The sequence below is a fragment of the Mercenaria mercenaria genome, chromosome 9, assembly GCF_021730395.1.
Source record: "Mercenaria mercenaria strain notata chromosome 9, MADL_Memer_1, whole genome shotgun sequence".
Lineage (NCBI taxonomy): Eukaryota > Metazoa > Mollusca > Bivalvia > Venerida > Veneridae > Mercenaria > Mercenaria mercenaria.
The window spans coordinates 12,796,977-12,922,542 of record NC_069369.1 but is presented as its reverse complement, the minus strand read 5'-3'; the positions used below and the strand labels follow the sequence as shown (position 1 = coordinate 12,922,542).

Sequence of the window (125,566 nt, the reverse complement as noted above, 5' to 3'; positions counted from 1 at the left end):
CAAAACGAGATCTACTAGACTTATCTAGATTTTAAAGGCAGAAAAAGTTTATTCCGCAATATTAAGCCGATTGTAATGAAAGAATAAAATTTCTTAAATTACAATTGCATTGGCAAGCTGAGAATTCTATTTTATGTAACTGATCGATTGTATATACAGCCCGACTCACTGATTTGCATTTATGAATGATACCATACAGTACTAAACTTTTCACAACGATCTACACTGTTTGTACGTCATAATGTGAAACGTCATTGAGGCGCGCTGGAAAAGGAAACAACACAAATAAGCAAACATTTGATGAATATCTTCAAGATTTATAATGTTTTGAAATCAATATAATACATCTTAAACAGTGACTCTAATAAAATTATTACTTGTCATTCAGATGTGTATATAATAACACGCGCATTTATATTCCATGCAACGATTTTACTCAATGACGACAAATCACTGTTTGTGATATATTTGATGAATATCTTAAAGATGTAGATGATTATCCTTGATAATGTTTTGAAATTTAAAGGCACTTACCTCCAGAATTTGACTAAAAATGATCTTTCTTTCAAATTGAAGTTTGGTCATATTATAAACATTAGAATATGAGTTTTTGTTTCTAAACTATTTTGAAAATGCCAAAATCAATAAAGTATAGATGACAGCGTCGGGAATCGAACCCGGACCGCCGCGGCCTTAAAAAAGTTTTCCGCTGTCGCTACCAATAAGAAGGATTAAGTGTTCAATGCACGCTAATATAGATATTCACAATGTAGGCAGATTACCTCGAGTAAAACGTTACAAGCGCTTAAAAATTGAATTTTCATCGTAAAAAGTAGTAAAAATAAATAATGATCATGTGTTTCTGTAACATATAGTCTGTCCGTAATTAGGTTTCAAAGCATTGTTAAGAAATAATGCATTAATTTCCAGATATCTAAAAATAATTTTGTTGTTGTTGCCGAACGATTTTGTTGTTGTTGCCGAACGATCTGGAAGCAAGTATCTTTAAAAATATATCTTGAACAGTAACCCGCTCTTGAATAAAATCATTATTTTATCATTTAGATGTGTATTATTATATTACAAGGACGCATTTAAACTCCAAACAACTTTTTATTAAACGACAAAATACAGTTTGTGATAATAAAACACATGATTTTATTCACAGTTGTAAAGATTTCCTCAACAATATTTCTATATAGGCTCAGGTAAGTTATTTAAACAAATAGAGAAAAGCGTTTCTAATCCGTAAAATTTTAATATCATTTCGGCCCGCCTCGGGGCTAGCTGCAATGCTTTATCGTCATCTGAAGATCTATCTTCAGGAATAAAGTTTCTTTGCTGGACCAGCTACTCTGCCTAACTGTGACCTCTCTGTCTCTGTCACTTTGTCTCTCTCTCTCCTGTGGGGTTCAAACTCCGGACCTCTTGGTCCGGAGGCGAACGCTCTACCACCGAGCTATCATGGCTTCAGTGTGAAGTAATTCTGTCTAATGGCAGAGCGTCTCCTCCGGTGTGGAAGGTCGCGGAATCGATCCCCGGTCGTGTACAAAGGATGTGACAATTGCTGAATGTTTACCCCTTATATGTTCAGCATTACGCGGATAGAACAGACTCTTCTCTCAAACTCGTTATCTCCATGAATGAGATGTGAATTGACAGAATTTGTTTTAGGATTCACCTAAATCAAATAATGTAAAAAACAGTAATTTTGTATCAGATATAACATCCTGTATACTATATTCGTGCTGAATCGATGAGCGTCTATAAATATTTCTGTTAAACGAACTAAATAAAAGTTTAAAACATGTTAAAGTAACTACTTTCACGAAATTAAATCGACAACGTGCCGCATAATAGCTTTTTTTACAAAGCTAAGCTTGTGTTCAATTTTATGTCATTTATTTAATGTCGCTGCATTGCTGAGCTGAACAGGACCAGTTTCCAGACAAGGGTAATAACCGCTTCAGTTTTAATCACCTGATTCGAATTATTCGGATATTTGTTTTTATTTTATGTTTTTCGGTGGTTTGTCGAAATATAACGGTGAATTATATCCTGATAAACTCACTGGCCACTCAGTGAAAATTATCAAATCTGATACCCGGATTAACGTCAAAAAGTTTACCGAGCGTACTGAAAGCCGGAAACAATATGACGATGACGTCGTTAAAATGACATCATCTTTGCGATGCTTCCTGATAAAATTTCCCGCAAATTTCGACATTTTATTGAAATAAACACAACAAAAGTAGAGTTTTAGACATAAAATAAACAGAAAAATTGTTGGTATCGATGTAATATCACGGTAATTTCACTCGTGAACACCAAAAGTTATTATTTTCACTCGTGGCTGCGCCACTCGTGAAAATATCACTTTTGGTGCCCACTCGGTGAAATTATAAGGTGATATTACACCGAAACCAACAATTATCCTCTATTTAATGCCTAGGAGACAGTTTTAACGTTAAATCTCACCTGTGCCTCAAATCAGCTATATCAAGGTACCGGATGGGATAGAAAGAATTTACCTTTACAATTCATTAAATAACGTCAGCATGCATAATTTTTCATTCTTTCTATGATTACATTTCTACTTGTCTATGTAAAGAGGTCGTGCAAGCACTTTTGACTGTCAGTGTTGTCTGTAATGTTCAATGTTAGAGTAGTTACATGTTTTACATCACAATTACAGCAATTCATACGAAAAGAAATAATTGTCCACTATCTGGTTTACCGCTGCTTTTTATGACCCTATTTGAGCCCCTCGGAAATTCAGGATTTACGTCAATAGGAAGTACTTTGAAATAGCAGGAGCTGAAATTAATTTGGTGCGAGTTAAATACATTTCGTAGACAATACTGAAAAGTAAAACACCGAATTCTCTCCAGTTTCTGGTACACAGCGAATGGAATTTGCTCTTGTTCAAAATATTTTTTGTTTGTGATCGCTGGCTATAATTAACATTTTTTTTAAATGAGGGACATTACTTTATGTTCTTTTTAGTTCATCATCCTGTATTACTTAAACTATTTTATCAACTCATGAACCTACTAAGTATGTCCTCATCATTACATGCATTTGATCAGGGAAGAAATCAAATTTCGAAATTGGAAATCTGTATCCAGTGACATCTTACAAGCAGAATTGTGACAATTAGACAACATTGTAGTGAACTCGTCCAATGTCAATGATCTTGTGTCTGAAATCACAAGAATCACGTCAGACATTGTTCAGAAACAACGAAATCATAAAATGGATGACAACCTTCAAACTAAAAATGAGTCAGTCTAAAACTGAAATAATTATGAATGGAACCAGACAGCAGTTAGCGAAATTGAACATCACAAGTTTAAACGTTGGTGGGTGCGACGTAAAATGCATTGATCATGTCAGAGATCTGGGTGTAACCGTAACCAATACATTCAACTTTGACCATCACATCAAGTAAAAGTGTCAGATAGCTCATGTGCAGTTACAAAGTCTTAGAGCTATACGCAAGTATCTCACACAAGTCAACTGAATCATTAGTTCACGGAATGGTTCATTCCTACATTAACTTCTGCAACGGTTTATTTACCGAACTTCTAGCCTACTTAATCAACAAACTACAGCGAATCCTAAAGTATGCCACTAGAGTAGTCATGAATGCTTCCTTTGAACAACCAAGTGCGGAACTTATGAAAGAAATACACTGGCTTCCAGTTAAGGCTAGAGTCATGTTCAAAGTCCTAGTAATAGGCTTCCGTGTCATCAATGGTACAGCTCTAGTATATCTGAGGAAAGTGTTTGTACCTGCTCGACATCGGTAGAGACTGCGATCACAAAGTGACACTTAACTTTAACATCTCTAGACAGCGAACAAAATTAGCAGACAGGGTTATGACCTAGCTATCTGAAAGACATTCATTCTGAAGCCAGCTTTAGATCAAAACTGAAAACACATTTGTATAGTCAGTTTCATGAACAATGAGTGTGCTCTTGTTAAATACGAAATATCTGTAGTGATGTAAAATAGTACTTATATATATCTAAATCTAACTTCTGGAACTGGAACCATCACGAGAGTTTTGATTCTTAAAAACGTTAATATAATATCAAGTTATCGTGAAATGCTCCGTGTGAACGGCAAATTGACTAATTGCGCAACAGGAGACCGGATAATTCTGGCTAAGGCTTCTTCCCTTCAGGAGCCCCTACCTAACATTATGCAGTTCGGACACTTCACGGGTCGCGTGATACACCTGGGACAGAAAAAAGGCAATGACAGGCCAAAGGAATGTACAAAATGTTTCATGTCCGGGCACGTGTTTGCTAGCTGCCCTAATAACTGGGTGTGTGCGACGTGTAAACGTTCTGGACATAAGCAGAATGAATGTGATCGCTTTTCCAGAGATACCAACGAAACTGAAACCGAGTCAGACGTCAATGGGGACGAAGACGAAACTAGTAAAGGGGGTCAGTTTTCCGACTCAGATGAGGCGGACGTAGACACTACGATAAAATGTGCACAGCCTGATCACTCTACACCAAAGTCTAGTCGTGCTGACTCGACCGTAAACGCGAACAGTGAAAATTCGTCTGCTAAAGGCATGTGGATTCAACAAACGCTGCACAAGTTTGCAAATAGCGGGAGTAGCGAAACTCCGAACCGAGGCAAACAGCCAATCGTCAGCGAGCGGTCGCCACCGACGCCACCCGAAGAATTAAACGATAATCAACGATTGAACACGAAGCGAGGAAAAAAGAGACGTTAATCCTTTCTATAGTATACTACAGTAACTACTAAATTATACTGACTGATATTACACTTTACGGACAATGAGTTTGAATTGCGATTTTGTACTACAACGGGGTTATTTGATTAAAAAAAATAATAAAATGGTTATGATAGAACCACTAGAATAGATAAACACAAGTTACTTGTGAATATTAAATGACATGTAAATTAATAGGCACACCTTTTAACTCTCCTTTACTGTGTAAAGGGAATTTATACAGGTGTTTTTGTACATACTTGAACAAATTTGTTGAGTTTTGTTCTTTGTTTCGTTTCGTAAGAGTAAACCTATACACATATTTGTTTACTGTGGTATGTACTTTGCTGATCGAAACATTATCTTATTGTGTAGTGTTTGTTAAACATAATGAAAATATATACAACAAAATGATCGAAACATTATCTTATTGTTAAACATAATGAAGATATATACAACAAAATTTTTTATACACAGTAACTCGTAAGAATAATTTGTCACTGAACTTAAGAGTTATACATAAATTGTAAAATGTAGATAACACTTACACATAACATTTGCTAACTTTTAAAGTTTAAGAGATGCGTACATGCGTACTTTTGAATTAGTAATATGTGCATAAACCCTTTATTATTTTTAAAGTAATATTTTGCTATATGAATACTCTCATACGCATAAAGAATTATGCAGATGTTTTGGTACATACGTGAATATTTTTGTGAAGTTTTTGTCTTTTGTCTGTACTTCGCTGATTGAAACATTATTTTATTGTTATTTTGTTACTGAAAATGTTGTTTTTCATATGCAATAATTAGTCTATTTAAAAAAATCAACAAGAAATATGAAAATTATTTCAATTGTGTATACATAATACACTACAAAATCTTGATCGATAGTGTACATGTATTTGACTAATGTAATGCAATTCGTAGATAACGCATAATATCTGTTAACTGTAATCGGTAATGGAGTTTACAAAAAACAACAACAAAAGAGATGCGTTGCACTTTGAACTTAATAACAGGTGCATAAACCCTTTATTGTTTTCCAATAATAACATTTTGCGATATGAATACTGTCATACGTATGAAACATTTCGGATCTATACATTTTCAATATTGGTAAAATATATTAATAACCTAATCATTAATTATGGCAAAATCAAACTGTAGCTTTTCTCAGAACCATTTTGCTTCGTTGAATGTACAGGGTTTAAAAGATAGAAATAAAAGATACAGAGTAATGGAATGGCTGAATCAACAAAAGGTACAATTCGTTTTCTTTCACACATTTTGTAAAAGAAATGAAACAAGAGTTATCTTTACAATTTACAGACTGGGATTGCTTTCATTCATTTGGAACCTCAATAGTCGAGGTTGTTCGATCTTTATTTTAAAAAAAGTAAACTGTAAATTAATTGATGAACTTTATGATGCCGACGGAAGATATATAATCCTTAACATTGAAATGAATGATAATACTTACACTTTAATTAACATATATGCCCCCCAATGATCAAAAGAATAGAAATGCTTATTTCAATAAACTAAACGACCTTATAACAGAAAATAGTCAAGGGCTGAAACTAATAGCAGGAGACTTTAACGATATTTTTTCTAAACAAGATAGAATTTGCAAAACGCATACAACAAATACTAAATTCCCTGTGTCAAACTTGAAGAAACTCACTAAAATACACAGTTTAGTAGATATTTGGAGACAAATAAAAGGACCAAAAGAACAATTTACTTGGCGCGTAAAAACGGAATCGAAAAAAGTAGGATTGATATCTGGTTAATAGATGAAAATATTATACCACTAGTCCTCTCAGCTGATATTAGACCCGCACAAATCCAGTATACTGATCATCTTGCTATTTCCTTGAAACTTAAGATACCGAGCACCCGTGGTCCCGGTTTTTGGAAATTCAACAACTCTTTGCTTGAAAATGATAAATATGTTTCCTATATTTCAAAAGTTATTTCAAACTTTATGAAGTCTGACATTAAGAATGAACAAACCAAATGGGAACTATGTAAACTAGAAATTAAAGAGCAAACAATCTTTTTCTCTAGAAAAGTAGCACATGACCGAAAAACTCGTCTTTCTGAATTAGAAGAAGAATTAAATACCTTGATACAGCAGAAATCCAATGATATAAACAAACACAAAATTGTTCAAATTGAACAAGAAATAGAAGAAATTTATAACTTTAGAGCACGTGGAGCACAAATTCGTTCGAGAGTAAATATTTTAGAACAAGGTGAAAAAAATTCTAAATATTTTTTTTAGTTTAGAAAAATCACGCCAAACTAGAAAGGTTATAAATTCACTTTTTACAAATAACGAAAGAATTACAAACAAAGATGAAATCTTAAAGGAAGAGGTTAAGTTTTATAAAAAACTATATACTCGTAGCTCAGATGAAAGTAACTTGAATATTCGGACATATCTGGACTCCATAATATTAGAAAATAAATTAACACCCAATCTTGCAAATGTCTGTGAAGGAGTACTTACTTATGATGAATGCACTCAAGCTATCAATGAAATGAATCTTAACAAAAGTCCAGGTTTAGACGGATTAACCGTTGAATTTTATAGGAAATTTTGGAATCTTATAGGGAATTTAGTAATAAATTCTTTGAATTATAGTTATAGAAATGGAGAATTATCAATATCTCAGAAACAAAGTGTATTTTCATTGATCTATAAAAAAGGTGACCCGGAGAATATTGAAAACTGGAGGCCTGTATCTCTTTTAAATGTAGATCTTAAACTTTCGGCAAGAGTTTTAGCCAAACGTTTACAAATCGTAATCCCGAAAATAGTGAGTCTAGATCAACAAGGCTATATTAAAAATAGATACATTGGCTACAATATTAGACAAATCCAAGATATAATAGACTATACTGATAAATTAGATATTGATGGAACAATTCTATTTCTAGATTTCAGAAAGGCCTTTGATACGGTTGATTGGGTTTTTATGTTTAAAACTTTAGAAAAATTTGGCTTTCATGAATCATTTTTAAGATGGGTTAAAGTATTTTATACTAATATATCTGCATGTGTCACCAACAATGGATGGATTTCCGACTTTTTTCTATAACACAAGGCATAAGACAAGGATGTCCATTATCAGCTCTTCTTTTTATCATAGTAGTCGAAATATTAGCAATAAAAATACGATCAAACCAAGACATTAATGGAATAACTGTAAAAACTGATGTATCTAACCAAATAAAATTGACACAACTAGCGGATGATACCACCCTTTTTCTAAAAAATCACAATGAAATTCCTATTGCAATCGCCGAGATTGAAGAATTTGGCAAATATTCAGGTTTGAAATTAAATAAAAGAAAGACAGAAGGTCTATGGATAGGAAATCAGAAGAAAAATACATGCACAAATATTTACGATATAAATTTTACAAACAATTATGTGAAGACTTTGGGAATGTACTTTGGTAACAAAAAAGACGAATGTAATAATCTTAACTGGAATGAAAAAATTCTGCAATGCCAAAAACTTCTCTCAAACTGGAGCAAAAGAAATTTAACATTTTATGGGAAAATTCTTGTATTGAAATCTTTAGCTTTACCAAAGTTCACATATTTATTGCAAAACTCAGAAGTACCTAAAGATATCATTAACCAGATTAACGCCATATTTTTTAGGTTTCTCTGGAATGGTAAAAATGATCAAATTAGACGTTCAATTACAATTAGCCATAAAAGTGATGGAGGCCTTGATATGGTAGATATTGATTCTTTTTCTAAAACAATGAAAATTAAATGGGTAAAAAATTTAACTTCTGCTGAAAACGCGAATTGGAAGGTTATCCCTTCTTTTTTCCTAAATCAATATGGAAGGAATTTCTTAGTATTTAGGATGAATTTAGATTCTATTAAATCACTACCACAGTCAGAACTTGTATTACTTGCCTTTTATAAAAATGTACTACAAATATGGATAGAGTTCAACAGATCTCTCCACAACAATAGTAAACTAGAAACTTTTGATAAAATAAGACAACAGTTAATATGGGGTAATAGCTTCATTAAGCATAAAGGAAAATGTATTATATTCAGAAGTGGATAGATTCTAATATACTTTTTGTTAATGATTTATTGTCAGAGAAAGGTGAACTTGATATAACTCAAATACTCAGTAGTCTCAAGGTAAAAAATAACTGGATATCAGAAATAAATATACTGAAAAACGCAATTCCAAAGGAATGGAAAATAATTTTAAAATCAAAAGACTCTTATTTGACTAAAGTTAGAACAAATTTAACCTTCCTTGATGTAAAAAGGAAACCTTTTACTGAAGCTACCAATAAGGATATATACATGGTACTTGTTAGCAAGAAAATTGAATCACCATATATTCATAGGTATTGGGAAACACAAATTGGTCATCAAATAAATTGGAATGCATTTTACTATTTTTTAAACAAAATTATTCCTGACAATAAAATCAAACAGCTAAAGTATAAATTGATTCATCGTATTGTTGCTACAAACTTGAATCTTTTTACTTGGAAAATAATAGATAGTCCGAACTGCCAACATTGTAATTGCATTGAAGACAGTTGTCATTTCTTCATTAATTGCAGTTATTTATCAGATTTCTGGAAGATCGTTCATGAAGCACTTAGTAAGTGTGGTTTAAATAAATCGGTGAAAAATATGAATAACATAGTAATTGGTTATAAAATTGATTATAAAGAATACCAGGATATTAATATTTTACTCAGTATAATAACATACTGTATTTACAAGACGTATCTCTTCAGCGAACGAAGAAAGAAATTTATTAATATGATCGAAATATTGCACACTGATATATTAACTGTGGTTAAATATTTGTCAAGAAATAAAGATTATAAGTTACTATTTCTTAATAAATTTCTGAATGCATTAGAATACTATTGCTAAAGAAATTATATGTAATGCTTATCACTTTGTTTGAAACATAAAACATCTTCTATATTACTAATCTTATACATTTGTATGTTATATTGTGACTTCACTTGTGTAATATTGTGGACTTTGTCAATAAACATGCTGTTTTATGAATAAATTTGAAAAAGAAAAAAAAAAAAAAAAAAATCTAACTTCTTGAATCCTGTTCATATTTTGAATGTATATGTTTTAAATGTGTGTTATTTAATGGTAAAGCGCAATAGAATATTTTATAATTTATGCGCTATATAAATGCCATGTATTTGTATTTACAACGTGATAAAATTAACGAAATTTATCTTTATTGCGAGGTTATGTTGCAAAAAAATTGGTGAAGCATTATGCAAAGTTTGTTTTGAACATTATCTTAAAATCTATATGGTTTAATAAAATGTAGCTGGCTGGTTACAAGTACACCGCTTTTAAACGCACCATTACTTGTTGAACTTCTTAACAAAAAATCAACATATCACGCATAATTTTGAAATCCTTCACGGAGTAAAAATTTAAGGCAGCATATCATGTTTTCTGATGTGTGATAAAAGGATTAGTACAGTTTGCATTCTGAAAAGTGGTGAATTGAATTATAACACTTTAAAACATATTGTGAAAGCTGCCTCTTCTACATGCCGATTTTCAACTTGATTGCTTGAACAAAAATGGTCACTTATTTCACGCATTATTTGAAGTTGCATTACGTTCTCTTTTGGCATTCAAACGTAGACTCAGCCAGTTTTTTTTTTTGTTTTGTTTTTTTAATTTTTTGTAAGCCGATATCAATGTAACTTTAAGAGCGAAATGATATTCTTTTATTAAAAACGAGTTCAATAAATTCAATATTGAAACTGCATAAATCAAGTTTCTGTTTAACGTAATCGACGTAGAAAAATAACATAATACCTTTATTCCAAAACAATAAATTTGCGGTGATTAAAAGTTCCATTATCAACGTAATCAATAATAAAGAAAACAAGGGGTGAATGTCTTTAAAAACAGACTAACGGCATAGAGGTTATAATGTTTGGCGCATGGAAAAATCAGAATTAAACAGCATGTACAGACAGAAAAGATTTGGATATGCATATATGAACACATGATTCATTTGCAAATATTCAACAAAGCTGCAAATTAAAATGATCCATAGGTATCCTTTCAGTGATAGAAGTAAAAAAGATTTGACGTCCTCTGCTGATTCTGAAATAATAAAACGTGTTGGCTCAGAATCCCCTATAAGAATACCGTTACACAATATTTCGACCCACATCAGTTGGACTAGAGTTGAATACCTGAAATAAAAATAAGCCCTAGAAGCTTTTGCATCAGTAGTGACCCCACAATCTTAATTACTCGATTAAGTTCTCAGTTTTAAAACATATAGCAACAAAAAAAAAAAAATTTTACGTCAGTAGAACATTTGCAGGTTGCGAGAACTTTAATGACTGTTAAAATATTTTTATTTAGGTAAAGTAATAGGTAAAATTTGTTGGAAACTTAGGTCATACACCACCTCTACAATTAAGTTGATTTTGCATTTTGTGTGTTTGACTGAAAATAGTTTTCTTGCATCAAACATGACCAATCTTTTCTTTTGATTTTTATTCAGCACTGACAGTATCCTTCAAGAAAATGTAAGTTACAGACATTGTAAATGGTCCTAATGTGTGCTGCAGCCACTGAAAATTTGTTCATTTTATACTGAAAAAGAAGACCAGCTATTAAGTGTGTTCATGCCTTTTAGAAATGCAAATTTGTTAATGACAAGTTGATAATGTTAAAAAGCATGGCTGTCTGTTCGTGGCATATTTTCTCTTAGAGATTTCAGAAATAAATATTTATACAACATTTTTACTTACACTGTTCACATAATTTGATTTGCGACAAGACATGGCCGCTAGTGGCCATAACTTGCTTCCACATGAGTATTCATATCTGTCTGAGCTGTGAAACTCGGATGATCGGTCTCGAAACACTATGACCCCTTTATTTCAAGGGAGCGCTGGATTTGAGCGGAAGACATTTTATCACAAGAGGATCTACCTCTTATCTCGACCGCACTGTATCTGGGATCGGGTTTACGACATGCTAAGTCGAACGCAGAACATCTTATCTCGAGTTCATGCCATCTCATCTTAAGTACAAGACCCCTTATTTCGAACGTACGACTTATAACATATATCAAAAACACGTCACAAACATACCACCGTTCCTACGCGCACGTGTAGGATTTTATTCTTTATTTATCTGTATAAGTTCAATACACAAAAAGTACGTACTTGAACATATTCCAGGTTTAATTACGTGTAGGGAGCCACTGGGGTAAATTTATTATTTAATTTCACGAGCAGACAATAACTAACATGTCCAAGTATCCTTCAATTTTCAAGTTACCTCGACGCGGATTTGATTTCTTCTCATTAACCGCTTGATGGATCTCCATCAAACTTGGTCTAGCGAACATATGCTTACTTAGGTATCAGAACGTCCGAAAATAACAACGACCCAAAAGAAAAGCCACTTCGTATTTTCATAATCTGATACCTATGGAAGCGTTAATTGACCCCCGATGACGGACATGTCAGGATAGATTATCTCGACATATCGTGTTATATCGTGGCATCTCGAAAATTATTAAGACGACACGCCAGAACTGATTCTTGTCTTGCTGACAAAGTTTCTACCACTGGTCATAATTTATGCTACGCTTACCTAAATTTACTCGATTGTTGACATAACTGGCGTCATACAAAATTGTTTCACACAGAAAAATAGGACGGCATGCTACATAATCAAATAGACATCATCCAAAAATTATGTGAATCTGTGAATAACGTTCTAATTTATGTTAATATTCTGTGATACACCTTGTTTTCTTGTAAAATATTTACACGTCGTGAGCCGATACCTTTGTATTATTTCAAGAAAATTAAGCAAACTGTCGGTAGTTTTGTATTAGCTTTGGAATTCTGCCGTTTTCGTTGGAAGCAATGGCTGCATAAAACTACGGTAATTATTTCATGCTTGTACTATTATTGTTGTTGTTGTTGCTGTTGTTGTGGTTAATGTTCTTATTCTCATATTTCATTATTTATGATAATATTATTTAAGCTGTAAAGACCAAAACTCTCCATGAACATTATTGCTTATGGTTTTGGCGGAAGGCTATATCATTCGCAGGATGCGACTAGTAAGGCAATGATCTTTCTTTAATTCAATGTTCTGATTCCATCAGTAAGTCTTCTGACTCCAACAGGAATGCCATCACTCTTTCAGTATTCGTTTGGCAATATCCCTAAGAAATTTCAGACTGGTCATATCATTGACTCCGGATCCCGTAAAGATTTATTTGAAATTGTGTAATCCTGATATTTATTATTTTTATGAATAATTGTTACCGGATTTAGAAAATTCTAGACGTTTCGAATATGTGATATATTGAATATCTTGAGATACTTTTCAAGCCCAAAGTGATAAGGAAATCAACTGCTTTTCATGAAAAAGTGCTGCTCTCCAATGAGAATTGCAACTTTTTTTTATTAAAAAAAATGAAAATAAAGTGTTTTGATATTTCTGTCAAGTTCTTGCAAAATGTTATGCAAAATAACCAAATTTATGTTCAAATTGCTAGTTCACGAAGGATTTTTTGACATTGGGACTGATTTATTTTCATTGCATGTGCATCGAAAAGTAATAATCACTTAACTAGCTGCATCCCGCCCGCTTAGCTCAGTAGGTAGGCCGTTGGTCTACGAATCGCGGGGGCGCGAGTTCGATCCTCGGGAAGGGGGTATGTTCTCCGTGACTATTTGATAAACGACATTGTGTCTGAAATCATTAGTCCTCCACCTCTGATTCATCTGGAGAAGTTGACAGTTACTTATAGAGAACATGTTTGTACTGGTACAGAATCCAGGAACACTGGTTAGGTTACCTGCCCGCCGTTACATACTGTTAAAAAAACGGCGTTCAACCCAAAACAAACAAACAAACTTTGGTTGCCTCCTTTTTAAGCCATTTTCTTAAATGTCAAACTGCCATGTCGTTTTGATATTTTTTTCTGATTAAGCAAAAATAAAAAGATTATTGATTCCATATTTATCAACGTGTGGCTAGGTGTTCCTTCCCCTTTTCTACCTCGCTAATATACAATGAAGTAGCTCATTATATAAAATGTAGAAAATGTATAATTATGGATATACATTGTAATAAAAAAAATCTGTTTAGTCATTTCAGTTATATGTTTGCCTGTTCTTTTGTGAAAGCTGTGTTGCCTGGTTTGGTGTCAACAAGTTCAAAGATGTGTTAGTTACTTAATATTTCCGGCTTGGATATAGAAAGTTACAGTTTAGTTTATATTTTACACATAACATTGCGGTAACTCTTCGACATGCAAGACAAACTGTCGGGCGCCTTGGGGTGAGGAGATATAGGGCTGGTTCTACGTCACCTTATGTAATAAATGAAGTTAGAAAGCTTTGCAACAGATGGCATAATATGGAGCATGTTTAAGTCATCAGACAGAGTGAAAGAATCGCAAGAAATAGCCAGGCATACATTAAGGACCATGGATACATTGATGTGATTTCAAAACGTCTGTTACAAAGACCTACATATATCAAAAGTGGGCATGCATTTAGACGATCACCTAAATGTTAAAACTTTTGGAATTTCAGTGCATATGGCTATACAATGAAGATGGAAACTCAGGAAAATTACTTAGGCTACGAGTATCTTAAAAAGATCCGCCAAAGATTGGCTGACTATATTAAGTCTAAACTTTTAAGTTCCGAGGGTTGTTCGTGCAGTTATTGCACCAGATTTTCAAATGGCATTAAGATACTATTATGGTAATAGTATTTCGGATAGAACGAGCATTTTAAATAGACAGGAGATCCAAAAAACAAGGAAAAACACTCGCACACCACACACACTCAAACACAAAATAAACACACAAGGACAAAACAAACAAATACAGGAAAACAATGGGGCACCGCGTTTAGATGGTCAGTGGCAAAACCACCACCGGGGAGTTTAAACCGATTTACCTCATTCTTACCCCCACTATGTTCCAGAGTCACAAGACAGTTATCCCTGTCAGGTAAAACCCTAACATACGTAAAGGCAACAGAAGGATACTTTTTTGCAAGTGCTCGAAAACAAACTGGATTCATTTGGACAAAGAAAAGTTTGAATAGTCAAGTAACAGTGCAAAACAATGTACCTTAACTGGTTGTAGATCTATGTATGTAATGCTTCTTTTAGAAATATACAAGACTACCGTTTAGTGTCAGAATTAGTTGTCTTCCTTGAACACTAACACTAACATTGCAAGAGATGCTAACTAATATGAAATGTTAAAAATATGGTGAACAATCTAATTATAATAACTGGCTATTTTGTAGTACCAGTATGTTGTATAGTTTTTTTCTTTCACAGACTTTTTTCAAATTCACATATATGTTAGGAAAATTTGTGCTGAAAACAATGAACAAATAAAAACAATGGGTCACCAGACTTGTTTTTGTGAAAAAATCTTTTGAAAACACCCAATGTTGCTGAAAGTGATTTTCATGATTGTTTGCTTTTTTATAAATACAAACCAAAGTATGCATAAAGACAGCACAATAAGGTTAAATCTTTTTACAGATTCTATTATATACTTATTTCATATCATAGTCATATTTGTAAAACAATATCATTATAATTATGCGTACAAATAGATAAAAATCTGGTTTCATATTCACTTTTGTGAACTTTTTTAATGGAAAATACTCATAGTAAAGAACTTTTTTTTTTTAATTTTGAAAAAGCTGTTTCTAGAATTTTTTTTCCTGTTTTCATTGTGAATAAACAATTGAATTGTGAAAATAAAAATGGGAAAAAAAGTATGGGTCACCGGGCTAAATTTTATGTTAAGGCTGCTTGAATGCAACACCTGTGCGGACGAAAAATGGCGCGAACCTGACTAAGTTGATTACATGTATATCTACCAGAAGCTAAAGAGAAGTTAAAACATTCTTAATTCTTTCTGTAATGAATACTGAATAATCTGAAAGGGGATTTTGTCTTATCAATACAAAGTTAACTTAAATGTCTAACATTATATAAACAGCACTGTCTTTGTACTAACGTGCGCTGACAAAATACAGCCACAAAAATGGCAAGATACATGTGAGGCATGATTCATGCCAATACAACATAAACCAGTATCAACATTTGATTACTGATAAAACTTATTAAAAAGGTTATTTTAATCAAGATTCCTCATATTTAAGATTGTCTGTAACATGTTTCAAGTAATGTTGACTTCACTTGGTGTAGGCTGCGCAGAAACATGCGCATAAAAAACTACCGGAATTGCCTTTAAATGTGCTTTGATTTTTCTTTTAAATGTGATGCTTGAATTTTATATTGTTACATGTTTCACAAAACTGTATAAGGCAGATAAAGAAACCACCGCTTATGACTGAAATGTTATTCAGTAAATAAACAATAGAAATTTGCTTTCTTAATTCACTGAATAGCATGTTTCAATGGAAGAATGCCAGAGAAAATGGATTCGTTCAATGTTGTTAGAGAAGAGATGCTGTTTACAATGCCTTATTGTCCCAAGTGTACAAAAAGATCGAGAAAATATGCTTGAAACGACCTTATGCCTTTTGAGCATCCTTGGCCTGTCTTAGGCATCATCTGCATCCATATTTGTTGTGTGTATCTTAAAAATTGCAGAAATTATTATAATACGATCAATTATCAATTATAAATTTTAGAGTTGTCATTGTGAATATTAAAGGCTAGACGAGATCCCAAATACTTTAATGCTTATCTTTTTACAGATTTTATTATATAGCAGATGTATCTGATAATAAGTTGAACAATTGACTGCGAAAAAAAAGTTACACCAAAAACGCAAAGAACTGCTACGCGCTTCTGAGTAATATAGACCTAATGAAACTTTACGACAAATTAAATCATATTGTAACTAACAATTGACATCATTAAAGCGGATATTACAATATAAAATAAATAATTCCTTTCAAAAGTTTCAAGTAAATATGGCAGCCCGTGTATGAGTAAAATAAACGCAGTTGATTCAAAATCTATACATGGTGGAGGTGCCGTTCTTGAAATGTCCACTTTCCAACAATGTCTTCTTTTGTATGCAATGAAAATAAAATTCCTCTCGCACTTATGCTTTAGGCAAAGACATTAATAAAGCGCAACTATTACAGTATTCAAGAAAAGTGAGCCTACAAAAAAATTCCAATTTTCTTAGTACAAATTAGGTCTCAATTCCGACAAAATTTATGTTCTTGGCCTGCATTCATGACTAATAATGATACATTTTAAAGCAATGACCCATATAGTATTCAAGTAAAGTAGACCGTAAACAAAAGTTTTAATTAGGAAATTCAATAGCCTGGTGGTAGAGCGTCCGCTTCCAGGGCGGGAGGTCGTGGGCACGACCCCCGGCCGCGTCATACCAAAGACATGAAAAATGGTTCCTGTAGCTCCCTTGCTTGGCGCTAAGCATAAAAAGGGAAAATGGCTTCTTCTCTCATTCCATCAGGAATGAGGTGTCGAGAGTGGTTTATATAAGTTGTAGAACTTCCTTCACAATCGACCTGATATAAATTATGTATAAACATAGTACAGAAAAGGCCATAATTCTGAAAAATGTGTGCAGGAGTTATGGTTCCTGGCAAACCTAATAATGATGAGTGTGCATAGTTTAAAAGCTATTGTTCTCATTACTACAGTAGAGTAAAACATACAAAAAATAAGTTCTATGTTCTTAAGTATAAAAAGGGTCATAACATACTCATATAATGACAATATATCACTGTGTGTAGTTTCAAAGCTATTGCACTCATAGTATTCAACATAATGGTACTACAGAACGCGGGGTCGTGAATACGATCCCCGGGCGTGGGGTTTATTCTGTGTGACGATTTTGGTAACAGACATTGTGTCTAAAATCATTCGTCCTCCACCTCTGATTCACTCGGAGAAGTTTACAATTACTTGCGGAGCACAGGTATATCTAATGGAGTTATTTCAAAAAGTAAATAAAGCTGAGTTACGGGTCTTTTGCAGTACAAGTGTTAAATTTCTATCAAGCTCTTTTAATTGTTTTTGAGATATGCTCTGCACAAATGTTTTATACGTTAATCAGATAAAGGGAGAAATTTAAATAGGTCATTAAGGTAGATTAGACTGCACTTTCTCTGTATGAAATTTAAACTTCTTCGCCTTTACAATATCCTTACAGTAGTTTAGGTAGTTTTGAATTATGCTCAAGAAAGAAGTGTAATGCCATCTTGGTCTAAGAGTGCTCACCTGAAATTCAGAGCTTAAACAGACTGGAAAGTTCAAGAGGCATTATGTGACAGATTACAAACAGTACAAACACTATATTCTTCCTAGGTCTATAAACTGTGTGGAATTTACACACAAGTAATTGGACTAGGCCTGGGTTGTTTCCAAAGGTTCTTTAAACTAGTCATCTGCATCCTGCAATTCATAAGAAGTTGTTCAAAGATATTTTCATATTTAGCTCAACTGGCCCCTTAAGGAGCATAGACCACCGCTTGAACAAATGTTGGAGAAGACCGTACAATGATGCCACAGCCAAAGTTTGATAAATATCCATCAAGCCGTTCATGGGGAGAAATCGTTTGAAGGTATTGTTATTTTAGCTCCAGTTACCAATAAAAAGGACCAAGCTCACTCATTAAAAAGTGGGAGAGGACCTTAAGGATGCTATGTAGTGAGTTAAATTAAAATCCATTAAGCGGTTCACGAGGAGACTTCATTTTAAGAATTTTCTCTTTTTTAGATATTGTGTCCTCTAGAAAGGTCTTGTCATACCAATTGTAATAATTCTGGGAGATGACCCTACAGAAATACTACAGACCATGTTTGATAAAAATCCAACGAGTGGTTCGCGAGGGAATTGTCACATTTTAGTGGATTCTTTGGCCCATGATGTGTTAAGATTTGAACCAGCATCCAGCAAAACAAAATGCACTAAAATCACCGTTTACTTTAATGACTTTTCGTGAATAATCTCTATTGTATAATAATGTATAAAACCACATAAAAATTTCACGGAGGGTAATATGTGGTGTACTAATGCTTTGCAACGAGAATAACACTCTAAAAGAATCTGGATCCGGCATACAAAAGGTTGGAGAGGGGAGCGTACTTATTCTTTTGTTATCTGTTTAAAATCTAAAACGTACACTTTTTAGAAATTCACAAATTCATGTCAAAGTAATAAAGGTGATTTAAAAAATACAACCGTTTCGATTTTGATTGTAGTGCATATTACTTACAATGTAACACAGTGTTTAATATGACAAAATGTAACGTGAAAATGTGTGAAAATTCTACAGATATATAGATAGACAGAAAGATGGACACAGTAATTACTTTTATATAAGAACAAATTCACTTTTCATAAGATTAGGTTAAAAACTTGTTAACGTAATAAGAAAAGGCACCATAACACAGTCTGTTTCATTTTTTTCTGTTAATGGAGATGTAATGAAATGTGCAGTTCCCCTTATGTGTCCTAGCACCCACTAGCTTAAGCAGAATTCTTTAACAGTGAAAAATGATCGAAAAGTACCAAAAATATAACAACACTACGTCCATGTACGGGGAGACTTTTATTCAACTTTTACTCTTGTTCATCTGATATATTATGATTCAAAGACAAACTTAACACTATAGATATTGCCTTATGTCCTGTAAATTAGTGAAACAAGATGTAGCCATGATTGAATCTTTATAGCTGGTTCAACGTTATATAAAAATAAGATGTCAATAACTTAACATTGACGTTGCCTTTATATCCAATACTGTTCACAGTATAAATAAATTTCAAAGACGCATCGGTTTCTAATATTCCAAATTCAGAAAGCATGTTAACAATTCTCCATTGTGCCCTACATTGAAAGAAGTAAACAGTTCAACTTACAATGCGTTCCGCTCTTAAGTATCTACCTTGATTGTAATCATGTCAGAATTTCTATTATATTATCAAATACTTTCTAGTTTTAAATGTTTCTGACAGCTTCAAATTTACTCCCACATTTAGGGTATTTCTTCCTACATTGTTTTTAAAAATATGTAGTTTACAAAATATACAGGCGGTCACATAGATGAAAATATCCTGAAGGCTCTCTATCAAAGCAGGCTATGCACAAGTTAGGCTTATGACAAACCTGAAAACAAAAACAAGATAACAAACTAAACTGTAATTAAAATGATCCCTGTATAGCTAAATGATATCAGCACATAGCTTCAACAAATATTATCATACAAGATAAAATTGGTTATAAAAATATATCATATGCATGCCTTTAGTTGATCAAAGAAGTTAATCAAAAAAATAACTACAAGTTTCATCACAAATTATTTCAACGCTTTTTTAGCAATCTAATTATTATACTAATGAAAATGTACAAGAATTTGAAATATACACCCACTTGACTATGTTGTCTTTCCACCATGCTCGTTCAGTACATCATTGCCAGTCTCTCACCACTTCCTCCGGTGGTCTGAATATATAAATGACAATTGTTTGCAAAACGTTATTCTATTAAAATATGTATACAAATGTTTCAATAGCTCGGTTGAAGTGTCGGCTATAAGTGAGGGAGTGGGGGCTCCATCTCCGGTCGCGTCGTTCCAAAGAAAAATTGAAATTACAGCTTCCTAGAATGGCACTGATCAGCATTTAAAGGACTTTAACAGGCGGTAAAATAAGCACAGTCAAGTATCTATTACTGAATATCTTGTTTGTTGCAAGAGCTTTGTGGCTGGTGTTGTTTGCGACGTTAAATAAGCTTTCATCTGTTACTGGCTGACTGTCTTTATTTCACTCCATTCAAAAGTATTTAAAAAGTATTCATAATTCATTCAATACCTCGAGGATGCAAACACCGCATTTTCAGGCATTAACTTCAACTACAATAACTTTCACTTCTGTAGAGATATATGTACGTAATTATGATACCGATAATAAAAAAACAAAAAAATCTGAAAATAACCTGTTTTACTAAATTCAGCACAAACACCTTTACTAAATTCAACACAAGGACCTTCCGTCTCCTGTATTCTCCAGTTATGAATGCAAATGGAAAACGTCTGGAAAGGGAGGAAAAACTGGTTACAGCAAGCGTAGTAAAATAGTCCAAAATGTAGTTCCTACCAGCTTGTACTGTACGTGCCGCCTGAGAAGCCATGGCCGCTACCCCAGTGCGGCTTGAACCCACGACCCTGAACTCAGCAGCCGACACCTTATCCACTATTCTAAATATCCCTAATTGTTATAATTATATATTGTTATAATAAAGGCCTTTGCTGTCATATCTTAGCTTTTAGGGTAAATATTTCCTTTATGACTTCTCACTCGGACTAAAGACATATTGATTATGATATTTTATCGCTGATTTCGGTAAGAAACCGTTATTTACTTTAACAGTGAAGCGAATTCAGAATTTCATGATAAATTCAGGCAGTTATGAACACAATCCAAATCAAAAATTCTTTTGAAAAAAAAAAAACAACAAAAAAGGAGTATGCAATCAGATAAACAAAACTACGAAGCCTATCTTGAAAAAAAATACGTGTATGGTGCCCAGTGGTCCGGTAACTGCACTCTTCAACCCCGGGTCTAAAGGGCTGAGCAAAAGGAAAAGCCTCTGTCTTTTCTTACAAATACCTATTGTACACTCTTAGCACAAACTAATGTTTATATTTTACTCTATTCAGGGTTACAAATTAATTCAATTAAAAAAATGTGAATTATTATTTTAATTTATATAATATTGTATAAACGTACCGAAATAGACACGTCCATCTGTCTGAAACACACACGGATTCAAGAAATAATACATGTTGCCTTTTGTGTTCGTGCAAGTTGACATTTTCATCTTGTGATTTTCTCGTTTAAATTTAGGAAGCAAAACCATGTTAATCAAATGGCAAGTCGACTTATATTTAAGTTACATGATACGTTACATAATGGCATGTCGCCTTACTGCGACTACATAAAGACGTACCACATAGTAAAATTAGGTAAGCGTAGCACAAATTATGACCTGTGGTAGAAACTTTGTCAACAAGACCAGAATCAGTTCTGGCGTGACGTCTTAATAATATCCGAGATGCCACGATATTACACGATATGTCGAGATAATCTATCCTGACATGTCCGTCATTTTCACGTCAACTCGGGGGTCAATTAACGCTTCCATAGATACCAGACTTTGAAAAATGACAAAATTGTTGGAAAAGGAAGACTAAGCTGACGTTAAAACTGGACTGGTAGTCAGCGTCATAGATCATACGTTCATTTCAAATTATATTTAAAAAAACTATGGCTCTTTTAGTCGCCTTCAATGACAACGTTTGAGCAATGTTGTCTGTTCCTTTGATGCAGTCAGCTTAGTAGTCGGGACTAGCTCTTTACCATTATTGGCGTAGATATTTTAATCCAGTATCCGTTCATACACATGTGGTATATGTTGATACTCAGCTTTAGGGGACGAAGTTCAAAATATGATTAGGAGTGTCTTTCATGGTAAGATGACCGGACAGAGTGAATGAATTCAGTACGGTTTAGGTGACTTTGTACGGTTGTACCGAGGTGCATCACATTGTCACGCCGCGTATTATAACTATGCGTGTAGCATTATCAAATATTGTGCGTCGTATCATACCGTCATGACGCGTCGCAGAGAGGCATCGTACGTCATATTATGGCGTCATAGTGTATGAGCGGTTTTTACTTTACAATACCTAAAAAGTTTGTAATGATACTAACGGTAGGCAAGAAAACAGATCTAACAAGTCTGTTTGAGTCCGTTTAGATGATCAGATTTTCCTTACCTTGGCTATCCCGATGACACCTACTCACAAACGGTACGCCAGGAGCTAATAGTGAAATGTATTACAAGAGAAGACGTAGCTCCCAGACGTAATTCATCAAACGACTTGAAAAAGATTATGCCAGACAAACAGTTAATTAAAAAATGAGAAGTCCAATAAAATGAGATTACATGACAATTTTGGAATATATAATCTTCATTTCGTCATCAATCTGACTAATTGATCGATGAGGCCGCGATCATATTGAATAGGACAAGTATTTGCACGTTGGGGAAAATATTTATTGATGGACCTGTCAATTCTTTACTTATGGGTGAAACAGGTCTCATAAGCGTAAATACGACTAGCTTCTACTGATTATAAAAACATACCGTACGATTTGTTGTGAATTAACTGTTGTTGTACTTTTAGTAGTTCAACCGCCACCCTTGTTTAAGAGCAACATTTAAAAAACACGTTTTTTTCATCCTCAAGTAATAAGTAAGTAGACTCGCCCAGTTTAATCAATCTAGACGCATAATCTAACTATACGAGCGTCTATTTCACCCGATTTACATTCGGAACATTTTCACGCGTTTCGGGCTTTATCGTATGTTTAACATGGGATTTTGAACCGTCCAAAGATGTTGGAAATGTTCGTCTCATTGTTTATTCTTTTTAATAAAACTGTTACTGCTTTCATTGTTTACCACTTTTTTTTCACCCTTGCCCGAAAAAACAGTAATGAGTTTGTACACTGTTCAGACAACTGTGCTCTGTTGAAATTTAACCAAACACAAGTTTACCTGCATAAACAGAAAGCATGATATGTCGCCATGCGCGGATCAAGAGGAGGGGGGGGGGGGTACCGGGGGTCCGGACCCCCGCTGGAAAATCTTTAAAAAAGGAAAGAAGACAAGAAGGAAAGAAAATGTTTTTCGAAAAAGGCAACATTAGGACTGCATGTAAAGTATATGCGGCTGCTGCTACATACGACCCCGACATAATTCATATTATTTATCTAAAAGAAACTAAGAATTTTACCTTCGAGAAAGCTTGATTTTATCATTTTCCCAAATTTAACAAGTTAGTCCATAAAACTGTCCCAGAATGCAAAAAATGAAGTGCTAAATTTCAAAATGTCCAGGGTGGGGGGGTGGGGGGGGGGGGCAGGGGATCGGGCCCCCTCTGGGAAAATTGGCTGTGCCCGTGCATGGTCACTATACCTGTCCAGTACTGGACATTACGGTAAACGCTTCTTTCCTGCACAAATGACAATTTCGCAACTTCTGTCCGGTTTGTACACATTTCTGTCCGCGATAAACCATTTGACTTGTACATAATTTGGAACATATCCAGGCATCGACCTGCATTTGATATCAGGTCTAAAAATTCAAATTTCGCTGGGCCTACGATTGATTAGTTTGGCCGGAAACGGCCAAAACTACGCAGCGCAGCGTAAACAAATAAAAATGAATAAAACAAAACAAAACAATCAATCTGACTAAAGTACTCGATCTTCTAAACGAAGATCTGAGGACGACCTATTCACATTAATCTTTCTGTATATTTGGATTTCCGATATTGCAATTTTTATTTTACGCAAATTTATTTTTATTTGAACCAGTCAGACGACTCGTTTCAACAAGCATTTGGCTGAACCATCAAAATAGCGTCGATGTCACAGGATGAGAGAAATGTGCAGTTAGTCCGGGATTCGAACCCGGGACCATCACTTACAGGTTATTTTTCATGGCCAGATTTGTAAAGCGTTGGGTCATCAATAAGAATGCCAATGTGAGCAGCTCCTAAATAACAATACAGTTGCTTGTATATTCGTACAAAAAAAATGCACAAAGTTAAGCAAATGGATTGGATATCATAAATTTCCACACAAGTATTCTAGTGTTTTCGCGATTCGGGCAATAAGTTATAGATATTCATATGTAATTTGCGAGGGACAGCGGTAACAGCTGTCTTGAGCTTTTATAAAACATCTAATTTGTATTTTGTATACAATCAGGAATCGGTTTAATATATTTTCGTTTTTTCGGTTAAATGTCAATTTAGTGAAATTTTGCTGTATATCATTAACATCAAATTAAAATCAGTTTTTTATTCTTTTTCGAATAAAGACATATCTTGTTCATACAAATTGTAGTTTTCTTTTCCACTGCGCTTCAATTAACTTTGATACTTGACAGAAAAAAAAAAACATTAATAGAGGGAATTTATATAGTATATGTATTCATTATAGTGCAATATCAGTTATCCAACCTTAATATTAGTTTAAAAAGATAGTTTAGATTTTGGTTGAGCACAGCGTTTGGGAAAAAAACTTTAACTGTTCAACATTTTTAACATTTAACTTTTTACTTTGGTCAGATTTGTGTATATTTTTTTGCGTGTGTATAAAGATAAAAAAATACGCATCCGTTTATTATAGTCTTTCTATGGCCTTATCTAAGCTTCAATATTTTAAATCATATCATTTGCGTTCTTTATAATGCAGAGAGTAACAGAAGATTTGAATATTTGTTTTATTTTTGTTACCTGAGGGACCATCAAATCCTACTTTCCTATTCTGAATAACAGATTTTCCATTAATCCGATGACAAAGGGCGTACAAGATATTGCACGTTCATAACCTCTCGTGAACAAACTCAGCAAAACCGAGTCTACTGTAAATTCTCGTGGTTGATTTATATGCTTCCAACTTCCAAGCACCTTCTTCATATCGCGTATGCTCTTATACATCATAATGCCATCCTTAACGCAATTATATATTATAGAACATAATTTTACTGTGCGCTTTCAAAGATAAACGCAGTTTTATGATAGAAAGAAAAGAGTATAATAGCATTTAACAAAACTAAATAGATAGTGTTACAAGTTCAAAACATCTGAAAACTTTTAAAGCAGCAAGACAAGCTAAATCAAACCCTAGTAACAGAGGATTTGTGGGAAAAAACATGCCAAAGCATTAACGGGTGTATATTATGGCTAATTAAGGCAACTTGTATGGACTTATGCATAGGAAAGGTGGGGGGTGGGTGCGGGTGCGGTGAATAAGCATATAACGGTCAAATGTTCGTACAAAATTTTAAGCTCTATGTTGCTTTTATCATCTTTCATTTATATTTTTTAAAAACGTATTATACGAACACTGGCGTCAAACAAAGGGTTATGAATTTTTACCCGGATATGACAATTTTCTAGCCAACATATGGATACCAGGTTACTCGTTTCAATGTTGATATGGAAACGACAGATATTACACAAAATACATAGATGGTTTTTTTTAACATGGAGTGTTTCTCAATAATAGATTCCGATAAGCAATGTATATATTAATAGCAAACCTTGGTGCGTATCAAGTGAAAAATTACATATGTACCTATTACTTTATTTACTTTGATTAATAAATCGCAGAATTTCACTAAATCAAACATTAAAACGGAGAAGTTACTATTGTAGCTGCCACTAATGTCCATAGGTTAAATGAGACGGTTCTCCGCTAGATCCCAGTTAATACTAAGATAAAGTAAGGGTATAGGGTAATTTGATGCGAATCTCTACATTATACATATTTATCTGCCTGTTGTTTTTAGAAAAGTGAGACAGCATATATCTGTACTCGTCCGTTACATGTTTTTAATTAGCAGTGTTTAACCTATATATAGACAATTAACTTCCGCATTGGTGTAACTTCCGTTATGGAACTTCCTACTTTCGCTTTTGCGTATCTTTTACTTTCGTTTTTACCGACTTCAGTTATTTGATTATTTGATTTAAATACCGACGGTATTCAGGTAAGAATTAAAAGTCCATCTTATTCATACAGAATCATATTTGAAATAAATTTTGCTTCGTTCATATATTTCATATAACTCACACACTTTATTTATAAGCTAAATCAGGAGTGATACAGAAAAGAATCGCTGTAAAGTTTGTCTGAAACCGGATACCATCGCAGAGTTACCTGCGATTTCACTATCACTACGTTCTTGGAGCTTTCTATTCTCACTGGTAGAGGATGGATTTTGCGTAAAAGAATTTACTGCCTTTATATGTAATATGACCTGAATTGTGTCGGTGCAACAATAAAAAGCTTTATATGTCAGGTGTCTTGAAGGTGCTGTATGTGTATTATTATAACATATATAGTCGGTTATTAAGGCGAACTATAAACATTTCATTTCCGTAGCCAGGAAAAATCCAAATCTTATTTAGAAGAGATTTTGATGCACAATGATATGTAGGTGTACAATCACATAGATTCAAGAATAGGTAAAAAGATAAAAGAAAGTATGAATTCGACAAACAACACTATATGTACTTGTCTGTAACAGAGTGAATTGTACTATGCAAACAACGTTCTAGCTGTTTATTTATATCTTGAGAATGGATTCATCTATAATAGTTGTATAAAATGATCAATTATCTGGCATTTGGCCAATATACAGGTAAATAGATAGTGGGGGAATTTAAGGTCAGATTAAAACTGTTTTATACAATATCTTAGAGTTTTTTGTCATTTTGTAATAGTCTCATTAATATTGATAAGTATGCCAATTTGTATATTATCCCCCGCCTTTTTCGAAGAAATAAAGAGGATAGAAATGGGATGCATCCTCCCGTCCATCCGCCCGCTTGCCCGCCTGTCCGTCCGTCACGTGTCCGGTCCATATTTCTACCATTCATCAAGGTGATTTTGAAATTTCTTAGCACAAATGTTCCCAATAATACGACGTGTCGCGCCCATGACCCAAGCTCCAATTTCAAGTAAGAGGTTATCAGGGTGTGTTTTTCGTGCCCGGTCCATAGTTCTGTCATTCATCAAGATATTTTGAAATTACATGCCACAAATGTTTCCCATAATGAGAAAACATGTCGCATGCAAGACCAAGGCCCCTTGCTCAGAGGTCAAAGTCACCCTTTGAGGGCAAAGATAATAGGCCCTTTTTTCTTGTTAAAAACTTTGCTTTGCATGGATGGTCATTCGAATAACTTGGCACAAACAGTCACAATATGATATGTCGCATGAAAGACACAGACCTCTAGCTCAAGGTCAAGGTCACATTCGGAAATAAATGATTTGTGGTATCTCTTTTCGTTTGGCTTGTAACGTTTTATGCATGAATGTATATTCAAATAACATGGCGTTAAAATTCAACATTTCAAGACCGTATTTCATGCCCAATACTGAGACCCCGCTCTCAAAAGTCAAAGTCACAGTTACCCAAGTAAACTTTCTATGATGATGCATGCAATTACTTTCCTTTTATATCATAAACTACAAAACGTGTTTTTTTTTTATCAATTTTCCCACGAAACTAAAAATGGAATTATGTTTAATGCATTGATAGATATGAAAAGCTATAAACAATTGTTAACCTAGGTATAAGTTGTAACTTTATTGTATAAAATAACTTTATAGTATAAATAGGTAGATAAAACATTATTATGTTTGTTCTACTGTAACATTAAATTGTTTTACCTTCCTGCTCTATGCGTTGACCAACACCAGTATTAAGTTTCACTGAGGTGCAGTTTAAAAACAAGTTTCATTAGTACCATATAAATGTTGCCTCCCAAAGTCACGCATTTCATTTGTTTCTTTTCATTACTTCCCTTTAATGATCAAATGGTTTCATTATATTTTAAAAAAAATGAAGCTGCATTAAGTTTTTGAAATACAGATATTATAATTTGAAAGCATTCACCAATAATAGAATACCAATCATTTTCATCTGCATACTCATGAATTATATAATATATTAACAGTTTGGTACCTAAGAAAAATTGTTTAGGGATCGCATGTTATTAGTTTTTCTTTGAAATGTCGGTAAATGTCCCTACAGCTATATCCAATAAATACATTCATATCGGGGCTTGAATGAAAAACTGTCATAACTCATTAAAATAAAGCAGGAGAAATGACAGCTTTCCTTCAGCCCTGTTTATTTGCAAGTGTTGCAATTTTCTAATTGATATTTGTTATTTAAAAGAAAATAAAGACAGCTACAATACATGTTTGTTGTTATTTGCCAGCTGTTACTTGCTGAGTGCTTATTGCTATTTACTAATTGTCAGTTGCTATTTGTAAAATGCTCATAGGTATTTGTTGTTTATTGTGGGTTTTGTTCTGAGATGTCTGCGTTCTTTGAACGCTGCCGACGTCCAAGTATTGAAATCTGTATCTATCAAATTTACTGGAAATTTTAATAGAGCAAAACTACCAATTAACAAATAGGAATTATCGAATTATCAAATAGCACTGGGCAAATAGCTGGCAGTTAGCAAATTGCAAACAGAAATTAGCAATCGGCAAATAGCAAATGGCAAACAGAATTTGATACATCGTAACCAAAATTTTATAAAACCTTAAATAAATTATGCTTCCAACCTGAAATGTTAATACCTGTTTCATGTTCCCTCCCTCCCCAGAAATCATTAAAGAAAGAGGTCCACGATACTCATGGAGTTTTGACGATCATCATGTAAACTAAGTAAACAGCAATATGGCCACTGGAGAAAACGGAATACCTAGAATCCCGGACAAAAACAATCCCCGAACAGAACAGTATGTGCATCAAAACGAACAATCTAGGATGGATCAGACGAATTCACTGAAAAATGAAGATGTGAAATATCCACCAAATATACCTGCAGGGCAGTTTTCAAAGGTTTGGATTTTTTTACCTTTCTAATTAAGGTATGTGAGGGCCCCAATCTTCTGTTCGGAAGGATACGACCGCTTGCTTAAAATCAGTTTGTTTCTCTGTAGTTAGACGTCTGATCCTAGAAGTATTTGAATGATGAACATACCCTAGTGGTCTTCAGAAGGTATGCATGAAGGGTTAATCGCCTAGAATCTGCTACCCACCAGTAAAAGTTTAAATCATTATACATGTAACAATCTTTACAAATGATATTGCATCTTATGTGATATTTTGCAAGGCTTTCTTTTATAACTGAAAATAAATACAAATTATTTCTGTTAAACAGTCTTCCAAAACTCCCTTATCTTCAACTGGATATGGAGAAAATTCATTGTCCAGCACAACTGGAAGCACACGACAAAGCACACCCAACGCAACAGGAGGTAGATTGCCGTCGGAATCTCTACATGAAAAAGGTATGGTATCATTTCTAAGACATACATCGAAATCAACTACAACATGTACTAGAATATAGGATTGCAATCAGTCTAAGGTCATCGTCGACTTTCTTATCGATGCAACACATAAGGGGACATAGAAAGACAATTCAAAGACTAAAAGGTTGAAAATGTATTCGTTTCAGAAGGAATTTATCGATAAATAAGGACTAGGTATGTCTACGGGCACCTTTATAATCATATGAGTTACACGCAAGAATAAAACAACAAGAGCTATAATATAATACTTATAAAGATGGAAGTATTTGGTTTAGAGAGGACTGTGGTTAAGCTAGAACATGCACAAAACAAAAATAAAACATATATTTCGTCATTTAAATGCCAGTCTGAACAATCATCTGACAACAGAAAGTTACTTGTAATTCAACAGGTAATTGGTGTCACCATACGCGTTGACGATTGGAAGCGGGAAATAATTAAAGTAATATTACTAGAAAAAATGTTATCTTTAAAATTATATTGTAAAGAAAGAAACACATGTTTCACTTGTAACATATAATTTTGTCCAAGTTCTTGTATACGTCTCTCTTTGACTACTCCGCTGGTGTACAAATCGTCTGCTCAAACATTTTGGCTTATAATCACGAATACTAGGATTCTGACTACCAAACCAGTTTTCCCAAGAAATGGGTTCAACAATGAGAAGCTGAAATTAGCAATGATCTAATTTATATCGAAACTGTTTTGATGACAAAATCATTCAGGGTGGCATTTAAGTAAATCAGTTGATATCAGTCATAATTAGTCATGTGAAAACTTTTTTTGCAGTTTTTGCACAATTGGCAAATCAAAAATTTATGAGTGTTCCTTCAAACGTAATTGAAGCAGATATATATGTAAAGATAATGAAATTGTGTACTCAAATAGGCGCAATAGAACATGATAAACATGGGAATATATAAACTCTAAGTAAGATATCCGTGTCCGTCTATATTAAACAGAGTTCTTACATACTTTGTTTTCAGGGAAAACAACAGTCCATGGTAGGGCAAATTTATTAACAAAGGAAAAGGTCACCATGAAGAGCGTATTTTATAAGTTTTCTTCTGTAATAGAAAAGAGTCTTAATGTAAAGCATTCAACAATATCAGTCAAGTTTGAAAGAAATGGCGAGAATGCGATCTGCATACTGCAAGGAACGCCGGATGATGTCAAAAATGCTAAAATAACCCTTCAAGATATGGAAAAAACGCTTTATGAGAAAAAGGTGATTTTTTCTACAAATACAAGCGACGCCATTAGAGACTTTTCCATCGAAGATATCATCAGTGATCTGTTGAAAGATCAATATCCGACATGTGTCGCACAACAGCTAACAAATGAAGTTTTTCTGTATGGATTTGATAAAGAAGTCGTAGAAAATGCGAAAATGTTTCTTAGTAAATCGATAAAAGAGACCAACGTCCTGCTTCGTGGTTGTCTCAGAGAGAACAAAAATCACGTTATAGAACATTTTAAGAACAAATATAAAAATAGAATTGTGGTATATGTAGATAACGCGTGTCGGTTGCATATGGTAGGCCAGACGAAGGTAGTTAAGGAAGCAAGCACTGAGTGCGTAGACATTAATGAGGGAACAAAGTCACTTTCAACGGAGGGTATATTTTCAAACTTGCAGCAAGAAGTAACAAGCGGATTCGGGCCAGAGAAGCTGAAGCCGTTGTCAACTAGTTATAAAGAGACTGTTTGTCCACAGGATGTAACTAACACTACAACTACAAGTGAACCTCAAGAAAAAGTTTTGCGTAATTCTGAAAACCTGCGCCAAATGAGGACTTCCGTTATTACTGATAGGCTCGACATTTCGAGTCCTTATTCAGTGGAATATTTCACAATGCACCAAACCGAGAGCGAAGTAGATTTTTGTATGAAAAAGTTTGGCGTTTTTCTTGAAAAGAAGCTTGTTTTTACCCGTGGAAAACTGAAAGTGATAAACGAACTTCACAACGACAATAGCTTATGGTCATCCTCCGAAGGAAAACGTTTAGTTGTCGAGCATTTTAGCTTTGAAAGTTTGAGAGCAGACGTTAAGTTTTTGCCATCAAGAATTGACCCTAATAAAGGCAAGCATTTGTTTATCCTAAATACGATTTCTTTATTGTTTTTGTACAAATAATTAAAAGATTGAAATGGAAATAAATAAAAACTACCTAAGATTGCTTAATACCGATGACAACATGGTGCAAACAAAACACTGACCTGTTAATTGTTTTTATAAAAACGTTTACATGTTAACATATAGAATAAACAAACGACTTTTTACTGTACTTTCAAAGTTATCTGGGAATATCTTGATCAGGTTTGCATCGTCCCATTGGTCGGCTAAATATATACTGGACAAAATAGCTAACCCGCCATTCTTTTGCCAGTAGTTTAAAAATCAGTTAACGTCACTTTTTTTTAAAAATTTAGTCTACGCTTAGGACAATATGCTAATGATATGTTTTCACACTTTCAAAAAAAATTAAATTCTGCTATCATATATATTCGTTCATTTTACGACTTCAACCAATCTTTGAAAGTCACCAAAATACACTAAAATACATAGAATTTACAAACTAGTGAAAACACTATGAGGGAAGAAAATGACAATAAAACAAAATAATGGTGTTTTGATGCCATATCGTAAAAGAACATTTGATATGTGTGTGAAATTTAAACATTTCCTAGTAAAAATCAAAATCTACACTTCCTTATATCTATAAATTTAACATTTTCGTTTAGTAAAAACGTATCTTTCATGTGTATTGTTGTGACTTTTCTTAAACAGGCTTTGTTAGTAAGGAATAAAATTATATTTTTGCCTAATTTGATACTATTGAAATTTCGACATGTTACTATTGATAGATCGACGTAATTGTCCTCGTCAATTCACTTCAAGGAATTACTTTGAGTAATTTCTAAACTATTTGCAAAATAGTTTATGCTGGGTAACTCTTTGGTTCAGTATATAAAAACTTTGTTTGACCATACTTTATGTTTATTTGTAACCGTTCTCACTTATTTTGTGTGCTGAAACAAGCAACAATTCTTTCAGCCTCAGAATTTCCACCAAAATAAAAGGTGATGCAATCATATTATCAAAGGCTTTATTGGATATAGGACTTCAAGCCTTTTACATTTTTTTTATTTAAACTTTGCAGTCGTTTTCATTTTTTTTCTGTTAGGTGGAAGGTTTACAGCTAAAGAAAATATTATCGAAATGGCTGTTCCATACATGGTCAACGGAGGGCAAGTGGATTATAAAGAATTGGAAACAATTTTGAGTAAAGCTTTGGAGAAAGTTTCTGCTAGACGCAGTATATCTTCAGTTGCATTTCGTATATGGCCTGTCGCAAACTGGGATTTTGATAACCTGATGAAATGCATGGTGGACTTTTTTGTAAACTGGCTACTGACACGCTCACATAACAAGCCAATTTCGGTATTGCTGTGCACCGAAGAACATAAAGATTTCATATGTACAGACGAATACATTTGCAATTGTTTACGCACCAAACTTGAAGGTAATGATTAAACTGAACGCCAGTGCAAACTGCTAAGGTAAAGATAAATAATTACCGTAAACTGTATGTCAGTATAAAAAAGACCAAAACAGAATGTGAATAATGAAACCGTATGTCAGTATAAAAGTTGTTAAAACAGATTGATAATAATTAAACAGTATGTCGTTATAAAATGACCGAAACAGAATATAAATAATTACACTTTATGATAGTATCAAATTAGCAAGATAAATGGTACATAAAAAAGTATGCCAGTATGAAATGACCAAAATAGAATAAGTTAAATAATTAGGTTCTATGTATGATATGACCACGCTAGAAGGGAATAAATCAAACTGTATGACAGTATAAATGACCGAGGTAGAAGTTAATTTACTAAACTACATGTAAGTATAAAATGAGCAAAACATAAAGTAAATATCAAGTTGTTTTTCAGTATAAAAATGACTAAAAGAGAACTATGTATGTCGATGTAAATGTTTGTGCAATAAACAGTTTCATATATAGGATATTTTTTGTATCAACATGATCAAAGCTTAAATAGGAAATAAACAAAAACATGTCACGACCGGCACTTACCACACCAGCGTTCTTATTCGCAAATAACTGTTACCATCTCCACATGCACCAGGGGTGGGCGACGAATGACAACAGACGCATGCCTTTTATCAGATCACCATGGTGAACAAAGTCATGTCCATATTTAGCTAAGCGACTCAGAATAAAAACTGAAAAAGTGTTAAGACTGACAACCTATAGTACTACAATGTCTCTGAAAACAATACCTGGCTAACAGGCTTAAAGTGATATGATGACTGAAGCGTTTTTTAGAACTTAATAGTGACTTTGTTTTGCAGCAACAGAGTTAAAACTACCAACAGTCCGTATTGTGAAAGGTTCCCTGGACAAGGCTGTTGTAAGTGATTACTTCCTCTTTGAGTTTTTAGGTGTATGTTGTAAACTATTTAACGATTCTGTATTGAGCTGATTAATTTCATAGTACCTGCTGTACTTCGTTTAAAACTGGCAATAGTTGCTTACTTCACGTAATTTTAACTGCTGATTTTACAGGCTGATGTTATAGTGAATACAACAGCTTGTAGTTTGGATCTTTCTCATGGCAAAGTATCTTCCGTCCTTCTCAAGGCAGCTGGTCAGGAACTTCAGAACGAATGTAAACAACATCATCCGACTGGCATAAGATATGATGAAATAGCCGTAACAGATGGCTACAAACTTAATTGCAAAAATGTATTTCATATCACTCTTCAGACACAAGATAGATCGGCTGCAGGTTTGATACAGGTAGATTATCTATAGAATTCACTGCGTAACAAGTTCAAAACATTATGTCATGTAGGCAACATCACAGAGAAAATATTTTTATAAGATGTGCGTTCTCGTTGTTTTGTAGTTATCAAATGCTAATTCTTAGTGTATAATATTCATCATGTTCATTAGTTTTCTTCGAATTCTTCTTATGATAAAACGATTCAAGGGAATTGAATATATTGTCAGTACTTAATTGTGCAAGAAATGCTGTATACCCACATTTGATTTCATAGTTTGGTACGAGATATGTATTAAAATAACATAATCTTGTCAAGACTGAACCTTTCTTTTAGTTTTTATCGTAAAACATGTTAACAGGTTTGCGGAAACCACGAAGAGCTTTTTAGTGTAAACAGCTCAGACATGTTAAGAGAATATTCTATAATGTATTCTTGTAAGTTGCTTTATTGACAGATTTCAGATATGACAATTTTCTACCAGCGTTATCAGGATTTTTAGCCCACCATCATCAGATGGTGGGCTATTCAAATCTCTCTGCGTCCGTGGTCCGTCGTCCGACCGTCCTTCCGTCCGTCCGTTAACAATTTCTCGTTATCGCATCTCCTCAGAAACAACTGAGGGGATTTTGACTAAACTTTGTCAGAATGATGTATTGGTACCCTAGTTGTGTCTCCCTGGAAATCAGACTAGTTCAACATTTTTGAGTACGTTATGGCCCTTAGTTTATTTTTATAATTTACATAGATTTATATAGGGAAACACTTTGAAAATCTTCTTTTTCAAAACCACAGGGCCTAGGGCTTTGATATTTGGTATGTAGCATCATCTAGTGGTTCTCTACCAAGTTTGTTCAAATTATCCCCCTAGGGTCAAATATGGCCCCGCCCTGGGGGTCACATGGTTCATATAGACTTATATAGGGAAAAGCTTTTAAAATCTTCTTGTCAATAACCTACAACATTCAAATTTGGACCACATGTATGGTTTTGAGTGGCAAGATGAACCTTGACATGAGTTGACCTTGATTTTGACCTAGTGACCTACTTCCATCTAGCGGTCCTCTACCAAGATTATCCAAATTATTTCCCTAGAGTCAAATATGGCCCCTACCCGGGGGTCACATGGTTTATATAGACTTATATAGGGAAAAACTTTGAAAATCTTCTTGTCTAAAACCACAGGGCCTAGGGCTTTGATATTTTGTATGTGACATCATCTAGTGGTCCTCTACTATGATTGTTCAAATTATTCCCCCTAGGATCAAATATGTCCCCGTCCTGGGGCCACATGGTTTACATAGACTTATATAGGGAAAACTTTGAAAATCTTCTTGTCCAAAACCACAAAGCCTAGATCTTTGATATTTGTAATGTAGCATCATGTAGTGGTTCTGTACCAAGTTTGTTCAAATTATCCCCTAGGGTTAAATACAGCTCCGCCCCGGGGTCACATGGTTTATATAGACTTATATAAGATTTTTTTTAAAAAATCTTCATGTCATAACCTACAACATTCAAATGTGGACCACATGTATAGTTTTGAGTGGCTAGATACATTGACATGAGTTGACCTTGATCTTGACCTAGTGACCTACTTTTACATTTTTGAAGGTTCAGGCTTCAAATTTGGACCACATGCATAGTTTTATGTACCGAAATAAACTTTGACCTTGACACTGACCTAGTGACCTGCTTTCACATTTTTGAAGGTACAGGCTTGAAATTTAGACCACATGCATAGTTTTGTGTTCCGAAATGGAATTTGACCTTGATTTCGACCTAGTGACCTACTTTAACAATTCTTAAGCTACAGCCTTCGAGTTTGGACCACATGCATAGTTTTGTGTACCGAAATGAACTTTGACCTTGAAATTGATCTAGTGACCTACTTTCACAATTCTCAAGCTACATCTGTCAAATTTGGACCACATGCTTGGGCCACATGCACAGTTTTGTGTACCAAAATGAACTTTGACTTTTAGATAGTCTTGAAATTTTGAACATTCAAAAATGGCACAATGGTGAGCGCCAAGATCACTCTGTGATCTCTTGTGTATCAAACGCTACACAAAATTCTTTACTGACCACCTAAACGACTTGGGCAGTCCTATAAAACATATCCCTGTTATAAAAGAGTAACATTTCTTTTCAATCTCTTTGTTAATCACAGAAATGTATTAAGAATATCTTTTATATGTCAACTTTTAAACTCTCAGGTACAAGCCATAAATGATCTAAATGATTGACTAGGGATAGTGTTAATTGTATCAAATATATTTCAGAGTATACGCAATACCATGTTGCGATGCTTGAAGGTTGCATCTGACTATGGTTACACGTCCATAGCCTTTCCTGCCATGGGAACTGGCTCTTTGGGTTACCCTCCTAAAGAAGTTGCTTCTGAAATGATAATGGCTGTTGAGAGGTTTACACTTGAATATTCAAAACCGACTTCAATCAAAGAAGTACAGCTTGTGATTTTTCGGTCAGACACAACTCTGTTTCAGGTAAACTATTTATATTTATGTTGCTTTTCTTTGTTTTCGCTTGATGATAATGTTAAATGAGTCGGGACATTAAGTGACTGGCAAAAGTGATTATGCAAAATTGTTATTTTTCTTTTTGTGTTTTTTTTTTTTTTTTTTTTTTTTGTTACATACTGCTTCCAGAAGTGACATTTTAGTTAGTGGTATGCTCTAAATTATTAATAGTAAATAAAATCTATAGTGATAGCAGACTCCGTTTGATTGAGTATGTGTTTTTATGAGAGGTAATGAAACATGAGACTCCCCGCTCGACCCCTATCATCGTCTAAAGCGGTATTTAGATACACTAAATAGTCTACATTCTGTTAATGGTTCAGGAACTATAACGTCACTGAGTCGAACTACGGGAAATTTTTTATGGTCACACAGCACATAAAGACAAGTTATGATAGTAATACCCCGGTAATCCCTAATAAGAAGATCCTTTGGAAGCAAGGAAAGCATTATAGTAGCCGCGGTTTAAGTGAGTCAGTTCTTGAGATGTAATGGTAAGTGCAGCACCCCTATTTCGATGTAATTTCACCTGTATCCAGTGTGTACATATAGGTTTCGGGATGTTGCAATTTTCATTACCTCTCAATGAATCAGACCGAATCTGCCCTTATTTTTATTTAACAATGTAAAGAAAAACTTTCTGTATATGTTCAGGTGTCTGTTGCATTTAAGTTTTCTTTTTCTAGACATTTCAGGAAATGGAGAAGAAATTAGGTGAGTAGTTTTCCCTTAAATATTTGCGTTGATTGTACACACCCAGATGAATTTAATTGATAATGATATGCTATTTGAAAGTGAAACATTTAGAAAAGCTCAAATTTCAAAACAAGTACATGTGCATATGAATGTATTAACCGTTGTCCAGAAACGATCAGTGTGGTAACCAATCATGAAGAAAAACGTGGCAGAATTTCCCTGGGAGGGACAGTTTTGGAAAGGGATAGAGTAGCTTAGGTAAAAATTTAGATTTGATTTTTGACAAGCTTACGTTAACACTGTGGGGAATCACATGATCAAATTAATCTCTAAACCAAAATAAATTTTGGAATTATATAAATTAATAATGAAGCAACTTATGCTATAAATCTAAAATATAGCCTATCATATGGCAACTTAAATGTTTCCTAAAACTACATAGATTTCAATCAAAATCACCTCTTGATTATCTAGAACACTTCAATAAACCGAGTCTTTTTATTGTCCTTAGTGTTTGTAATTACAGGATGTCTAATATTATTGTCAACTACACAATAAGTTAACAATTTTCATTAGTCATATGATGGACTATGTTTAAATTTCATATCTTACCACGGTAAAAAATTTATTCATGTTTTTCAAAATATAACTGGTTTAGAGATTATTTCGATCATGTGATTCCCCACATTGGTTAATTTTGAACATTCTTTCATGGATATAAAATCACAAAGAATATGTTTCCAGATCTAGATACTTAAACAAAGGGAACTGTGGTATATGCTGAGGTAGGGTTCGAGGCGTGGGGTCCTTCATTTTTGAAGTTCTATTGGAAATATTGCCGCGTGTTAAGCCATTGCAGACAAAATCCCACAGTAAATTGGTTTGAAAAGTACGCAGTACTGCTATGTAGCCTGAATAATTTGAACACAGATAAGGGACGGTGATCCGGGCACAATCTCTCGCGAGAAATTGCGATATTTTACAAAAGATAATAGGTAAGGGTAGATTTCTCGGAAGCACAAGAGCACCTAAAACACAATTAGTAGGCCCACAATAAAAGGAAGCTGTAATGGAAAAATATTACAGATGGGTTGCTTCAAACATCTAACAAGTACATATAACTTTATATGAAATATAGATAGATGGTGAGGAAGTGGTAAAATGGTGGGGTGGGTGGGGGTAGGAATTTGAATAGGAAAGAAGAACAAGGATGAAAATACAATCGGCTACGTCTCTTAATAACAGTCACACTACAAGTCAAAATTGTGCATCTGAAGCCGTGTCATACATAAAACATTTCGGAAAATCAGATTGAAAAGTGCACATTACCAGTCCGTATATACCCGCCCGCTTAGCTCAGTAGGGAGAGCGCAGATCAGTGAATCGAGTTGTGAGTTGAATTCTCCATATGTTCTCGGTGACGATTTGATAAAGGACATAGTGTCTAAAATCATTCGTCCTCAACCTCTAATTCGTGTGGGGAAGTTGGCAGTTAATCGTAGAGAACAGGTATGTACTGGTACAGAATTCAGGAACACTAGTTTTGCTAACTGTCAGCCGTGACATAACTGAAATACTGTTGAAAACGGCATAAAACCCAAAACAAACAAACTAAACAAGTCAGTATGATTCGAGTAAAGGTAGTGGTTAGAGCAATCCCAATTAAAGTCATCACCTCGACACGCTACCGCATGTATGCGAAGAGTATTGAAGCCGAAGTGGCAATTTTTTGTATTTTTGTTTTTATTGGGTTTCATTATAAGGAAGATTTAAATAAGTGATAAAAAAATAATTTGCTTCATCGGCTCAGTTAAGAAAATAAAAAAACACCATGGTTATATCTTTTAACCCAATATACCAAACTCTTCTTGTTACCATTACGAAATAATAACTTTCCAAATATAACTTTTCTTATTTTTACTGGGGCAGTCCCTTTAAGAAAAGTCAAACTGCATGCAGCAGTTGCTTCCCTTTAACTTCAGACTCTCTACCTTTAGGTAAGGATCATTGCGTAAAAGGTTAAAGGAAAGAACTGTTATTTGTTTAGTCCAGTTCCTTTATTTCTAAAACATCAACTTGGAATACTTAGGCTGCATTGTCGTTAATTTAACACAGTAACCGAAAATTGTTTTTATAAAACATTCACCAAAAACACACTATATGCAGTAAGATGCGCATAATGTCACTTTAACCGTTTGATATGCAGTGTTTACTAGTTTTGTGCCTAACCCGGGTTAGGCATCGCTTGTTATTACATTTTTCGGGCCACTTTATTTTCGTCATTTTTTAAACATACATTAGTGCGTATTTGCGTATGCCTGGCTACGCCCCTATTATACAAGTTATTTCTAAACATTTGTCTTTAGAGTAAATATTATGCTTCGGGGTTTTGTGTACTTTTGCGTACAAAAAAGAAATTGCAATTTGTAAAGGTGTGAAAATGTTATGTGCTAAAAATACACTGAGCTGCCTCGAGGCGCTAAATGTAGTAATGGGACTGGATCAGTCCACTGGCACCAGATCAGAAAGGAAATGCCTCCGTACATGTTATACCCTACCCCTAGGTATTCTATAAGAACCATGGTCATGAACGGGAAAGTGCACTAACCCGTTTCAATCGTACATTTCTCAACTTAAACGCGCAGTTCGGTGAATGGGTACCTAGTATATTGAACAAGCGATAATTTATCTTCAATCGTGCACCAGTCACATTGTCTCAATATTCCATATTGTTGAGATTATCAACATATTTTATGCTCTCGTCAACGTTACAGAAAAAACTTGCTTGAACTTCCCTAATGAACATCCGGTCTAGAGGTCACGGCAGTGCGCACATGTTTGGCGAAAAGTAAACAAACAAAAACAGATTTAAAAAAAAAACAATTTTACACTAAAACTCGAAATGGTGAATGAAATTCATCTTGTATATGGTCTTTAATTTGAAATCGTACATTGGTCTGCATCTGTTCTGTATATTTTATTAATTCATTTTGCACATTTTGCCGCATTTTCACATTTTAGCGAACACGTGTAGTAAAATGACGAATGACATACATTTTCACAACAGCCAATCAGAATGGTTTTGTAATCTAGAACGGAACTACACCAGGGAATTTCAAGCAAGTTTTTTGTGTAATATTGAAATTACTATAAACTGCGCGTTGTTTTTCTAAGTAAGATGTATTGAAAAAATGTGACCGGTACACAATGGAAGATAAATTACCACGTGTTTGATATCCATAGTACACATTTAAATTACCGCACTGCGTGTTTTAGGTATGAAATGCGCGATTGAAACGGGTTAGTATATTTTCCCGTTCACGACCATGGTTCTTATAGAATACCTAGGGGTAGGGTATAACACGTACGGAGGCATTTCCTTTCTGATCTGGTGCCAGTGGATCAGTCGACTTAAATATACACGATTTTTTTAATGAATCTACGTTTTTTATAAGTGCATTATGGGCGTGTTTGTCTAAATTTTGTTGCAACTACAGTATGTCGCATCTCGAAGCAAAAGACGTTTTTTTGAATTTTTTGAAATAAGATTTATGTAATAAAAATTGCATTACATTATGTGTAGTTCTTACAGTTGGGTGTGTTCATGTAATCTCAGCCTCTGCAATGTCTGATAATTGTCATTTGAACACACACGAGGTATTAGTTCTGTGGTAATAATGCATGTTTTTCTTTGTGCAGGAATGAGAATTTAATAGTTGAAAGCTTAATAAACTGTTCTGAGGCCCACTTTTTACTTTGTAAACAATAATACAGTACATCTAAAGAGCCATATATTTCTCTGTCTATGTTAAAATTATTATTTCAATCATGGCTTTAATCATTTTTCTAGAGTGAAAGTATCGTACCTGTAACGCTTTGGATGCGCTACACTAATAAAACCATTAGAGAATTGTAGGTCGTACACTGACGAGATATGAAAACGCAATAAACATATGCCTGATTATATTTTGTACTACAACAAGCATCACCTTGAAATGTTAAACACATACACATCTCGATACTACTCTATACACACTGTGTTAATTTTACGGTCTGTTGTGCTGATTAAATTTGAACACAATGGGTTTAGAGCATCGAGTTGTGTATGTGTTGAACATTTAAAGGTGATGCTTTTTGTAGTATTAAGGCATATGTTTGTTGCGTTTTCATATCTCGTCAGTGTATTAAGGTCTTTAAACGTTTAGAAGATTAGTGTATATTTCATCACCACAGTGCTAAAATGGAAAACTTATTGGCATAAACCCCTCATTTATCTACCTTTTGCACAGAGATGACGATTTGTCCATTTTGATTATTTACAATAAATTCAGAAAATTCTTGTTGAAATGTTTTTAAGTGCTTGCCGTTCTCTTAATTAACTGCTTTCTAATTGGAAAAATCTCAGACAATTTTGAGAGATTTCAGTTTTATTTACTTCTTACTTGATATTTGTATTCTGACTTGTATAAATTAGTGAGTTAAAGTTTACTAGAGTAACAGCAAACAGTTTACAGAAACACAAGTAAGCTAGAAATACAGAAAATATTAGCGTCTTAAAAACCTTATCTTTAACTCAAAGCAATTGTTATTATTCAGTGAAACAAACAGTTCCAGTACAATCTGAGTTCGACGTTGTGATCCAATATAGTATTTCTGGATCGAGGCAGAATGTTAAGGACTGTAAAACCTGGCTGACGTCTAAATATAAAACCATTGTGAAAGATAGGGCTTCAGTTTTTACCGAGAGCACTGATACAGCGTCTGAGAGATCCGACACAGAGAGAAATTGTTCATGGTCAAAACATGCCATGAACGAGCAATCATACCAGTGTGGAATAATTTCCGTAACAGTGTATGAGGCAAACGTTTTAGATGTTCCTGTTGACTGCATTGTTAATGCTGCCAATGGCGACCTTCAGCACAGTGCTGGCGTAGCAAAAGATATTGCCGAAGCAGCAGGATGGTCTTTTACGCAAGAATGTACATCAATAATAAAAGAAAAAGGTAATTTACATTTATGCGTTTCTTTCGATTATTAATTTCACATAACAATATGTGCTACGTTGCGGTTCGACAAGTTGTGTAGACGCTTATTGACATTAGGAAAAGGTGTCTTCTTCAAAAATATCCGAAGCCCAATTTAATCAGCTGACTACTATGTAGCTATACAAACTTTTTTTCATCTCAAACTTTACCATTCTAACATTTTCCAGTCAGTACTGATTCTATTTAAGGTCCTGTATTGTATCTTTTTAATACACCCCTGCTTAATATTACTTTCTTTGCATATTTTTCTTTTTCACGTGTAAATAAGGTTTCGGACAGGCAAATGTGTAGTTGCTCTGTTTAACTTACAATGAATGATAATTAAGATTGCATGAAATTAACTCATGTTGTCGTTAAAATGAAAAAGCTCACGGTAACGTTTCAAAACCTTCAGAATATTGTGTAAGTCGTATCTGAAATTTGCATCATTAGGAAGAAGTCATGCAGAACGTGGTGATTTCCTGTATCTCAATATCCTTGTGGTGTTTTTTGTTTTTGTTTTTTGTTCTTTCTTTTTGAAAACAAAATCTTTCAGGACGTCTTCCTGTTACATCTGTGGTGAGGACGAGTCCTGGGAATCTTAGCCGTTATAAATGTGTACTACATGTAATTGGTCCACATTTTACCGACTACACCCCAATCACGAAATCAAATCTAGACAAATGTGAACATGATCTACATGAAACTATCCGCACTTGTTTGATTAAGGCATCTGACATGAAAGTTAAAAGCATCGCGTTACCTATGATAAGCTCAGGTACGTAAAACTGTGGTATAGTTATATCTCCCACCACACAGTGATGTGGGGGACATAGTGATTTACTCCTGTCAGTGTGTGTGTGTGTGTCTGTCTGTTTGTCTGTCTGTCACAAAGCTTTTCCGCACTCTCGAAGATTTCTTTTCCGATCTTCACCAAACTTGAACAAAATGTGTTTGACCATAAGATCTCGACCAGGTTCGATAACTAGCCAAATCCGCTCAGGCACTTTTGAATTATGACCCTTGAATCACTTATTGGATCCAATCATCTGGACCATCTAAATGGATCCAATCGTCAAGACCATCTAGACATTTTTGATAGGAACCATTCGTCTGAATAATCCAGACAAACAAGGAAGTTATGGGGGGCATGCGCTTTTCTCAAAAGCACCTCTAGCTTTAGAACAGTTTGTTGAAATGGCTTGAGTTTTATTATGACCATAAGATATATGATTTTCTTATTATTTCATACCTTCCTTCATGGCTGTTAGATTTTAGCTCATGTGCAGTGAAAGAAGTACTTTTTAGATATGTAATTATGCATATACTCTATTTGGGCAGCTGGCTTATCAGTTTTAATATAAAATTAAAATCACTATGGAACTTGGATTTTTATGCATTTCCCATCTTTCAAATTGAACTTGTTATAGAATCCGTTATCAATACACAATATATGATATAAATCAATATCGTTATTTTCTGGGATGTATCGCTCCTTTAACCTTTATTAAAAATAAACATACATACATAGTTTGTCACAAGTTAGTGTCATACAAAACGTACAATCATAAAGGTACTTAAATTGAAGAAATATAGCAAATTAGCATGTCTGAGTACCTGCGTCGCGTTTCAAACTTCTAGATATATCTTAGATGCTCTTGCATACTACCTTTCTAGTATTTGTATTATCAGTATTTACCATAAATATTTATTTAGAAAGTACATTATCTGACTGAAATCGTAACAAACAAACCAAATAAGTGAAAAAAATGATGGAAAACCTTCAACGTCATGCCATTTGCTGCACCTGCACATTACAACAGATGGTCGGATCTAACAATGGTTAACTCTTTACGTGTCTGCCTTAATTGAGTTATGTTGATTTTATCTCCTATCAATAGTTATACCGTTATATCCCCCCAACTGTTTCATAACGCTCGTACAGTTTCATAATGCTCGTAGATTAGCTTTTCTTCTTTATTTTAAAGGTCTTTTCTGTGTCCCAAAAGAAATATGTGCAATTCAGTATGCAAAAGCAGTGAAGGAATTTAGTTCTACCAGATCTTCACTTCGGGAAATTCACTTTGTCGATAAAAGCCGTGACATGATTGACATTGTGCGCACAACGTTTGATGCTATGATGACGCACGGAAAACCCGCACCATTTGATACATCCAAGTTTATCGAACAGACGGGAACTGCTGGTGCGGATGGAAGCGGTAGAGTGGAAACATTTAAGAATACTGCTACGGATCGTCAAAAGTCGGTCACCAAAGCTGCAAACATCAACCCTGATAGAGTACTTAAAGTAAATGCCTCCTTCAAATCCAACAGCATGAAGCTTACATGCAAGTTAGAAGCAAATACCAAACTTGAAGTTCAAGTTTACGAAAGTGATATAGTAAATCTGAAAGACATAAATGCGGTAGTATGCAGTGAGAATAGAGCGGGAAACGCTAAAGGGATAGTAGCGAGATTATTGTTGGAAAAGGGAGGCGATGAATACAAGCAGGAGAAAGCCTCCAGGTTTAAATGTCAGCCGACCTTTGGTGAAATCATCACTACTCCTGGAGGACGGAACAGTTATACTTGGATTATGCATGCAATAATTTCACGGAAAGATCCAAACGCAATCCCCTTGATGTATAGAAAAATATTCCAGGAAGTACAATCACACGGATTTACATCTGTTGCCATACCCTTGCTCGGAACAGGTAATAAATCTAAACGTATTATTTATATAACAGAAAAGTTTACCTAATCATGATCAGTAGGACTTTATTTGATAATTAATCATTTGAAACAAAATATAATACATTTTGTACTACAAATTTACTTCAAAGGTACACATATCAAGCCTTCCCAGCCTTTGCACGTCTTTGAAATAAGCGCTTATTTTGGTGTTAAAGATATATTATAAAGATATATAATACATTATTGTAGTGATGTGAAGTAGATACCAGTAGCAACTTAATATCGATTTACGGTTTAAAACAAGAATAGATTGTGTTACAATTTAAAACAGTAAATTGCAATACCCATTAAATTTGTAAATTTTACATCAGTTTACAGATATGAAATATATTGACCACTTTTGTAACAGGTGTTGGCGATGTAGACCCAAGAAGCTGTTCGGAAATGCTTTTTGGTGAATTAATACAGTTTTGTCAAACCAAAGGAAGAGATGCGTTTACGCTACACATCGCAGTCAACGAAAAACAAACCGCTAATATCGTCAAAAAAGTATTTAAAAGAAGTATAAATGAGGTCAAAACGAAACCAAAGGCATATCATGATACGGAACAAAGGGATTCCCAGCATTCCGAGGGGAAGACTGCACCAACTGATAAAGGAACTGCTGAATTACATGAAAAAGTAAATTTACACAAGTAAAACAAGTCCACTTTATCTTCTCGTTGTCTGATGAAATTGCCTAGAGACACTTACTTAAATTTCTCATCTGTCCAGAAGAAACTAATACTGGTAAAAACGGAAATGTTAACAATAGTCAAGTAAAATGTAAATATTGTGATGTATTTGACAAAGCCATGTGTACTTTTCATGTTTTTGTTGTGTTGAGAGTCTCATAAACTCAGTCTAGGTGCTATGGCGACTTTTCCAGGTTTCAATTGTGGAGAAAGACTCTAAGTCGTCCGTGTATTGTTTCAGGAAGAGGTGGGCACGTGGGTAGAATCACCGACCTTCCGTATGCCAGGCCGGTAGCGTCATATAAAATCCCACCGTATATGCAGCTAACCTATTAGGCAAAACGTTCTGTTGCGATTATTTTTATCAAAAGTGATGTTTCATTTGAAATTGCCAGTACGAATGTTTCGTAGAAGTTTTTCTGGTTCTGCTCTTAAACACTTATTTTTGACAGAAAAAGTGATCATATTGATAAACTTTTTAAATATATCAGCTTGTACTATTTCTCGTTATACACTCTATTAATTTCGTTTGTGTTTAGCTAAATTTTATCCAGCAGGTGGAAGCGAACAGTGACTGTGTGATATGCATGGACACACTTACAGATGCGAAGACACTGAAATGTGGACATATGTTTTGTGCAGAATGCATAGAAGGATATTTCCGAGTGAGTTTCGGTTTGTGAACCTGATGGACTATATTTACTTTTCTCTGCCGTGTAAATGTTAGTCAGTGGGTAAAGGTGATATATTCTTACGCATAAGAACTCAAAACACGGGTTATTCTACGATAAACCACGCTTGGGAACTTGTTATTTCTTAATTCACTAAACAGCGAATAAATCCGTTCCACGGCTTGTTCAGAACTCAAAAATAAAACACAGATTAATCTTTTTTCCATCACTAATTCGATATTCCAACAAGTTTAAATGGGAAATTTGATTTAATACCTCGATAATAATTTTAAACATTCGTAATAAAACACAATTTGACTTTAATTTTAGGTAAAGAAGGTATGCCCGACATGTGGGAAAGTTTGCGGCACAATTACAGGGGACCAGCCAGACGGAATAATGATAGTTGGTAAACAGCTATCGAGTGTCGCAGGATTCGAAAAATACAAAAGCATCGCCATCACTTACTGCTTCAGTGACGGAAGACAAGGGGTAACTACGATAATAAGTTGCATGATTACTATACAGTTGTGATATTGTATAAGGTAGTTACTAGGCCTACTTAGTCTTGGCTTTTGCATTCTTTATCAAACTGTAGAGAAATTACGATTTTGGAGCATTTCTACTGCAGGGGGTGAGCTTTTCAAATTTTCATCGAAGTATAGCATATCTTGTCATTTCATACAAGACATTTTTAAAAATTAGAGGGGGAAAATGCCTTCTACAACAAAGGTAGAAAGTAGGGCAGCAATCTTGAACTATTTTTGAGAGGAGGTTATTGAAATTTGCGGGTAAAGATGGGGAAACACACGTTTTGAAATTGACAATCGAGTACAAATGTTCTTTCCAGAGTGTCCACCCTCGGCCAGGAGCGCCTTACAGGGGTATAAGACGTAGTGCATATTTACCTGATAACAAAAAAGGCAGGCGGATATGTGCAATGTTGAAGATAGCTTTTACGCGGCGGTTGGTTTTCACGATTGGAACTTCAAGGACTACCGGCAAGGAATGTGTGATAACTTGGAATGACATACACCACAAAACAGACATGAGACCAGATACACAGTAATGTTATTATTTAAACACATGGTTATTCATAAAAAGCGTTAGCTGAGAGTATTTAACGCAATTTTAGGAATTATTTTCTTTTGTAATTTGTGCAGCCTGTAAATCTTTCTGTCATAACTTGACGCGGATTTGGTGGTTGGGAGGGATTGAAGAAGTCAGCGTTATATCTATGGGGTGGCAGTCAGGGGTATGATTCCTCTGAAAATGTTTGGCAACGGTTTGCTTATTTTTAAAAACGTAGTTCAACCCAAAGGTAGCGAGTCGGCATGTTGATAACATTCACTGGTGTCTCAATTTTACGTTATCGAATCTGTATACATATGCTTGCCGGATTTAGTAGTTCACCCTTGAAAACAGCTTTCTTTGTCGAGTCTGCTTACGGAGAGCGAAGACATAGTCGCCGAAATGGATGTTCGGTGTATGTGCGTTAGTGCGTGCGTGCGTCCGTCCGTCCGTATTATTTTGTTCGGAAAATAACTTTGACATGCATAAAGGAATCTTATTTATATTTGGAAAGAATATTTACCTCCATGAGACGGAGTGTCGCAAGCAAACCCCAGTTCCAATCTTAAAGATCAAGGTCACAAATTAGCTTGTCCGGGCCATAAATTTCTTAAGTTTGAAGAAATATTTTAATTTGGCATAAAAGTTCACCTCCAGGAGATGCAGTGTCGCGCGAATACAAGGTCCCTATCTCAAATGTCAAGGTCACATGTAGGGGTACATTACTTTTTTTACCTATATGTACCTGGTAAAGATTGAGATTTGTGTGGGCTTGGAATATTTTTGTGTGTGGATGATCGTTTCTGTTGAATAACTTTAGTTAGGGTCAAAATATTGAAATGAAACTTGTTTAAATTGTCTGAAATGTTTGAGTCGTTAGGACTTTGTGTCAACGCATAGTTGCCCTTTGGTTTTCAACATTTTAGTTTATTTAAATGAGACCTGAGTACCTTTTAAAAACTAATTTTTAGGTTCGGTTATCCTGACGAGACATACCTTCAGAGAGTACGTGAGGAACTAGAAGCCAAAGGTGTTACTCTGCAAGATGTCGAGACGGAATTAATCGAAGAATTAAAAGATGATAATTTCAAGAAAACCTTTACGACAGACAAGAAATTATAACTTTATGAATGTTCAACTGGTAATATATTTGAGGGGTATATGTAAAATACAAGAGCGAGTGCATGATTAAAATCCAGTTACATGTTCTGTTCTATGTTCAAGGGTATTTCAATATATTGTAGGGTAAAACTTATATACCTTGGACCCGTTTCACGAAGCTTACTTAGGACAAAGTAAAACTTACGAACTTCACAAACATTATATTTAGAAGATTCATGTTAACTATTCGGCTGTTGTTTATATATCAGCCAAAGAAAAGTAAGATAGATATGTCATAAAATTGAATTTATGACACCGTTTTAGAAAGATACAAGTCATAATCTATGAAATTTACGTGTTTTAAAATTCCATACTTAGGAGAGAACTTAGGGTGAAACTCGTGCACTTTTGTGAAACGAGCTTATGTCAATATCCTTATGCATTATACAGAAGCATAGTTTTACTCCAATTTTTGAACGAAATGTCAAAAAAGAAGAATATGTGCCGTATTTCTTTAATACTATGCAACAGTAATCTGATGGACCAACCTCTGTTTCAAGTCCTTGACTGTAACGGGTTATGAAAGTTATACATAAGGTAGACTTAGATATGTGAAATAGAGTGTAGGGATAACGCATGATTTTTCCCGTTATAACAGCCTCAGAATCCCGAGGAACTGGCTGATGCTCGAGCCGGGTAGAGCGAATATACCAACAATTCCCTATGGATTCTTATTATTTCATATCGAATCCGTAATACGTTTTTGCTTTGCCACAGAACACGCATATATAAAAATGTGTTTTAACAGAATGTGAGCGCAGCAATCTGTCTGTTAAAACACGTTAAACACCCCATTAAAAGTGACAAGAACAGCAGTTTTATGCTAAAATTCCACATAAACTATGAGGGACGTTACGCATTTCATTTGGTTTAACAGATTTTACGTTTAGTTGTTGTTGTTTTTTTTTTTGTTGTTGTTTTTCGAAAAATCGTGTTCGGCAAATAACAGCAGCTTTGTACTTAAGAAAAGGTATGACGATTTTAATTAAAATTATTATATCAAGACTTTTCAGTTTTTCATTATTATCATTTGTCTTGACAGCTAACGTTGAATAAAATCAGATCTATACCGTTCATCTGTATTGTCGCGGTATTTGACATTCGACGTACCAACATTAAACAAGAAACAACACAACAGTGTATTTCTTGTCTTTACTACAATATTTCATGTCATATGCAGCAATAACTGTGTGAAAACGATAAGATATCATTCAAGAAACGTCCATATGTACTTCGAACAACAATAGTCAGCCAATGTGATCGTGTGACGTCACATCACTAATGTCGCGGTATAGGTCAAAAATTGTGGCAATCAAACTATCATAGGTTAAATAACACTAAATATTATTCAAACATAGAAAAGCTATCCAAGTCAAACTAACAGGAACACTCAAAAGTCATGCAACGCCAATTTAAACGTTTTATATTATCTGTTTACAATGGCACTATCGAAAATATTCTCCTCTGGGCAGTGGACACACCATATATTTTGCAAGTAAATCACAAGGTCGCTGGCGTGGTCATAATGTAGCAGAGCCTAAGAATTGTACTGTTTCTGGATATTTTCTATCTGATAGCTATCAAACATGTTTCAATTCACTGCTCAGTGTCATGAGTGTATTTTGAGCAGATGGTCGCGGGGCCCCCATCCCCTTCTCCCTCTTAAAATCCGTCGAGTTAAGACGTTTTGATGTTTCGCCTAATACTGATATTTCATTCATTTTTGTGTAGTTGGGGATGTTACGTAAAATTTGATGTCCTCTAACCTATAGGCGGGTCTTAATTTGCATAATTAATGAGGAAAAATGCCGATCAGCTGGTAGACGAACTTGTAAACATTGCAAACATTTGCTTAATTCATGGATTTTTTTTGGATTTGTGCAATAGATATGTGAAAAATACGATTTTAATAAATATTGACAGATATTTAGCAATGTAACTGCAGGTAAGAACATTTTTCGCGAGCATGCGTTAAATAGATCACGAACTTGACTTGTAAACACCACGTAGGTGGCACAACTCAAATCCGCGAAATTAGTGATGATGCGAGATTAGTGATGTCGAGTATACTTTGAGATGAAATTTGACATTTATTACCTGTACGAAAAAAGGACCTGTTTTACAGCTGTAAAACGTCTGTAAAGGACCTGTATTTTGAAAATACAACTGTAAAAGACCTGTAAGTGGAAAACTGATCAGAAATACAGTTAAAATTTTCAGGTGTAAAATATGAAGGTCTCAATTTACAGCTGTAAAAATTTTACTGTTGAAAGTTACAGCTGTAAAATGGTCATGTCTCAAAATTACAGCTGTAACATTTTTGGAGGGAAACATGAGTATTGTCAGCCATCTTTAATGCATTTTGGCGGGATATAACTGAAATTCACACAGACATCACAGCTTGTAAAATTTTGGAATTTAAAGCGGTATAGAGTAAGTACAGATGTTTAATTATCTATTATAGTTGTAAAAGGACATGTATAAGTACATACATTAACTATCTACTTTTATAAACAAGATCTGCATATGTTCTACTTTGTATCCTACTCTTGAATTTTGCTGTTGCTGTACTGTAATCATACCACACATTTACGTACTAGATCATTTATTTTGCCATTTTCATAGTAATTGCTACCTTATCTAAAGAATTGCAATTCATCCTAAAACTTTTTGCACCTCTACTTTCGTCCCTTAAAATAATGCCCTCTTTTTCAATACCTATAATAATTCTACAGCTGTAACTTTTGGGCATTTTTACAGCTGTAACTTTTTGCATATTTCGAACTGTTTTACAGTCGTTTGACAACTGTAAATTGAATTCTACAGCTGTAAAATCAATATTGTTATATAAAATCCCTGTAATCCCTGTTTTACAGCTGTAAAACGTCTGTAAAAGACCTGTATTTTGAAATTACAACTGTAAAAGACCTGTAAGTGGAAAACTGACAGAAATACAGTTAAAATTTTCAGGTGTAAAATATGAAGGTCTCAATTTACAGCTGTAAAAATTTTACTGTTGAAAGTTACAGCTGTAAAATGGTCATGTCTCAAAATTACAGCTGTAACATTTTTGGACGGAAACATGAGTATTGTCAGCCATCTTTAATGCATTTTAGCTGGATATAATTGAAATTCACACAGACATCACATCTTGTAAAATTTTGGAATTTAAAGCGGCATAGAGTAAGTACAGATGTTTAATTATCTATTATAGTTGTAAAAGGACGTGTATAAGTACATACATTAACTATTTACTCTATACTGGAAGCCGATAAGTTTAAAACAAATAATTACAAGATTGTCATATGTATTCATAGCTGACAAAGAAAGTTTTATAAACAAGATCTGCATATGTTCTACTTTGTGTCCTACTCTTGAATTTTGCTGTTGCTATACTGTAATCATACCACATATACTTTACGTACTAGATCATTTATTTTGCCATTTTCATAGTAATTGCTACCTTATCTAGAGAATTGCAATTCATCCTAAAACTTTTTGCACCTCTACTTTCGTCCCTTAAAATAATGCCCTGTTTTTCAATACCTATAATATTTCTACAGCTGTAACTTTGGGGCATTTTTACAGCTGTAACTTTTTGGATTTTTACAGCTGTAACTTTTTTTACAGGTGTAGCTCATTTGCATATTTCGAACTGTTTTACAGTCGTTTGACAACTGTAAATTGAAATCTACAGCTGTAAAATCAATATTGTTATATAAAATCTACAGCTGTAAATTTGGAATAAGCATGACTGTTATTTTGAACAAAAATACAGGTCTTTTACAGCTGTAAAATTTCGTACAGACAAGGTAAGGTTCATGTAAAGTGTTTTGAAAGTGTCACTCAAGTGATATTTCGTTTCATGGTTTTACGCCACATAGGCAACATCTATTTCAAATATTTTAAATAAACTACGCTCAAATTCCGTTTCAATCCCTTTACTGTTTTTGCCATATTTGCTTTATTTTTTGAAGGCATTCTAATATCAGAATGCATAGGTTTTTGACAAGCTAAAATGCGGCTTGCTTTGTTCTTTGTTTGAGATGAAAGACAGAAATAGATAAGAAGACAATAAAAGATTTATTTTTACTAATTGTCACCGTCTCTTAATGCTAATTATAACAAATTTTGTTGAAATGGCGCGTGTAGACTTACTTTTAAATGGATTTTTATTCCCTACCTATTTTAACATCTATTACATTTCTGTTACTTTTCTTTCTTTTAGAATTATTATTTCTGTTTCATATTCTCTTCATTATATTTCCTATAAAGTTATTGTGTTGTAAATTAGCAGAGGCATACATAATGCAATCATTTGTAAATAATATATCTTAGAATTTTTGTCTAAGGCATATCTTTCAGTAACCATAGTTAAATGTGTCGCAACTGAACAATATAAAATAAGTAAAATATATAGGAAAATGTTTTGTAAAAATCGGTAAATTACGCCGCAATTACAGTTCGAACCTACAAGCTTGTTGTAGACTATAGTATGGGATAACTTCCCTACCAACTGCGCAGATGGTCTGATCACGGTCAACTTATTTCAGTATCAAACATTATATTATATTATTATATACATGTAACATCACTTCGGTGGAACTATTGGTCGTATAGTGTATCCGACAGGTAGTTAAGTGGGCATTCATCTTTGGGCGATCGGCGGTACGTTATTAGTATAATATTAAAATCAAACGACAGATTTAAGTATAATTATGATAAATTGTTTCAAATAGTTCCAGTTTTTAAAGGAACTGACCTCCAGATCGTACGACGACAACATAAAAAAGAGAAAATCTATTGATATCAGGAAATTATTACCACATTTTATAAGACTTTGAAATTTAGTGATTAGCATATTATATGTTATGGAAACATATTGGAATTAATTGTTTTTACTAAGTTTTCCATTCAAAATTGTAAAGTCTTTGTGACGGGGTAACGGAGGTAAACTGCCTTAATTATAAATCTTTATATTTAACGACCGGCAAGTACGTGTAAGATTGTTGTGCTGGAAAGTTTTTATTGCCGCCGCGGCCCGCGTTCGATTTCCGACTCGGGCATGTATTTTTTGTCCTGATTTGGCATTTTAAGATAGCTTAGAAACAAAATATCATGTTCTTATGTTCAAAATATGAACAAACTTATAAAGAAAGATCACTGAAGTCAATGCCTTTAAGCGTTTTATTTAATGTGACGAATTCTTTCAAGCATTTGCGCTAATCGTGATGTATGTTCTATTATGGTGTATAAAGTTTGTACGACGGGTACGTTATTTGTATTGATGGTGGGTTTTGTGGTGTATGGTTAATGTACGTGACTCTATTAACACAGATCACAGAGTGCTTGTTACCAAATAATAAAAGTATTATACACTGATTTAGTCTTCTCTGTATCTTAAGTATACAGTGTGAGTTGAGATCAACCAATTATTTCATGTTACGAAGCAGCTGATACCGAGTTGATTTTCGACTGATAGTGTTAATGAAATGAATGGGTTTGTATGGTTCAGTGTTTAAAATAAGTTTGATTGTTGTTGTTGTTGTTTTTTGTTGTTGTTGTTTTTTGTTGTTGTTGTTGTTGTTGTTTTGTTAAAGTTAAAATAGACATAATGGTTTAAGTAAGGAAGGTCTCGTGCTTTAGTATTCACTAATCTACCGGTATTGTTACTCTTGCGTGGCATGTATATATTAAGGGACTTTTTTGTTCAATCAAAGAACATAATTGTCAATAAATTTTATTGTTTTTCTCCTCCAAGCATTTGTTGTTTTTGACTTGTCAAATTGCTAGGGAAATTACTAGACTATGTTGTTCTAGTGGGCTGTATGCTTCTTGATTGTGTAAAATTCAAGTTCTCAGGTCCCAAACCCCAGCGATACAAGCCACCAACAGACCAGTATGATCATAGTATATCAATATTGTGTCATCCCCAAACATAGAAGAATCGATTTCAAATAATATATTTGTTTGGAAACATTATAAAGTCCAGAGTCTTAATTTAAGTTGATTTATACATGCACTATCACCCATCGTTATGAACACAAAAAGAATCATTCATGAGTAAATGTGTAGATGTGACTGTCGAATGTACTCAATGAGTTTTGTTGTATAGTGCATATATCCTGACACACTATTGATAGCAACAGGAGCCGCTTTGGACTAATTCCGATATAGGTTTACTTGCAGTTTACTTGGTTTTCAGTATACCAGCTGCTAACTGCACAGAAAACTAGATAAAAAAAAACTCCATGGTATTTGAAAGCTTCAGTGCTATTCATTGTTTTCAAGCAAACATCCTAGCTTACTACTAACCCGTCAAGACGGGCCGGATTAAATATTGATTGCTTATGGTCGCACGAAGAAACGTATAGTGTTGGATGTCCAGGCGTCGAAAGTCAGGAGTCCTCGGGCCTGCAAACGACTGGAGACCACTTGTTATTGAATAGCGAGTTTGAATTGTTTGAAAAATGTGTAGAGTTACCCGTGAGATTTAATGAGACATTAATTACAATCATGAAAATTGTGTCAAGGCTAAGCAATACAATCCTATTTGCTTCAGTGAATGCATGATTTTAAATTGTCGCTTTAGAATAATAAGAATTTGTGGGCATATGCTCTCTAAAAAGCATTTAGAGTTGGTAGGTATGTTGTAAGAAAATTTGTAAATGATTGGTTTTGTTATGCCTGTTAATGTCTAAAAGGCTATTTAAGTGAAAAATTACACCGTATTGGTCAACAAATGTTTTGAATAATAGTTAGGGAGTCGTTTCGTACATTGTATCTCATTACGAAATCAATAGCAGGGTCTTGATAATGAGGTCATTTTTTAAACGTGTTCTTATTACATGAGAGGTATTGAATAACACTTTAGTAGTAAACAAAATGAAAACAACGCTAAGACCATGACATAATACCCCCACCCCCTTACAGTGACATACACACCTCCCAATAACACGCACAATAGTTTGCCATCAGGATATCGTCCTTTGAAGCATCACATAATAACAGCAAACTTAACATGAATAAAAATGGTCATCTGCTTTTCACCCAGCGAAGTTTAGCGCCGCTGTAAGAAAACTGACAGTGCACTGCTGGGCCATTTGTAAGTGCAGTTTTACCTTTAAGAATCAGCGGTGAATCGGAAAACTGTGCCACTATTTAGTTACGAATGAGGCTTCGAATGTGTCTCATTGATACTGATGTATCTGCCCACATCTTGTTTTGTCAGAATTCACCAATCTTTCAAGAAAAAGCACTGGGACGCTATTTTATTAGGAGTACCATAAGGGCCATGCTATATCTCTTGTCTTGCCAATTGAAAAATACTAGTAGCAGCAAAATACGTGCATTGCAACAAGAAACAGGTAGGACACATTGTGGGCACAAGACTTAATACAACATAATATACAAAATGATCTTTACGAAAAATTTAAGTTTTTTAACTAGTTAACCAAGAGATAAATCTGACTCTGTAAACACTAATATGTTCTTACAAAAGTAAGATACATGTAGCATAACAAATAAGTTTACTGATGACATTGATACCCAGTTATGTTGTAACGATATTTGAGGATGTCTAGCAAGGTAGTTAGGTAAAAGAAAATGTGTTAAACTTGTGAAAAAAGACATTTTCGACAGATACTATTTATCATTGAAACAATTAAAATGTCAAAGCAAGAAAACCTTGGTCTTGTTAGGAAAATGCAAGTGGGTGCGCACCTCATTAGCTCCCGCGGAAAAAATACTGTGTGCAGTTTTGATGTATTATTTATTTTATTTTATTTTTGTCTCTTCAAAGGTACTCGGCGCGAAAAATATTAATACTTCTACATTCCGCCGGTGAAAGGTTAATGAACAGTCACATGTAGACGTCATCTAAATATCATAAAACAATTTTGGAATATTTTACGTATGAGAAACAAAATGTCAAAAAGTTATGGCTATGTTGTTATCTGATAATTGGATGAAATACTTTTCTGGAACTTAACATATTGTGCTACTGAGACCTTGATGAAATATTAAAGAAGATCATTTCATTGTTTTGACTTTACTGTAAAATATATACAAGCAAACACATTATTGTTCCTTCTCTTGAGAAGGAACACTTAGATTTGGTAAGTCACGCTTGACTGAGCAACTGATCTCGAAAGCTGTTGTCATTACAAGCTGGCCAATCAAACTCCGTGACCTTAGCAATAACCTCTGATATTAGAATTATTCTTCCTTAACTGAGGCGACTCTCTGGTTGAACACGCTCTGCGGATTACACATTACTAAACCCGAGGATGGAAAATTGGTGTTGTTGAAACAGGCCAAACATCTCATTTGTCACAAAGGTTAAAATATGTCGTTACCTTCGAATGCATGTTTAATATGTGATAATAAACACCATTGCGACCCTCTCATTGTGTGCAACAAATTCATGAATCGAATGCCCGGATGTCACATTCACGAGATTTAGGACAGATACTACTAAATTACAGCCGTGAATTACTTGATCAATGACCACTAAGTTTGTTGTTTGCGAGGTCGTAACCTGTCAGCGCAGCAAATCACTAGTACATCAGGATCCCACCATATATCTAGCACAAAAATGAATTACCAACTTTGAAGGGGTGAAGAAGTCAGGCAAAAAGTAACTGATTAAAATCAAACACTTCCGTGAAATATCCATTTTACATGTTAGTTAAAAAACAAGTTCCGGAAAATGTCCACTATTCACTTTTAATGTCCCCTACTGTCATAGTCTGCTATCATCTCTATAAACTTCTCAAAACACTTTACGGTACCAGTAACACATGGACATTTTTGGACTGAGTTTAAATCGGGTCAATGTGTACAGCCAGTGTTTCTTATTTGCCGTATTAACTCAACTGAAAGTGGTAACGGATTTACTTTGTTGTTGGATTTAACAACTTTTGTTAGCGTGCATACTGTCGAAATAGCGGACTTGAATTTTTCAGGAAAACAACATAGACCTTTTTCAAAATTTTAGTGTTTTCTTTTTGTATTTTGGTGCAGAAATAAACGCCTCCTTGGTGCAAAATGTATCACCCCCTCCCCCGGAGCGCTTAAACGGGTGATACGGAATGTCAATAAGGCAGAATGGTCTTGTCATTGCGTCCTATCCTAGGGTTCCACATATTTAAAACAGACATTGCAACCAAAATTTTACAAGATGATCATTATATATTTATATAGATGTGCCCTAGAAGGAACTTTTGTTATGCTTTAACTTATTAACTTATGGTCAAGATACAACAAATATTTTCGATAAAATTACGCAAATATGTGAACCGTGTATTCCGGTAAACATAAACGGGTTTTATCAAAACCAGAACAAAACGGTTTGAAATACTGCATATATAACTACTACACTATACTTAATACACTATACTTAATACTACTTTAAGCCACTCGGTATATTTATAAACAACAGTTGGGTTCAGTTTAAAGGCTACATTTGACGCGATGATATCATTCCGGTAAGTTATTGATAGTAATGTCTCTTAATTTTTAAACTACGTACGTTTTCGTCTCAGATTTTCTACACGGAAGTGGTAATTGATAGCCTCGAACTATGGCCAATAATAATGATTTTGACATGAGATTAAGTTAATGTTTTAACTGCTTTTAAAAAAAAAGGTCGAGATAAACAGGGAACACGATAACTGACATATAAGTGTTGTTTTTTTTTTAAATTTACTTTCGTTTTCGAAACAGTTACAAGGAAGTATATAACTTTCCAAGCAGGTAAATGTTGTACATGTCTCACAAAATGCTTACCTTTTAATTCGTTTTCTCTGATGACTTTTTAACTTGATACTAGGGTTCCATTCATAGAATGTTAGTGTAATTTGATTCCGGGTGTTTTCTTTTCACCTAGATTTTTATTGTGCAACTGGCACACGAATCCATTTATTCATTTTATATGATAAAGTTTCGCTTTAAAGAGCGCGTTTCATTCCATCTCGGTACCAACGGCGGGGACGCTCAGGGGGGTTTCATCCATCATTAAAGCTGGTACTTAAATTTCGTCGGTGTAAACTATTGTTTGAAAGCAAATATCTTCCTTTTATATCTAAATTTAATGTTTGAAAGCATTAACTTCCGTGTAGCATATGCAGTGCACATCACAGGTACTCTGTGACTTGAAATAAAGCTGCTATGTTGACTACCCGCCTCGATTTGACCGTTATTTCTGGGTTACGACTTTCATTATTTTTTTTTATTTTTTTTTGGCCTTGGCCCACAGACCATTATTTCTACTATTTGAAATTGTCACCAAATAACCCACAGCTTTCGAATTTAATGCTTCTTTAAAATATAAGGAATTTGCCGATGATATTAAAAGACTCATTTTTTAATATCACTGGAAAATTCTGGATATTTTAAAAAGGCATTTAAATCGAAAGTGTATTGTAAAGAATTTCAAGTCAAATCAGGGCGGCTAGTCAAAACGGCGGCTGTATTTCCAGCCGGAAGGTACATGGCAAATAATAGTGAATCTTTTATGTTAATGCATTATGAGTTCTTAGTTTTTTCACACTCGATGATAACATAGTAGTACAGCGTTATAAAATTTGGGCGAATTTAATACGGGTTATATGTAAAAAAAACATGGCTTTAGACAATCTGATTGATTCATACTTTGATGAACCCTTATTTTCATTTCCAAACTCATACGAGTTGCTTCGGACAACAGTAAAATTAAAAAATAAAAAAAAAATTAGATATAATAACATTCTTAATTTAGAACGAAACACGTAAGTGTGAGCACTCATTTTCTTTAATAGTAAGATCATTTCGAACCCAATTTTTATGGTTTCGACTTCAAATTTAATAAAAGATCTGTAGTTTCCTTCATAAAACGCTATCCTTATGTTGGAAATACTGGTTGATTCCCAATTTAATCCGTGACAGAAGACAAACTCATTTCAGAACGCATTTCTACTTAATTCTTACTATGCTCCTACAGGTAATCATATTGTTTTGCTCATTGTCGGTCTGTTTGTTCGTTGGTCTGTACACTATTTGCAGGCTTTCCAGCGTTTCTACTTCTTCCTACTTTTTTGAAAGGGCTCTTATATTTTCCTACTTTTCTATAAAACCTCCAATTACTCCTACTTTTTCATATCAGAAGTAGTAAATCGCATTTGTGAACCCCCAGAATCAAAATTTTCTTCCTTCCCCAAATGAATGTAAACTAACTCCTTGGAGTGTGTTTGTCGATGTTCAAAAAAGTATATACTGTCATATCTGTGGTTTATGAAAGTAGTTTTGATTCAGTAGGTGCGTCTTTAGTGCATTCAGTTGTGAACAGTAAAATGTCATTGGATTCCAGTGTAGAAGCCCTTTTTTATCCCAAAAGCTCATTTTTGTGGCTTACATAAACACCTATTTTTCGTCAAATTTCGGAATTTTTACCTACTTTTCTCCTACTTTTTTGTAATGGCTGGCTGAAAAGCCTGTATTTGGTTTCCAGTCAATAACTTTTATAGAATGATTAGTCTCATATTGATCAGAAATCATAGGATGATTGCCTGTGGCCAGTACTTGTACTCTGTTCTTTTGAGGTTCGGTAAGTTCGGTAGGTCAAATGTCAAGTTGATAGTGACCTCGAGACTAAGACGCTCAACAACTAAAGATCTCTTTGGCCTATACTTGATAATTGCCTGCGGTCAGTAAATAGACTAGTCAAGGTAACAGTAAACTCCATAATGAAAGCTGTTTCCACTCTATTCAAAAAAGCATTTTCTGCCAATTTTATATCAGTAGTTCATGGCCACAACATACATACCAATTTGCCTACGACAGGGCCATCATCGACAGCATGTCTGATTAACGAGCAGTTTTTTTTAAAGTTTTTCTTTCATCCGTTGCAAAACATCAAATGAAATGGAGTCATAAACAAGAGTTACATTTTTGCGAACTATTCATATTTTGGCGTACTAATAAATACTCAAGTCAAACGTTTTTCCGCCGCCAGAAATGTATATTCAGATCAGTCATAATGAAGGTCATTTTTTATTGTGAGCAATGTTTTGTGGGCTAATGATCTCAAAAACGGTTGGGGTCATTACAGGTCATGTCAATCTAAATATATTAAATTATATCCTAAAAAATCTAATATCTATAGCTTATGCAAACTAACCACACTTTCCTAACCAGAATCCTAACAGATGTGATGTAAACACAACAAACTTTACATATCTCTATCAAAGGTTATCATCTCACTGAACAGCTGATTATTTATTTACATGTTATGTCCGCAGATATTGATGACGTCATACGCATCAATCCGTTGTTACAATTTAATATAAACAAAATGCATTATTCTACAAATCTCCGATAATCGTGGTAATTCTACATCACAACCAAATTATAAAATTCTTGTATCTAAGCCAAATGTACCACATGAAAGGCGAAAATTGTAAAAAATAAAAATGTAAACAAAAGGATCGTGTGAACTAGGTCACAGCCAAACTCCAACGCAGCTCAATGAACGAAGCGGCAAGGAAGATCACTGCGTTGGAGTTTGGGTCACAGCCATCCGAAAGCGAAAGTTGAAGATGGTCGTAACTTACGGTGTGTTACGAAGACGGTCGAAACGTGTCACGTGACCCAAGTTTTTTTCTTATTTTCAAAAAAAATGGTGAAATGTATATAAATAATTTTTTTTTTTTCATTTAAATAAAGTATTAGTGTATCACACATCTACGAATAGAAAACTCTGTACAGTATCAAAAACCTATCACGTGACTTGCTCCAATGGTCCCACATGCGAAAAATATTTAGCACACCAATAAACCCACCGCCTTCTGGCGGCGGGTAATAAATGTTGGCTACTGCAATGTTTTTTGATATAATAAATGCTGTCGCCTCGATATTTCCTTCTTTTGATTAATATCACATCATTTATCCGAAGCCTCAAGTGTCAATAATTGCATAATATTTATTTCCTTCATTGGTTGTGTTTCAACGAGATTTTCATCGTATTATTTCTTTAGTGAATTGTTTTAAGAGTTGTATTTCTTCAAATAAATAATTATTGAATTTATTACATGTGTTGCATAGGGACACAGTGTTTCTGTGGTCTGTATATGGGTTATACATGTAGTTAGACCAAGGTTAGGGTTGCATTTGGGTCATCGAACTCAAGATCAAGATCACAGGTACTATAAATAAAAGAAAAACAATAATTTTTGTTTGGATTCATGTATTTAAATTAAATTTTCATAGAAAAACTGAATAAGCAAGGTTATGATTGCAAATAGAAAGTGCTTTTAAAAAAACCTAGTTTGCAGGTAATTTCAATTTTTCTTGTCTGCAATTCATTTTAAGCTGTGAGAAATATTTATCACAACCCGGGGTATGTGAAGCCTGGAATCGATATGCAGCATCATGTTTAAAAATGTTTAAATTAGTTTTGATACGCACCTCCTTGTACAGAAAAAAACAAAAACAAATATCAAACAGGGAATACCACGTACCAAAAACGCAGCCTCCCCGAAACGAAACCCACAGCACGCAGACGTGCACAGACACACACACACTCACGCGCGCGCGCGCAAACTCGCACACAGGACAAAACGAACAAACAATTGAACACAGTTGGGCACTGCCTTGGAACAGTCAGTGGCAAAAACACCACTGGGGTGTTTATGGTTAAACCGGTTTATGGTGCGCACCCAACCTCACTCTAACCCCCACCATGTTCCGAAGACACGGGACAGTGTAACTAAAAGTAATCCCCTCCAGGTGAATCTCTAACACACGTAATGGAAACAAATAGGCATGGCATGTAAAACACAAAAATGTTCGTGTATAAATATATAAATAAAAACCAAACCTTAAGGCCATATTTACACAACGATCTGAAGTATGAATGCCATTGATGCTTTGTTTAAGGTAGTTCTACCGAGTACTGATATTCTAGTTACACAGAAAAAATAAAAGATACAGTTTTGCATTGAATTGATATTTTCACGTTTTTGAATTGATTCCTGGTTACTGTAAACGAAGTTTCTTTATTCAAAGATCTTGATTTACATTAAAGGCTGAGGAATGAATACCGCGGACAAGGGTAAAAAGCTTCTCCGGACGCAACATCGTGGTAACTATAGCATACATGATCAGTCACGTGGGCCAGCTTTGCAGTCAGAAAGTTTCACTTCGCAGTGTACAGTTGAGATTACAGGAAACAGTGATGCGGCAGGAGTTTCATGGCAAGAACAAAATGGTCAGGTCAGTGGTTATGTTTGAAGGAAAGAATATGGTATAAATGGGATAATTGGTTTAAATAGTATCTATTTCATATTCATATACGAATATGTATATTGTCCTGATATATAAGTGTTGTGGATGGATTTAATCATAAACTTCCGCGTTAAGGGTAAGAAACGTTAAAGAAAGCAAGAACGTAAGTCATTTATAAGCTGAACGGTGTCAGTTCTGACTAACTAAATCTATAATTTCATCTCTAGCATTAACACACCCGCTATCGTATAGGAAGGGGTGAAAAGAACCTTGATTTGGATAACAATTACTTAGAGTATGGACTTTAATATTCACTTAATGAATGAAGATTATGTTTGTATGTAAGAAACTCGGGCTTTTATGAAAACTACTTGTATTTAATGACTTTCAGTCTATTAAACAACAAAGGTGTGCAGTTCTAAACGACCAAACCCCAAACGAAGATACTGGGAAAATATCGAAAATGGAAGTACAATGTGAAGCTCGCGAGGACGATATTTGTATGTATTATCTTTTTAACCTAATTAATAAAGATGGAACATCGTATACAACTGTCTACAAGTGATCGTCCTTTGCCAAACAGATGGTTGCTAAAGTATCAAAATAAGAATAATGTATAAACTGTCAAATAATTGTTGTCAGTACACATGTTCTCGTCGTTCATTTCTTAGTCTTATTTAAGAAATAATATATCTCATCCAGTGATTTGTCGTTGAATAAATCATTGTTTGGAGTTCAGATGCGAAGGAATTATATCACGAGGGCGCAGCCCGAGTGATATAGATCTAATAATACGCATCTGAACGACAAACAATGATTTATCCAAGAACAAATCACTAAATGAGATATATTATTTCGATTCTAACACGTTACCAAGGATTTTTTAGTACACCCTTGACGACATTCATTAAATATTTGCCCGTTTTCAATCTGGTTCTTTTCCAGCGCGCCTCTATGACGTTTGACGCCATGACGTAATGATTGTGACGTCAGGACAGTGATTTGTTGTATAATAATTCACTGTTTTCTGCCTTCTTTGTTTAATAGGAAAATGAATCGGATCGTGTTAGAATATTCGTTTTAACATGCGTACTGATGTAGCATTGTTATTGTTTTATTTAATGTTCAAGATAATTGTAAATTATTTTGGATTGTACCTACATTTTGACAGTCTTCGACATTTTCGTTTATATGTATGTTAGTACCATTTAGGTTTTACAAGATTAATGATACGTGAATCATGTATTGAACTGATGCTTGAATACATAGATTAATTTCATATGTTAATAAACGCTTAAGTAACTTTTTGACTTGTAGCGTATTAAACGTGTTACATGTTGGTTTGCCTAATATTCTTTCCCTTTAACTATTATTGTTACTTATATTATAGTTTGCCAGACAATAAAAATTTGCTTTTTGCAAATTGAAATTCCAGGTCAGTTGAGAAGTAACAGAAGTGAAACACAGTTGCAGATAGAAGTAAATTTCAACATCGGCAACAGGAAAAACTTTAAAACCAGACCGAATTTAGAATGCAGTCTACACGAATATATGGTATGGAAGTATATGATGAATTCACCAAGGCAATGTGACAACTGTGGAAAACACTTTTCGTCTGCAAATATTACATTTGAATCAGACTCTTCAGTTACTATAAAATCTCCTGTTACCAATAAGGAACACGTAAGGCAGATCATAAAAATGATCTTCGAATATGCTGTTCACAATCTTAGCCCAGTACTGTGTGTAGCATCAGTTGAATGTAAAACGAGAGGTTTCATAAAAGAAGCAGAGAAATTAAATGAATCGTTCGGTCAGGAAATTGCTTATGCAGAAGTAATTAAAGATCGCATTTATGTTGTTTTTCCAACTAGTCAAAAGGACATTGTGAAGCAGTTTATTGAAGGCTGTAAAAATGAGATAGGAGAAGTGTTGATATCAAGACAGTTAACACTTAAAAATGTGTTACTTCAAATCCCGTCAATAAAACGGGCTTACCTGGACAGTGGCATTGTTCGGTGTAGACCTGGGGATCAAGAAAATGAATCTGTGTGCATAATTAAAGGCACAGAAAGTGTTGTAAAAACGGTTTTTAGTGAGCTCCAATCAGATATGGCACGTTTGAAAACGCATGATGTGAGTTTCTGTGCCATGATAAGCAATGCTCTAGAACATTTGCATGTTGAAGACATTGTCAATAAGCGTCTAGAGGAATTGTTTCCAAACTGTGTTCTAGAGCAAATAAATAAATGCCTACGTTTATTCAGTATCAATGAAAAGGAGTTATTAAATGCTGTTTCGTATGTTGGCAACCTGATCATAGAATGGGAACAACAAATACAGGGAGATAAATCTAAGAAACATGCGATTGTGAATCATTTGAAGGAAAATTATGCCGATCAAATGTTGGTAGGCTTTGATGATAAAAAGAGCTGGTTATATGTAGTAGGTCTAAAAGATGCTGTAGAAAATGCGCAAATCGAGATTTTGGGCATTCAAGAAGGGCAAGTCATTGTAGATATGGCAGTCGGTGATATCGAAGCGCAACCTGAAGTCAAAGACAGTTACCCAGTGCGTTCAAGTTTGCATTTAAGATACTTGGAAAACTCCGAGTACGTACGAAAAGGAACTGAAACTTTAAATGTGAAGATAAAGTTCCCACAGAAGGGTTATTCAGTAGAAGTTCATGGTTCGGAAAACAATGTAAATAAAGCCATTCAATTCATTGAAAAAGTTGAAAAAGCTGTTAAAAGCGAAGAGATCTGGTTTACAGGGAATAAATCAGTTCAGCTATTATTGTATTCTGATTCAAGTCTTCAATTTCCTCAGATAGAGAAGGATTTTAATGTTTTAATCGAGAAGCAAAACATTCAAATAGTTGGTAACAAAGAAACACAAGTTTTCAAAGAAGTGCATGACGATCACACCCAATGGTCAGTCTCTGAGAAGAAGAAAATGATTAAGTTAGAGACTTTAAGCCTGGAAAAAGTGAGTGCATTTGTCAAGATAAAACCTGCAACACGAAGTCAAAATCAAGGTAAATGCTATACAAGAGATCTTACATGTTTACATGATTTACACGTGTACATCATGTATACATTCTGTTCTGAAAAAGTGTACACCTGATATAACCCAAAGTAGTAGTAGGTATGTTTATTTTATTTGATCGTGTCCTACTTTAAAATTAAAAGAGGGGCCCATGACATTCTCTTAACATTTGTACTTCAGCATATTCATGAAATGATTTAAGGGAACATGCATTTTTTGGGCCGTCACAACAACATATATAGAAAAAAAACATTTAAATAACTTTTACTTTAATGAACTTTTTAAATAATGTTCACCAAATTTGGTCAGAAGCAAGGCTAGATGATCAAGGTACTCTACAGGTGAGCGACTTGGGCCCATTTGGGCCTCTTGCCATCATTACCTAGGGGATACATAGCAATGTGTAGTCAATTACAATACCATTTGGTAAGTTAAAGCTTATCTGATAAAAAATATGCATATTCATTTAGAAAAGGCTTACTTTATGGTGAGAAGTCAAAGGTATACTTTAAATGACACCTCATGTTAAGTGCCATTTTACGAACAGTTTTCATCCTTAAAAACAAAATATGTCTGTTTTGCTTTTGATGAAATTAATTCATCAAAATTCATTTATTTCAAACATACATGTTCCTCAAAATTTCTCTACATTTAAATTGAAAGTGTGAAATTAAGTTAAAAGTCATTTTCTTAACATAAGCACAGCCATTTTCGGTCACCTATTTAAAAAAGTATAAATACGATGTTTACTTAATATTATATTAAAATGAGTGTCCTTTTGAAAAAAAACAACAGAAATGTAAAACCCAAATAAACCATTGAATAAGGAAATGCATGTGAATGCAGCAGATGTCCCTACAGTCAGTTTATTAATACATGTTCGAATATCATTTTTAGCTCGACTATTCGAAGAATAAGTAGAGCTGTTGCATTCACACATTTGTCGGCATTGGCGTTTGCGTCCCGATTTGGTTAAGTTTTTGTATGTAAGCTGGTGTCTCAGTAACCACTTGTAGATAAGTATTGACACTTGACATGCAGTGTACAGATTCCATAACTCTGCTTTGCATTTTTACAAAATTTTGCCCATTTTTCGACTTTGCATTTTTTTGTTAAGTATTTGTTTGTAAGCTGGTATCTCGGTACCCACTGATCGGAATGGATTGAAACTTCACAGACTTGTCCACTGTGATGGGCTGACATATATTGAACAGGTTCATGTTTTACTTTTTAACTTTTATATTCATTCAGTTAAAATTCAATTCAAGTGACAAGGCTGTTGACTAGTCGAGCGTTGCTGTCCTCCGACAGCTCTTGTTACTATAACAGTTAAGTTTCTTTCAAAAGATATGTAGATACTTCCTATTAGTAGTCGTATTTAGAAATCTATACATTTTTATTTTGTTTACTGTATTATCATTCAGAATTTTAGAAGACAGAAAGTTGTGATATTACCATTATTTACATGTACATGAGTATATGTCATGTACATTATATTTAATAATGATTAAAAATTTGAGATATTCCATGCCAACCCATATGAAGATATTTCTTAGACAAATACTAATTCTACACTTATTCTGTACCAATAAAATACTTTTATCAGTATTGAAATAGTGTTTGTGCAGCATGCAAGGTATCATTCACTCTCACATAAGTCGTGTAAGGATTGTAGCACTGATCATTTTTAAGGGAAAGGCAATATATATATATTTGGACGGTAAATTTGATTTTTAAATGTTTTCACTAAAACAGAAATTCTGAATTTAGCGGTTCAGTCCACTGACTTAGTCTTACATATCCACACCAGTACCTGTTTCAAAATCTATAAACAATAACAAAACTTTTTGTAAGGTTTTTGTCGATCCCGCTTGCGAAAGCGAAGACATAGTTGTCCAAATGGCTGTTCGGTGTATGTGCGTGCGTGCATCCGTCCGGATTTGTTTGTCCGCGCCATGACTTTGTCATGCATGAGTCAATCTTGTTTATATTTGGCATGAATGTTAACCTTAGTGAGACGGGGAGTCATGCGCAAACCCCAGGTTCCTTTCTCAAAGGTCAAGGTCACAGTTGGAGGTCAAATGTAATGTCAGATCTTGTGCGGCCCATAACTTTGACATTCATTGAGGAATCTTGTTTATATTTGGATCAATGTTAACCTCAGAGAGACGGAATGTCATGCGCAAACCCCGGGTTCCTAACTCAAAGGTCGAGGTCACATTTGGCGGTCAAAGGTCATGTCAGATCTTGTTCGGCCCGTAACTTTGACATGCATTGATGAATCTTGTTTATATTAGACATGAATGTTTAACTCAGTGAGACGGATTCTATGCCAAAGGTCAAGGTCACAGATAGGGGTCAAAGGGCGGGCTCGACATGTTGCCCGTGGGCATCTAGTTATTTGTTTGGAATACTTTTGACGTTACAAAAAAGTTTAAATTAGGCCGAAATTTACTGGAATTTTTCTCAAGAAATGCAATAAAAACTGACTGAATCTGCGTAAATTTTAAACTTATTTTTCTAAGGATGACCAATACCAACATATAAAATTTTGGATTTCTCACCGCGTAATTTAGTAACCGATTGATGGTGTTTTCGGAAGTATTTTAAGAAAATGCTTGAATAAATGTTTTCATACAAAATACGACGTACAAAATTCTTCAAAGAAGAGAGGCAATAAACAAATCTGAAATTGTGTTTCGGTTGGAAAAAATTGTTCAGTCACTTTTACAAAGACTTGTCTTTTCCTTTAATATTCTGGCTAGACTTGTGACAAATACTAGCTGAATAAACATTTTTCCATGTAATTATGGCTTTTTATAAAAAGTACAGTACAACATTAGTATTTCATTTGTATTGATATAGTATTAGTATTTTAGTGAATAGTATAGAATTAGTATTTATATCCATAAGTACTACATAAGTATATATTAAGACCCCTTTCATATTTAAGACCATGCAAATGAAGTATAGAATTAAGGTTTTGTGGTAGTGTTTTATTGCTTGTATTGCACTAATTCATTTGCATGATAAATTTTACTTATTCTATACCAGTAAAATACGTTACATATTTAGTATTTAATTATAGTGTTTTGTTTGCCCTTGTTTCATATGGGAATGCATAAGAGCTGCGTTCGGTTTAACATAATATGTGTATACAATGGAATTATCTATTGTAGATACATATTAGAGCATCATGTATTTTTGCTTTGGAAATACTCCATTGGGGTAATTTTTGATTGCAGCTTTCGTCTTGAATCTGACTTTTTTCTGAAATGGACAAAAAGGGAAATAAAATTACAAGTACCCAATACCTATTTTATTTAAATAGTGTAGCATAATATGATTTCACTTCTTGCAACACAAGATACTACGGAGCCCCTAAAGTGAATCCGATATTTATTAAAGATGTTTCATTCTTTTTTTATTTCGTAAAAATGAATAGCTCTTTTGTAAATACGAAAGATCATTTCTAAATTACAAAATATATTTCGTTTTTATAAAATGTATTTCGTTTTATGAAATTACGAATGTTATATCCAAAATAAAAGTACAGGTTATTTCGTAAACTTGAAATAGTGTTTCTGAAGTACGAAATAAAAAAGAACGTTTCATACTTAAGATTAAAGTGTCGGATGTCACTTAGGAGCTGACGAAACTAAAATAAATACAAATTATACAGACAAATCATCTTCTAAACTAAGTATTTTGGCGTGCAAGTAATAATGATATTTTACAAATTTTGAATAAATCCATTTACTTAGAGCAATTGTTTACCTGGATATGCTCTGAATAAATGGATTTATTCAAAATCTGGACAATCCAGAGCAAGAGAATTACCTTCATTGTTGATATTTTACAAGTTCTATAAAAACTCTCTATCTTACTTTGACCAGATAGCTTGCAACTCAGAGTTTTGCATATTCATCTCTTTTTGAGTCAGACCACACTGCATATACATGGGCTTATAAAGTAAAGTCTTAGCAACAAGCTGGTGTAGGCTAAATGCCATTATCAGTTCAAATGTTCGTATAAATTCCATATGGTACAACACTTGTATATTATGAAATTTGCTAGGATAATTATATTTCCAACGTGTCGTGGGGGACACCTATATGTTTAGTGTTGTCTGTCTGTCAGTCTGTGTGATACAGTTTGTCAACACAACTTCTCACACCACCAGGCAGATTTACACCAAACTTCAAAAAAGATCAATGCTATGCCTTTTATTGCATATTGTCGGCATGTTCCATGATTCGGTAATTATCAGTGGAGTTATGGCCCTTGATTCGTCAAATTTTGTGATGTTTTGGCCACTTCTCTTATATTATTGGGCGGATTTCCTCCGAACCTTGCAGGAGTGATCAGTGTAAACCAAAACTATGTATATTATTGGCAAGGTTCGGTTCAGTGGTTTTCAATGGAGTTATGGCTCATGATTGTCATAGTTTACCATGTCTGCTGGACTACACCGTTACTAGCAAAATGATTTACACTAAAATTCACAAAAGTGATCATTTCCAAGCTTACTTGGACTTGCCATGGGCACATTCCGATTCAGTGATATTCTGCTGAGTTATAACCTTTTATTTGTCAAGTATTATGATGTTTTGGCTACTTCTTTGACACCATTGGACAGATTTCCACCAAATCTTACAGGAGTTATCAGTGGTAAGCCGAGTTATGGGTATCATTGGCATGTTTCGTTTCAGTGACTTTCATAATAGTTATGGCTCTTGATGTGTATTTATCCGTGTTTACACTACTTGCTATATACCATTGGGCTGAATTTCACTAAACCGCACGAGTGATGTGAAGAGTAATTGTGCATATCATCGGCATAATTAGGTTTAATATTCATAAATCATTAGAAAACGTCTTGTTTTCTGTGTTGTAGAGAACATATTAAAAGGAGGATACATTGTGGAGATGGCCATACCTCCATGGAAGGATGGAAATCACTCGGAGAACGAGGAATTGGCTAACATCCTGTCGAAAGTTATGAATGAGGCGAGTTGTAGCAGGGAGCACATATCGACTGTTGCATTTTTACTAACATCGGTCTCAGACTGGACCTTTGACAGATTCATGAAATGCGTGGTAAACTTCATCATGAAATGGCTTCTTACATGCCCAAATGAATTGCCTCACACGGTAAAACTGTGCACAGAAGATTCGAGGTATTTTTCAAACACGGAAGTATACATTGATCAGTGTGCTGCTTTCCACATTCAAGGTATACGCAATTAAATTACAGGTATTTTAGTAGGTCAGTAGTTATAAAATGTACATGTACCAATGATAGATTGTTCGACGTATCGACAGTAAGTCGTTCAGCTCTATATTAATAGGTTATGTCAGTTGAATATGTATATATAAGATGTCCATACATTCATTGCTTTCATATCAGTATGATGGTGTAATTATTTTATCCCAGTATGAATTACAAAGCGTGTATCCCTGGTTGCCTGAAGAATTCATGCCAAAACGAAAACTGCTGAACCTCGTCTCATTTATTATAGTACATCGCAATGTTCTCTAATTGAAGTTATTCATTATTTAAAAAGGGTTTGTGCTTAAGCTTTTAAATGCCTGAATCTTCTTGTGTCTCCGAAACAAATTGTTTCAGATTAGCAAACAATGTTTTAAGACAGTTATGTTTTTATCAAACTATCTCAATCATTATGGAGTGTTTTACTTCTTCGATTGTAGTGTCACAACAGATACGGGATCTACAGACTACTGTTTGTAAGGGTCAGTTAGATCAAATAGAGGTATTCCCGTTTTGTATTAGTTTCCAGATATTAAAAACTAGAGTTACGAAGGCCATTCGAAAAATAATGACAATCGTGCTGGAATATGGTGCTCAGTATGTGTACAGACTTCAAATTTAGTTTATCCCTTCAAAGTATTCGCCCTTGACTTATACGCATTTCCACAGTAGAGAAATCCAGGAGGTGAACGGTGCAGGGAAGTCTCCTCTTGGTATGGCCTTAAGTAACTGAAACATACCAGTCCCAAGTGCTTTATTAGATGAATAGTTTCGTCTAGTCAGCGTCTTTTTTCAGCCTTGGAAAGTGGAAATTTTCAGTAACTTGATTTGTACCACTTTTTCATCTCTCAGAAACTTTTAAACAATGACACCCATGTGAACCACAACGTTGCTATGGATCAAATAGAGACCGAGAAGACCAGTCCTTGAACGCATTTGCTTTGTATTTTCGTTTAACAGCTTTCAGTACCCTGTCTCTGTAACAATTTCAAGTGACTGCCTTTCCTGACGGTGTAGGAATTGGTACAACAGTACCCCTAGTAGTAAAGAAGATGGAATACAAAACATTTTGACACTTTAAGTCCTTTTTCAAATACTTGTCTATAATCACCTTTGTTGCAGCCACTGTCTGTTGTCAACGCGGCGCTGTGGTTCATAAAATTATATCTAGGTCTCATTTCCTATAAGGAGCTGTGGCATTGTGCAATCATCTAAACTTGAGAACCTCTTCTGCGTTTCTTTAGCACATTTGAATCTATCGGCCTTTTCTCCTCGATTAGCACATGAGGCATCCATCGGGCACAATTCATTCTTTAATCCAAGTGCTTGGCGAGTTTTCCCCGTTGACATGCCAATGGGCACTGTGTACCTGGCGTGTGTACGTCAGTCAGACGTCTTACAGCATCTATGTCCTTTGATGTCACTGCTGTTTTTTGGGCTTGCCAGGACAAGCCTTGTCTTTGAGGACTGACCATTTCTATATTAACGTACCCACCAGTAAACTGTTGTTTTTTGCAGACTTCCAGTTCATTGAGTATCTGCATTGCAGGTATATTTAAAGAACGACATACTTTTATATACGCTCTAATTTCAGACTTTTGCTTTCTTTTCATAGTTGAATGTATTGTGCTTAGTGTATATGACTACATGATGTCTCCGAAACGGTACGATACTGTCAGAATCATTGATATTTCATGCATGTAAAACGTTTCTTACGTGTCAAACTTCTACAGAAGCACGCGATTGTCCTTAGTTTTAGAATGACCTTCGTACTTATTATTGTGAACAGTATAAAATAAGTGTTTGTACAAATTTTATTTGCATAATATACACATTTTTTTCATTGTTTCATTGGCACATACATTATGATAAGATAATACCGCTTTACATAGAATTATCCGACTGTTAGAAGAATAGATAGAGCTATTGTACTCGCTCGTTCGTCGACGTCTGCGTCCGATAAGGTTAAAATATTGCAAAAAAAGCAATGTCATGGAACCTTTGCAGTGCATGTTAGATTATCACAGAGTTTTCATTCTTCTCACTAGTGGTTACTGAAATGCCATCTTATATACAGAGTTATGCCAATTTTTCTACTTAGCAATGTTTGGTCAAATTGGAATGGATTGAAACTTAATACACTTGTTCACTTTGATTGGATATGTATTGCATAGGTTCCTTAACTCTGTTTTACTCTTTTACAAAATCATGCCTCTTGTTCGATATTTGGTATCTATTCAACTTTTTCTAGTATCACGGCTTTGCCGGTTCTGATATATTTTCTGGACCATTCGGGCGAAGGTGTCCCTTCTTTATCTGTATAACAAAATTCCGATTAAGCCGGTGCTAGGGTGGGTGAAAGGTGTTGCACTTTTCATTACATTTTATGAACAGACTCAGTCAAACCAAGTCTGCTATTATTGTGCTTGGTTGCATTCTACACTTGAAAAGGATCTTTTTTTTTCTTAGTCGAGCATTGCCATTCTCCGTCAGCTCTTGTTTCAATGACTATATGTTTTAATATGTAGTTTGTAATATTTCATACATTGTTGTAAAATAAAGGCAGATGTGTTAGTGAATACAGCAGCACCGAATTTAGATCTTACCAAGGGTTTTGTGTCAGCCTCTCTGTCAAGAACAGCTGGTCCGGACCTCCAAAAAGAATGCCAAAGTAAATATCCGAGAGGTATCAGAGCCGACGAAGTGGCAGAAACTAGTGGTTACAATACACGATGCAAGAATATATTCCATGTTGCATTACCACCGTATTCCATCCATGCGCCTACGAGCTGCATTGAGGTTTGTAAAATTTTCCCATACCTTAGAATTAATAACTACTTCCACTGGTTTTTTATCTTGATTTAATTTACGTATTATGCCATTAAACTGCTTTAGGCCGATATAATGTCAAACAGTTTTTTATTTTATTAAGTTAATTTTCGCATTATGTCATGGAACTGTTTTCATTCTGTTTTCTTGAGATATAAATGAATCAATCCGTTCGCGATGTTTATGATCCTCGAATTATATGTTGCTTAACTGGTCAAACTGGGGGACCATATGCAGCTTTTAATGAAATACATCTGCAGAATTGAGTTCTGCTCAACCCCAGGCTATAGGGCGTGGACGGTAGCTTGCATTTCCACTACCGTCCATGAACAGGCTCAATTAAACCGAGTGAGTCTGCAACATTTTCTTTTTTTTTTTTTTCGTGTTGGGCGAATTGTGGCTTTCCACTTTTTCTATTTTACTATCACAGCACCGTTGTTTGTGCTATGTAAAATGTCTCTCCGTACTTTCAGTCAGAGCTGTTATATATTTTTAAAGAACGCAAATGTTAAATTGATTTAATTCTTTTCTGTGCACCGATTGTATCTTGCTAACCAGTAAGTAAGCATATATTACTTTGAAAGAGCAATGGCAAATGAAATATTTATGATAAATTTTAAGATTATTTTACCAAAACAATTTTGTTAACAGTGTTTTCAGAAAGTTATGATGAATTGCTTGGAGAGAGCTGTCGTCTTAAAGCATACTTCAATAGCTTTTCCGGTTATGGGAACAGGATCTTTGGGTTACCCAGTAGAAGTTGTTGCATCAGAAATGTTTTCAAGTATTGAGAAATTCAAAGAGAAGAACCCTCATTCGACCCTAGAAACAGCATTTTTTGTTATTTATGACAAAGATGATGACCTGTTTGAGGTAGGACTCAATTTGATAAAAACATATATTCCGTTAGATATCTTTTACATCTTAATTTAAAACATAAAGTTTTGGAGAAAAGTATTTATAATTTTATGCAAATGGTGCTTGCATTTCTTTCAATAGAAATGGCCGGTAGCAGTATTGTTTTAATTAATAAAATTTTCTTTATCTTCAGCGAATTAAGTTATCAATTCAATTAAAAAGTATTGGCAATGACAACGTATTTATAGTTACTTTAAGTATATTTGATTTCAAACAACAGGTTTATTGTTTTGATTTATATTAAATCGGTGAATTACTGTTAGGAAGCGTTTTCCATATCATGTCATCAAAGTCTGTGTTGTCACAAGCATTATCTTTTGAAATAGGAAATAAGTATACATTACACAAATGAATAATGAATTCAATATCTACGGTCCGACAGTATTTCACTTAAACGCACTATTACTATCTTGAACACATAAGCGATACAAATGTTTGTTTCTGCTTGAAAACGAAACTTGTAACGGATACTTATCAGGAAAACAGCAGTTCATGAAGACAAATGTCCCTATCGTTGAATTATATTTCAAATTAATTGACCCCATTGTTTATGTACCAGAAAGATCTTACAAATCTGTTTTATCACTACCAAAACACCTCTTTAAATATATATCCAGCCAGGAATATCATAAAGTAGCCTTTTGGTGTTTTGTGTTAAAACACTTTTATTACCGTTTTATATGTTTGTGTTTAAAGATCTGAAGTTCTTATTTCACAATAATTAAATTGTTGAACCTCCTGTCTTTTCAGTATTTTAAGAAGATCCAAAACGAAATTTGTAAGTAAAGCATACTGTGTTTTAGGTAGGCTATTTATTACATTATGAGGACTTGTTGATTTACCAGGACTTGTTTTCCAAACTTAACATGGACTTAGCAATTCATGGCAAAGTTTTTGTATGCAAGCTGATATCTCAGTTACCACGAGTGGGAATGGATTGCAAGTTCACACCCTTGTCCACTGGGATGATCTGACGTACCATGAACAGGTTTCATGACATATGCTTCGTTATTTTATCTCAGTTATTCGAAGAATAAGTAGCGTGCGTGCATGCGTGTTCTGATTTACTGTAAAGTCTTTTTTTCAACAAGTTTTCAGCTATTTAAACGAAGATGTCTACTTATGGCAGTGAGCGCAATGCCCAACTTTTAAAGAGCTGCTTTACTGAAATAACATGTCATAGACACGTGACATGATACACCACCGAGTCACATTATACTGCAGTTCTAGTACTACCATCCTAATGCTGAGGGCAAAGAATAAGTAGAGCAATTGCACTCAATCGTGCACACAATCGGCGTCCGCGTCACGATTTGGTTAAGTGTTAATATGTAAACTGCTGTCTCAGTAACCGCTTGTGGGAATGGATTGAAACTCCACACACTTGTTCACCGTGATAATCTGACATGCAATGTATATGTGTTGTAACTCTGTTTTGCTGTTTGACAACGTAATGCCCATTTTCGACTTAGCGTTTCTTTTGCCGTTATCTGTATTCTCATTTAGCATCATAATCTGACATGCAGTGCGTAAGTTCCAAATTTTATTTGGCAAAGTTATGCCCCTTTTTCGATGTAGACATTTTTGGTTATGGTTTTGTATTTAAGCTAGTATGGCAGTAACCACTTGTGAGAATGGATTGAAATGTCACACACCTTCTTCACTTTGATGATATGACAGGTCGCGTAAATGTGTTTTTCTGACAAAGTTAACCCTTTTTTTGACTTACGTGTTCACACTTGAACTCAGTGTTGTTGTACTTTCTGGGCTATTGGGATCATGGAGTTAAATGAATATTATGCTTAAGTCGGTGCCAGGGGGCATGACGTGTGTTGCACGTTTCATTTCATCTCAAGAACAGACCCAGTCAAAATCTGCTATTATTTTCCTTTGTTACAATTTTAGCTTTCAATGGATCTTCTTATAGATTTTATTAACTATCACCACAACAGTCTTTAAGTGTCGTGTGGCGGTTGTAAAAAGGTCTATCCGTGCTTGGACTCGGTGTTGTTATATTCTGGTTCTATGGAATCTTGAAAGACATTATGTTTAATAGTATTGTACTAAGCCGGTGCTAGGGGGCGTGAGAGGTATGACACATTTCAGACTTAACCAAACCAAGTCTGCTATTATTTTTTTGGTTTCATTCTATGCTTCCAAGTGATCGTTTTATTAGTTTAATAAGCATATTGCTCTCTGTTATCTGCCTTCTCATTTAGCATCATAATATGTGACAGTTCTGTTACTCAAAATGGCTTACCTTTTGTACTTGTGTATGTCTATTGTTTCGTTATTTTATCCTTTTTTTGTGACAAGATTTTAAAACGTCGACCGTTGCTCTCCTATGATAGCTCTATTCTTCATTTATTCTGTTACGTTTTTGGTATGTATGCTGATACCTTAATAACCACCAGCGCGAATGGGTTGAAACTCTCACACTTGCTCACTGTGATGATGTGACGTTCAGTGCTCATGGTTCATAATTCGTTTTGCTTGTATACTAAAATAATCCCACTTTTAATTTCACCGGTGCAGAAGACCTGAAGTGCATATAGTGTTTGGCATGTCCGTCCGTTCGACACGTTCTTGTGTACGAAACTCCTATTGTTTCCGTCAAAGTGAAATGAAATTTGGTAGTCTGTATCATTATGGAGCGCAAATTTTCGGGACTTTCATTGTATTCTGTATGGACGGAGATGCATTTTTGTATGCCCACTACATATGTACGCTGTGTGCTCATGCGAATATGTTTTTTGTGTTCTATGTAAGATTAAGGCTTTCCGGGGAATAAGTGTCGTGTCGTACAGTATTAACATCACTCTTGTTTCACTTAGAGCTTTTGCTAAGTCTCTATATGTGAGCTAGTATCTCAGTCAGTAACCGCTATTAGAAATGAATTAAAATTTTATACACTTGTTCACTTTGTTGGGCAGGCATGAAATGTACAGGTTAAAATTGGACTAAGTAATGCTTTTATTAACTTGTTTTATGTTAGCTGGTATCTACGTTATATTTGTACCACTAATAAGAAAAGATTCAGATTGAAACTTGTTTAGAAATTGTTTCAAATTGCAAACTAGTGTGAATTAAACAATGTCTTTATTATTATTTTTTCGTTCTGTTCCTTTTTAACTTTTTGTCAAATTTTATTTTGTAAACTGGTATCGCATCTAGCATCACTAAAGGGAAGCTTCTGTGATTTTTAATTGTGTTTACGCAAAAATGATTGTTTATGTTATTTTATTCACTCAGTTTTGTGACACGGCTTTGGAATATTCAAACGTTGTTGCCCACTGACTGCTCTTGTTTGTGAATATCCTAATTTCACGAATATCAGTTGAGTAGTTAAGTTGACTAATTAAGGCAAATTTTATCTTAATAACATAACTGTTTTGTTTCCAAGGGGCAAGCGTTGATGAAATTCAAAACTGTAATTGTTTCCTTTAGTTTCATAAAACAGCTGACAGCGCACAGCTGTTTTATCCGTCAATTAATAAATGTGTACGTAGAGTATGCAATTGTTCTATAGCTCTTTGTCTAAACATTTTTTTATTTTAAATGGACGTTTGCTTGTGGATACGAATCACATTTAAAGACAGTCCTACTTTAAATCTCATATTATATTACTTTAAAGCTAACAGCGCGATTGCATAGGAAACTGTAAATTGTATTTAAACACGTTTTGTATCGAAATAGCTGCAACTTACAATTGGATAAATACCTAATGAAAATGAATGTGGTTTAAAGCACAAGTTGCGATTTTAAAAAAAGTTCAGAAGTTGTTAAATTCTGTATGAGCGGCTGCTTTCCTTGAATGTAACTTTTTCTGTCGGACGTTTTTTCCTCTCTTTTTTTGTAACGAATGGGTTCATTAAATGAGTTTGTTTTATAAATATTATGAACTCTATATATATTCGAATTTTTCATAAATTCAGCGACGTCAGCGGTCTTACCGTCCTCGAAACACAGTAGGAAATCAGCAGTACGAATAACAGTAACTGGCACGAAGACAGATATAGAAAACGCAAAAACTCACTTGAAGAAAACGTTGAAAGACATGAGTGCACCTGACATTGCCTCCAGGAGTATAACTGACGTTTCAAGTATGGAATTTGGAGCTGTCAAAGAATTGTATGATATGGAATTAAATGCTCTTCGCGACAGCGGTGTAGACATTGATTACAAACAAAGCCGAAATGAGCTTTCAGTAAGAGGTCTAAGACATTTGGTTTCCTCAACCATAGAAACATTGAATGAATATATTGAGGAAATTAAGAGAATGCAGACATGTGAGATATCCGTAAGACATGTTTCTGTCACATCTGTTCAAGAAATTCTACATGATAAGCGCTATGGTCGGAAAGGCGTATGTTATATTCATAACCAGGATTCTAGAAATATAAAAGTTTTTGCCAAATCAGAAGAGATACTTTGTGATGTTAAGAGAGAATTTGAGATGGAATTTGACGATGCTAACGATGCAGGTCAGTCAACATGTAAAAAGGCTGTGCCATTGACACATGAACAAGAAATTGATACGTCAGAAACAGTGGAAAATTTGGGCGCAAGGTCGCTGCCTTTAAAAATGACTGTTTGTAGGTCATTTTCATGGTCGAAAGACTCGAAACATTTGCGTGTGTATAAGTATAGAAATATTGTAGTGAAAGTATATGAAGCTAACATTCTCGACGTTCCTGTGGACGGCATAGTCAACGCTGCTAACGAGGACCTGCAACATTGTGGAGGTGTCGCAAATGCTATTGCTAAAGCTGCTGGTATTGGGTTGAAGCAAGAATGTGAATCTTTGATTCGTAATAACAAAGGTAAGAAATAAAAATTGTATATGATCTGTAATATCAATAATACGTACGCGATCGAATAAAAGTAATTTCTGATAATACAGATACATTCAAAACAGTCATACTATGCAAATTATAATTATTTATATTTGTCCATTTGAATGGTTACTCGTTCGATGATATATCCACCAATTGTTACCTTTGAAATCATTCTATATCTGAAAATTGAAAATCTTGTTGACTTTTTACACTAAATTATAATGCTTTATGATTACTTTATAAATACATGTATTATAAGGTTGATAGCAGTGTATAATGATTAGAGACAATTTAAAATCAATTTTGAGGATATTTGTTTGTTTCAGTGTAAGACTGAAATAGCTTTCACGAGTGAACACCAGATGTAGTATTTTCAAGAATGGCATAGTCACGAGTGAAAATGTAAGATATGTTGTTCATGAGTGAAAGATATTTTGATCTTACATGTAAAACAAACAAATTTTCTTTTCAGTTCATCATATTTTGACTTAATTTTTCCTTTTTTATAGTTTCTTATCTCACTGTGAATACCAGATATTTTTCACTCTGGTATTTTGATAACTCACTGAAAAACATGTAATAATTTGTAATATTAAGTCTATTGCGATGAAATATTTCTTTAAAAAATCGATATGTCACGTTGTAAAGTATATTTGTAGTAGTCAGGTCAGAGCAATAACTGAAGGAAGTACATTAAAGGAATTTGTAGTTTAATAAAAGGTAGCTTTTCCGAACTAAACGTTTAAAATTTGATATTTACATGCACTAAACATTTTGTATTGAAAGAGAAAAAGCGTTTATTTTCGTATAAACAACATTGGTGTAATGATATCAAGGACGGCCTTTCCGCGAGATTGCACGCGTCATTCACAAGAATACATAAACAACATTGCGTCGTTTGAAAAGTCTTTTGGAAATTGCACGCCAAATTTTCATTACAGCTTAAAATATTTTTTCCTGACGGTAAAGATCAAAATGGAATCGACACGGCTGTTTTTGATTTTTTTTCACTAGATTTAACAATATTCTATTTAAAACCAGGAGCTGTATTTTTATCGGACAGCAAATTACAATTGAACGTGGGCGGGTCTTTTTGGCTGTTCTATTTATGTCTCCCACCACACAGTGGTGTGGGAGACCACTGGCACCAGAACAGAAAGAAAATGCCTCTGTACATGTTATACCTTACACCTAGGTATTCTATAAGAACCATGGTCATGAACGGGAAAATATGCTAACCCGTTTCAATCGTTTATTTCTCAACTGAAACGCGCAGTTTGGTGAATGGGTACCTAGTATAATGAACAAGCGATAATTTGTCTTCCAACGTGCACCAGTCACATTGTCTCAAAATTATATATTGCTCAGATTATCCACATATTTTATGCTTTCGTCAACGTTACAGAAAAAACTTGCGTGACCTTCCCTAATGAACATCCGGTCTAGAGGTCACGGCAGTGTGCACATGTTAGGCGAAACGTAAACAAACAAAAACAGAATTTTAAAAAAATCACAATTTTACACTAAAACTCGAAGTGATGAAGGAAATTCATCTTGTATATGATTTTTAATATGAAATCATACATTGGTCTACATCTGTTCTGTTTATTTTATTCATTTTGCACATTTATGCTGCATTTCCACATATTAGCGAACACGTGTAATAAAATGACGATTGACATACATTTTCACAACAGCCAGTCAGAATGGTTTTGTAATCTAGAACGGAACTTCACCAGGGAAGGTCAAGTAAGTTTTTTGTGCAATGTTGAAAAATCTATAAACTACGCGTTGTTTTTGTAAGATAAGAAGTATTGAAGAAATATGACCGGTACACAATGGAAGATAAATTACCATTTGTTTGATATCCATAGTACACATTTACCGAACTGCGTGCTTTAGGTATGAAATGCGCGATTGAAACGGGTTAGTATATTTTCCCCTTCATGACCATGGTTCTTATAGAATACCTAGGGGTAGCATAGAACATGTGCAGAGGCATTTTCTTTCTGGTCTGGCGCCAGTGTGGGAGACATATTGATTTACTCCTGCCTGTGTGTGTGTGTGTGTGTGTGTGTCTGTCTGTCTGTCACAAATCTTGTCCGCACTCTAAGTCAAACATTTCTCATCAGATCTTCACCAAACTTGAACAAAATGTGTTTGACAATAAGTACTCGGCCAAGTTCGATAACTAGCCAAATCGGCCCAGGCACTTCGGAAGTATGGACACTTGAATTACCGAAAATCGCTCTATACACTGATGTCCGCGCTCTAAGTCGAACAGTTCTCATCCGACCTTCACCAGACTTGAACAAAATGTGTTTGACAATAAGTCCTCGGCCAAGTTTGGTAACTAGCGAAATCGGCCGAGGCACTTCGGAATTATGGCCCTTGAATTACCGAAAATCGCTCTGTACACTGATGTCCGCGCTCTAAGTCGAACAGTTCTCATCCGATCTTCACCAAACTTGAACAAAATGTGTTTGACAGTAAGTCCTCGGCCAAGTTCGATAACTAGTCAAATCGGCCCAGGCACTTCGGAATTATGGCCCTTGAATTACCGAAAATCGCACTGTACACTGATGCCAGTGATACATGTATTAGTGCATGGTTGACTCAGATACATAATGGAGAAGAAATGCTAATCTATTATGATTAGGCAGTTGTGGGAGACATGCGCTTTTCTTAAATGCAGCTCTAGTTAGATATTGAAAAGATTGATATCCTGACTGTTTCATACCCCTGGAAAGCAAGCCACTTATTTTTGTAGCAAGCTGTTGTAAAAATGTAAATATAAGCATTGGGACTTCTTGCAAGTCATCTAAGATTCGCTAGCACGTTTCATGGATTTGCAAGAAGTTCCTATGTAGTTTATACCCGTATAAACGAAACAAGATAGCAATTATTTTTCAATTTTCCTGTCTATTTTGAAAGCGTAGAAACTTTGTAGTTTTGATACGTTGCCAGCTTCTGCATTGATCATTTATCCATTGTTTGATATTTGAATACACGTATTATAAGATTTTAATATGCTCTAGGATGATTATCTATTGTTATAAGAACTTTCAATAAATCTGATTATATTTATAAATGTATATTGAAGCCGTTATGATGGGATTTTCTGTTTTGAACAAGAATGCACCGTAATATACTGGAAGATTAATGGTATAATTGGTGTCTACATATATTATCGAACCATGATGTAGACATCTTTCAATAAAGCGTTTGTGATGGCTATTATTCTCTCAAAGATATAACGGATACTAATGTTATTTTACCAGGTTCCCTCGACGTAGCATCTGTCGTATGTACACGTGCTGGATCTCTCAGTTTTAAGTGTATTTTGCACGCAGTTGGTCCACGGTGGTCTGATTACATGCCTATTACAAAGAATAGCTTAGATCACTGCGAACTCGACTTAAAGAAAACAGTTGTTAGATGTTTTAAAATGGCCGAGAACAAAGGATTGGAAACAGTTGCTTTACCAACCATAAGTTCTGGTGAGTATGATGTAATTTGATAATAAGTATGTGACTTTATTGGCAAACTGGAATGTTTTACATGCTGTAAACAGTTACGTGTGGATTGATGTATTCCATGTCACATGATGATAGTTCACAAACTGAGGTAACAATGGTATCCGCAAGCAGGGAATAAAATATATATACAAAAAAGGCAAACAATATCAGGACATCAACAAACTGCAACTAAAGCACATACTGCAAAATACACAAGGAACTAAATTGTCTCAGATCTTGAAGAGAAAACGGGTTGGTAATAGCATGGCACACAAGTAGAAAAGAAAGGTTTACAGCATGTGCGGATTTGTAGAAATAATCTACTGATAATATTCTCGAATTGTTCGAAATAACAAATTCATATTTAGAGCAACAAATAAATGAAACTGTATATTCAGTCTTTTAAACCTTAATTATACAGGTCATTGGTATAATAGTTGATTTACATACGTGAGGGGTGTTGCACTTTCCATAACCTCTCATGGACACACTCAATCAAACCGAGCCTGCTGTTATTTTGCTTTGTTGCATTCTATGCTTCCAAAGGACCTTCTTACAGATTTTATTACGTATGCGTGCATGAGCATTTCTATGTTTACATGTAGTGACTTTTGTTGTCATACCTTGTGTTGGGCATTCACGTGGCGAGATTTTTTGTTTACACTATCATGAAAATATGAAAAACGGTTGGGATTAACAAGAGCTGTCGGAGGACAATTCAACAGCATTGTCAATTGAAAAAATATAAGTCGAAAAAGGGGCATAATTTTGTTTAAAAAAAGCAAAACAGAGTTATGGAGCCTGTGAAATGTAAGTCAGTTCTTCATAGTGAATAAGTATGTGAAGTTTCAATCCATTGCAATTAGTGGTTACTGAGATACCAGCTTACATGCAAAACCTTAACCAAATCGGGACGCCGAGGCGTTGGTGAGTCCAATAGCTCTACCTATTCTTCGAATAGTCGAGCTACAAATGAAGTTTGGTGCACCATTTAACGAATCAAACTCATAAATGGTGCCTTTTGCCACTGACTGTTTCCAAGAGGCCATGATGTGCTCCTTCATCGTCTGTATCTTTTTATTTGTCTTACTATTAATGGTGTACACGCCTAAAATGCTCAGCTTTAGGGTATCATTAAGCTTAAACACAAATGATATTGCCATTAGTTTTCTCGGTTCGGTTCGAATATGGGCATAATGCTATATTAAATTATGTTTACACACTAGTATCTTTATTTTCTTACACACCCTTATCATTTTTCGAAGTATATTCATGATCTTCAGATGACAGCCAAGTTCAGTTTTAATTTAAATTGAACCAGGGACAGTCAATGTCATGTTTTTAGGTCGATTTTGGAACAGTTTGCAGCTGATATTTATCACTCATGATACCTTATAGTATTCATCGCAGTTACGAGGGTGTGACAGAAGAGCAGCCAGGGTTTCCCTCGTAATGCTGAGGATTATTTTACAATAAATAGTGAATTTTTTAACACCAGTTGCAGCCATACATAAACAAAATGTGGATTAACATGTCATGGTTGGGTTTTATTGTGTGCCATGTAGAAATGATTTTGTCAAAACTGCTTTCCTCTGATAATGAAATCTGTAAGGAGATTCTTCGGTCGGTTTGAATAAGCATGTTCTTGGGAGGTTATGAAATATGTAACACTCGTCACATCACTAGTTACGGCTAATTCGGAACATTTTGACTTAACAAATGCATTCATTCCAAAGTAACATGAAGTAATAGTATCGGAACACTGACATCAGTTCCAATGTCGATTTTTAGTCCTGACTGGATGAAAACCAGTTTCGGAGAATATAGGATTGCGCTTTTCCGTCATTCCGTCGGTCCGTCCGTCCGCAATTTCGTGTCAGGTCCATAACTCTGTCATTCATCAAGGGATTTTAAATTTTACTTGTCACAAATGTTCCCCCATGATACGACGACGTGCCGTGCGCAAAACCCGGACCCCGAGCTCAAAGGTCAAGGTTACACTTGGAGGTCAAAGGTCAACAAGGTTTTTTTCCTGTCCGGTCTGTAACTAAACAATCCATGAAGGGATTTTGATATTACTTGGCACAAATGTACCCAATAATAGGATGATATGTCGTGCACAAAGTTCAGACCCCTAGCTCAAAGGTCAAGGTCACACTTTGCAGTCAAATGTTAACATGTCATGCACAGAGTCTGTTTCGTGTCCGGTCAATAACTCTGTCATTTATCAAGAGATTTTAATATTACTTGGCACAAATGTTCTCCATAATCAGACAGTATGTAATGCGCAAAAAAACGGACACCTAGCTTAAACGTCAATGTCACATTTGGAGGTCAAAATTCAACTGGGATTGTTTCCTGTCCGGTCTGTCCGGTCTGTAACTTAACAATCCATGAAGGGATTTTAATATTACATGGCACAAATGTACCTCATAATAAGCCGATGCGTGATGCACAACTTTCAGACCCCTGGTTCACTGGTCAAGGTCACACTTGACCGTCAATTGTTAACATGACATGAACAGGGTCTGTTTCGTGTCCGGTCCATAACTCTGTCATTCATCAAGGGATTGTAACATCAATTGGCAGAAATGTTCTCCAAAATCAGATGACGTACGTGTCATGCGCAACACCCATAACCCTAGCTTTAAGGTCAAGGTCACACTTGGAGATCAAAGGTCAGTATGTTCTTTTTTTCCTTTCAGGTCCATAACATTGTCAAGCAAAACTGGATTTAAATATTAGTTAGCACAAATATATCCCAGGATGACACGACATGTCATGCGCGAATTACAGACCATAGCTGAAAGATCAAGGTCATACTTTCAGGTCAAAAGCCAACGGGGCATTTTTCCTGAACGGTCTGTAACTCAACAACCCTTAAAGGGATTTTAATATTACTCGCCATAATAAGACGACATGTCATGCGCAAAACCCAGACCCCTAGCTCAAATGTCAATGTCACATTTGGAGGTCAAGTGTCAATAGGGATTTTTTTCCTGTATGGTCAATAACTCTGTCATCCATGAAAGGATTTTGATAGTATTTGGCACAAATGTTTTTGCACAATTATACAATGTGTCTTACGCAGCACCTTCTTTCCTTACTCAAAGGTCAAGGTCACCGTCGGAGGTCGAAGGTCATTAGGTGTTTTTCCTGTCTGGTCCATAACACTGTCATCCATTTAGGGATTTTAATTTTACTTGACACAAATATTTCCCATAATGAGACAGTGTCATATGTGATACCCGGACCCCTAGCTCAAAGGTCAAGGTCACATTTGAAGGTCAAAAGTCAAGATTGCTCTTTTCCTATCCAGTCTGCAAAATATTTTGATATAAGCTCATGTGTCATATGGACCCAATTAAAAAAACTGTTCGTGTATTTTCTTCTGAATTACTTCCCTTTAATATGATGAATTCTTTATATTTTTTTCTCATATTTCTCCACCAATTTTAGAATAAAATGTTAATCAAAATTAAATATTGTTTAGATTTATAGATGTTATCAGCAGTCAACAACTGAAGATTTTTGTTTATGCAAATTTTAATCCAAATGTTGTGTTATAACATATTGTATATATATCACAATACTGTTTATACATCATTGACAGATATCAAATTATTATGAAATACTGCAGTAGAGAAAATTAGTTGCCTTCCAGTAGGGGACTTTGTATTGCATTGCAATACTTCATTTACTTGTTAGCTGAAGAAACCTCTTTGTCCGTCGTGCGTCGTGTGCAACTTTACTGTTAAAAATCAAGAGGTCACAATGTTTGCCCAATCTTAATGAAACTTAACAGAATATTTCCCATAATAACACGTCTGTGGATTTCGAAATCAGGTCGTCTGACTAGGTCACTAGATCACATCTCATTAAATTTGATATAAGTAGCCTTGGTCTTGGTATTTTATTAAAGATAATGGTACACACTTGAGCTATCATGGCTGTCTTGTTTTGAATAATATGATAATAAATTACTTCTTTTTCAGGACTTTTTAAAGTCCCAAAAGATGTTTGTGCTATACAATATGCCAAGGCCGTGATGAAATTTAAAGGATATAAACAATTGAAAGAAGTCCACTTTGTAGACCTGGATCCAGCAATGATTGACATTATACACAAAACATTCGATGCAATGATAACGAAGAGAGAAAAACCACCGTTTGATGTTAATATCTATTTGAAGCAGGGCAAACGGGCAAACACATCCGAAAATCGTACACACCATAAAAGTGGAAGCGACGCTAAACATTATCGACCAAAACATCTTAGTGGAAAAGCAACAGAGAAAAGAACTGATTTAGATGCATCGTATAAATCAGACGGTACGAAACTGACATGCTTATTTGAATCAAAGCCTGTAGCAGATGTATATGAAGGCAATTTATTGAAACTGAACGGTATAGAGGGTGTTGTCTGCAGCGAAGACGGGACTGGGCAGGCCAAAGGAATGATAGCCAAACTGTTGTTACAGAAAGGAGGTCAGGAATACAGAAATATAAAGAGTTTGCAATTTACTTCCTGGCGAAGGGATGGAGAGGTGATTATTACTCCGGCTGGAGATAATTTATTCAAATGGATCTTTCATGCTATCGTTCCTCGAAATATTACAGAAGGAATGTCGCCGATATATAGGAATATACTGAAAGCAGCAAAGGATAGGGAAATTGTATCTCTTGCGCTGCCACTACTCGGCACAGGTAATACTGTTAACACAAAGTTATTAACTTTTGAACGTGTTTGTAGCATAAAGAGATCACTATGTTGCATTATTTTAGTCCAGAAAAATACTCAATGCAAATTTCCAATAAATTTAATTTATTTCTCAGTGATTTGATATTTCATGCGTAAAATCGTTATTTTGTTTTTCTACGAATTTGATATTTTCCATAATTTAATATCACTTGAGCAAACGCGCTATTTTTGGTTTCTGTGCATGTGAGGTTATATTGCATATCTCCTTTGGGAGCTTTAAAACATTCGCTTTGAATAAAAGACTGCATGGGTCAAAGTTGTCAAGGCGCTTATATTTGTCGTAGGATGAAATTATTTTTAGGCTGGCGATTGTTCGCCAGACTATTATAACCATATACCGAGTTTCTGTAAAGTTCAGCAGGTGCTGAGACTGACAACACAAAATATAATTTCATGCGCAATTCAAATAGTCCGCCACGTTTATCAGTTTTGCCATAGAGTTGTATAAAGATTGTTAAACTTACCTGTTTCAATAGATCTATTTGTTCAAACATGTTATAATAATGTTTTATTTTTCTAATGGTAAATACTTGAAAGATAACATTAGAAAATATTACATAATGATGGTAAATTAATTCGCCTCTATGAATGAAATGTCCGTATGAATGGAACTTTTTCGTAACTCAACACTACTGACCGCTTCGTTATAAATTATGACCCCGGTCTATAAATGCTAATCAAACGAACGCTGGTTCCGAGAAACAATTGTCGATATGAGTTATACTGCGCATTATTCGACGACCTGACAAGAAATATGAAATATCAATTAAAATGAACTTACAGTGATATGAGTTATGTCAGGTCTTATACTGAGGGCTTTAAAGAATCTATTCTTCCAGATTATTTGCTATAGGCACTAAGGGACGAAATCGCTGCGTGAATTGCCAGAGTAACGCGAGAAGAAACAAATGACCACATTCTACGTGTTATATACCTTAATAGGGTTAGGGTTAATGGGTTTTTTTTCTTTTTATTATTGTTTTTAGTATTATTATTAGCGTACATGCAATATTTTGTTACAGAAATAATGTTTACATTTACAACAGAAACTAAAACATTACTTAATTTAACAGCAGGTTTTTAAGGATATTTTCATACTAAATTCATTTTAAACATTCTGACGAATTATGAAAGATATAATGTAAAAAGTACTTTATCACCAATATGCTTTAAGGGCGGGGCGTAGATGTATGCGAGTTTTGTTTAAACACACGTTTTCAGCTGTTTTCGGGCTATATTAAGATAGTGGACACGTATTGGTAATGTTTAACAATTGCATTAACTTGATACTGTCCTGAAGGTAACATATTTTTGCACTGTGATTTATCTTTAAACCCGTTTCGTTGTTGCTGTTTTTTTCTTCTTCTTTTTTCTTCTTATTATTTTTTAGCTCACCTGAGCACAAAGTGCTCAGGGTGAGGTATTGTGATCGCTCACCGTCCGGCGTCCGTCCGTCCGTCCGTTGTACGTCCGTCCGTCGTCCGTCCACACTTTCCTTTAAACAACATCTCCTCCTAAACCAACAGGCCAATTTTGATGAAACTTCACAGGGATGTTCCTTGTATGGTCTTCTTTAAAAAAGTATGCAAAGAATTGAATTCCATGCAGAACTCTGGTTGCCATGGCAACCGAAAGGAAAAACTTTAAAAATCTTCTTCTCAAAAACCAGTAGCCCTAGAGCTTAGATATTTGGTGTGAAACATTGCCTACTGGACCTCTTCCAATTTTGTTCAAATCATAACCCCGGGGTCAAAATTGACCCTGCCCCAGGGGTCACTTGATTTTGCATAGAAAAATCTTAAAAAATCTTCTTCTCGAAAACCAGAAGACCAAGACCGTAGATATTTGACATGTAGCATTGCCTAGTAGACCTCTACTAAAATTATTCAAATCATGACCCCGGGGTCAAAATTGACCCCGCCCCAGGGGTCACTTGATTTTACATATGAAAATCTTCAAAAAATTTCTAAAAATAAACCAGAAGGCCTAGAGCTTAGATATTTCACAAGTAGCATTGCCTAGTAGACCTCTACAAAATTTGTTCAAATCATGACCCCCGGGGTCAAAAATGACCCCGCCCCAGGGGTCACTTGATTTTACATAGGAAAATCTTAAAAAATCTTCTTTTGAAAAAGCAGAAGCCCTAGAGCTTAGATATTTGACATGTAGCATTGCCTAGTGGCTTTCTACTAAAGTTGTTCAAATCATGACCCCGGGGTCAAAATTGACCCCGCACTAGGGGCCACTTGATTTTACATAGGAAAATCTTAAAAAAATCTTCTTTTCAAAAAGCAGAAGCCCTAGAGCTTAGATATTTGACATGTAGCATTGCCTAGTGGCTTTCTACTAAAGTTGTTCAAATCATGACCCCGGGGTCAAAATTGACCCCGCCCTAGGGGCCACTTGATTTTACATAGGAAAATCTTAAAAAATCTTCTTTTCAAAAAACAGAAGCCCTAGAGCTTAGATATTTGACATGTAGCATTGCCTAGTAGATTCCTACTAAAATTGTTCAAATCATGACCCCGGGGTCAAAATTGACCCCGCCCTAGGGGTCACTTGATTTTACATTATGAAAATCTTCAAAAATTTTCTTAAAATAAACCAGAATACCTAGAGCTTAGATATTTCACATGTAGCATTGCCTAGTGGATTTCTAATAAAGTTGTTCAAATCATTTCCAAACTTTGTAAACTTAAGAATAAATGTAAAGTTAAGAATTGTTACAAATGTAACTAATTATTTTTTTGAAAGATGTCACCCTTCAGGTTAAATTCATTTTAAACAGCAAGAAATGGCTACTCAAATAAAACATTTCCGCTTTTGTATGACAGATCAATGATAATAAGTCTTGAAAAAAAAGAAGAGTTTATCTTACTTGAAAAAAGAAATATAATGAACAAAGTTTGCTCCTAGTGGGACCTGAACCTACGCCCTCCTGAAAAATTAGTTAAAGTAATCTCGTGGTAGGAACTGAATACTCTTTTTTTTAAAAAATACATTATTACGGGTACGTCAGTTTTCCTAACCATCGTATTAGGAAAGAAACAATAATCATTAACAGTCCGGTATGTAGCGTTATTCGAGCCCAAAATTTCCCTCATACCGACAAGAAAATTGTCCCACCTGAACGTTAAACTAGGTTTTTCTAATACTTACCCATATTTTTGAGCGAAAACACGCCCAGGTTTCAGTTGGGTTTTTTCAATTGAACTTTGAATTTCGGTCGTTATTCAAAGATTACGAACGTCAACATATGTTAACGATCGAGAACTTAGGTTAACGACCGTGAACATGGGTTTACGACCGTAAACATAGGTTCAAGCTCGTGAACATAGGATAATGACCAAAAATCATAGTTTTGTTCGAGAAACACAAGTTTATCGAACGTAAACCTAGGTTCACGTTCGTAAACTATGGTTAACGCTCGTAAACCCAAGTTCATGGCCGTAAACATAGGTTCACGTCCGTAAACAATGGTTCTCGGCAATCAAATTATCCAATAATTACATTCTTGGTCGAAAAACTAGGATAATCGAATACTAACATAAATTTTCGAGCGAACATACGGGATAACGGGCGTAAACTATAGTTTACCCTCTTGAACTAATGTTTACGTCCGATAAACTAGGTTTCTCGATTGAACTTTAACTTGGGTGTACAACGTGAACCTACACTTACAAGCATGAACTATATGGTTTACGAAGTAATCCTATGTCTTTCTCGAAAGAATAGGTTTACATGCTTTTACGTTCGAAAAACCTAGTGTTTAAGAAATAATATATGTCATTTAGTGATTTATCGCTGAATAAATCATAGTTTGAGTTCAGATGCGAAGGAATTATATCACGAGGGCGGAGTCCGAGTGACATAATAATATGCATCTGAACGACAAACAATGACTTTATTCAAGAGCAAATCACTAAATGAGATATGTTATTTCGATTCTAACACGTTACTAAGGGTACATCCTTGACGGCATAAATTAAATATTTGCCCGTTTTCAATCGGTTTCTTTTCCAGCGCGCCGCTATGCCGTTTGACGCTATGACGTAATAATTGTGACGTCAGAACAGTGAATTGTTGTATAATAATTAACGGTTTTCAGCCTTCTTTGTTTAATAGGAAAATGAATTGGATCGTGTTAAAATATTGTACAATTTCTATACATGTCACGTCCGTAAACTATGGTTCACTATCATAAATCTAGGCCCACGGTCGTAAACAGGGGTTCATGTTCATAAACTCGTAAATATAGGTTCACGGCCGTAGACCATAGTTGATTTTTAATTCTAATATATCGACCATACACCATGGTTAACATTTGAAAAAACTAGGTTTCTCGAATAAACAATGAATTTTGCTCGTTATCCTATGTGGTTTGATTGGATTACGAATTTGACTTTTTTGTAAGATTTTAATTTTTGCGGTTTCAGATTTCCAAGTGAGAATTATGTGCCGTTTGTATCACTAATGAAGCAAACACAATGTATTTTTCACCATCTATAGTCTGTAATATCCTTACACTACCTTCACAAGTTAACTAAGATGGTTCATCACAACAATAACCTATGCTCGCAAGTTTGATATGAAGAACCCTTATAATATCTAAGATTTTGCAAACATTCTTCCCGCACAGTTTTAATTCAGTGTTTTGTGGTAGCCAGCCTTTCTGTACTTTCAGTACTTTGATTATGTTCATGCAGCATGTTTAAACCTTTCTAATTTTTACGTGTTCCTTTAGGGCCAGCGCCTGAGAACACGAAGCGAGCATATAAATGGTACAGTGGCGAAGTGCGACGGTATAGGCGAAGCGAGATAGTACGATGGTGACAGTTCATCACACTGACTCGCTTCGCCATCGTACTGTCGCGCTTCACCATCCTACTTTCATGCCTTCGTAGTGTCACCATTGCATCGCGCTCCACCATCCTATTTTCATGCTTCACCTTCGTAGTGTCACTATCGTACTGTCGCGCTTCGCCATCGTACCGTCGCGCTTCGCCATCGTACTGTCGCGCTTCACCATTGTACTGTCGCGCTTCACCATCGTACCGTCGCGCTTCGCCATTGTACAGTCGCGCTTCGCGATCACACCTTCGCGCTTCGCCACTGTACCGTTGCTCTTCGCAGTCGCACCTTTGCGCTTTTCCATCATACTGTCGATGTCGCCTTTCAAATATTTTGTCACATTTAATATGAGTAGTAAACTGATTTTTACATCTAATATTTTTTATCAAAGTTTGAAACAAAACTGACGCCTCGGTCAATATTCATATTTCTCGAGGTGAGCATTTTTTTACATAACACCCTCTAAGGTATGCAATATTTATATAATAATAATATTTAAATACCGTCAAAATGTTGAGAAATAACCCTATATCTGGCAACTCACGTTAAACGTTATGTCTGCGACCAGGTATATTTTAAACATGTTTTTAAATATAAATTTTTGTAACCTTTCCTTTTGAATGATATTACGAGTACCGCGTTGGAATTAGAAATTTAAAACCGTTCATGTCCGTTTAATGTACTTCAGTTCGATCTTTATCACCTTGATCAAGAAATTATTTTTAAGGGTACTTGGATGAGCGTCCTGTAGACAACCTGTACGCTTTTAAACACTTTTAAAATCTACCAAACAGTCGCCTCTAAATACATTTAACATTGCTGTAGATGTTGCGAGAATTCATATTAAATAACCAGAAGCGTCTTTTTATCAGGTAGCGGGAACATGGATGAGAAAAGGAGTACAGAGGAACTGTTTAACGAACTGATCCAATTCCACCGACAAAATAAACACAGCTTGCTCAAAGTGCATGTTGTACTGAGGGATAAAACAGTTGCAACGGTGGTGCAAGACGTGTTAAAAAGTTGTGTAAATGATATTAGTCCGCAAGAGAAAAACGATCCAGAAACAAACAGACTGCAGCATGATGTCGATGATATGTTAGAAGCTGATGACGAGAATGTGACTGCTGCAGATAGTAATGTAAATATCAGGAATTTAAATGTAACGACAGCTTACAAACTTTGTCATTTAACGCCTAGCCTTACAGTTTGAGAGAAAAAAATCAAACAACACCAAATCATAGAAACAAAGGGTTGTTTCACATGAAAATGAACAGCATATAAAACATGAATATTACTCTATAAAACGATTGTCAGTTTACAGATATATACATTGAATTTCGGAAAAAGACTACATAAAGCGGCCACATTTTCGGACGGTTCAACGCCTTTAAAAATTAACTGTTTTCGAACAACTCTTTGATACATTTGAAATAAGGTCCAAGTGCTGAAATTTCACATATATTTCGCAATTGTTTACTTTTATTTCTTTAGAAATGGCATTCACTTTTTAAGGTGGGGTGGGGGGGGGGGGCAACTTTTTGAGATTATTATAAGTATCTGTCGCACGGGACATTAAGGTAGAATTTGTAAGATTGTTGGTAAAGCTGTTGCTCGTTTATCAAGTATTTCTTTGTTTTTGTGATATACGCATAAACCTTAATATTTAGTTCAAACAAGATAATGTTGTCATGATAGTTTAGTGCAAGTGTGAATTAAAAAATTCCAATACTTGTATTTTGACAACAAAGGGATTAGATAGCTTATCCACAACATCACTATACGTCTGATACATCCCTACCGGTTTTCACCAGGTGACTATAGGTGTGCCTTTCTGTTCAACTGTCCGCAAAAGTATTTCAATAAAATATATTGTGGAATAAAGAAATGAAAAACATATGTATGTAGAATATGCCGGCGGCTTTTTTTGTTTTTGTTTTGTAAATTGTGGTTGTTATGTTTACAAAAATATATACCTGTTTTATTACAATTGTCCAGGGTTATATTATTATCTTACTTCGGGCTTTTGTAGTTTGCCAGTAGTATTATTTTCATTTAAAACAACACAATTACATCCATGTATAAGGCATATGTATTTTATGTACTAGGGACTGTGTGAGTTGTTTCACGTTTCATTACTTCCCATGAAACAGGAATAATTATTTGATTGATTGCATTCTAGGTAGATTTGATTTACAGCGGGAAGGTCGAAGATTCATGCATAGCCCGTGATGATCATTCGGCCTTTTTTGATTGAAAGATTGTTGAAAAAGACATCTCAAACTCGCATTGTGAAGTTTACAGCTATCAGATGCTAGTGAGATAACGGACCGAGTATAAATGAAATACTACATAAAAACAGATTGATTGGTATTTTATATTGTTGCATTAACGTTTAATCTTCATTAAGTTTTAATATACATTTTATCCGTTACAATGTGGATTAAAATCTTTCTAAAAGAATAATTTATATATACATATTCTCTGTTCGCAGCCGGCAGCAGACGAAGACTGTGTTATTTGTATGGACACAATAGACGACGCGGAGATACTAAAGTGTGGTCATAAATTCTGCAAAGAATGTATTGAAGGATATTTTAAGGTATTTTTTGAAAACTCATTGTTCACGTTGGAGTGAGATAGTCATGACATATTATTGCTATTATACAAGAGCAGTAACATTCTGGCGTTCGTCGAACTGATTTTGTCTAGAATAGATAAAGAAAGAATTCGTTGCTTCGACAGAAGAAGCGTATTTAACATGTGAAAAAAAATGCACAGCAAGATGTTCGAAAGAGTCTGGCAATTTATTCAATTCGTTTGATAAATTCACTTCTGTATATATATATCCACATTTAGAGTGTATATAATGCATATCGAGTTTGTAAATAAAATACTTTAGTTTTTCATATTTTAAGGTATTTTGAATGTAAGGAAACACAATTTCTTTTAAATGAACAAACTTTTTAAAACGTAGTGCATGTAGTTAATAGAACTTCTATGGCGACATGATTCAGTTTTTGAAGTAGTCGTTTCTTTATGAGTTCCTAAAAATTATTGTAATTTAGAAAATGCCAAAGCTGAATAATTCTAGGTAAAACAAGTATGTCCGACATGCGGTCAAATTTGTGGTATAATCACTGGTGATCAGCCTGACGGAACAATGCAGATTGCCAAAAGTAAAATACATCTTTCCGGATACGAAGGACACAATAGCATTTCAGTTGCGTACAATTTTCAAAGTGGTAAACAGGGGGTGCGTATGACTTACTCATATTGATTGTTTAGGACATATTTCGTTGATAAGTGTATTTATACATCACGACTACATCACATTGGCTTTGTTCATTTTCATGCATTTGTTCGCATTATGAAAGGGATCTGTATTGGTTTCGGACTTATACAATGGAACTCGTCTTAGTATATAAATACGGCGGTAACGCTTTTTCTAACGGGTAAACAATTTTACTGATTTTTTTGTGAACGAGTGATGCAACAAACCTCGTTGACATTTTCTTTCATCAAATACCATGTTTTTACTTTCACTAGCAAGATGAAAAACTTACTTTTTACTAGAACAATACAGAATATGAACCAAAATGTTAAGTAAACAAAAAATCAACATAGCTCATTTCATTGCATTATTTTGTGTGTAGGATGCATGTTCAAAGTAACACATGTATATGTATTTGAAAATAATCATATCAAACAACAAACTAATGATGATGACAAGTAATGCTTTCAGTAAGTGTTTCACTTTTGTGGCGGTTGAATGCCATCCTTGCACTGGCCATCCTTGCACTGCTATGATGATTTTCAATTATCTTTATTATGTTATACGAGTCTGGTGTCATGTCTTTTTACTGTTTTTATATTATGTTTTCTTCGAAATTTAGTGGTGAACATGTTACCAAGCTGAAATAGGTGACAGCATCAAACTAATCTATAAAATCTGATTTTGATACTGTATTAAAACATATATGACTGAACCGTTTTGCTAGTGATGTCTTACTGATATTGTACTAGAAAAGGCAGCATTATCTTACAAATAAATCCATTATATTCTAAATTTCTAGCATTTTATCTTTTCTTTCCAAAGGAACTTCACCCTCGGCCTGGAACACCTTACAAGAGTATAACTCGTACAGCGTTTTTACCTGACAACAGAGAAGGCAGAGAAATATGTGCTATGCTGAAGACGGCGTTTGAGCGACGTCTTGTGTTCACAATTGGAACGTCCAGAACAACTGGGGAAGAGGGAGTCATCACATGGAATGATATACACCATAAAACAGATATGAGACCAAATACTCAGTAAGTGTTTAATTTTGGTTTACTATTGAGAAATGATTGTACGATTTATTCTTAAAAATGTTCTTAAGAATGTTATAATAATACAAATTCAATGCAGAAATTCTCAACAAATTGTCTGTTTTGATATTATCTGGAAAAATATTTTTATGTCTTGTTTATTAGTAGCAACAAATGCAAAACATATATAGCCTTTACGTCGGGTCTCATACTAGGGTCTCAGCTTATCGGCATTGTTGCGGTTTCCGATAATTATCATAGCAGAAATAAACATGCCTAAAATGTTGCAATATATTGTTTGTGCCGCGGAAGTATTCTAGTCAAAAAGATGAATCAGAAATAATATTATTGTGTCGTTAGAATCAGACGATTCCATTTCCCCGATATTATCTATCTATTTGTAAACAGTTCTGCTGATAGGTTTTGTGTAATGAAGGTTTCAGTGTTTTTATCCGGTTTGCCGCATAAATACAATCTGTAAGAAGATCCCTTGGAAGCACAGAACGGACCCAAGCAAAATAATATCGGTTTGCTTGTGTCTGTTCGTGAGAGGTTTATGATGTGTAGCACTTCTCGCCCTCGCTCCTCCTAGCATCGGCTAAAGCGGAATTTTATAGTACTAAGATGACATGAGCTAAAAAGCTATACAAAATTACCGAGTCCAAGTACGGGAAGACTTTTAACAGCCGCTACATGGCACTTAACGACTGTTGTTTCTTGGTAGCAGAACGCAACCCAGCAAATTAATATACGACTCGGTTTGACTAGTCTTTTAATGAGAGGCAATATATGGTAAAAGAAATAAGACAACTCAAGTTTGCAACGCATTTCGTATTAAAATGACGTCAAAGTATGACGTTACGTTTGGCGCACTATTTGAATGATATATAATATTTATTATAATGTATAGTCCAAAATAACAACAGAACCCATAACTGTTGGAATAATATTAAAGAAAGGCAATGTACTGTCCATCCCTCCTACACCTCAACGCCCCCAGCACCGGCTAAAGCGGAATTCAATTCTAAATAACCAGAAAATATAACATCACTGAGTCTGAAGCGAATCTGGGAGAAACCACCATAGGTAGACATATTAAAGTCGTTTTTACACACTTTCAGGTTTGGCTATCCTGATCAAACCTACCTACAACGTGTGCGAGAGGAGTTAGGGGTAAAAGGTGTTACTTTAGAAGACATTGACAGAAAATTCCTTAGGAATCTGGAACAACATGATTTCAAGCACACCGTTCATTAAATTCGCTTATGTCGTTTTTATATTCGAGCTATCTGGAAATTCTACGATTGCAATGTTGTAGTGTAAAATGTAAGGAAAGGTTGAAAATAACGAAATAGGAAAAGTGGAAACTCTCGTCTGTGTAGTTACAAAAACTTGAATATAGACTATTGCGTGATGAAAATAAGTGAATGATATAATTGTATTGAAATGGTTATACAACGATTAAGACACAATCAACAAATCGATTATTTCTTCCAGTGGTGCTCTTTTCCAATGCATTTCTTTTGTAAAGCAATTCGTATTTAAATGGTGACATTTATAACACACACACATAAGTAATACATTTTATAGCGGAAATATTTTAACATTGCAGTTATGTTTATGTTAGAAATAGAGATTTTTCTATTTTTCATCTGAGACGTTATAGTAGAGACAGAGCGCTTTAGATGATTTACAAAATTGTATTTTCTTAGTAACAATTGATAGTTTCACGTTATCCCTTAATAGAAAAGTTACCGTTCAAATAGCCATGATTTTTTGTGTCCGCTTAAATGTAAGCTGTGCTTATTTTAGCTTATTCTGCTATAGGAGGCAAGGTTAACAAAGCATTTAATATCAGCATTTACAGTTTTAATAGATATTTTCTTTATACTTTAAATTACGTATGTATGTCAATGGTTATATGTTAGAATAACCCATCCTAGTTGATTTACATTCGAAAATGTTACGAAAAAATATAACCTATAACAGAGAAAAGGGCTCAAAATGTAACAAAACCTATTATATTCATATGTTTAGGACAATAATTGGGAACGCCCGTTTAAAGTATATGAGAACAGTTCCTTTCTATATTTTTAGCAACGGTTAATAGATATCTTTGTAGTAACTTAAGAAAGGCGTGTTTTATTTTTAGACTGAAATTGTGAGAAACGGACAAGATAGGAAAGAAACAAGTTAAATATGTTAACTTATGATATTGAGGATGAATTTCACTTCTACTGATTTGTAAAAGGTATAGCAATGATAGAAAACGATATGTTGACAGTTATTATTCTGAATGAAACTCGTTAATCTGGTTTTCACTAATGTTCAAGCCTTAAACGAACAAACATGTTTTTCAAATGGGTGCTTAAAATTAACAGTAGTTTGTTCAGTTAGTTCTTGACATATAAACCATAACAGTTTTCCCGCTGGTTTTAATCAATCATATGTAGCCTCATGTATTAGTGAGACACAATGCGGAGTCTATAAATCATTTACATTTAGACTATGAAAAATGTCAACGTTTGTTTTTGAGACTGTACATATTCTCTGTGTGTATAAGCTAAACGTCAAGTTATGCCAAACCCCGCCTAATAAAGTTGTATTATATTTTTTATTTCATCTTTATATACGCGCAAGGACTTGGAAAACGCCCCATCTATGGATTTGGAAAAATTTTATCGAAAATTTTCGTTATGCATATATTGATGAAATATGTATAATAATTACGGGTATTAAGGAGGTAATTTGTCTGTACTAAACAAAGCGTGACTACCGCTAATGAAGCTCATATCGTTTTGTTCAAGGATAAATTTATTTTTACGTTGCAACACGCCAACGTAGATGACGTTGACGTAATTTAAAACGTTTCATGTTGTGATGACAAACACGGAACCATACAGCCGCATCCTTTACAGTATAATTTCGGTGAGACTACTTTACTGAAGTGACTAGTTGGTGTCTGATATTTTCGCTTTGTAGCGTTCAATAAAAGAGTTTGAGAGACGCCTACTCCCGAGAAGAATGAAAGTCAATACTGATTTCAAAGAATAGATCTTTGATTTAACAAAAGTCGGGAATTCTATGAATAAGTTTATAGTCGACTCCAACATGTAACAACACTTAATTGTTATTAACGCGCGCTGTGAAATTTATAGCTTGAAATATAGAACGAGATATACGTACACATGCGACAACGTTCACGCTTCAAGTATCACAAGAGAAACCACTACATCAGATCAGATTTAATAATTATAAAATACTTTCATGTTGCAAGAATTAGATGATCACCATTTATGGATGTAACGTTTTTTAAGTCCTCGAGTGTTCCCATATTTTATGTATATTTGATATACATGTAGCATTCTAATTCCGTAAGATTATTGCCAGTTCTGTTGTGTTTTTTTTTTTTTTTTTTTTTTTTGCATATATCAAAGGTCACACTTTGACGGCAAAAGGTATACAGGATCTGTTTCAAATTTTGGACACTTTGACACTGTGTCGCGTGCAAGACAAATGTCAGTATTACAAGATTACGTCTGGAGGACACGGTTTTATTGCGTCTATATACAATAATATACCAATACCTTGTTGTCGTACACAATTATACAAAGTTTCATTTACTCCATCTGTGATTCGTGAACGAACGCCTTCCTTAGCAATATTTCAGAAACGCTTAAATAGCGACGCATCTAAATCACCCCCGCATTACCTATCAGGAAGTAGGATTGGTCGAATACTACATACTTGTCTCCGTCTTGGCTGTAGTTCCCTAAATTATGACATTTTTCGTAAATCAATTTCAAATATTCCTTATTGTACATGTGTTGATGTAGAAACAACAAATCACTACCTTTTATCATGTCCGATTTATAAACAAGAAAGACAATTACTCCTAAACGAATTACTTTGTGCACCCACCATTGATAACTTACTGTTTGATAATGAACACCTAACTACGACTCAAAGTATGTCTGTCTTCTCTAAAGAGCAACAATACATCGTTGACTCGAAGCGATTCTCCACGTGACCGGCGCGCCGATGCGCGGGTGACCATTTGCGCGAACTGGCCATATGCAGCACATTCTTGGTACTAAGCAGCTAGCAGTTCTCAATTCATTTCAAAATTTTCAGTTTTATCTAGCTAAAACTAAAACGGGTTTAAGGACACACACAGGGGACAATTGACATTTTTGGGCATATTTTGTTTTCATTTCATATAAATTCACCATAATTTCCTCTATCAGATGCAAAAAAAATGGATTTAAAAGTTCAAATAAAACACCTTTATTTGATGAATTTCCAAAATTAGTAGTAGATATTGACATGTGTTTACAATAACACCTTTCTGGAAAGAACTGCCAGGCTGCTAATTTGGTCACGGTATTTCTAGACCATCAGCTTAGCTTTTGATTTTGTAATCTCACTAATTATAATGGGGGTCATTCAAGGCTCTACAGGGAGCGTTAATGGGAATTATATTGCCTTGATGTAATCGAATTTTATACGGGTGATTTTCATCAGGTAAATATAACTGATTTTGACTGTCTGTCTCGGTGGAGAGGGTTAATTATTACGAATGTTCAAATTGTGGACCTACGATACATGGAATAGAATAATGAAGTAGTCTGATTCGATGGAAGGTCATGCTTTCATGAAGGTGGGCCAAAGGATTTAATGCTAATTAAACATTTTCTTCGTTTTCTCAGTACAGAAATTCACAACTTTGTGTAGTGTTTGATGTGATTCAATTCCTTTGAAGGATATTCTATGAAAGTGCATCACATTTTATTAATAAATTAACCCATTCTTGAACTTTTAATTCATCGGGGAAGGAAACAGATAACCAAAAATAACTGACTTGTTTGTAACTCTTTTTGTCTTGCAATTAAGGGAAAATTTGTGATACACTGTAGTTTATGGGCCTTCAATACTGCGTTCAAATATTTGGCTCATTTGAAGTACTGATGATACAGGTGAATGTGTTTGAAGATAACAACAGACTGTTACATATTTTGAATCATAAAATGTTATTAGAATAGTACCATGTATAGTTAAAACTTTCGTCTTCATTTTGGTAAGCGACACATTGTGTTAATTTTTCAGAAATATGGAGAAAATTCATGTTAAAGCAGGTCACCCCTCGACCATTAAGTGTGTCCTTAAACTAACAAATAACTAGACACAAACCATACTTTTGTTACACCCTATATTTATAACATGTTTTACTGTCAAGGAAATGAATTAGCATAAATTTTCGGTGAAAGTTTGTTTTCAGATCTTTCACATTATTTTTGATTGTAAATTTTATCGTATACATGTGTGTGATTTATGCACATAATATGTTAATAAATACTGTTTAAAGCAAACTAAACTGTTGTGTCTTGTAACTGTGTGATTCATCAAGTGTTAAAGGTTATCATTTAATAACATGAGATGATACTGTAGAAATATCACGTGTGAACGTTATAGTATTACAGAAGAATACATTGACTCGTTCTGTCCAAACAACATTGTCATAAAATGATTTTAATACAAAAATAGAACAAGAGTACCGCAAGGTGGAGAAATATATGCCCGAAGGTATAACCTCTGACCCCTAACCTTGACCTTGTAGCTAGCCATCCAGAACATAAGCTCTACACAGCGTGTCGATTTGGTGACCATTTGTGTCAAGTTTCTTCGAAATCTTTCAAGGGGTTCAAGAGTTACAGAGCGATGAACTTTGACCCCTAAGTGTGACCTTGACCTTGAAGTGAGACATCCAGTACATGCGCTCTGCATGTCGTCTCGATGTGGTGAACATTTGTGCCAAGATTCTTTACAATCCTTCAAGCAGTTCTAGAGTTAAAGAGCGGACACAAAACACGCTCATATGACTATTGACCTTAAAGTGTGACACTGAAATTGAAGCAAGCCATCCAGAACATGCGCTCTGCATGTCGTCCCGGTGTGGTAAACCATTTGTGTCAAGTTTCTTTGAAATCATTGAAGGGTTACACGAGTTACAAAGCGGACACGAAATTGGTAACGGACAGACGGACACCGGAGGTATAACATAATATATCCCTTTGGGCGTATAAAAAGTGAAAACTCCACAGATCGCTCAACACGACAAAAATGAAAATGTTGCAGGAGCGGTTTGATTGAGTCTGTCTACGCCCTCTAGTCCCGGGTTAAGCAGAATTCAACATTTACACTAGTCTGTGTTCAGGCCTTATGTTTTGTTCACAAGAGATAACTCCTGAGGCAATACAAATTTTGTATCATTATGTCCCTTTAATTCTCAAAACATACGGTCTGTGCAAATCTGGTTTGAGCATCTCCTGAATCCTGGAGATCGACCTTTATCTAAGGTCAAGCTATTACAGCTGAAAATGATCATGTTACATGACCTGGTGGTTCTGGGATATTTATTGCCATTCACACATGTTTATAAACGACCCATTGACCTGTAGATTACAGGGAGCACTTTGGTAAAAATTATTGAACTAGAAAGAATACCTAATGAATAATTGATATATAGTGGATTAATGCTGTTGTTTAACTTTTTATAAATTATGTATTCTGTGTTTAAATTTAAATGATTTTTTAAAAAAAGATGTTGCACAGATGAAAATGCTTCTATATAATAATTCATGTCTTAATTGCTAAAATAAGGAAATGCTGATTGTAATCTACAATGGATAAGAATACCCGGCAATAGGAGTTTTAAGAACAGAACTAACATCTTCCTACAAAACAGAAATCATGTATAATGTGGGAAGAAGTGAAACTGCTCCCAAGGGACAAAAAGAAACTGACAACAGTTGGCAACCAAAACAATGATTTAGGTGTTTTATGAAACAACTGAAAAATATATCTGTCTATCACTGATCTGTTTCAATTCATTATTCTAAAATAAATTTCTTTATTTTGAAATAAATAAGCGTGATCTGTAAATAGTTTGCTTTGAATTTCTCTTTCTTGGTTTTCATTGACTTATTATGTACTAATAATTCAGACTGTATTATGTTTTGGTAAACATCCCTTTTAACAGTTAATGGTACTGTTCTAATTGAAAGATGGACAAGTTCACTATAGAAATTTAGCAGTGTAAGTGTTAAAAGATTTGCTTTGATAGATGATGTAATAATGTCTTATTAGTGCTTCAAAACAGTTCTATTAGCTTGAACATGCTTGGCATCCGCATAAAATATGACAGTATATACTGCTGTGTCAAAAGTGTAAATGCGTCACAAACCAGCACTAAATGATATTCGTTCCTAAAAAAATATTTTTTTATATATATTGTTGTGGGCTTACTTTGCAAATGCATGGCTTTGAGGCTGTGTTTGTGGTGCTGTGCTTCCAAGAAATCTACCCTTACCTATTATCTTTTATAAATCATTGCTAAAACGTAATATAAATGAACATGGCGTATCTGTCGTGTTCTAACCAACATACAAAATATCCAAAAATACACAAATCTAACAGAACATAAAAAAAGAGAAATAACAGAAAAATCTGAAGTCTAACTGGATTTAGAACGCATAGCACATCAAACTATGTATTTCAAGCCGTTCCATTTCATTTCAAACCACAGTTTGTGTTTACCATATCTTGCCATCCAAATTAATTGCCTTATTTTTTCAGTTCACTTAGAGATACTCATCTTTAAGATATGTAAGTGCTTTTTTGCATTGTTTTAAAGAAAAGAAAGTAATATTCAAATCACTGAACTTAGCACAAATATCGGTTAAAAACCAATAATTACCGGTATGTTGTTAGTACCAGGTAGATAAATGGTTTATAGCGGTGGAAGAACAATTCATCAGATTACTAGTTTGTACTGTTTTCCAAGGAATTTGTTTAATTTTTCAAAGTTTCTTTTTAAGAGTTTTACTTCAGTTTAGACCACAATTACTGTATGTGCTTGTGAACATGTGGAAAATATTATACGTCTTCTTATAAAACAATGCATTGGATAAGGGGTTTCACATTCTGAGTACTTTTCATATGTTTTTATTGAAAAGGGGAAATCTGGGTGAATTTGCCAATTTCACAATAGATACACTACTTATTTGGCAGATGTGAAATAAGTACATGCACTTGTTAAAGGACGTGGCTTAAAGAAGCTGCATAAAAATTTTGGGTATTTGATCTTTTCAAGGAAAAATAAGTTTTCTTATACCACTTGCATTTGGTCTCCATTAAATGTTCATTAACATTAAGTCACTGTTAACTTTTGATTGGAAAATAGGTGCATTTTCTTTTGGGTGGTGATCAAATATTCATGCATTAAGGCTTTCATTGCCGGACAGTTACATATTGTGTGTGTTTTTGTTTAACATAACATTGACAGGAAAATGTGTCATTTGATGATTTTCCAGCCTTTCTGGTACTAGAGGTAGAATCCAGGCGCCCATCAGGCACGTAGGAAGCATTTTTAGAGTGGGGCGGGAGGGCGGCACACATTTTGAATGTCAGCTGACCTATAACAAACCCAGTTCCATGAAATGTTAAACAACGTTTTTTAAAACAATATTTTGGTTGTTAAAACATCAAAAACAACTACAAAACTGCAGGACACAGCTAAAATTGACTCGTTGTCAAAAGATTGCTAAGAGAATTAACTTAATTGGTCAAATTATTGGGAGGGGGCGCTTTCCACCCCCCCCCCCCCCCCAAAGTTATTACGGCCATACCCCTCCATGCATGGTACAAGAGGAAAACATCAGGTGCCCCTCCACGCATGGTACTAGAGAAAGACCTCAGGTGCCCCTCCATGCATGATACCAGAGGAAGACCCCAGGTGCCCCTCCATGCATGGTACCAGAGGAAGACCCCAGGTGCCTCTCCAGGCATGGTATTAAAGGAAGCCCAGGTGCCCTTCCATGCATGGTACTAAAGGAAGACTCCAGGTGCCCCACCATGCATGGTACTAAAGGAAGACCCCAGGTGCCCCTCCATACATGGTTCTAAAGGAAGATCCCAGGTACCCCTCCATGCATTGTTTCAAGCACAACCATCCAACTAGATGGCTTCCTCACCCGAGAGTTCTGCACCACAAGCAAGGTTTTCAACCCACAGGGGTGAGTTTAAACTCGAAACTCACTTTTCTAACTCGAAACTCACTCGAAATTCACTTTTTTAACTCAAAACTCACTGCTCAAAAAACAAAGAAATCCTCAAATTTATTCGAGCTATAGGTAGTTCGAACCAACTGAATTTCAAATATAATTAGGTAAGCTTTCTAGAGAAACATGATGTGCTACATATCTTACTTAGCAATTGACTAAAGAAAGTATGGAGATGCTATGAATTACAGTTTTATATTTATTCAAAAAAAAATCCCATTAATTGTATACCGTATGAAGATAGAGGTTTTATAAGGACCATAGGTCAAGAGTATAGCAGGCCGAGTTCGTGCAAATGAAGTTGAATGTACCATAAACCTTTATACCATGCACTCAACGTTTTTTATCCATAAAACCTTTTTATATATACTACAAGACGGATATAACAGTCAAAAACATGTTTTTACTGTGGTTTTTTTTTTTGGCCCCTAAAAACTAATCAAATCTGGGAGGTTAAGATGTTTACTAACTAGAAAATTTTAAAACAATATTCAAAAACACATCATAAAATGCATATATAGTATATTGCACATTCTTTTTCAACTTAAAAAAACAAGAAAAACGAACATCATTAATTACGTTGTAAAACTTCTAATCCCTTCTCTATAGCTGAATCCATTGTTGAAATATTCATTCTGCCTATGACTTCTTTTCTTATTATGCACTGTACTATTAGATAAGACTTACTGGTATCAATAGTATAAATAGTTTATACATATTTATTTAATCTAACCAATAAGAAGACTATTATAATAATTAATATGATTTCATTTAGGAATTATTGTTTTTACATAATTATGATTGAAGACAAAGGGCAATTCTGACCTTTTTAATTGTTTGGTGTGTAATCAAAACTAGCCAGATTAAAATGAAAGACAAAATTAAACGTCAGCTCATGTGCTCACCACCTCTTAACTAAATGCTGATTAAGACCTCTATCCATAGGAGAAATTTATTGCAGTGTGCCATACTGTGTGATCGGTCAGCTAACGGTTTATCATGAGATATCGGTCACAAGCTCTGACCAGAGTTTACCAGACTAGATAATCAGAGCCAAGACTGATGAAGTCAAAATATATAAAAGAATTATTTTTTCTAAAAAAAAAAGATTATCTAGTCGGTAGCCAGACTACATTTACACATGCTTCTGTACAAAAACAATTTAAAGACATCCGCAGATATGTTCATACGGCATTGCACATGAAACCTTCAATGGAACACATGAAAAGCGGCGTATGGTCCCCAGTTATAATAATGAGCTTGCCCTAAACGAGAAAAGAATGGGCAGAACTAAACAAACTGGAATTTAGAAAGGGGATCTGACGTTACGGAGCCTGCATGTCACAGAAACTTCAAAAAGACAAAATTAAAAGGGGTGGTAATACAATACCCAAAGCTTTAAGGCGGGAATACTGGAACCATAACCACCCAAGCTGAAAAAACTTGACAGTACCAATAACGCAACATAAAAGTCGTGCTGAATGATATGAAAAGATCGAAATATTACAGCTCTGATTGAATACGTCTCTTTAAACCGCAATACTGATTGTCTGAGATAAGGAGACACTTGCATAACTATCAAACTGGAAAATTGTGGGAGTGTAAGGAAGCGTCTAACTTGCACATGTTTCAATTGGTATATGTCGAAGTATCAAACATGATATGAACAATTGGTAAAAGTGGCAGGGTTGTTTGGGAGGTGTTTACAAAGCCCTTTAAATAGAGGTCGATTGGTGTAATTCTTTATTTATATTTCTGTGTGCGTTTATTTTAAGTAAATAATATAATATGTTTATAATATGGTGTAAAGATACATCCAAATCACGACCTAAACGTCTTTACTTTTTCCTGTATAAATCTACCACATACGGGGCAATCGGTTATGCCAACAGAACATTTGTGACATATACGATGGTGCGAGCATGGTAGAAACAGGATATCTGCCTCTCCTGTGACACACAGCATGCAGTATACCATCTGAGACAATTTGCTGTTTTCTTCTGATATTGCCTTTAAATCTGAAATTAAAGTTGATACACATTTTGTATAAATATGGTGATTGTCAGCTCTCAGTTTTTATGTAACGGTGAAAAAGCAACTTCTGGCACGGTGATTATTAAATATCACAAGTAACTACATGTTATGATGAAAAGTAAGTAATGAAATATATTTACCTTCTTTGCTATTTTGTCGCGAGACTGCAGTTTCAGCATTTGTAGATTTTTCCTGCATATCAAGTATAGTATTCATGATTTCTTCGGCTGTTGGGTTCAGTTTACCTGTATATTATACAACTAGTTAAATAATGCACTTTTCGAACTCATTCAAGGAAATACAGATTAAAATTGTTTTGCTGATTAAAATGTTACAATTGCCATTCTCAGTTGTTTGTGTAATACTATACAATTCTATGTTTCAAGATAAGTTATTTTTTGACATTGCAGTATTTACCTTGTCTTTCTAATTCAGTCTTAGCCGTGAAAACATCTGCCTCAGCATATCCAAGTTTTTGAATGACTTGCATTACAGTGAAACTAGAATCTACAAAATAGACAATGTGAACTTCATAATGAAGTTTAGCACAAGTCTGTCACATGTGTAAAAATACCCTATTCGTTTTACAACAACCGTACGAATTTCGGAGAATACATAGTAAAGGAAAAAATTCATACAAACGGAGGTAGATTCAAAATAGATAAATTGTTTCAGACATACAACAAATTCCAAAACAACTTAAACCCATACACATTTTCTGTCGATTAAAATAACAAATACAAATACTATTTTGTGTTCGAAAATAAACGTATCTATATACAAAGAGGTATAGGCAAACTACAAATAGTAGAAGGCATTGTAAAAATACATTATTTAAACCGTTTAATACTATACACTTCTATACTTTACTAATTATATAACCATTAAATATACATAAATAAATATGAAAAGGTAAACGATGCCTTGGATTGTAAGATTTTGTATCTGAAGCTCCTGATCGGCCTGTCTTTCCTGTGCCATGCTGCTGCTTGCACCTGTCTAGAAATAAAAGACATATGAGCCGTGCCATGAGAAAACCAACATAGTGGCTTTGCGACCAGCATGGATCCAGAACAGCCTGCGCATCCGCGCAGTCTGGTCAGGATCCATGCTGTTCGCTAACGTAATAGGCTGTGAAAGCGAACAACATGGATCCTGATCAGACTGCGCAAATGCGCAGATGCGCAGGCTGGATCCATGCTGGTCGCAAAGCCACTATTTTGGTTTTCTCGTGGCACGGCTTATATTTTTTATCCAGTTTATGAGACCTTTACAAGATTTAAGAAAAGGCCAAAAAGGATATACCATACCATCTCGTGCTGATTATGGGGGCAACGTTGCATAGATGTTACATACTGAGATCCCTTCAACTGATTGATGTAAGGACAGTTAGGGAAGTAGGTAGCATGCTCTTTGACTGGATCATCTCCGCTGCTCCAGTCCTTCAGGCCGCCGTCACATGTAAAACATCGACATAAGTCACCTTTACCTAAACGATAAACAGTGCAGTTACCATTGATAGACCTATATGGGGAGGGTGTATGTTTGGGCCCGCCAGGCATAAATTTAGATTAATTAAGATCCAAACCACTTTAGATTATTATGTATTTCACGTGGCCACTGTATATTTCTCCAAGTATATTTAAAGAAGCTACCAAACTGGCAGTTTCAGGCGTTAATCCGTTTATGAAATAATGTGTGAAGGGGCACCTAGTGTCTCTATAAGACCACCGGACTACTGGTTCCGCCTAGCAAGACATAACATTACCTGTGTTTGGTCTCTAAATATTATATATGTGAGGTTGTTTCTTAAAATGAACAAAACTGTTAATGATTTGAATTTTGAAATCATTTTGCAATTCCATTCTACATCATCAAAATGTTACCTGTATAGAATAGTCCAGCGACTGCAAATTGGTGGTGAGATACTTGTATATGTCCAGGGAAATTCCCAAAAGAAGAAATCCGAGCCGCCATATTTTGGTACCGTGGAGATCGTATTTTGTATGGAAGTGGGACGGCATTTGAAGCACCTGTAGTAGATATTTATGTCAGGTAGAAAGTAATGTTAGAGTTTTGTTTTGTGTTGCATTTATTCATGTCGAGTTAACATGAATTATACAAGTAGACACACAAACATTAACACTTTGAAACTTTAGTTAGTTTATATTTCAAGTAGTATACCAACAGAATGCAGCATTACATAACGAGAATCTATCGATTCATGTTTGACAACAATTGATTGTTCTGGTAACATTTTTCGATAAGAAAACTTTTAATGGACTGAGTAATAGATATGTCTTTTAGGTTCATTTTTGTAAATAACTTACTTGGGTTATCCAAAGCTGTCTGAAAAGAGATGTTTTGTTACAGTAATTACTGATGACCTGTTTAATATTAGGCGTATACTAATTTCAAATAGCGTGATGATATGAATATCAAATCGCCGATCTCGAGGGCGGAACTCCGTTAAATGTTACTACACGCATTCCAAAAGCAAGTACTTAATAAAATAATTTAAGTATTAAGCGATATTTTCATATTTCATTGTTAACCGATACAGCAATCGAGCTTCCTGATACCGAGGCTATGTGAATAAACACAGAACCACTGCAGCCAATAAAACAGACTTATGAGTATAACAATTTGCAAATGTTGAAAGAAGCTATAATTTGAAGTGATAAATATATCACCTTAGAGAAAGACATACGTTGTGTTTAATACTTCTATAAAAATACAAATGCTTAGTTATTACTACAGATGAAATTACCTTGATTTGATCAACCGTTTCTTGTCCGAGTTTATTTAACAGATACAAACATGATGAAGAGTGTTTCACGTGTTCTGTCATAACATCATCTTCCTCTGTCCAATCCTTCAATCCAATGCCACACTGATAACACCTCACCAAGTCCTGCTTATCTGTAGAAATAACAATGCATGGAACATATTGGCTACTAGTACTATTTTATTACGTTTATTAGCAATAAAATCAAGAAGAAGATCCTTTGGAAGCAAAGAATGCTACCAAGCAAAATAATAGCAGACTCGGTTTCATTGAGTCTGTTCACGAGGGGTAATGGAAAAAGAAACACTCTTCAGCAAGACATATTACAACAAGAGCTCCGCCAAGCAGGGCAATATACGCCCGAAGGGTTACATCAGAGGATAGGAGCAAAATTTAAAGAACTTGACTGTTGAAGCCCAAAGGACAGGAACAACAAAGGGAAGAAATTTAAAAAAAAAAAAACTTCCAAGTCCACAAAAAATATTCTAAGTCCAAAAAAAATCCTAACCAGATACAGGTATGTCAAAATACACCTAAAATTGAAGGTACCATCCATGTTGTACCACAGAAAAGTGGTCTCGGATTTTCCCTACGTCCAATAATAAAAAAAAAAGTTTCAAAATAAGCTATTTATAGTAACGTAATGGGGAGTAATTCAAAAAAAATATTGTAAGTGAAAAAAAGGGATCTGCCAAATAAAAACAAGAGTACTGCAATGCAGAGCAATATACAAAAAGCAAAGTCATATGTGACATTTGATCCCTAAATGTGACCTTGCCCTTGAGGCAAGTCATCCGAAACATGCGTTCTGCACGTCGTGTCCGTGTGGTGAACATTTGTACCAAGATTTTTTGAAATCCTTCAAGCAGTTCAAGAGTTACAGAGCGGACACGAAACAAACTGATATGATCTTTGACCCCTAAGTGTGACCTTGACCTTGAAGTGAGACATCCAAAACATACGCTCTGCACGTTGTCTTGGTGTGGTGAACATTTGTGTCAAGTTTCTTTGAAATCCTTCAAGGGGTTCAAGAGTTACAGAGCGGACACGAAATTGCTAACGGACGGACAGACGGACACCGGAGGTGTAACATAATACGTCCCTTCGAGTGTATAAAAATGATAATATGTGAGCAAGAAGATCCGGACTTCCATGCAGTCAGATTAACAGAAACAAAAATTGGCCAATTAACATTGGTATGAACATGTTTCGAAAGGGTTTAATTACTTATCAGTACTAACAAGTTTGAATTAAGCATGCCGATAAATTACGACAACTCTTTATTTTAAGACTCCAGAAATCAAGTATGGAATTTTACTAATATATGTGACATGAGATAATCTTTTAAAAAAAACACAATTTGAATTTTTGACCACAATGCTATTTTCATTATAGACCCCAAAATTCCATGCACATACTTACTAACAAAGAAAAATCCCCATTCTGCAAGTGTATCCGGTTGCGGTTTATTGTGTGTAACCCATAGCGGTGTATTGAATGTTGTAAGTCGTTTGTCTTTGGTATCATATTCTTGGTATCTTGATGGACGTTGAAGACCGGTTCCAGAAACAATAAAGTTTCTTTCATTTCCTGTATGATTTTCAGGTTCATACGTCTGCTGTGAAAGTGCGTTATGTCTGTCTGTGAAGCTATAAGCTCCTATCGACAGCTGTCCTGCATCGATTTCAGTTGCTTGAATTGGGTGTTTCTCTTGCTCATTTCTTTGCGTTCTGTCTTGGCTTGGAGATATCTCGGGTTTGTTATGTTCTTGGGAGTGCAATGGGTAGGCAAAATTTGTCTGCTCATTTTCAATTTTGGTTGTAGAATTTTCAAAGTCTTTTACTGCTGTTGTATGGTGCTCTGGTCTAGGCATGACGCTTTTAGCATCATTCATGCGGTCTATTAGAAATAAATGCAGATTTAAGATAGAATTCATCAAAACCTTTAAACTACATATTCAATCTATGTTAAACCAATTCACCATTATTAGAAAACAAATAAAAACAACTGATGACGTCTTCGAAACTGTTCCCGAATAGCCCAAAATGACCTGAGCTTTGAGTGACCTCTTGAATTTGTGACAAACATTTACCATTCAAATAGAATATAATTATTTAATGTTTTACATGATATTTTCACGCGACTGAGGCGGAATCACTGCCACTTTAAGGTACATATATTCATGCGATACAGTATTGGCGATGAACATTATACATTTGTTTTGCCAAATAAACTATTGAATTGAATTGAAATTCCATGGTTCTAAACTTTCACAAGCGAGATACACAGACAGACAGAGAGAGACAGAAAATTTCATTGATGTAAACAGTACATGAATATTACAAGTGCTTTTTTTTTATTATTAGACTCCTGCAAAAATATAGTCTCTGTGACCTAGTGTTTAGCACTCAAAATTCGAGTTGTTTTTCCCGTCTTTGTCTTTTAACATTTTTTGGCTTCTTTTATAACAGTATTTCACTACTACAAAGTAATTTGGTTTCCTTTATAACAGTATTTAACTACTACAAGAGAATGAGTGAGTTGGGTTTTACGGCGAATCGACACAAAATTATCATATATCGCCGAGAAGAAGTTATATTGAAAACGCCAATTGTAAAGCATACCTTAAATCATTTATGTAAAAATGTAAAGCATATCTAAAATCATTTATGTAAAACTGTAAAGCACAAGTAATAAATATTTGGTACAGACTAGAGATAAAAATCTAGTAATGGCCCATTCGAAATCTGTTTGAAACTTTTGACAAAACCAAGACAGTAATACATCCTTTATTTGTTTTCTAATGAAGTTATTAAAAGATTAATGTCAATTTCATTTCACGGCAAAGTTCTATCAAAAAGACAGGTCGAACACAAACACAATTATTACATCATAAAAGAAATTGTTTTATTTGATTATGTTAAGATATATCTACAAACGTGTTTTTAAGGAAATGGACCCGTAGAGAGAATTGACAATATACCTCCGTTTACAGATCCTCCGCATGCGATTTCGGCATCCTTCGGTCATAACAGAAACTTATTGTACATAACAATATTGGAATGAGGACATTCTAAAACAACCGGAAATTGCTAATTTACTACGTTAATATTATTCATAAGTTAATTTATGGTTCAAATATCTTCTTATCCGATGACAAGCCAAGGATTTTCAAAAATGTAACCAACTTATGTTCATATTATTTTATAACTGAAAATAAAGTTCCACTTAATCACGAAGTGGTACAAAATTGTTCCGCCTACTATGGATTTCCCACATTCAGGGTGGTGGAGCAACGGCCAAAACAGGGACTGCATTCAATAAATAATATGTGTCTATATCAATATAAATATCAAACTGTGTTGTTTTTTTTTCTCTCTTACTTTAAAATGCAAGCTGTACTTCCGTAGTTCAAGTTTTACCTTTCTGCATCTTTCACTCTTTGTATTAACTCCACGATTTAAAAACAGCATTGACCTGGAAGTGCACTAATTGTTGCTATTTATATATATCAAACATTTTCCTATTGTTCATTAAATTCAAATGTAAACCGGAGGTTAATTAACCTCTACTGGTCGAAAATAAACCAGAGTGCATAAAGTTAAACCTGCATTTTATTTTTTCATTGAAGTAAGATTGTGTTCTACAAACCCAAAACAAAAACAAACAAACAAAACTTATTGACATTCTAATGCATAAAGCTTTTCCTTCACTACGCTGTAAACCCAAAACAAACAAACAAACAAAACTTATTGACATTCTAATGCATAAAGTTTTTCCTTCACTACGCTGTGCTCCGTTTTGGCAAACTTAATTGCATTAGAAAGTCAATAAATGATCTATAACCTATACTTAATGATTAAATTAGTATTCTAACTAATGCCATTTATGGATACAAAACCTTAATTGTAATAAGACCATGTATTATTCATTATATGACGTAAGTAGCAGTCGTCGTACCATACCGTAACACTCAGTATCTAAGTAAATTACGAGTTGTTTTAGTCGAAGTTTACTTTTTATAGCTCGACTGTCATAAAATCGTTCGATTAGGCGTGATATATAATCATATGTAATCCAAAATGTCAACGAAGTAATGTTTACGCCCAACAACAGGACACTTAATCTTCTCATATTTAGAGAGAAATTAACATAATAGAAAAAAACTAAAACGTACGGTTATAGAGAATCTTACATGAGAACCTTTTCATATTGGATTTATTATTTATGAGTGGAATGATTTTTGCGGGACGGTGGGGTGTGTGTGTGGGGGGGGGGGGGGGGGGGGTATGGGGGTTGGATGTTAATCAGCGAGTTTGATAAGTTCACTGTTTACATACATTACCTGCTGAAACATCGAAATTTCGTGTGTATGTTTTGGCGGGGGCGGGTACCTTTTACAGACAATGGAAGTTCGACCAGTCTCGTCTCTACTTGAAACGATGTAAACATCAAAATGTTTTTACATAAGTGTTATACCAAAAAATATAGCATGGCTTTATCTTAATCCCAGTGGTCACACTGGTATCAAGAAACACAATTAAACACTTGATTCATGGACGCGTTCTACGTACATCTGATACTACCGAGGTACGGACAACTTTATCCCGGAAGGACAACATTGTTCACACATAAATTAAATCCATTGAATTCAGATTATAACAGAACATTCTAGTGTTTTTAACAGATTTAGTGGCTACCGGCTCGCCGCCCCCCCCCCCCCCCCCCCCCCCCCCCCCCCCCCCACACACACACACGGTTTAATGGGAGCAGACTAGGTTTCAAAATTATACTTTATACATTTTAGTAACTCGATCTATGAGTCATCACTTAAAAGTTATAAATAGAACTCATGTTTTGGGAGTATCATGATATCTTTCGTATGTAATAAATTGGTTTTATTTTTATAATACATTTTTACATATTTAATACGCTTTCCTAGGCAAAAATACAGTATTGGATATGCTATCATTCAAGAAATATCCGTTTATCATATTGTTAATTATATTTAAACAATAATATTGACAACTAGACGATGTCTTATATCAAAAAATTATAGAAAATAAACATATGGAAAAGTAATCAGTGAAATAATATAATTATTTCATATGGAAATAATATAATTATTTCATATGAGCAATTTTCGGACAATTAAAAATTAAAAAAATCATGAAAAGAAGAAGCCCACAATGAATGTTACGTACAAATGTTAAACACATGTTGTACTCGTATATTATATACATGTAGGTTCATATTACAGTACACGTCTAGTTATTGTAGCAATTAAACTACACCATTTGAAGAAATATAATTTTATACTTTACATACCCCATACGGCTTCTGGTTTATTTTTATTCCTCGTCTTGCTGCTTGAATATGATCTCTCTCCCGAGTTGTTCTGGCAACCGTCAGCATCGTGTCGTTCAATAAAATGTAACAAAGAAATAAATATATCGATATCCACTCTCCTTACTGATAGGGCACCGTTTGATATTTGCCTTGTTACCTTTGACTTGAGTAGACTAAGAAGGTCCGAGTTATTGATGATGAATATATCCAGACATAACTGAATAAATACCAGGCTCCTTGATTTCCTGAATATTTCCAGTGCAACGTCCATGCCAGTATTTCCATGATTCAGTCCTTCATCCTTTACCTTTTTCACCATACCGTGAGCTAGTGTTGGTAATGGTCCCCAAATTATCTTGCCATGTTTGACAAGACAAAACGTTTGGTCTTTGAAGTCTGTGGGTGTGGAGCAGAATTGTAAAGCAGATTCAAAAGCCGTATAATCTTTAAAATCCGATTCCAGTATAATGTTTCTATGTCTTCCATTATCCTGCATTTTTTTGTTACTTTTCTTCCATATTTACCTAATCTTTAGTCATTAATAAATATTTATTTTTATTCATATTTTCCTAATGGAGTATTTGTTCAAAGCAATAATTCTAATTTCTGAACTCAAGAGTGTCATATTTATAATCGTACGACTAGTTTGGGATTCCGGAAAATTCTTTTTATAGATAGGACCGGTGTAGTAATTGTTTTATACAAAAATAACACTCTTCTGAAAGCTATAACACATAGCCAGGCCCTTTGAAAATACTAGCCTTATGTTCTTAAATGACCTAAACAAGAGGGCCATTATCACTGATTATGGTCCTATATCGCTCACCTGAGTGTAGTTGCTTGCTTGAACAAATTTCTCTGCTAAAGCTTCAAAATAAAAAAAAAAATGTAGGCAAGTTGGTCATGGTAAAGATTATTCAACATCACTACTGAAATCTGTTGAAAATATACAAGTTGTCCAAATCTCTTTGCTGTAGCTTCAAAAACATGAAATAGTAGATCTAGGTCAATCTAGGTCAGTAGATCAGGGTTAAGAATATTAAAGATGATTATTGAAATTAAAAGTTCTATACATGGTCCGAATTTCTATGCTGTACCTTCAAAAACAATAAAGTAGGTCAGTAGGTCAATATTAAGACTATTCAAGATGAGTATTGAAATGTATATCAAAAGATAAGAGGTAAGGGTAGATTTCTCGGAAGCACAGAGCACCAAAAACACAGCCACAGTGCCACGCATTTGCATAGTAGGCCCACAACAAAAAGAAGCTGTAATGGAAAAATATTTCAGACGGGTTGCTTCAAACATCCAACAAGTACATATTAATTTATGCTAAATATAGATGGAGGAGATGGAAATGGTAAGGGGCAAAATTGGACCGCGGGGGGAGGAGGGGGGGAAGGAACCCGAAGGGGAAAGTTGAACAAGGACGAATATGTAATAGTTATAGTATGTGTGAGAGTGTGTTACCAGGATATATCAGAGCTAGGGGTACATCGAGGGTATTTTTCTCTGCACATATCGTCGAGGCCGGTAGGCCGAGACAGATATGTGAAGAGAAAAATAACGAGATGTACCCCTAGCTCTGATATATCCTGGTAACACACGAGCATTACATATTATAACTGTTTTATCGCATAGTTTATCATTAAAATTTATATATTATTTTCATTTAAATTTGTTTATTATTATTTTTACTATTTTGATTCCCTTTCTGCGCCTCGCTGACTGAAACACTAAAACTTCTGTTTTAGAAAATGTGTTCCCCAGATAAAAGTACCCAACAAATTTCTGCATTGGTTTTAAATCTTTGCATTTCATTGGCCAGACATATTGTAAAACTTGTTGTTTTGTTTGTAAAAAAAATCAAAGAAAAAGAAACATTTGAGAAATCTCAGAATTTCATATATTTCATGTATTTCTGAATTTGGCAATAACTATCAAGTTTTTGAAATATTCTAGTTTATTTATTCTTTTACTTTATAAATGTAGGTGTTTGTGACAATTCTTTCTCTGTGAACTGTAAATTGGAGCTAAAATCATCTTTTCTTTGAAAGGAAAAAATTATACTCCCTTGATAGGACCTCAATAGAGAAAAAGTGTTCCGATATATATCGGAACAGTTTTACTGTGCTGATATATATCGGAACACTTTTTTTCTTATGAAACTCCATAGAGATTTCCGTGTTGATATATATCGCAACAGTTTTGTAAGATATCAGCACAGTTTTGTAGTAATAATGTGTGTTACTATGTATAACATGCTGCAAAGATCAAAGGAAAATTGCCGCACTATGCGATAAACAAAGGGAATGCCACGTTCCTTAATAACAGTCACACTAGAAACAATATTATATACCCTTCTCAAATGCGCTCATTTGGTTGGTCGAAATGAGTGCACGCGCGGGTCCGCAAAAAAGCGATATTGACCTGCAAAAGTGATAATGACTGTTGTGATGTCACTTTTTCTTATATGTATGAAATATGGGCCAGTCAAATGAATGCATTTGAGAAGTGCATATAATATAACAATTATAGACTTATGTTGAGGTTGACTTATGTTGCTTTTACGGACCTATAAAAATGATATTGACTTCGGACTGCGTCCTCGGTCAATATCATTTTTACAGGTCCGTAAAAGCATATATTGACCTCAACATAAGTCAATAACTGTATATTACATATGTGGTCCAAATTTCAGAAAACAAGAAAGTAGGTCAGTAGGTCACGATTAATCCACATCACCCAGATTCAAACTTGGCCTTGGAATCATCAAGATAAATATTCTGACTAAGTTTCATGGAGATAGGGTCATAGATGTGGCCTCTACAGTATCAGGGGCCGTAACTCCGGAACCTATGATTGGATCTGATGGATTCATCGCGGAATCCAAGATCTATTGTTGTTAAAGATATTTTGAAAGTTTGTATCAAATCAAACCATAAATGAAGTAGCCTAATTATATGGCTGCAAAGGCCAAATTAATAATGTTTGGCCCTTTAAGGGGCCATAACTTTGGAACCCATAATAGGATTTGGCCAGTTTTCTAAATTTACCGAGATATTATGCCAATACAAGTTGCGTGCAAGTTAAATCAAAATCTATTGCAAATTGTGGTCTCTATCGTGTTCACGAGCCAAAATAGCAAATTTCGATCCTTTAATTAAGGGCCATAACTCATGAATGGATATGGCCAGTTTTCGAAAGACACCAAGATATTATGCCAATACAAGTTGTTTGTAAGTTTGATTAAAATCGATTGCAAAATGTGGTCTGTATCGTGTTCACAAGAAATTGACGGACGACGGACGAAGTGCGATTACAAAAACTCACCCTGGTGAGCTAAAATAACACCAAGAAAAGTATGTAAGGTCACCTTCCAAACTGACAGCTAAAATGTGGTTATGAGCACACGAGTAATAAGGTATGTTTACATTTCTATAAATGCAAAGAGTCTCCTTGAAAATGCTACCAAAATGTCAAGTATAGGTCTACAATGAAAGAAAATAAGGAACTGACCTCCAAAAAAATTAAAATGCCACTTCGGCTGGGGAAAAAATGAGGATTTTGTTCTTTCCTCTATTATCTGATAGCCCGGAAGTTCTGCTTGATTACCTATCTAGTACTATTTTTCCTTTTAAAAAAGTGGCTTTCTGTAATAGTGCCAGCTTCATCTTTATAGTATCAGTAGTTTATTTGCTTGAGAAGTACCAAGTTTCAGCTTTATAAAAACATGTTTCAAGGTAAAATGGCATTTTTCACTAACGCGTGTCGCTGCGGCAATTATCCTCAAAAATACTTGTCGCGGCATAACTTTTAACCATTCAAGCAAATAACAAACACTGTTAAATATACAAATTCTCTACTCTGATGACTATGAATGGGTAATATACATGGGAGAGAAATATTGTTTTTGCCTTCGCCGTCTGTCCGTTCATCCGCATTAAGCTTTACAGTTAATTTGAAAATTCCACAAATCTGCGCCGATAGCAGTGCGAAAAAAATCATGAAAAATCCAATTTTGACAAATTCAAGGCAAGACATATAGTGTTGAGCGAATGTATTGCATAGACTTAGCACTTCATTGTGTGACATTTTCAGCCTGCCGAGTCTGTTGCTTCTGTGATAAAAACGAGTAAAACGCAGGTTTCAGGACACTAAATTTTGAGGCAAAAATGGCCCAAAATGCACACCTTGCGCGACCTGTACCGTATTATCTGCAAATGACTGACCTAAAACACATGCATATTTTTAAAGCATGTGGCCAGACGAAAATAATGGTGGGAAGAAAAGTGTCTCATTATCGTTTACTTTTTCCGCTATTTTGAGCTGAATCTGGATGGATGAATGACCGTTTCCATTTCGTCTGAATTCCGGTACCTCAGGTAAGACTTTAGACCCGGCCGTCTACACGATTCAAGTACATATTTACTTTACACAATAACTATTCTTACGCAGGAATCCTCAGTTCTATAAACATCATAAATAACAAGTTGAATATAAATGCCTTTAAAGTGCATCTGTCTATTTTATTTAAAAAACGTACCCGGGCCAAATGCGAAACTGGCCCTTGCCACTTAACGCCGAGACGTTCTGCTTCGCTGCACAAAATGGCCGCCAGAACTAAAATAAGAAAATCATTGTCCGGCTTTCACAGGTCAAACTGCCGTGTGGCGGCCCGTACTTGGATTCAGTGTTATTATAGTTTCTTGTTCTTTGGAATCATGTAGTCCATTCAATATCCTTGTAATAGAGTTCTGCTCAAGCCCTAATAAATAGATCCTAATTTTTCCATTTTTCGCGCATTTGCGCGTGAATCGGGGGCCAAATGGGCATTATTTCACTCGTGGAATGAATTTTACGTAAAATAGGACACTTTTCATGCTAATATTCGCATGTTTTCAAGTTGTTTCTAGGGGGCGTGAGGGGTGTTGCGCTTTCCATTACCTCTCATGAACAGACTCAGTCAAACTGAGACTACTATTATTTTGCTTGGTTTCATTCTTTGCGTCCAAAGGATCTTCTTATAGCTTTTATTAGCTGAGTGTACAACTAATCAGGCTTTCTTTTGACAGATTTGAAAACAGATACATCTTAGTAAAAATATAATATATTGAATATGTTGAGCGCAAATAACCAATCTGCGCTATTTCCAAACGCGCAGCGCATATAACAAATTTTTGTACGTTGGGGCTATATACCAATAAAAGAAATTGTTCTTTGTTTCATATAAAATTCAGCTACTTCAGAACAATTTTCTTACAGTTTCTAGATTTTCACTCCGTCGTAGACCTATTTTCCACAAGATATCCATACATTTGCTTCAAGAAAACGAAAAGAAAAAGGGGTGTTGAATAGTATGCAGTGAAATGCAAGTCAACTGAAGTCAGGTACCCTCATACTGCCGCATTTCAGAAAGCGGTTCGCAGAATAAACACCCTACTTTCGTTTTCGAGTAAACAACTCGAAAACATGCGAATATTAGCATGAAAAGTGTCCTATTTTACGTAAAATTCATTCCACGAGTGAAATAATGCCCATTTGGCCCCATTCTCATCCATCAGATGTTCGTCAAAATCCCGGGGAACCACGGTAGACCTCTGGTATGCGAGAATGATTTGGCCCCCGATTAACGCGCAAATGCGCGAAAAATGGAAAAATTAGGATCTATTTATTAGGGACTTCTTTCGACTATACCACGGAAGCACATTTTTGACCGAATTACTGCATTATAACCTATTGGTCACAATAGCGTAAGCAATACTCCCTATATATTCTATATAAAACAGACAATGTTTACAGAGTTGTCACATATTATATAGCCAGGCCCATTTTAAATTGCAATTCCTTACCTCATTGTAAAGAGTAGTCTTTAAACCATCAAAAAATGTAAAGAAAAGTAGGGGTCATTTATCTACTAAGAAAGATTTTTCCTGTCACATTTATTTACTGTAAAACTACATCAAACATGACCCGGTCATGAACCCATATTACTACGCTTGCTGTCATTGGATTTTACTTCACAAAATACAGCCTTCCCTCTTGATTTTTCTACTAGAATGTCAGCAGTATATCCACAATGAAATTTAAAACAAAAATAGCACTAACAAATACCTGGATTGCCATCTCAAATGAAAAAAATAGTCCCAAATTAACTGTCCGCCATTATGCGATAGACCACATGGTACCCAGGCTGGTTCCTTTAGTTTAGTTAGGCCTATTAGTTATATGCGCAACAATTTACCAATCGTTGCGCAGGATAAATTTAACCTGCACGATTTATCAAATGCGCAGCGCAAATAACAAATGTAACTTTATACATCAGTATTTGATAAATCATGCATTGTTCAATTTATTAATAAATATAAATGTCAAATGCTGAATATCTTGGTACTTATATTATGTGTCATAAATTTGTTTCTATATCAGTAAATTCACAGCAGTTGGTTACCAGGTTTCAATACCTCCGATCTGATCAAGATGCAATAAAACTCAAACATGCGTGAAGGTGTGATTTCCTCCAGCTTGGACACGTCGTCCTCTGGTATGTTTTAGGCTATTTTTATAATTTTCTACTTCACCAGAGCACACACTTAGCAAAATATCGTTTTTATTATATTGAAATACCTTGAAATTTCACAATAATATTCTTTTTACCAACGGGAGCATGTATCTCAACATGGCTAAGATAACAGATTAAATTAAAAAAAGTGACAGTATTAAAAGAAAATTCTTACAAATCTAATTGATATTATTATTATGTTTTGTTTTTTTTAAAATATAGTACAAAATCGATAGATTAAAGAGTAGTTCTCGTCAAAACGTAAACGAAATATTACATTTTGTAGCTGCGCATGATATGTGTTCGTTTCCCTGTGCTAAAAGAAAAACTGGAATTTACTCTGATAACTTGAATATCTTTTATAAATCAGATTAACTTTTACTTTGATTTACGATTACAGACTAAAATTATAGTCTTTTTGCAAATCTGAGATCTATAATGTTACATCTGTAACTTGCGCGGGAGGTCAGTCCTGCGCTGATAGCAAAGTTTGAAATGACACTGATATTTCAAATACATTTCATTCATAAAACATACTATTTATCTAAAAAATATTGTAAAAAATGAATAGAAAAAAAGAGTGATTTCTGTTATAACGAGAATGAAATATTACATTTTTTATCTGCGCAAGATGTGCGTCCTGCGCTAATAGTAAATCTGGAAATTACTCCGATAACTTGAATGTCTCTCATAAAATATGTTAGCTTAAACTCTGTTTTTATGATTACAAACTAAAATTATAGCTTTTGCAAATCTGAATATGTGGGATGTCGGTCCTGCACTTATAGCAAATCCTGAAATGACGCGGATATTTCCAAAAAACTTCATTTCTTAAACATACTATTTATGTGTGTATGTGTGTTCGGGTTTAACGTCTTTTTCAACAATTTTTCAGTCATATAAACGACGGTGTCTACTTGTAGCAGTGAGCACAATGCCCAACTTTATAGTGCTGCCTCACTGGAATATCACGCCGTAGACACGTGGCATGATACCCCACCCAGTCACATTATACTGACACCGGGCTGACCAGTCCTAGCACTATCCTCTTAATGCTGAGCGCCAAGCGAGGAAGCTACTAGTACCATTTTTTACGTCTTTGGTATGACGCGGCCGGGGATACTATTTATGTATCTTTAAAAATTAAAAATATGTTTAAGAGTAGAAAATAAATAGAAAAATGTCATTTCCGTCGTAACGAGAACGAAAATTTTACATTTGTTATCTGCGCAAGATGTGTCCTGCACTAATAGTAAATCTGGAATTAACTCCGATTACTTAAATGTCTCTGATAAACTAGGTTAAGTTTAACTATGTTTTATGATTACAGACTAAAATTGAAACTTTTGCAAAATTTGTTAAATTTGTAACATGCGCGGGATGTCAGATCCATGCTGGTCGCAAACGCGCTATGTTAGTTTTCGTGGCTCAATTTAATTTAATCACTTAATCAAGAAAGAAACCAGCTTGAGAAATATCCAATGTTATCATTTCCTTTGTTCCTTTGATCGGAGTATTAGCGCAGGACAAGCATCTTGTGCAGATAACAAATGTAATATTTCGTTCTCGTTATGACGGAAATCATTTTTTTAAAACTTATTTTCTACTCTTAAAACTATTTTTTTAAAGTTACATAGATTGTATGTTTTAGAAATGAAATATATTTCAAATATTGGCGTCATTCCAGGATTTGCTATTAGCGCAGGACCGACATCCCGCGCAGGATACAGATGTTACAAAATATTCATTTTGGCAAAAGCTACAATTCAGCCTGTAATCATAAAACAATGGTAAAGTTAACATGGAAGATATTCAAGAAACCAGGATTATTTCCAGATTTTTTATTAGCACAGGACACACATCTTGCGCAGATAACAAATGTAAAATTTCGTTCTCGTTATGATGAAAATCACTTTTCTTTCTA

The 125,566-nt window shown here is 34.7% G+C and overlaps 2 protein-coding genes across 2 annotated transcripts; one reads left to right on the top strand and one right to left on the bottom strand.

Annotated features, from left to right (window-relative positions):
* Positions 1 to 26,320: 26,320 nt before the first annotated feature.
* Positions 26,321 to 103,183, top strand: LOC123545963 (uncharacterized). Its single transcript, XM_053550411.1, has 33 exons — positions 26,321 to 26,421; positions 29,060 to 29,298; positions 29,621 to 29,750; positions 30,758 to 31,855; positions 32,960 to 33,298; positions 34,156 to 34,214; positions 34,370 to 34,603; positions 36,873 to 37,097; positions 37,817 to 37,844; positions 42,423 to 42,830; positions 43,408 to 43,629; positions 44,840 to 45,565; positions 45,955 to 46,226; positions 46,819 to 46,944; positions 47,281 to 47,442; positions 47,801 to 48,015; positions 48,993 to 49,140; positions 63,250 to 63,432; positions 63,836 to 63,944; positions 64,880 to 66,481; positions 71,390 to 71,728; positions 72,205 to 72,266; positions 74,327 to 74,563; positions 75,245 to 75,466; positions 76,262 to 76,289; positions 79,447 to 80,334; positions 83,631 to 83,849; positions 87,863 to 88,573; positions 94,352 to 94,620; positions 95,974 to 96,081; positions 96,574 to 96,735; positions 97,579 to 97,793; positions 98,912 to 103,183. The coding sequence occupies exons 2-33, from the start codon at positions 29,134 to 29,136 to the stop codon at positions 99,045 to 99,047; spliced, it is 10,047 nt and encodes a 3,348-aa protein (XP_053406386.1). The 5' UTR covers positions 26,321 to 26,421; positions 29,060 to 29,133; the 3' UTR covers positions 99,048 to 103,183.
* A 5,452-nt stretch (positions 103,184 to 108,635) lies between these two features.
* On the bottom strand, positions 108,636 to 117,704 carry LOC128559401 (baculoviral IAP repeat-containing protein 3-like). The gene is made up of 10 exons (XM_053550824.1): positions 117,060 to 117,704; positions 113,154 to 113,630; positions 111,714 to 111,865; positions 111,274 to 111,292; positions 110,830 to 110,976; positions 110,254 to 110,432; positions 109,867 to 109,942; positions 109,361 to 109,450; positions 109,084 to 109,188; positions 108,636 to 108,927 (listed from the first exon to the last, which is right to left on the bottom strand). The coding sequence occupies exons 1-10, from the start codon at positions 117,574 to 117,576 to the stop codon at positions 108,731 to 108,733; spliced, it is 1,959 nt and encodes a 652-aa protein (XP_053406799.1). The 5' UTR covers positions 117,577 to 117,704; the 3' UTR covers positions 108,636 to 108,730.
* Between the last annotated feature and the right edge of the window lie 7,862 nt (positions 117,705 to 125,566).

Bases quoted from the DNA above. Each gene is read 5' to 3' on its own strand.
- LOC123545963 (XM_053550411.1), top strand. From the start codon at position 29,134: ATGGCCACTGGAGAAAACGGAATACCTAGAATCCCGGACAAAAACAAT. The intron at 88,574-94,351 runs GTAATACTGTTA...TCTTTTTATCAG, and splicing joins GCTGCCACTACTCGGCACAG to GTAGCGGGAACATGGATGAG. The intron at 94,621-95,973 runs GTAAATATCAGG...CTCTGTTCGCAG, and splicing joins TGACTGCTGCAGATAGTAAT to CCGGCAGCAGACGAAGACTG.
- LOC128559401 (XM_053550824.1), bottom strand. From the start codon at position 117,576: ATGCAGGATAATGGAAGACATAGAAACATTATACTGGAATCGGATTTT. The intron at 113,631-117,059 runs GTATGTAAAGTA...TATTTCTAATAG, and splicing joins TAAACCAGAAGCCGTATGGG to ACCGCATGAATGATGCTAAA. The intron at 109,451-109,866 runs GCATCGTTTACC...TCTATTTTGTAG, and splicing joins ACAAAATCTTACAATCCAAG to ATTCTAGTTTCACTGTAATG.